Source organism: Mytilus galloprovincialis, chromosome 5, assembly GCF_965363235.1.
Source record: "Mytilus galloprovincialis chromosome 5, xbMytGall1.hap1.1, whole genome shotgun sequence".
Lineage (NCBI taxonomy): Eukaryota > Metazoa > Mollusca > Bivalvia > Mytilida > Mytilidae > Mytilus > Mytilus galloprovincialis.
The window spans coordinates 33,317,930-33,462,108 of NC_134842.1; the positions used below are offsets into that span (position 1 = coordinate 33,317,930).

At 31.8% G+C, this 144,179-nt stretch overlaps 4 protein-coding genes and 1 pseudogene across 8 annotated transcripts; 3 read left to right on the top strand and 2 right to left on the bottom strand.

The window, feature by feature from the left end:
- Positions 1-709: 709 nt before the first annotated feature.
- Positions 710-33,888, top strand: LOC143075651 (piwi-like protein 1). The gene is made up of 17 exons (XM_076251158.1): positions 710-815; positions 13,648-15,033; positions 15,586-16,018; positions 19,621-19,844; positions 21,013-21,137; positions 21,819-21,899; positions 22,618-22,830; positions 23,335-23,688; positions 25,040-25,154; positions 25,888-26,075; positions 27,127-27,278; positions 27,666-27,790; positions 28,308-28,485; positions 29,099-29,252; positions 29,723-29,848; positions 31,867-32,017; positions 32,642-33,888. The coding sequence occupies exons 2-17, from the start codon at positions 14,941-14,943 to the stop codon at positions 32,756-32,758; spliced, it is 2,829 nt and encodes a 942-aa protein (XP_076107273.1). The 5' UTR covers positions 710-815; positions 13,648-14,940; the 3' UTR covers positions 32,759-33,888.
- Positions 33,889-41,283: 7,395 nt separating this feature from the next.
- On the bottom strand, positions 41,284-82,836 carry LOC143075652 (syntaxin). Of its 3 annotated transcripts, none has more exons than XM_076251161.1 (10): positions 82,658-82,836; positions 78,720-78,800; positions 77,543-77,642; positions 70,871-70,945; positions 69,120-69,193; positions 60,983-61,091; positions 58,503-58,576; positions 57,644-57,781; positions 56,421-56,531; positions 41,284-41,862 (listed from the first exon to the last, which is right to left on the bottom strand). In XM_076251161.1, the coding sequence occupies exons 1-10, from the start codon at positions 82,688-82,690 to the stop codon at positions 41,785-41,787; spliced, it is 873 nt and encodes a 290-aa protein (XP_076107276.1). In that variant the 5' UTR covers positions 82,691-82,836; the 3' UTR covers positions 41,284-41,784. The 3 variants fall into 3 exon arrangements, with proteins under 3 accessions (XP_076107276.1, XP_076107275.1, XP_076107274.1); XM_076251160.1 differs by lacking the exon at positions 41,284-41,862 and adding an exon at positions 47,176-53,935; XM_076251159.1 differs by lacking the exon at positions 41,284-41,862 and adding an exon at positions 54,259-55,073.
- Positions 82,837-82,858: 22 nt separating this feature from the next.
- LOC143075653 (GTP-binding nuclear protein Ran) lies at positions 82,859-94,554 on the top strand. Of its 3 annotated transcripts, none has more exons than XM_076251164.1 (7): positions 82,859-82,902; positions 84,568-84,610; positions 85,448-85,532; positions 86,158-86,283; positions 88,686-88,873; positions 90,378-90,548; positions 93,453-94,554. In XM_076251164.1, the coding sequence occupies exons 2-7, from the start codon at positions 84,581-84,583 to the stop codon at positions 93,495-93,497; spliced, it is 645 nt and encodes a 214-aa protein (XP_076107279.1). In that variant the 5' UTR covers positions 82,859-82,902; positions 84,568-84,580; the 3' UTR covers positions 93,498-94,554. The 3 variants fall into 3 exon arrangements, with proteins under 3 accessions (XP_076107279.1, XP_076107277.1, XP_076107278.1); XM_076251162.1 differs by lacking the exon at positions 82,859-82,902 and adding an exon at positions 82,974-83,092; XM_076251163.1 differs by lacking the exon at positions 82,859-82,902 and adding an exon at positions 84,121-84,145.
- A 7,469-nt stretch (positions 94,555-102,023) lies between these two features.
- On the bottom strand, positions 102,024-116,678 carry LOC143075655 (18S rRNA (guanine-N(7))-methyltransferase-like). The gene is made up of 11 exons (XM_076251165.1): positions 116,553-116,678; positions 112,246-112,283; positions 111,273-111,368; positions 109,437-109,519; positions 108,385-108,481; positions 107,923-108,019; positions 104,826-104,876; positions 104,163-104,248; positions 103,655-103,762; positions 102,935-103,024; positions 102,024-102,404 (listed from the first exon to the last, which is right to left on the bottom strand). Exons 1-11 carry the CDS (start codon positions 116,595-116,597, stop codon positions 102,350-102,352), a joined length of 846 nt encoding a protein of 281 aa, XP_076107280.1. The 5' UTR covers positions 116,598-116,678; the 3' UTR covers positions 102,024-102,349.
- LOC143076902 (uncharacterized) lies at positions 109,677-110,261 on the top strand (annotated as a pseudogene).
- Positions 116,679-144,179: the final 27,501 nt, after the last annotated feature.

Below are 144,179 nucleotides of genomic sequence, written 5' to 3' on the forward strand. Positions count from 1 at the left end.
TCACTTTTGGAGTAATCTCATGTATCTGTAGCTAGTTCTGAAGGATCTCCCCTTGATGACCTTTGCATTGTTGTGATGTAAAAGTCCCTCACTGCTGTGCACTGGTCACGAGGAGAACTACTGTGAGATAGCCTACTATATTCCTGGTTCTTTTTTTACTTTTTTTGTTTGTTTCCGTATTAATAAACTTTATGATATCATCAGTGGATATCATATTCTTTTAATATTAAATCGGCCTCATTACACTCAATGTCTCTTACCATAATTATATCCTACATTGCTTATATTATCAATTTATTATTTGTGTATTAGTTTACTTATTGTGTATTTCACTAATGTTTATATAATCATTGTATTATGATGTTTTTGTATCTTGCCCGACAAGGGCCCATGCATGATTGGTATAATAAAATAATGTCTAAAATGTCTAATGTCTATTAGTTATACCAGAGACATATAATACAATATATGTCTCTGGTTATACATTATTCATTAACAATAAACACAAACATTGCCTCCCCCCCCCCCCCCCCACACCCCCCCTCCTTTTTATTTGGTTACTTTTTATTACTAGTATTTAGGGAATAACTGAAGCATGACTGGATCCGCCACTGTTGATATAACTCCATATATACATTACGGTATACAGATTTTGTTTTTATATAAACAAGAACCTGTGGTGTAGTGATCTATAGTCCCGTTATTCGTGTCTTATCACGTGACAGATGGACATTTCGCATGACCTCACAGCTGTTCTTCTGGCTCTGGCTCGGGGGAAACTTGTCAGAAAACCATTTTGGACAGCCTTATGCGAGGTAAGACAAAAACATTATAGCAGTATTTTCTACATAACACTTCCGAAGTCGATCTTTATCCGAAGTGATCGTGTATATATATAACTAGCAATAATTTTACTTTGAAATGGGACATTTTCAGAATCATGATTGATCATAAATTGACCTCTCGTGACATAATAATTTCATCTGCCATAAAGAGGTCAATTTGAAAAAGAAAAGATTAAAATGAAATCGGGGTTGTTGTTTTTTTTATAGAGATTTGATGATTTTATTTTTTAGTGTCCCGGATTAAACATTTCCCAATGATTTAAACTTCTTGCAAGATAAGGTCAGCTATAAATAATTTTATACACAAATACCACTATGTACTATAAATGAGGCTCGCCACAGGAGTACAGGTTAGGTATGATCAGAGACATATATGTAGGACTCTAAAGTGCGATGGTACTCTAAAGTGCGATGGTCACGCTAAAGTGCGATGGTCTACGCTAAAGTACAATGGTGTATCACGCTAAAATGCGACGACTGTTTGTTCGCTTAAGTATGATTGTTTATCACGCTAAAGTGCGATGGACCAAAAGGGTAATGTTTAAAGGGCTAAAAGCTTTAAAGAACACGGATGTAATGATAAATAGCCTTTAAGGAAAAGCTAGTATGATAAGGTTTTATAACATACATGCTAGGCTTTATAATTACCGGTAGGCATAACTAATTGTTTCTAAATTAAGAAGAACGACCACATAATAATTGCTAAAATGGTAGTTTAGGTGTGACAAAAATCAATATATCCTGTATATATGATAAACAAAAATTTAATTCGGGCGTATCAAATATTTGGATAATTGGCGTAACTTGCCGTTTGTTCACACAGTATATATATATATATCACTAATGTCAAATCTCCCCTTGAAGTTGTCATTGTAAATTACAAATTGTGAAACATTTATTTGTTTAAAGCATTCCTAATTTAAATGAGAGAGAAATGCAATGTTCTCCGAGCTTTCACCTTTTTTCGCAATTGGTAGTAGTTAATCAAATATTCTACATTTTTCTTTCGGCATGTTCATTTTTTGTTTGTATAAAAAACTGTTCACGTCATAATCCATAGTACGTTTATTACGTCTATACTTTCGCGGACCATCGTACTTTAGCGTATGGAGGAATCGCACTTTAGCGTAGACCATCGCACTTTAGCGTAACCATCGTACTTTAGCGTCCCCATTGCACTTTAGAGTCCTACATATATACTTAAGAATTGAATGCTTCTTTTTGTAAATTCATTGGGGTGTAAAAGCGTTCACCGAAGTACATTTTGTATGAAGCGCGGAAGCGCTTCATTCTAAAAATGTTCGCACGGTCAACGCTTTTACAACCCTATGAAGTTACAAAAAGAAGCATTCAATACTTATAATTACATTTTTTTTAGCTATGATCAAGAAAAAACGAATTTTATATTGTTTTTATTTAATTCACCTGTGCACTTAATTGTGGGACCACGTGTTATCATGAATGAAAAGTTTTATTGAGTGATACAATTGCCTACGGAATAACATGTGATGTGCTGTTAGCTAATCAGAATAAAGTATTATAATGAAACATACATCTAATGTAATTATATGTGTATATGTCTCTGGTATGATTGAGTTCTGAAATATATATTTAAAATTTATAATAGTATGAACATCCTGATAACTGATTTGACTTTTCGTGTTTATCATGTTTATACATTGCTATGAATAATAAATATGACTTATTATTTTTTATTCACAACATATTATTAAAAAAAGATCAAATGAAAACAATATTTCTGACAAAACATATAAAATTAAATACAAAATACAAATACAAATATTTTTATTGGCACAAACTCATTAATAATAAATGGTTAAGACCTATGGCATTACATACAACTATAATAATTGACATGGTAGTTTGAATATTATATTATCACATTATAGATTGGTAGAACCAGACAAGTTTTGTGAAAAAAAACCTCCTTGGATAGATAAAATATGTGCAATGTTAGCCTGTGGGGGGGGGGAGGGGGGTTACTGACTATCCTCTCCGTTATAACTGTGCCGACAGCACTTGTCAATTCATACCCTGTTCTAACCAGAAATCATTAAAAAACATACACTGTTCTAGACACTCTCAGAAAATATGCACAGGGAATGACCCTGATATAGACCGTATAAAATAGATGCTGTTCTAGACTCGTGTTCTAGACTGTATCTTAAACAGTTAAATAAGCGATCCTGTTCTAGACAAATACTTTGTTTAAAAAATGACCCAGTGTTCTCACCAGTAGGGCATGAAAAAGCGACCCTGTTCTAACCAGCAGGACATGAAAAAGGGACCCTGTTCTAACCAGCAGGACATGGAAAAAGTACCCTGTTCTAACCAGCAGGACATGAAAAAAGGACCCTGTTCTAACTAGCATGGCATGAAAAAGCAACCCTGTTTTGCGGCACACTCGTGCCACTAAAAATATTGGAAGTAACCACCAGGGAATGTAGGGTACATTGGAAGTCTTTTCTTTTATTGAAATTCATATATAAAATCCTATTGTATGAATTTCAAGAGTTTTGATTATTTTGAGTCCCCTACCAACAAAGTTGAGGGGACTATAGGTTTACACTCGTCCATCTGTCTGTCGTATCAGTTTTCTGGACTTTTCTTCTTTCTGCTTTAAAGAAATTTATTTGATATTGGGTATAAAGTTTTATCCTTATGAGAGTTACAGATCGAATTTTGTTCTGGTCTGATAATGATTTTGTGCAGAGTTATACAAATGTATGGTAGTTAATGGAATTCGAAAATTCTCACAATTACTTATTAAAGCGCAGTTTTCCCTACTTTTTTTCATGTTGCTTAAGGAAGTATACCACCATTGCTTCTATGTTTTATTCCTCAATTTCAAGCAGGCACAGCTCTTTTGATTTAAGGATGTACTTAGGTGAGGTTTTGGAATTTGTGTCAAATGTTCGGACTCCTTGGTGTTTTTCCATACAAAACAATGTAAAATATTTTGCCCCATAACACCCATTTATTTTTCATATAAGACTTAATAGCTCATGAAAGGTCTATTACCAAAATTTTAGATGATTCTTAATTTTCGTTCTTTTGTTTTGAGACCTTATAATACCAATGCAAATATAAGGTAAAAGTCTGAGTCAGCCTTTTCCCGCCATATTTTAAATCTCAAATATCTCGAAAAGGAGGTCCATGACCTATCAATATTTTTTGCTTATTTTTATCCTCGAGTTTTTATCCTTAATTGATGCTCTACCAGATAATGGTATCAATTTTAACTTCTTAATTTATTAATTTTTACCTCAACCAAATTGTTAGGACTAAAAGTTTGACAATATTTTATTTTAGTGGTTTTATCTATTTCTATAAGATAAGGGTTAATTAATACCTGCAGAACTGTTTATGAAGTGAAGAACTTTACTGACTAATATGTCTGATTTATAGTTTTATACTTGGGCTTTCCTAAAGCCTTTGACAGAACTTTCCTGTGTTATTATGAATTACAGAAACAATTGAACTTTATAATTGGAATGTAACCTCCAGTGATGCTAACTTTTATATGCAGTGACAGAATACATTAATTTATAGAACTTTTGTTGATAGAAGACCAAACCCTGTTCCAGTATATTCTGCAGGATAAGAAAATATTTTACATTTCTATTGTCATTTGATTTAATATAAACTTAGGGTCTTCCCACAGTTTCAGTTTCTGAGTTGCTTGTAGATACATTCACATGTTTTGTTTCTATGTGTTAATATACGTTTGTGCATTTGTACCAGGGATTGATAAATTATTATAAATTTGTCTGACTTTGATACAGTTTAGGCTGTTTTATTGTGCCATAGTATTGAAGGACAATTTTGCGTGCAACACAAATGAAACTTTAATTCACAATGCATTTACTATGGGATATGAAGGTCTGTATTCAAATTTGTTTTTCATTTGTTATTTATAATATGTGTAATGATTATTTTGACACAATGGTGGAAATCTTAAGTTGTCATTAATATGTGACATCCTGGAGTGTTATCATATCTTGTTTGAATGGTTGTATTAAGCATTTAAGGGGGCTCACGGGTCTTAATCAATTTTTTTTCCCTAATATAGGACTTCTCTATATTTTTTCATAAATAAACTTTATCATATATATACTTAATAGAAAAATGAAATAAAAAAATGGAGTCACCTTTCATTTAAGCTCACAATCTGCCTCCCAAAGAAGCATACATTTTTGTTAATGTCCTTTTTTTCTGTTGAACTAATCGGAGAAATAAAGGTAATATCGAAATAAAAAAAAAACTAAATTACAGAAATCGCTAGAATTTTACAATTATTTAGTTTATGTAAAGCTTATTTGAAAACAATAATAAAAAATATATTGGTCACCGATGAGTAAGAAAAGATATTTCAATTTTTTGCACCAAAGGGAGATAATTTGGAGCTTTTTCAATGATAAATATATTTTATAAGTCATCTGGGGCCAAACTGAATCGATTTTTTTTGTAGATTTTGTACCATATCATAAAGTAATAACTAATAGTGTAATAAATAAAATTTGTAATGAAAAAACAAATTTTTAATTTTTTGCCAAAATTTTGTACCCGCGAGTCTCGTTTTGTATATATGGCATTTGCTTAATAAGTTATAATTTTTAGTCTGCATTAAATGGAGAAAAAAACGAAACCTGTTTAAATTTATAAAGTCGCACACACACCTATACAAATACAAATACAAATATTTTATTAGCACAAACTCATCAACAATAAATGGTTAAGGCTCATGGCATATTTGTAGGACTCTAAAGTGCGATGGTACTCTAAAGTGCGATGGTAACGCTAAAGTGCGATGGTCTACGCTAAAGTACGATGGTGTCTCACGCTAAAGTACGATGGTTGTTTGTTTGCTAAAGAGCGACGGTATAGCACGCTAAAGTGCTATGGAACAAAAGAGAAAGGTTCAAGGGAACTAATGTTAAAAACAAGTCTTTTTGCAAAATCTAGTCTGCTATGATATAAGAAATAGTGCGATAGGCTTTTACTTTACCAGTAGTCTTATGTGACTGTTTCTAAACTAAGAAGACGAATTTTGTATTTGCAACTGGCAAGGGGATGTGTTTACATTAATAGTCTGTGTAAACGACAAGCTACATTCAATACGCCACTCGTCCTGAACATGCATGAGCTGTTTGCCACTGGACGGAATAAATAATATTTATTTTTCCCCTTTTTCGTAGCGAGTAGATGTTATATGTTAACCAAAATGTACACACTGATGTTTTAATGGACAATTTCTGATTTACGCTTAAAAACGTGAACCTTTATTTTACCGATGTTTATACTCTTCAATAAAAACAATATTTTAATGTAAACGTAAACATAAATTTGATGTTCGCTTCCATTATTTATTTCATTTTCCGGTATGTTCATTTTTGGTTTGTATAAACAACTGTTAACGTCATAATCCAACTACGTTTTATACGTCTACCCTTTGGCGGACCATCGCACTTTTAAATAGCGTAGGAAGGCGTCGGACTTTAGCGTAGACCATCGCACTTTAGCGTGACCATCGTACTTTAGCGTCCCCATCGCACTTTAGAGTCCTACATATTAATTACATAATTGATCATGCATGTATTATATGTCTCTGATATAAATATATATATGGTCAAACCTCTTTGTTACCTTGTTTACTAAAAATTTTTAATAATTGCCTCTCTTATGGAAAATACCCAGAACCCTGGACTATTGGCTACATATTCCCAATTCATAAAGGGAATGATGCATCTAATCCTAATAATTATAGAGGAATAACTATTACTGATGCTTTGGGGAAGCTTTTTAATAAAATTCTTGACACCCGTCTTTGCAAATTTTTAGATAAATATCAGATCATTAAAGATAGCCAAATTGGCTTCACAAGGAAAGCGCGACCATCTGACCATATGTTCATACTTAAGACCATTATCGATAAGTACTGTCATACTAAAGAAGGTAGAGTGTTTGCCTGTTTTGTTGATTTCCAGAAGGCCTTTGACACGGTCATTCATCCAGGTATAAAACTCAAGTTATTAAACATTGGGCTGGGTACAAATTTTTATAATATAATTAAGAGTATGTATGCCCAGAGTAAATCCTGTATTCGATTAAAGAATAGAGTTACAGACCTTTTTCCAACTAAGGTGGGAGTAAAACAGGGAGATAATTTGAGTCCTAATTTGTTTAAAATATTTATAAATGATCTCCCTGATTATCTAGAAAAGTCACCTGATCCAGTCTTGGTTAACTCAAAGCCAGTTCATTGTTTATTATATGCTGACGATATTGTCATTTTTTCTTCCTCGGAAAAGGGGCTTCAGTGTAAACTTGATCAATTAAATAATTATTGTAAAGATTGGTGTATGAAAATTAATCTAAAAAAAACTAAGGTGATGGTATTTAACAAAGCAGGCAGGCATATAAAACATAATTTTTATTTTAATGACCTGTTGATAGATTGTGTTCAACATTGTAAATATTTAGGTATAACATTTAGTGCATCAGGATCTTTTTCCTTTGCTCAGAAGGAATTGTACAATAAGGCATTGAAAGCATACTACAAGCTACGAAAGGACTTTTTATCACTGAATCCCAATATTAAAAACAGCCTCCATGTATTTGATCATACAATTAAACCCATTCTTTTGTATAGTTCGGAAATTTGGGGCTTTTTTAATCCTTTCAAAACAAAATTAAATTCTCAGACTTCTACAGTTGATCAAGCTTATCCTAAACTTTTTTCAGATAGATTACATATGAAATTTTGTAACTTATTACTAGGTGTGGGGAAAAGAGCAACAAACCTTGCCACTCTTTCAGAACTTGGGAGATTTCCTTTACATTTTGATATCACCAAATCTATGATCAGATACTGGCACCTGCTTGAAAATTTGGATTCATCCTTTCCCTTACTAAAAGATGCATATTTAGAGTCAAAGCTATTATTTGAATCAAAAATTCCCTCTTGGTATGGATCTTTAAACTATTTGCAAAAAAAAAATTAATGGGGTTGACAGTCTAACCTTTGCAAGCAACTTTAGATTCAAAATTTTAATTAAAAAGTTTTTGTATGAGCACTATGAAATACAGTGGAGAAACCAAATGCACAATTGTGCTGATGGGAGGCTTTGTAGCTTTAGCACTTTTAAGACTCATTTTGGTCTTGAAAGATACCTTACTATATTACAATCACCTGAGCAGAGGAGAAATTTCACTCGATTGCATATTTCTTCTCACAGACTAAGAATTGAACAAGGTCGCTATCAGGGTACTCTCCGACAAGACAGAATATGTCTCAGGTGCACCTCAAATGAAGTTGATGATGAAAAACATTTTTTATTCTCATGTACATCATCACAAGATAAGAGAAATTATTTGAATTCCACTATTGACTTACTATGCCCAAACTTTAAGCATTTGATTCCTAGTCAAAAACTGATATGGCTTCTTAATGTAGAGAATCTTGATATTTTGATATCTGTCTGTGAGTTAATTGATGAAGATAAAATATAACTTTAAAGATAAATATTTAATCAGGCTTTCTGCACTAGGCACAAGGTTGGCATGGTGGGGTACAGGACACATCGTACAAGTTCTATTACCTTCTTGTTTGCGATATTATTATTTTTTTTATTAAACTGGTAATATTTTATCTTTTTTGTAATTTGTGCACTTTGGCATGTCAATTAGCATTGTCCCTTGGTGCCTCTTGCAGTTGTGTCACTTTAAATAGTACTGACTCCTCTGCACCAGGCACGAGGATGACATACCATTTATGTGCAACTTCTTACAATATCTTACCATACCATTAATGTCCCAAAACACATTTTAATATGCACCCACCATGCCATATAGCACCGTCCCTAGGTGCCTCTTGCAGTTCAGCTAGATATATTTAGCCTACTCACAGTATTCTTTTTTGTTACTTTCCAGAGGTGTGCCTGAGACAAAGGTTTTATATATATACTAATATGTGATAACTGTTGTTTCTTATTTGTGTTTGTAACTTGTGTTGTTTATTATATTTGTAAAAGAATATTATATTACAATGATATTATATTATTCTCCTTGTGAGCCCATTTTATGGAAATAAAGCATCTTCTTCTTCTTCTTCTTCTATATCATGTATATATATATAATAAGTGTTGTAATCAATGACTCTATTAATATATAATAATATAAACAATGACTGAATTAAAGACATATGTAACACTATGCAGTGCTTATATAATAACTTTAATATTCAATATAATTTTTATATACAAATGGACAGTAAAGTTATAAAATGTATTAATTAAAGTTTTATATAGTAGACGATAGTTGTTGTAATTATTGGACAACATAGAACAATTTGAACATTTTTAATAACTGATTACTTCAGTTAAATTTCGTAACAATACCATATGAAATTAATTAGAAGGATGGACCCTAAAATGTGATTTTTAATGGAGAAACAGTATTGACTATTTAAGTTATATTTAGCGACTTTTAGTGAAATATTGAACTATTATTTCCAGTATATTGGGAGGAATGTAACACTATGCAGTGCTTATATAATAACTTTAATATTCAATATAATTTTTATATACAAATGGACAGTAAAGTTATAAAATGTATTAAAGTTTAACTTGCAGATATATAATTGTTTTACAACGTGACTTAGTACACATATTTTGGCTTTAAGGTAAACCTAACAACTTTGGCAGGTGGTCATCACGTAGTGGTCAGTTAACTGACATGTATTGCTTTGTATTGAATGACCACCGTTTATAACATATTTATATACCGCTTTTGGCTTTCTAAAAGTAATTACCTGTCAAAGGTAGAAACAAACAACATTCTTTCTTAATTTTAAGTCACGTTGGTAGATGTATAAAAGGACCGTCTTTCTCAGACAGTCCAGATTGTAACTTGATCAGTAATAAAGAAACGTTTACCAGTTCAGCCATTGTTTGTCGTTATTGTGTGCCTTGTCTGATTTGTTGGGTTGCTGACTAACTTGACTTTTCGAGAATCTAACACATATTGACATTTCTACAGTGTTTTCCCTAATTTTTATACGACCGCAAAATTTGAAAAATTTTTCGTCGTATATTGCTATCACGTTGGCGTCGGCGTCGGCGTCGTCGTCGTCGTCGTCGTCGTCGTCGTCCGGCGTCCGAATACTTTTAGTTTTCGCACTCTAACTTTAGTAAAAGTGAATGGAAATCTATGAAATTTTAACACAAGGTTTATGACCACAAAAGGAAGGTTGGTACTGATTTTGGGAGTTTTGGTCCCAACATTTTAGGAATTAGGGGCCAAAAAGGGCCCAAATAAGCATTTTCTTGGTTTTCGCACTATAACTTTAGTTTAAGTTAATAGAAATCTATGAAATTTTGACACAAGGTTTATGACCACAAAAGAACGGTTGGGATTGATTTTGGGAGTTTAGGTTTCAACAGTTTAGGAATTAGGGGCCAAAAAAGGGCCCAAATAAGCATTATTCTTGGTTTTCGCACAATAACTTTAGTTTAAGTAAATAGAAATCAATGAAATTTAAACACAATGTTAATGACTACAAAAGGAAGGTTGGTATTGATTTTGGGAGTTTAGGTCCCAACAGTTTAGGAATTAGGGGCCAAAAAGGGACCCAAATAAGCATTTTTCTTGGTTTTCGCACCATAACGTTAGTATAAGTTAATAGAAATCTATGAAATTTAAACACAAGGTTTATGACCATAAAAGGAAGGTTGGTATTGATTTTGGGAGTTTTGGTCCCAACAGAATAAGGGGCCCAAAGGGTCCAAAATTAAACTTTGTTTGATTTCATCAAAATTGAATAATTGGGGTTCTTTGATATGCCGAATCTAACTGTCATGACTGTGTATGTAGATTCTTAACTTTTGGTCCCGTTTTCAAATTGGTCTACATTAAGGTCCAAAGGGTCCAAAATTAAACTTAGTTTGATTTTGACAAAAAATGAATCAGTTAGGTTTTTTGATATGCTGAATCTAAAAATGTACTTAGATTCTTGATTATTGGCCCAGTTTTCAAGTTGGTCCAAATCGGGGTCCAAAAATTAAACTTTGTTTGATTTCATCAAAAATTGAATAAATGGGGTTCTTTGATATATCAAATCTAACTGTGTATGTAGATTCTTCATTTTTGGTCCTGTTTTCAAATTGGTCTACACTAAAGTCCAAAGGGTCCAAAATTAAACTTAGTCTGATTTCAACAAAAATTGAAATCTTGGGGTTCTTTGATATGCTGAATCCAAAAATGTACTTAGATTTTTTTATTATGGGCCCAGTTTTCAAGTTGGTCCAAATCAGGATCTAAAATTATTATATTAAGTGTTGTGCAATAGCAAGTCTTTTCAATTGCACAGTATTGCGCAATGGCAAGAAATATCTAATTGCACAATATTGTGAAATAGCAAATTTTTTTTTAATTAGAGTTATCTTTCTTTGTCCAGAATAGTAAGCAAGAAATATCTAATTGCAAAATATTGTGCAATAGCAAGATTTTTTTTTTAATTGGAGTTATCTTTCTTTGTCCAGAATCAACTTAAATCTTTGTTATATACAATATACAATGTATATTCACTTTTTACTACCAACTGATAAATTATAATAAATAACATTCAGTGATAACAAGCAGTTTTTTTTACATCTTAATATTTTATGATGTATTTAAATGAGTAGTTATTGTTGCAAACTCCATTAGAAATTTTAATTGAGATTAGTTTTGGAATAAGGGAAAGGGGGATGTGATTAAAAAAATTGGGTTCAATTTTTCTCATTTGAAATTTCATAAATAAAAAAGAAAATTTCTTCAAACATTTTTATGCCCCACCTACGATAGTAGAGGGGCATTATGTTTTCTGGTCTGTGCGTCCGTCCGTCCGTCCGTCTGTCCGTTCGTTCGTCCGTCCGTCTGTCCCGCTTCAGGTTAAAGTTTTTGGTCAAGGTAGTTTTTGATGAAGTTTAAGTCCAATCGACTTCAAACTTAGTACACATGTCCCCTATGATATGATCTTTCTAATTTTAATGCCAAATTAGAGTTTTTACCCCAATTTCACGGTCCACTGAACATGGAAAATGAAAGTGCGAGTGGGGCATTCGTGTACTGAGGACACATACTTGTTTTGAGAGGATTAATATTCAACAGCATAGTGAATTGCTCTAAGAGAAAACAAAAATTTTAAGTTCATTAGAACACATTCATTCTGTGTCAGAAACCTATGCTGTGTCAACTATTTAATCACAATCCAAATTTAGAGCTGAATCCAGCTTGAATGTTGTGTCCATACTTGCCCCAACCATTCAGGGTTCAACCTCTGCGGTCGTATAAAGCTACGCCCTGCGGAGCATCTGGTTTTCTATATTAAAATGAACTTTATCATATAGAAAAACAAAAATAAACAAATGGGATCACAGTTCATTTAACCTCACAATCTGCCTTCAAAATAAGCATACATTTTTGTTACAGTACTTTTTTTCTGTTGAACTTAAATAGGAGAAATAGAGGTAGTATCGAAATAAAAAAAGAACCAAATTACAGAAATCTCTTAAATTTTACAATTGTTTAGTTTAAGTACAGCTCATTTGAAAAAATAATATAAAAATATAGGTCACCGATGAGTTAAAAAGATATTTAAATATTAATGTAAAAAAAAAATTTGCACCAAAGGGAGATAATTTGGAGCTTTTAAAATTATATAAACAGTTTAAAAGTCATCTCAGGCCAAAACAAATCAATTTTTTGTTGTTGATTTTTTTTACCATATCATAAACATGATAAAGTAGCAACTAATAGTATATATAATAAATAAAATTTGTAATGAAAAAGAAAATGTTTAAAATTTTACTAAAATTTTTGTACCCGTGATCTTCCTTAATAAGTCATTTGTAAGTGTGATGAGACATTCATTAGAACATATTTCAAGATGAGGAATCAGAAGAAGCCATGGCTTATTTTATCACCTGAATTTAAGATAAATGTATAAAGGTATATCTTTAGACTTTATTTCTTTAAAATACACCAAATTAAACATGTACATTGCTATAAAGATACACATGATGTATTTGCACAGACATAAAAAAAATTAGATGAAAGCAAGACAGGCACATATCATAATTTACACTACAGATTAGACTAAATGGTTTTAATACATGAATTCCCAGGAGAGATTGTCTATTCAGTGGCGGATCTAGAACTTTTCGCTGACTGACCTTATGTCATGCTTCAGTGATTCCCTATATAATCAACCAAATTTTTCCCACAAAAGGGGGTGGGGGGCAGCCTCCCTGGATCTGCCTATGCAATAGGTTTGTTAATGTCTTGGTGAAGATGTTCTGAATCTGATTCAAAAAATTATTTGATTAAATTTCTTTCCCAAAAAAACGAAACGTCTTGAAAATTGGTTAATTACTACAATAAGTTTCTTTAGATCAAGAACTATGTTTTCAAAACAACAGTCATGACAGTTCATCAAAATATAATGATCAAAACTATAAATCAATAAAAAAAGGAAGTATGTCAATATACTGTGGATTATATAATGTCCAAATAATTATGACGTCTGGAAGGCGTCCCAGAAAAAAATTAAAATAGCCTTGCCAGACGTCATAATTATTTGGACTAGGTTATATAATGCTATGTGCATTGTTACATATACATGTACCTAAGTAACCTGTATATTTGCCCCTCAGCAGATTTTCATTTATATTTGACCTCGTATTCTAAATCAACTTAGAAAAGCAGTTTATTCACACAATGTTTATGTTTTGTTTTGCAGGTTAGGATGTAACCAAGGAAAAACAATTTGTTATTAGATTCAAAGACAGTTGAAATACTTTACAGTTGAGAAAACAGAAACTTTGTGACAAGTTAGGCTTCGATTTAACTCAGAATCACAAAAAAATTGTATGTGATTATAGTGTGTTGAAAAATTCAAATACAATTGAAATACTTTGAAATTGAGAAAACAACAACTTGGAGATGAGTGAGTTTTGAGAAAATGACAACTTTGTGACAAGTTAGGCTTCGATTTATCTCGGAATCACAAAAAAATTGTATGTGATTATAGTGTGTTGAAAAATTCAAATACAATTGAAATACTTTGAAATTGAGAAAACAACAACTTGGAGATGAGTGAGTTTTGAGAAAATGACAACTTTGTGACAAGTTAGGCTTCGATTTAACTCAGAATCACAAAAAAAAGTTGGATGTTATTAATACAACATGATTAATGTGTTAAAAAATTCCAAAACAGTGGAAAAACTTTGAAATTGAGGAAACTCAACTTGTTGACAAGTAAGGCTTCGATTTAGCTCAGTATCACTAAAATTAATGTGTGATTAATGAAAGGAACTACACAAATGACATTCATACAGAAAAAAAAGACATCTTTAAGTATGAAATAATCTGGATTTGATAAACTCAGATCTTGGAGAGAGTTTGGCTTCGACGAATTATCATTTACCATTATAATTTTATCTATGTGTTAGGTTCTTGTGTTTGGAAGCAGACCAAGAATCCTATTAGAAGACTGCATACAGAAATCATTTTAGCAGAACTCGGAACTTCAAATAGATTGTCTTCGATTCAGCTGTTGAGACAAGGAATTATACCTGAATTTCATCTTTTTACATGACAATTGTGTATTAGAAGAAGGCTTTATAACACCAACTTTGGACAAAAAAAAATTATGCTGAAGTGTTAGAAATTTGAAAAGTTGGAAGGTATTCAGAATTTTGGAGACGGTCAGGCTTCGATAAACCTCTTTAATTGAGGATACCCATACGTCTCTATTGAAAAAACAATTAACAAAAAATGATTAAGATAAAAGTACTAGATATTTTTGACAGTTCACTAGTACATTAAGATTGATTATAGCTTCAAGCATTTTACAGAATAGATTGAAACCTAAGGGTATTGGCTATCATATTCAAAGCTAAGAAAGTTGTATATTTGAAAAAACCCAAAGTTTATTGTTTAGAGAACAAGAGGCATTAAACTTTGAAAAGAAAGTTCAGGCTGATTTGTATACACCATTGTATTTATAATTATACAACAAAAAAAACTCAATATGAGTGGGCGAGCAAGAGGAAGAAGCAGGGGTAGAGCAAGAAATGATGAACCAGATGAACCCGCCAGGAGACCAGGGGATAGCCAACCAACAGTAAGAACTTAAGTATTAATCAAATGTACAGACCTGGGGTTGAAATCATAAAACTTTACTCAGTGCTTGGAGCTCAAAATTCATGCTCGAAACATGAAATCTAGCCTTTTGATTGGTTGATTTTGGATTATAAGTACAAAAAACTGACTCAAGAGTTTTATGACTTCAAGGCCTGGCCTTGTGATCATACATTTTTTTCATTGCAATTATCATACTTTTACTTGAATTCTACCATTCAAAATACTAGATTTTATGTTTCTAGCTGACATTTTGGTACACTTTAGTACTGAGTAAACTTTTATAACCTAGCAATACACCATACTTTGTCATATTTGTTGATGTTTACCTATTAAAAGTTTATATTACAGCTGCTGTACTCTAGCAGCTGGATGTAGTACAGCTGGATATAAGGAAATAGATCTTATTTGTTTTATATATTTATATTTTTTACAGTCTTACTTCAAATAATTTCACGGTATATATATTCAAGTATTCACCTGTATACACATGTATTAAACAATGAGTATTATTGAATTTAATTTTCCTTTCAAGTTTGGTGAAAATCAACTGACCACACCAAGAGGTAGAGGTAGAGGTGCTTATAGAAATGAATCACAGCCTGCCAGAATGCCAAATATTGAGCATGCTGCATCACAACTTCAGCAGATGAGAATTGACAACACATCAAACCAGTCAAGGAGAGGAAATGATGATGTAAAGCCACATATGTTCAGTAGTGACGATAATCGTCCTATTGAGCAAGGTGATGGTTTCAGAGAGACTGGAGCAAGGCCAAAAGAATGGCTTATGGCTGGTGGTAGAACCAATCCAGAAATATACCAACAGCAAGGAACCAGAGCAAAATTCTTTCAGGGTAATAAAGGTGCTGAGAGTGGGTACCAGGAACAGGGGAACAGACCAAGAGGATCTAATTATCAGGGAAATATTCAGCATGAGAACAGGCAAACATCTGTTGTTAGAAAAGGTTAGTGTCATTAACATTTTGGTGAACTCCTATAAAAAAAATATTTTTTGGCACTTCTAAAAGTCAGTTTATGTTCTTATAGGTTTTTTTTCCCTTTTTCAGGACTGATGCAGATTTTAACGTCTTCTGCAAGTGGAAGGGTCTCCGTAATTTGATGAACTTAAACTTGGTTAACTTTAAAATAGCCAAAAATTAATCTCTTTTAATGCAAACAATGTATAAGAACAGGTGCAAGAGTGCTTGCTTTCACAAAAGATAGTTCAAAGATCATTAATCAAATTTGTAAATAATATCAAGGTCTGGGAAGTTACTTTGAATTTATAAATGATATATCTACATAAACATTGTTAGCTCACCTGTCCCGAAGGGACAAGTGAGCTTATGCCATCACTTGGCGTCCGTCGTCGTCCGTCGTCTGTCAACTGTCGTCATCTGTCGTCGTAAACTATTTCAAGAATCTTCTCCTCTGAAACTACTGGGCCAAATACTTTCAAACTTTAACTGAATGTTCCTTATTGTATCTAATTTATAAATTGTATCCGAAGTTTTGATCTATCAACAAACATGGTCGCCATTGCTAAAAATAGAACATAGGGGTCAAATGCAGTTTTTGGCTTATAACTCAAAAACCAAATCATTTAGAGCAAATCTGACAGGGGTAATATTGTTTATCAGGTCAAGATCTATCTGCCCTGAAATTTTCAGATGAATCAGACAACCTGTTGTTGGGTTGCTGCCCCTGAATTGGTAATTTTAAGGAAATTTTGCTGTTTTTGGTTATTATCTTGAATATTATTATAGATAGAGATAAACTGTAAACAGGAATAATGTTCAGCAAAGTAAGATTTACAAATAAGTCAACATGAAGGAAATGGTCAGTTGACCCCTTTAGGAGTTATTGCCCTTTATAGTCAATTTTTAACCATTTTTCGTAAATCTTAGTAATCTTTTACAAAAATCTTCTCCTCTGAAACTACTGGGCCAAATACTTCCAAACTTTAATTGAATGTTCCTTAGGGTATTTAGTTTGTAAATTGTATCCGAAGTTATGATCTATCAACAAACATGGTCGCCATTGCTAAAAATAGAACATAGGGGTCAAATGCAGTTTTTGGCTTATAACTCAAAAACCAAAGCATTTAGAGCAAATCTGACATGGGGTAATATTGTTTATCAGGTCAAGATCTATCTGCCCTGAAATTTTCAGATGAATCAGACAACCTGTTGTTGGGTTGCTGCCCCTGAATTGGTAATTTTAAGGAAATTTTGCTGTTTTTGGTTATTATCTTGAATATTATTATAGATAGAGATAAACTGTAAACAGGAATAATGTTCAGCAAAGTAAGATTTACAAATAAGTCAACATGAAGGAAATGGTCAGTTGACCCCTTTAGGAGTTATTGCCCTTTATAGTCAATTTTTAACCATTTTTCGTAAATCTTAGTAATCTTTTACAAAAATCTTCTCCTCTGAAACTACTGGGCCAAATACTTCCAAACTTTAATTGAATGTTCCTTAGGGTATTTAGTTTGTAAATTGTATCCGAAGTTATGATCTATCAACAAACATGGTCGCCATTGCTAAAAATAGAACATAGGGGTCAAATGCAGTTTTTGGCTTATAACTCAAAAACCAAAGCATTTAGAGCAAATCTGACATGGGGTAATATTGTTTATCAGGTCAAGATCTATCTGCCCTGAAATTTTCAGATGAATCAGACAACCTGTTGTTGGGTTGCTGCCCCTGAATTGGTAATTTTAAGGAAATTTTGCTGTTTTTGGTTATTATCTTGAATATTATTATAGATAGAGATAAACTGTAAACAGAAATAATGTTCAGCAAAGTAAGATTTACAAATAAGTCAACATGAAGGAAATGTTCAGTTGACCCCTTTAGGAGTTATTGCCCTTTATAGTCAATTTTTAACCATTTTTCGTAATTCTTAGTAATCTTTTACAAAAATCTTCTCCTCTGAAACTACTGGGCCAAATACTTCCAAACTTTAACTGAATGTTCCTTAGGGTATCTAGTTTGTAAATTGTATCCAAAGTTGTGATCTATCAACAAACATGGTCGCCATTGCTAAAAATAGAACATAGGGGTCAAATGCAGTTTTTGGCTTATAACTCAAAAACCAAAGCATTTAGAGAAAATCTGACATGGGGATAATATTGTTAATCAGGTCAAGATCTATCTGCCCTGAAATTTTCAGATGAATCAGACAACCTGTTGTTGGGTTACTGCCCCTGAATTGGTAATTTTAAAGAAATTTTGCTGTTTTTGGTTATTATCTTGAATATTATTATAGATAGAGATAAACTGTAAACAGCAATAATGTTCAGCAAAGTAAGATTTACAAATAAGTCAACATGACGGAAATGGTCAGTTGACCCCTTTAGGAGTTATTGCCCTTTATAGTCAATTTTTAACCATTTTTCGTAAATCATAGTAATCTTTTACAAAAATCTTCTCCTCTGAAACTCCTGGGCCAAATACTTCCAAACTTTAACTGAATGTTCCTTAGGGTATCTAGTTTGTAAATTGTATCCGAAGTTATGATCTATCAACAAACATGGTCGCCATTGCTAAAAATAGAACATAGGGGTCAAATGCAGTTTTTGGCTTATAACTCAAAAACCAAAGCATTTAGATCAAATCTGACGTGGGTAATATTGTTTATCAGGTCAAGATCTATCTGCCCTGAAATTTTCAGATGAATCAGACAACCTGTTGTTGGGTTGCTGCCCCTGAATTGGTAATTTTAAGGAAATTTTGCTGTTTTTGGTTATTATCTTGAATATTATTATAGATAGAGATAAACTGTAAACAGGAATAATGTTCAGCAAAGTAAGATCTTCAATTAAGTCAATTTGACCAAAATTGTCAATGGACCCCTTAAGGAGTTATTGCCCTTTAAAGACTTTTTTCACAATTTGTTCATCATGTTGACTTACTTTAAAAAATCTTCTCCTTTGAAACTGCTGTATCAATTTCAGCCAAACTTAGGCTAAATGAGTTTCAGAGTATCTAGTATAAATTTTGTATTTTATTTCCTTGTATGTCAAGAAACATAGCTCCTATGGCTAAAATAGAACATAGGAGAAAATGATTATTTTTTTTGGCTTTTGAAGAAAATAGGACGATCCAAAAAACATTTAAATAAATTGAAAAGCCAAAATAATCATTGATGAGAGATTTAACCAAAAGAATTAAGGTGAGCGATTCAGGCTCTTGAGAGCCTCTTGTATGAATATACAGGTACATGTATTAATGCTGTATGCAAATGTTTAGTTGCTACTAATAGGCTATTTTTGGTAACTACATCATTTTGTCTCTATTGGATACTTTGGATTCAAAATTATTTGTTGGATACCAATTTTCGTGGATTTTCGTTAGTATAGGTGAACCATAAAATTAATTATTCAACGAATGATCAATTTTCTAAAGGCTTGTATGAAGATTTCTGCAAAACCAGAAAATTAAATGACCACAAACATGCAAGTTTTCCTTTACCATGAAAATTGGTACCAACAAAAAATAAATGAATCCAAAATAATTGTCTTATTATCAATATTACTACATTACCTTATCTTATATTAAAGCTGTAGGTCTAGGATCGACAAACATTCATATCATAGCCAATGCTTTTCCTGTGGAGTGTACATTGACTGAGTGGATCCTGTACCAATATCATGTGGATTTCAATCCTCAAGTGGACAGCAAGAAGGTCCGGTGTGCCATGATAGCAGACCACAAGGACTTGTTAGGAGAAACAAGAGCATTTGATGGAATGAAACTGATTATTCCAAGGAGACTGCCACAAGAAGTAATTTGTTGTAGATCAATTAATTTCTGTTCATTTAAAATGTTTAAGGAGGTACCAAACCCTTGGACTAAAATTGATTAAGCTTGTTAAATTTTCAAAAAAAATTGACAAAATATTTATTTTGACCCTTTGACATAAATATAAATCAAAACTTGAAGTTGAGCCAGACACTTTATCTGAAAAAAATCATAGGGTATATGGCAGTTTGACAAACACTAATTTTGATGGTTGAGGACCATATTTTTTTCTTAACAACAGAACCAGATATAGAAATCATTCTGCTAATTTTTACAGAGTTATCTCCCTGTATTGTTATGTACCACCTTGAACACTTTTTGATCTACCATTTTGCTCAATGTTACTGTTAATTCATAATTTTTTGGCAATGCTTTTTTATTGACATAATTACCACATGAACATGAGGAAAGGTGTATAAACATTTGTTTTGTTTTTTGAAAGCCATATTTGTATATGAAATTTTTCCAAAACCGCATCAATAAATCTTGCATTTGTGTCCATTTACCAACATTCACAATTATAAATACACTCTCAAATGACTGAAAGACATTTATTTAAACAATTTTTATGCTTATAACTTGTAATTGGTATGATGTTTGATTATTTGATATGGTCAGTGATTATAATTACCCAAAGGGCAAAGACAATTGAATATGTTTGGTTTTACAGGCTGTCTATGAAAAAGCAATTTGTTAAAAGATATTATACATTGATGTTTCTGACAGTGACATTCTTAATTGGATTTTTCGACGAATGTTTCAATGTGCAGGCCATTCACTGTTCAGGAGTTATGGTTCTTGTGACATTGAAAAATGCCAGGACACAAATAAATGTTAATAAATCCGGTTTGCTGTCTCTTTGACAGCCTCTTGTTGTAAATAGAATGCTATTATAATAATTTAATGCTACATTTGTAAAGTTGTACACAACTTCTTAAAACCACAGATAAATCCTCAGCAAGTAAAGATGGGAAAATTCATGTATTATTTGCAGACAGCTTAGTGGCATTATATCATATAAAAAGTAAAATTGTGAATGGATATGGGGTATGTGTCAGACATGATTTCTTTTCAATGTTTAAAAAACATACCACAATAAATACTAAGTACCCCCAAAAAGTACTTGCAATATAATAATTAATCTTTTACAGGTTACAGAAGTTTACAGTGAGATGAGATCTGATGGAACTAGAATCAGAATTACAATTTCGATGACCAATGAGATTCCACCTGTCAGTGCAGAGTCCATTCATATCTTCAATATTATCTTGAAAAGGTCTGGCTACATCAATGATTATTAAATTTTGTAAATGTATACAAGTTTTCAGACTTAAAATGTTTGAAGTTGTATGGCAATATATAGTTGTAAACTATCTAATTCGTCAAATAGATTTTGATTGTTGTAATTCGTCAAATAGATTTTGATTGTACAGACTACACTTGATAACATATATTTCTGCCTATTATGTGTATAAATAGTCAACTGCAGTTAGGTGAACATTATAGATCCGTGGTATGTCAATGTAAAGCAATTTATATATTTACAAGATGATGTGTTTGTTTATGTTTATTCCATACTTACCTAAGAACCATTTTATTAAAAATCACAAAATGCATATCCAGGACAAGAAATAATTTTGGACAAAGGGAGCTCACTCTATTCAACCACTACCTAAATGTCTCTTTAAAATATTGTATAAGTTCAATATGCAAAATGAAAGTTATCTATACTGCCTCAGTGGTCACAAGCACCTTAGTAATTGTAAAATTGTAAAAAATTTAGTATATAAATGTAACTACAATTCTGAAATATAGTAAAATTAGTTAAAAAGGAAAACAAACAGCAGATTATATTTATTTGTTTTTCAATTTCTTATTCCATAATTTTGATATGAAATGAAAGAATGAAAAAAGACAATGATATTCCTTAAATTTAAAGTATTGATTTATTTTCTAGAGCACAAAGAATGCTGGGAGGTGAACAGATAGGAAGGAACTACTATAATCAGAACTTAAGAAAAACAAATACAGCCTATCGGTAAGTAATAAAAATATATCCAGTAATTTTGAGTCTCATGAGTCTGAGTACTGAGCAAAGACTTGAGTACTGAGCAAAGAGGAGGTATGAAGAGACAACTTTTTTGCTCTGAAAATATATATTATCAATCTAATATTACAATGTTTTTAAAAAGCACATAAATTAAGATGAAAGTAATACGTATTTTAATTTTTTTTTAAAGATGAATAATTTTTTATTAGGGATTATTATAGTCTTTTTCCAAACCTCCTCATTGAACTTCAGAGATATTATTTTACAAATAACTTTAAAAAGTTTAATGTTTTACATTAAAGATCTGTCTAATGTCGATGAAAACACTAAATTTAGTTCAACAGATTTTTAGTTTAGTTCAACTTTATCAGTAGCGCTCAAATCCAAACAATTGAAAGCTAAGGATTGTTAATAACATAAACGGTACACGATGAGCATTTCAACAATCAATGTCTCTTCAGTGATGCTCAAGGCCAAAATACACTTACAAAAAACTGCACTGGATAACCAATGTAGAAATATTTGTAAAATAATTCAAAAATATTTTGATATTAATTGAGCTTATCTGAAAATGTTGATAAAAATTAAGCTGTTTAAGCAAAGGGACAGAACAAAAATGTCATTTACAAATTGTCACATATTGCAATACTAACTAGAATTAAGTATTTGTATAACACATTGATGCATGACAACATATTCATTACAGTATGGATATCATACCCGGATTTTTGGCAGCAATTCAGAAGTTTGAAGCTGGTAACCTTCTGCTGATAGACGTGGCCCACAAACTTCTACAAACTGACAGTATATTGACACAGATGACTAACCTCTATCACCTTTATAAGGATCAGCATGATGGAGATAATAAGTTCTGGGATAGATGTAGAAAACAATTCATTGGTACAATTGTTCTCACCAGGTGACTAAAAAATTTCATATAATAGATTTAAAAATTGCAGCAACAAAACGTCTGCTTCCATGAATAGAATAGATGTGGCAAAATGTATTTTGACTGAGTATTAGTTAATATTGGGGGAAAATTGTTTAAAGCAATTGTTAATAGCATATTGAAAAAATGGAAAAAGGGGGTGTAACATCCATGGTGTGTACAGCTTCCTAACATGTATGTATTTTCAATTAATGTAACAATTATAAATATTTTGGTAAGTCTGAAATTTTACTGCTTGTTTTTATTCAAAGGAGAATCAATTCAATATATTGCAAAAATTTCAAAATTTTATTATCTGAGAGACAACTAAACAACAATTCCCAAAGAACCTTGATAAACCCATGATTTATTTATGGGAATCATCAAAAAATCAACAACTGACAAAAAAATCAGATTTTAATTTGCAACTTTTATGCAATCTATTTTCTTTTCTTTCAAAGAATTCATTATTTCATTTTTTTTAAATTTTGACAGGTACAACAACAAGACCTACCTAATTGATGATATAGATTCAGATAAAACACCATTAGATACTTTTGAACTCAGGAATGGGGAAAAAATATCCTACGCAGATTATTATAGAAAACAGTATAACATAACTGATCTAGATGAGACGCAGCCAATGTTAATTAGTCGTCCGAAGGAAAAAGATAAACGAGTAGGAAGGACTGGTCTAATCATCTTGCTTCCACAGCTTTGTTATGTCACTGGGATGACAAACGAAATACAGAATGATAGAAGTGCTAAAACTAGTATTCAGACATTGACAAGGGTTGCACCTCAGCAGAGAGTTGTCTCCCTTACTGAATTTGTACAGCAGATTCAAACGTAAGTTTTTAGCTTTTACAGTGAAACTTGTATAAACTGAACCCTTTTTTGAATTTTAGTGTTTTGAGATAATCTGATAAAAATATTGGAAATCAACTTTGAATGAGGGATTTGCATTACATATTTTATATTAAAACAAGAGGCTGTCACAACGACAGCAAACCAGATTTATTAACATTTATTTGTGTCCTGGCTATATCACAAGAACCATTACTGATGAATGGTGAAAGTGAAAATCGTCAATATCAAATTTGACCTCCATTTTGTCATCAGTATCAACATATTAAAATTTGAAAAGCTTAAATTGAATGGTTCATGAGTAAATGCAACAACCTGAATGGAAACGCCATTTTACGATCTTTCAAGAACCATAACTCCTGAACGGTAAAAGTCAAAATCGTCATTATTGAACTTGACCTCTATTTTGTCATCAGTAACAACATATTAAAATTTCAAAAGCTTTGGTTGAATGGTTCATGAGAAAATGCACGGACACGACGGGAAAAACCATTTTTCAATCTTTCAAGAACCATAACTCCTGAACGGTAAAAGTCAAAATCGTCATTATTGAACTTGACCTCCATTTTGTCATCAGTAACAGCATATTAAAATTTCGGAAGCTTTGGTAGAACAGTTCATGCATAAATGCACGGACACGACTGGAAACTCCATTTTTCAATCTTTCAAGAACCATAACTCCTGAACGGTAAAAGTCAAATTCGTCATTATTGAAGTTGACCTCCATTCTTTCATTAGTAACAACATATTAAAATTTGGGAAGCTTTGGTAGAACAGTTCATGCGTAAATGCACGGACAACTCCATTTTTCAATCTTTCAAGAACCATAACTCCTGAACGGTAAAAGTCAAAATCGCCATTATTGAACTTGACCTTCGTATAGTTGTCAGTAATAACATATTAAAATTTTAAAAGCTTTGGTTGAACGGTTCATGAGTTAATGCATGGACAACATTTGATTGCCGCCCGCCCGCCCGCCTGCCCGCCGTACATCCCCAAATCAATAACCGACATTTTTGTCACAAAAATCCGGTTAAAAATAGTATTTATGGTTTCCCTACCTATTAATCTTAATTTGACATGTTTCTAAACACTAAGCTGTTAACAGCATTTGATTTTCTTTAGCCTCTGACTTTGATAAAAACATGTCACAAAATTTAAACATGTTACCACATTTATCAATGTTGCTTAATTCTTTAATACAAATGATAAACTTCCATCGAATAAACAGTTTAAAAGTGAAACATGCCAACCCTATAAACTTTAAGCAAGAAACCCTGAAAATGCTTGATCTTGTTTACATAAAATTATAATGACTCCTTTATGATTACAGGAATAAAGATGTACAAAAAATGATGAACGATTGGCATTTAAGAATACCAACTCAAGCACTCGAAATACAAGCTAAACTATTGGATCCAGAAATCATCAAACAAAAAGATGTACAGGTAAATTAGAGAGCCATCCGTGTTTAATTAACCTTATGTGAATTAAAGGGTATTATAAATGACAGTTGCATTTAGCATTGCCACCAAAGTTATTCCTTACAAACCAAAACTTTCTGTGTCATTTGTTCTCTTTTGGAGAGTTGTCTCATTGACAATCATACCAAATCTTTTCTTTTATTTATACTTAATGGACTTATACTAAGGTTTTATGACATTAAAATTAGCTTTTTTAAAACTGAGAAATAAATTCTATAGATAATTGCTAGAATTGGAAGTAGCTCAATCACATTCTTCTTAGATTTAAATATGTCTGTGAATAATGAATCAGTCTCTAATAATTAATTAGCTTGAAAGAAGTAAAAGGATAATAACCCAGTTTTTCAATGTTTTAGTTAAATTTTCATAATCCATGAAAATCATAAATTACAAGGTATCCTGAAAATACAATGATGTATGTAAATAAACTCATCATAAATACCAGGAATAAAATTTAAAAAAAGACTAAACAGTGATGCTCCAATAAAAAAAAGTTAAAAAGGTCGTCTACCAAATTAAGTACGAAGTTGAAGAGCATTGAGGACTAAAAGTTCCTAAATGTTTGGCATCTAAGGTAATCTATTCATGAGGTAGAAAAGCCTTAATATTTCAAAAATGTTAAGTTTTATAAACAGTAAGACAATGTATTGTTTAAATTTAGTTTAATCTTTATCCTTTTTTTTTTAAATATTTTTAGTTGAGATATGACCAAACAAAACCTGACTGGTCTAAAGACATGAGAAGTAATCTGTTGACAACTGCAGTCAGTCTGAAAAACTGGGTCATTATATTCTCAAGAAAGAATCGTGGAACAGTTGTTGATTTCATTGAGGCTCTCAAACGTGTTGGACCTCCCATGGGAATTAACTTCACACAACCTATAGTGTAAGTACTACAGGAATTAATCAAATTTTGAAAACCAAATTTTTATGTATATACAGTGCAACCTGTCTAATCTGACACACTCGGGCACCAGAAAACATGTTGGATTAAGCAGGGTGTCAGAATACTCAGGTTTTTTCTGCAAGAATAGGCAGATTTTGTGACCATGAAAATGTGTCGGTTAAAACAGGATGTTGGAATACTCAGGTGTCTTTGAGACAAGTTGCACTATATTCATTTTCTTTTTACTATTACTATACTAGACCCTAATTGATGTGTGATGCTAGGAATCACTTTGGAATTAGAAAATCCAAAAATTACTTTTCTATGTTCTTGCCTGACATGATTGCTTCCCCTTAATAGTAGACACTTAGCCAGACATAAGCAGTTGAACTAGAGAAGAACTTCTTTTAATCTTATCAAATTAGGGTGTTGACTTGAAACACAGAGATCCTGTGTTTCTTGTCCGAGAGAAGACAAGTTTAACTTCTAATAAGAATCATGGCATGATGCTATCCTGAGTTATACCTGATTATTCTCTCTTGGCATGTCTGAATTTGTTAAGGGCTAGTCCAGAAAAAAATGTATGGGGGGGTTGGAAGGCAATTTTTGTCAGCACCCACCACCCAGACAATTGTAATTGAGAATTATAGTGCATTATAGTGTGAAAAGTTGCTCTGATACCCATCACCCATGTATTATTAATACAATGTGCCTTCCAACCCCCATACATTTTTTTCTAGAATAGCCCTAATGGAAAACATATCCAAGGTTATAATGAAAATCTTGGATACTAATTTTCATGGGTTAAGGTAAATCAAAAATTTAAATGCTCAACAATATACAGTATTCTAAATGCTTATTTGCAGACTTTTCCAAACAATGAAATCCAAGAATACACACTGTGTATGGCTCCACCATTCACAAAAATTGATATCCACAAAAATTACTCAACAATACACCCTACATCTTTTTGTTTAAAATGTTTATCAGCAACAGCAGAAACACATATAACAGCCAGTAATGGAAAAGTTTGAAAATTATTTAATTTCAGGGTTGAATTACCTGACGATAGAAACTTGTCCTACATCACAGGTCTAAGACAGACAGTAGAATCTACCACTCAGCTCGTCCTCTGTGTTCTACCTCATAGTAAAGAAGATTGTTATAATGCTATCAAGAAATTCTGTTGTGTTGATCATCCAGGTAGGTTTCCAACTTTCCATTGATTGATTTTCCTTTAATAGTGTCTTTGAATGCTTGATTGATTTTTTGTGTTTAATGCCACTTTCAGCATATGCGCACTCTTGTCTGTGCATGGCACCCAGAAACGTGTGTGTGTTTAGTTGTGATTGTTGAAAGATGGACAAAAAATTGTGAGATAAATTATATTACAATTTCAGTAAATGCTGCATACATGTAAATTATCAATATTTAAAATGCAGTATTCCTTTTTTTGGAAACCTATCCAGTATTAATGATAAAAATGTTAAATCGTTTCTGAATTTACAGTAAGTACTGAAGATAATGAAACCTTTAAAATCAGATTAACATGTAAATGAAAATATAACTGTATCAATTTATATTTTGCAGTGCCTAGTCAGGTAGTACTAAGCAGAACTATATTCAAGAAACAAAATCTCCAGTCTGTGTCTACTAATATTGCTATCCAGCTAAACTGTAAGCTGGGTGGAGAACTGTGGGTAGCAAGTATGCCTGTAAGTTATCAAAGGGAGATAATCTACTATTACAGAAAACATTCTATACTTCAAAAGTTTTCTGCCTGTTTTTTTAGGTGGATATTTGTTACCTGTTTTAAGGGAATACATTGTATAACAAAGAGACAGTAACCCAATGACATCAAAAACTAAAAGACTGCTATCAGTCTTTCAAGCTGTTAAATAAAATGATTTGAAAATTGTATATAGGTGAAAAGTATGATTAGGCTTCCACTAATATCTAAACCTTGGACTGGTATGATAACCAGAAAAATCTTGAGTACCAAACTTGTCAAACTGTTGCATATTAATTTTTGTCGCCAAGATAGTGTAAAATGAAACAAAAATATTGAGAGGATAAACAAACAACTTTGCAATGAACTATTTGGCAATCAAGTTATTGTTCATTATCTTGCCATTTACGAGAAGGTCTTCTGTTGTAAGATTAATTACATTATAACAAGAAGATGAAAGTTTTCAACTTGTAAATGTTGTGCATAATTTATATTTTTTACAGGGCATGACTACTGGTTTAATGATTGTTGGTATTGATGTGTTCCACGACAAGAAGAATAACAAGTCGTATGCTGGTGTCGTCTGTAGTCTAAACAAGGAATGTACTCGATACTTTTCAACTGTAACGCCCCAACTAAGTGGACAGGAATTAATTGATGGCATTTATGTAAAGTTTGCTGGTATGTTAAAAATATTTTACAATCAACATTCAAAGGATTAGAATGGAAAAGTTATTAAAAAAACAACATTAAAATTTTACTGGAAAATTAATTTCAAGGAAAATATTTGATGATAGCAGGCTACATTTAAGGAATGACTGTAATATTTTTTCTGTCTATGAAGAAATAACATAAAAAATTTGGTGCACACTGAATAACATGTGTAGCGGGTTATTTAACAGTATACACCACATTTTTTATGTTATTTCAAATAGACAGAAAAAATATTACAGTTATTTCTTATAATTTAATTCTGAATTTCATTTTTAACAGTAGAAAACCATGAAAAACGTTGATGATGTCACAGTCACATGACTAAATTATGTCTATGGGCTGATAACAAAATAATGTCAGCCAATCAGAAGACGCGTTACATCCAAAATTAAATCATTTATAAATACAAACAACAAAGTTTGAATTTCAATAACTATGGTATGTAAGGAAAGAAAGTTAAAAGTTTAAACAAATTGATTAGACACAACGAAAGTTTATGTACGTAGTAGATATAATTCTGAAGAACAAATTTTATGTTCAATAACTAATTAATTATTGTTATTTCCTTTCATCTGTACAGAGGGACTAAAGAAGTACCATCAAGTAAATGGTCATTTGCCTGGTAATATTGTTGTATATAGAGATGGAGTTGGTGATGGACAGTTAGATATGGTTATGGAACATGAGGTCAAACAGATGCAGGGCTGTACCGTAGATTTATACCCAGATGTTCCGTAAGTTTTTAAGTTATTAGGAATTTTAAATTAGCTGTTTTAAAGATTTATAAGTCAATTTAGAATAACTGCGAATTTAAAATTGTTGTTATTTCTTTGAAAAAATTAGTAAGCCATTTATAGTATAAATTGAACAAGCTTGGATGTTTTATAGTTGCTATGATTTTGACATTGAATGAACCAATGAACAAATTCTTCTCAGTTTAATGACACCTCTGCTTTGGACTCCGAGATGTGATATGTTTGTATAGTGTTAAGCATTATGCATTACACTGCTTAGTTCATTCCAACTAAAATAACCATAATTTTGTTTCCAACCCACCAGGAAAACTGATTGGTTGACATTTTAAGTATTTTGTTTATTGACAAAACAGACGTTCCTACATCAAATATCATATTATAAAAAATTATCATAGTATTTGTAAAGAAAAAAAAAGGAAAAATTTCTCATGATTAAGTTTATTTTACAGGCCGAAGATGGCAGTAGTTATAGTAAAGAAGAGGATTAGTCAAAGATTCTTCTCTAAGAACCATCAGAATTATAGCAATCCCACACCAGGGACGGTTGTTGATAGCGCCCTCACTAAAAGTGAATGGTAAGTCTCCGGTTCTTAAGGTGGTATGAGAGTCTAAAATAAAAATGATAGAATTTGTTCACACTGTGCCAAAACGTAGTATCTATTGATATATGTTCAAAAATATAATAAAAAGGAAAGGTCACTGTGCATTTTCTCAAGCTACAGGTTATGACAAAATGACACATTTTGTATGGATTATACAGGAAAAAACACCATTTTGTGATGAGAAACTAAACAAAATGATAGAATTGTAAAATAAATTAGGAAAAGATAGCTTTCAGACAGTGCTTAGAGAATATCAAAAGAAAGATAGGGTCACCGTACGTTTTTTGGAAAATGCACTTTTTAGAGTTACCTCCCCGTAAAATGCCAATTTAAAAACATTTTAGAACAACCAAAAATAATCTACCCTTGTAAAAATATTAATATTTATAAGTTATATTTTTATAAATTGGTTCTTTTAAATTAAAATTCAAATTAAATAACTGCATTCCTGCATCAAATTTTGCTAGCTTGACAGAAAATATGGACCTTAGGTTCTCTGTTTTTTACAATCAAAGATGGCGGAAGACACCCTTAACCCTTTCACTGATTGCTGCCCAGACAGAAGCTACTCTGAGACGATGGCTTCCCTGGCTACTTTTACTCAAGTGGGAGACCTTCATAATAAATGTCAATAAAAACTTGTTTATAGTTATTTGTGTATTTATTTCATTCACTAACACCATGTTCACAGTTTTGTTCATGTTTTGATAATTTTTTCTTCATAAAATATTCAAATTTTCAAATTTTCGGCATTATCTAGGTGAAATTCTCAAAATTCTGCTCTAAGACCCCAAATCGTAATTTTTTAACCCAAAACGGCAAAATTTGGAAAAATTTTATGAGGCTGTACAAATTCCTCGCACTGAACTATGTCCATTCCAAGTGTTTTGTATATAAAACGACATTTTATGTCAAAAAAGTATACTAGTTTGGCTTCAATTCTTCCATATTCTTTCAAAAAAAATGTTCCCCCATTTCAAATTCTCGTAAATTCCGTAAATTTCGTCTGATTTTGACACGGTTTTCAACAAACGGAAGCGCCATGTTTACACTTTCATCCGGGTATTCATCAAAGAAAGATAACTCATGTTTGCACTGTTTTGAGCGGGAAATATAAAAGAGGTATTCCGATCCCGGTAAAACGGGACTCATCGTCAGCTGTCTGAAGCGTGAATCCCGGTAAACCGGGACTCATCGGCGAAAGGGTTAAGGCAACACCATTCATCATTTGTAGAGGGGGCATGTGATATATAAAACAACATATCTCCTCTTTCAAAATGTGAGGAACCCTTTAAACTTTATTAAACCTGAAGATTTTTTACTTTGAATAATAAATAAAATTGAGAATGGAAATGGGGAATGTGTCAAAGAGACAACAACTCGACCACAGAAAATACAACAGCAGAAGGTCACCAACAGGTCTTCAAAAACTGATTTTTGATATGAAATTGTTAAGTACATTAACAACAACTAATAAAGGCTTATGGTTCACCTTATACTGTAGATTCATCTTCATTCCTGGGATCTCAGTATAGGTTAACCACATGATAGAAGCTTGTTTACAGATCCAGCAAAACCACCAATTCAAACATCCTCAATCCAGGAAAATTAGTATCCAAGAAAATTGAGTTTTTAGGAACAAACAATGAGGGGGGATAGGAGGGGTCCTGTTCTCGAAATCCCGGGCTTAAAAACACAAAATCCCGAGGTCCCAAATTTAAATAAAGTTAATCCTGACGTCCCGAAATCCAAAAAAAGGAATTCCCGAATCCCTAAAGGGTCAATCCCGAAATCCCGAGCTTAAAATCACTTGATCCCGGAGTCCCGATAAAGGTCCTATCCCCCCACAACAATGAATACAAACAATTCTGCTGCTTTATTCTAATATATCTAAACAATGCAGGGTCAAAGGGTCAAACAAGAAAGATTTCACTTTAATTTCACCTTGATCAAAATATAGCTAATAAACATTTGTACCTCTTTTATTTCAGGATGGACTTTTTCTTGGTGTCCCAGTCTGTACGTCAGGGGACTGTCTCACCAACGCACTACAATGTTATCTACAATACTATCACAAGCTTTACTGCTGACAGATTCCAAAGACTTACCTATAAGTTATGTCATCTGTATTACAACTGGCCGGTAAGTTGAATATTTTTAACAGAACAGATAACAGAGTCTTACATATAAGTTATTTTATATTTATTGAAACATGTGAAATATTTTGAATACTTTTTACTTGGCACTTGTTAAAAAAAAGAAAGAAATAACAAACTCTAAGGAGAATTAAAAACATGGTAAAGTCTATGTACCATTAAAAACATGGTAAAGTCTATGTACCATTAAAACATGGTAAAGTCTATGTACCATTAAAAACATGGTAAAGTCTATGTACCATTAAAACATGGTAAAGTCTATGTACAATTAAAAACATGGTAAAGTCTATGTACAATTAAAAACATGGTAAAGTCTATGTACCATTAAAAACATGGTAAAGTTTATGTACCATTAAAAACATGGTAAAGTCTATGTACAACATGTACCATTAAAAACATGGTAAAGTCTATGTACCATTAAAAAATCAAACACGACTATATCAACCTACAGAACTATAAATGGAAAAAAGGATTTTTATTTATTTCCCAATCATGATAAATATTCTATTTAATGGATGTTTACAAATGACTTATGTGTTGTTCAGTGTATATTTGTAATTTATATTTTGCTAAATACAGAAAAATCTAACCATACTTTGTTTATTTTCAGGGCACAATACGTGTACCAGCACCATGTCAATATGCACACAAATTGGCATATTTAGTTGGCCAGAATATTAGAAAGATTCCACATCCTGCATTGTCAGATAGACTCTACTTTTTGTAAAGTGATTGTTATTTTGTTTGTGTCCTGAATATCCTTGAAATATCTGCCATTTGACATCAAGAAGAAGGATAAGAATTTGTTCTCTTCCTGAATATGCATGAAATATTTGCCACTTGTTATTTAGCAAACAATAAATCTAGTAACTTGATTGTAAATTTGTACTTGTCCTGAATATGCATGAAATATTTGTGACTTGACAGTAAGAAGAGTGATTAAAATTTGTTCCGTTTCCTGAATATGCATGAAATATTTGCTACTTGACGGGAAGCACATAAACAATTTTGTAAAGGGATTGTTAATTTGTTCTTGTCCTGAATATGTATAAAATATTTGCCACTTGACGTGAAGCACATAAACAATTTTGTAAAGGGATTGTTGATTTGTACTTGTCCTGAATATGTATGAAATATTTGCCACTTGACATGATGCACATAAACAATCTTGGAAAGGGATTGTTGATTTGTACTAGTCCTGAATATGTATGAAATATTTGCCACTTGACATGATGCACATAAACAATCATGGAAAGGGATTGTTGATTTGTACTCGTCCTGAATATGTTTGAAATATTTGCCACTTTGACATGAAGCACATAAACAATCTTGGAAAGGGATTTGTCCTGAATATGTTTGAAGTATTTGCCACTTGTCGGGAAGCACATAAACAATTTTGTAAAGGGATTGTTAATTTGTTCTTGTCCTGAATATGTATAAAATATTTGCCACTTGACGTGAAGCACATAAACAATTTTGTAAAGGGATTGTTGATTTGTACTTGTCCTGAATATGTATGAAATATTTGCCACTTGACATGAAGCACATAAACAATCTTGGAAAGGGATTGTTGATTTGTACTTGTCCTGAATATGTTTGAAATATTTGCCACTTGACGTGAAGCACATAAACAATTTTGTAAAGGGATAGGTAGTTTGTTCTTGTCCTGAATATGTATGAAATATTTGCCACTTGACATGAAGCACATAAACAATCTTGGAAAGGGATTGTTGATTTGTTCTTGTCCTGAATATGTATGAAATATTTGCCACTTGATTTCAAGCAACAAATAATCTGTACGAGGTTAGAACTATCATCAAAACCTATAGACCTGATAAAGACCTTAGAATACTATAACTACAATGTTGTTGTTTTTAGTCTATTAAGCTGCATTATACTAGCACCTTAGATGTGTGTTCTTCCCAACGAATTCTGAAAAAAGTACCATTGTTATTATCTAGCAGGCTAAGATGTCAAAGAACAATTGTATGAAATGTTTCATTGCCGAAATTCTGTAATTATAAGTGGTTTATATTTCCCAAATGACAAAATGCACAGGAATATTGTTCATGTACACCAAATCTCTATGATCGAGGAAATTAAGTTCTATAAGGATGAAATGAATGAATTGAGACAACTAGATTGGTTAAGCTATTAAACTAAAATCTGTAACTACAAGTGGTTTATATTTCCCAAATGACAAAATGCACAGGAATATTGTTCATGTACGCAAAGCTCTATAATCGAGGAAATTAAGTTCTATAAGGATGAAATGAATGAATTGAGACAACTAGATTGGTTAAGCTAATAAACTACCTTTGGCTGTTTAGTCTCGGAGGTTTGTAAGAAGCGACAGAATAAGAAGCACCTTTAGCTGTGTGATTTGCATACTTAGATAAGTAATTGTTGTAACTTAGAGGTGAGAAGCAATGAAGTGAACTGTATATTTGGACAAATGTGTTATCCAAAATACAATATTTGTCATGTGTAGTATCTCTGTCTTTTGTATATAACACAAAGTTGTTCTATGAAATTTGTGAGCAACATTGTGCATGCATACAATCAGTTATCTGTTCCAGTGACCATACAATTATTACTCAATCTTAACAAAATATCATATTCCACTTTAAAAAATATTACACTAACCATCTCTAGGAGGTCAAGGTCACAGTGTCAATAGATTAAAGAGGTTTTTTTTAAATGGTTGTTTCTTTTGGGTCAAAAATCAGATCTTTGTTAATGTTTGATGAATGTGAAAAAAGACACCTATCAATTTGGAGGTCAATTGTTCAGATGTCAAGGTCACATTAGAAATTGATATATTGAAATTTTTCTATTGTTTTCTTCATAAGTTGTCAGCAGACTTAACAGTGTTCTCAAAAGTCAAAGTCATATCCTAAAATTTGGGCGTTCCAAATTGTCAAGTCTTTACAGTGATTACAATGAAGGTCTACAAGAATAGAGAAAACCCCTTTTGAAACTCCAATCAGAAATGATTTTCTCAAATACAGTTTGTTGGATGTATTCACCCAATAAAAGGGAATATAATGTTTGATGATTTCTGACAAAAGTTTTCCCTAAAAGACAAAAGGAAAGAAAAGTTCCATTTCTTAAAAAAGTTAGTCACAGCCAATATGAATGGATCCCCCAATTGACTACATGAAGGAGTTGCTGTATTTTAATTGTCATTTCAGCGTTTCTTTTACTTATTCTTTTTAGGTGGTTGGTATTTTGTTTCCAAATTTTCTCTTGGAACTCCCAAAGAATCCTTTTTATATGACCCCAAAAAAATTTGGGGATCGTATAATGGTATGATGTTGTCGTTGTCTGCGTCGTCTGAAGACACATTGGTTTCCGGATAATAACTAGTTTAAGTGAATAAATCTTTATGAATTTTTTTCAGAAGGTTCAGGTAGCACTCCACAGTTAGAAAATAAAATTAAAAATGAGCCACAAAATGTTTTATCATCTCCTATTCCTGGATTTCTAATACATTAACCTAACTGTTTGTGTTGTACATGTGCATATGTATGTAATCAGTATATTCCATAGATTTAATTTTCAAAAGTTAAAAGAGTGAAAATAAATTCCTTTTATGTGTATCCATGGCAACATTCTGCATTTATTTACCATAAAATATTGCAAAAAGGGGGGTGGACATGTCACATATCCCCCCAAAATTTGGATCAAACTAGAATTTCAATGCCTTTGAGTAATACCTTTTTAGAAACTGTTTTCATAAATCTTCCTAATGATCAAATAAAAAATGGGTGTCTTTCGCCTCATTTTTTTGTAAAATCCAATCACAAAGTTCGTGCGATAAAAAGTTGGAAAAAAACATTACAATAATTGCCGGACCAATGTATGATAGGGACATGCAAATACGGACTGTCATACAGAAAACAGCCTATATTACATACATTACATACTCTTGATGTTCATATAAACCCAATACAAAGGCTATTTTAATACTCAGCTATCCAAAAATGAATTTTATTGCACACTAGCTCTCATATTTGAAAAATCCACAGGGGCCAAAATGCGAAACTACACACCTAACTGTGGAGTGCTACCTCAATACCACAGAAAGAAGGTTGGGATTCATTTTAGGGGTTATGGGGCCAAAGTTTAGAAATTAAGGGCTAAAACAAGCATATTTCTAGTTTCCAGACAATAACTTGTGTGTTATTGTATGGATCTCTCTGAAATTGTACCACAATGTACCATATAACAAAGGGAAGGCTGGGATTAAGTTTTGGGTTAATTACCCCAAAATATGTAGGAATTAGGGGCCAAAAAAGGGTAAAAAAAGAAGCATGTTTCTCTTTTCCAAACAATCATGACAATAACTTGTGTTTAAGTGTATGGATCTCTCTGAAATTGTATTACAAGGTTCAATACTACAAAGGAAAGCATTGGATTGAGTTTAAGAGTTATTGCTCCAAGGGAGGTTTCAAAAAGTTGGGGGGGGGGGGGGGGGGGTTTGTGTACCATTTTTTTAAGGGAATCCTTTTTTTTTCAAAAATTTTCAACTTTCGAATTTTGAAAAGTTTCACTAAGAAATCTTCAGTTGAACAGTATTGTGCAATAGATTTGTTAGATCTTTGACCACATTAATTTTGTGACAAAAACCTATATTATGTCAAAAATTTAATCACAATCCAAATTCAGACAGTATCAAGCTTGAATATTGTGACCAAATTTGCCCCAACTGTTCAGGGTTCGAGTCGGAAGACCACTGGGGTCGTATAAAGCTGCGCCCTGCGGAGCACCTGGTTAATAGTATCATTGTGAAACTCCCATTTTATTTTTTGACGTGATTGATTTATGTTGTTTCGACAAGATCATCTCTCTTTTTATGTGGGATTTGTGTTGCTCAGTCTTTACGTTGTGTTTTGTGTGCTGTTGTTTATCATTTCGTTGTTTTATTTTTGTCTTTTCCATGGCATTGTCAGTTTGTTTTCGACTTGTGAGTGTGAAGGTCACATTGATATCTTTCACCTCTATCTTGACTTGGACATATTTACGAAGCTAGATATGCACCCTGTATCTGCAATTCATTGACTGGATTTCAATCAACTTTTCATCGAATATTTCTCTCATGATGCCATTTTGCACCAAGCTCTTATTATTATTTTTATTGGATTTATTTTTGGGGTTTCAATTAGCAAATAATTCATCTGACGATTGCTACTAAAGGAATCTTGTATATGCCTGCAAACTCTCTTGAACTTTTCTAATTCAGCGAAAATAACTCGGGACGGTTCTTAATGTGTTTGAAATAGTTGTCACTGGACGTAAGAAAAACAACAATCAATCAATTGACTGTTCCTCTTAGTATAACATGTACTATAAAACTACTGGGACATTCATTCGTATCAAGTAAGTAGTAATAATAAAGATGTAAGCATATAATAATTGAGAAATTTATTATTTTATGATACATGGTATATGGAAATCACAGCTATAAACAAACACATACTGACTCATTAGAGAAAGTCTTTTTATACTATCGAATATATAATGAATGTTCAACTAAAAAATCACATGAAATGGTTAACGCTTCTACTTTAGTAGAGAACGGTGTATAACAATGGCGACTATAAGACAAAAAAAAATAAAGTATTGCAGTCGTCTTTCCTCTCTAGTATATCTAATGATTTGGACCAGAAATCCATTTCTAGATAAGTAATGGACTTCTGGTTGGATACATAATGTTTAGAATTTATTAAATAAAAAGGCTGAATTTTAAAAATCCACTAAGCCAGGTTATATTTATTTTTGTGTCCACCGAATTCAAAATTATTAATAATGTCATACTTATGCAAGTGTTTTATTGCTCTCAAGGAAATACAAGTTTTGCGGCATGGGGAGGTAATTATATGTCCCCCATGTACGTAGTACTTTACAAAACACATTTTGTTTTACATTTAGAATTGAGGATAACGTTTCAAGTTGCATTATACATTTGGAAAGATAAATTGAGAATGTAAAATCGCATAAGGTTGAGGTAGAATCAGATCAAATGCATAAGAGTAGAGTTTAAACCTTGATGCCAAATGAAACATGTTTGTAGAAGTTTTCTTCAAATGGATACATTTGAATTATTTCATTTCATGCCATTAGAGCTATAGTTGTACTTGGTGACATAAATGTATACTGTTTATTTTGAATTTTAAAAGTAAAATGATAAAATTTAAAACTACATTTTGGGAAATTAGAAAAATCTAGGGATACAGACCAAAGTCAGAAAGTAAGTATCTTTAGTTAGTATATATTAAGTTCATGATTTACAAATGAAAGATGTCTTATTGAAAAGCAACTATAATTCAAAACTTTTCCTTTAGGTGTAATGAAATATTTTCTCGAGAAGAAAACACCAAGGACCAACGCTGAACAGCAAAGAAGACCATGTATATATTTCGGTCATATGCGGTATTGTCTCCATTGCATGGATATGGTGTCATCTATTACTCGTCGACTTATTTTGTTTTGTGTACAGAAACCATAGTGGGGTCCTGCTTATAACTAACAACTATTTATGCCACCACTGACCACTCACAATGGATTACAAGCAAATATAATTATGCACGATGTTTTCCCGCCTTTAAATCAATCTAATCACAGAAGCATCTTCATCGTTGTACCCAATCATAAAGCGACTGACTTAAAAAATCCTGTAATTTTGTTAAGACTTTACAACCTACCAGCATGAACAGTTGAATATCCTGCTTTCTGTTTTCAATACGCATTGCATGCTAAACGGTTCTAAAGACTGTTTTTAAGAGAATGTATACTCCTTGGATTCAAGGGGGCGGAGATGATGTACGAACCTCTTGATTTGAAATACACAAAAAATGTATCCCTTTTTGAATAAAATCGTCCAAACTATTTTTTCCTTCAGTTTTATGAAATTACGTTCCCACTTTTAAAAATCCATAGTGATCAATCCCTGGTATTAAGTTTTTAATTTATCTTGAAAGTTCATATAAATTAAGTAACTAAACCTACTCATTGTTTTACTATGAAATACATGTTTTAGTCCAGAAATGATTAGAGTTAGACTTCAACTGTTGAAGCTGTATTACAATAATAAAGCTCGATAATGGGGTTTTTTTATGAAAAAAAAATAGTTTAAGCATAATAAAATATAGTACGTATGTTCCAAAAATATTTTTTTAGCATTTGCCTTAGTTTTAGCGTATACAAGAATTGTAATACCGTGCCTTAGAGTTATACCCTAGTGTGAATTAAAATGAGTACTCAGCAGATTATTAGACTATATCAGTTTGACATATTCTCACTTTTGAAATACTTTTAAAACATTAAAATGGCAAAAAATCATAACTAGTGGATGTTTATTTCGAAAACCTACTCACTCTTCATTATCTAAAGTCTATAACACATCTTACACAACCCATACAAGAGTTACTAAATTAAAAACAATGTGAACATGAGAATAATGATGTGTGCAAAAATGGAAAAACTTTAAAAATTTAAATTACAAAAAATATCTACATTGTCTAAGATACAAGTGATATATTATAAAAGTATTGATACATACACAACTATATGTTAAAGGATTATATTCAATATCGTTTATACATCTGATTTTTTCACTATTGGTCTTCAAAGGTCCACGGCCAGATAGATATGATACCTTTGTGAGTATTTGGGAATTTCGAGCGCAAACATGCAGGCATTTAAAATATTAGTCAAACTGTAAAAAGCAAGAAACCATGCATGATTACACGAATGACTCGCATGAAATACGCATAAGATTATTTTCACCGGATGTTGCGCATTTCATGCGTATTGCATGCGAAAGCAGTTTTACTATTGAAGTTACTCCGAAAAAGTGACTCTTTTTATCCGTCCCCACTTAGCCTATTGATCGATTGTAAAACGAGCTACGGATATATATAAAAAAAAGAAGATGCGGCATGATTGCACTTAAGACAAGTCTTCACGAGAGACCAAATGACACAGAAATAAACAACTAAACTGAGGTCACAAGCCGAGCCACTACAGCATAGTCAGCTGTAAAAGGCGTTTGTTTTAGAGAGGGTTTTAAAAGTGAAAAATAAATTTAGTTAACCTCACAAATTACCCTTTCAGATATATTCAGTCTAAGTAATTACTTGAAAATGCATATATACATGTTGCAAATGAAATATGGAGTTTGAACAGCAGAATTTTAATGATATGTGCGCTAATAAATCTCAGATGGTCTTCAACAATGCGTATATACAATCGACAAACCTCGGTAAAGGTCTGTACTCTTTATCAAAAGTTAGATTTTATGATCCACCGAGGCGTGCCGAGTGTGATTATATATTTGAAATTTTCATTTTCTATCACTACTACTATAACATTTCCAGCCACGTATTGGCATAAGATAAATCTGATAAGAAAACATTATCACATTTCAATCATGGTTATTACAGAAACCTGAATGATAACTGTCGACCCGTCAGTGATAAATATACTACTCTAAATTTCTTATGAATATATACATGAAAAATACTTACAACCAAAACCATACTTTTGTTAACCCGTTATTGCAAGCAATCAAAATATAATTGATCACCAATAGTCACCAAATCTTGAGTTGTTTCGGTTTCAACACCTGTTTTTTAACATTTTAATTCAAGAATTTACTAAGACCATATTTAAGAATGAATTTGTTTGCTTTTGTAATTTGCAATTCAACATTGTTATTTGTAAACGAAATTCTTAGGACCATGAAGTATAAACTTGGATGAGGGGTTTCACAAGCAACAAGTTATGGTTATATTTTGCTAATTCCAGTTACAAGTATAAAAACAATAAGAAAATTTAGTATATATATATATAATACATTAACAAGTACCGCTAAATCTTACATATCTTTTTAAAGTCACTACTAAGTTTATTAATAAAAAGATAAATGATTAGACATCTATTTATTTAGCTTCGGTCATGAGGCTTTTGGAAATTCCTTGTGTATGCAACAACAGTTCTGAGTCGCGTCAATTCATATCAATGAAACTAATAATCACTCATGCATGTCCTTCATTCACAATTCTAAACTAAAACAATGACGATGCTGCCATTATAAAATGTTTCCAAATCATTTATAATCACGTTATTTGCTAAAAAAAAAAAAAAAAAAAAAAAAAAAAAAAAAAAAAAAAAAACCAATATAAAGAGAGAGAGAGAGAGAAAAAAAAAAACCCTAATGAAAACGCGTGATTTAATTTTGACTAATAGAATCTATAACTTTAGAAATGTTTCATTAATTTACACAAGAAAGCATAGACACATTGCGGCGTAGACGACACATACACATAGATATTTTTCTACAACGATCCAAGGATTTTAATAGTAAAATCAGCAAAACAGCTACTATAGACAAGTCTTGGATCTATTTGCCCTTATTTTTTTTAGCTTTGAAATCATTCATTTTTATTTCAGAAATATCATGTTTCTTCTAATATTAACTACTGTCTAATCAGCAAACAAACCAATTTATCAGAAAACTGGTCATATTCAATTGTAATTAATAAAGAAATGTTAAAACTAAATAAAACTGCATTCATATTGATGAAACGTCCCACAAATAACGGGATTACTGTATGGTGCTATAAGGAAACAAATGGCACGACGAGCTAAATTTGCACACCTATGTTCCAACATTTCTAAAGCAGCTAACAGAAGAAATACAAAGGTCAGCTGAGCATTATACGGCTGTAACATATGATAAATGATGGGTCATCCAAACACGCCACCAAATGTTGCACAGATAACTACCACTAATACAGCAAGGCATATTATTATCATAATTTTCTTCTGCAAAAGAAATGAAAAAACATATTAGAAATTGAATTTTTCGACCAGCGCAAATACGAAGATACATTTATCTATCGGTTCCAGATCATTATTCGTTACGTTCTGTATTGTTTTTTTTTTTTTCGTCTGAAAGTTTTGTGAATCTTGTCAGAATTTTGTATGTTTAATAAGTTTATTTTATATATATTTTTTTTTAGAGTAAATAGATATATGGCATAAAACAATTCGTGACAATACATGTAGTTGTTTTACATGTACTTCACTGTATACCAGTATTACTGCTACTATAATAATGTAATTCATGGTAATTTGCTGCAGTTTTAAGTCAGAGTGTCGGGATACATGCTAACGATATATACCGGTAGTATGTGGTTTTATAATGCCAATGCTGATACTTAAAACTCTAAACCCTGCAATTTTGCAATACATGTAACATCAAAGCTCATATCGAATACAGCTTCTTATTTATAAAGTATTTTTTTCTGCAAATCTATAAAAACAGGAATCATAAGGGTACAAGACGAAATAAGCTTACTTTGTGAATTTTTAAATTGGTATATGGATAATGCCCTATAATTCAACCCACATTTTAGCAAGAACGTTAATCTATATATCTGTAGTGAAGTTGACACAAAGAATGCTGTCAAATCTAGATCTCTTTCTTTAGATTGACACAGGTTGACACCTTCGAATTAAGATCTACATTGACAAACAATACGATTTCAGGTTTCCAATTGTCAACTTCCCATTTCTCTGTAGTAAGGTTCACATAGCCCAATGAATTTTGTTTGCATTGAAACATAATGCTCGTGTTCACACTATTCTATTCTGTTAAAAAATGCCTGTACCAAGTTAGGAATATGACAGTTGTAATCCATTCGTTTAATGTGTTTGAGCTTTTGATTCTGCCATTTACTTAGGAACTTTCCGTAATAAATTTTCCTCGGACTTCGGTTTTGCATTATTTTACTTTATTTATGTTATTGCAACGGGTTTACTCCTTGTGCAAAGACTAACACAGCAGAATATTACGAAGAAATCTACACTACTAAAGCCACGAACTTGTTGTTTGGTGCAATCAATGAAAGGATTTTGATAGTAACGGGATATTAGTGTTCGCAATCTTAAATCTTTAGAAACTAATTAAAGTAGTTTGACATGTTATCCGATCATGTCTTTACCCTACCGTGACATATTTGTCGAAAAACGCAAGAGGGGGGAGGTCGTATTGCAGGAAAAACCTATCCAACGCACCCAGTCTCGTTTCGTTAGTCCTCAGTGCGATTTCCTAATGTTGTTTTTTTCCATATGTTTTTTTCGTACTATAAGTATGCTGAATATATACTAGATTTATGAGTTTTGAACATCGGAAAATACTGTTGACTCGAATTTATGATTTCAATCAATTTACTCGAATTTACTTGGTAGAGTAGATTTTTTTGCGTTGCCATATAGGCCTCAGTCAGTATGGCTAAAGCCATTCCTCCACTATTCATTTGGGTTTATAAGATGGTGTGGACTGGCTTTAGTCAGACTGGTAACCAGTACAATATTTGGTGAAAAAATCGGAAGGGTTCGATATTGAAAGTCATGACTTATTTTAACGAATTTCCTTGATATAATCACTAAAACTGCCACAAGTTAAGTATGCATTGCTAACAGTTTCAGAATTTTGCTTTATATATTTTTCAATGAACATTGAACAAAGCAGGATGTATTGACCAGTATCACAGTCATCGTGAAATGTTTGCCACTGAACGTTGAACAAACAAGACGAAACAACTAGTATCCAAGTAAGCGTGAGCTGTTTGCCACTGAATGTCAAAAATACCAGTTCAATCGACCAGTATCCAATTAAGTCACATGAACTGTTTGCCACTGAATGTAAAACCAGATGCTCCGCAGGTCGCAGTTTTATACGACCGCAGAGGTTGAACCCTGAACGGTTGGGGCAAGTATGGACACAACATTAAAGCTGGATTCAGCTCTAAATTTGGATTGTGATTAAATAGTTGACACAGCATAGGTTTCTGACACAGAAGGAATGTGGTCTAATGAACTTAAAATTTATTTTATGAAATCTGAAATGAGAAAAATTGAACACTCCCCGCCCAATTTTTTTTTTCACATGCCCTTTCCCTTATTCCAAAACTGATCTAAATTCAAATTTCTAATGGAGTTTGCAACAATAACTACTCATTTAAATACATCATAAAATATTAAAATGTAAAAAAAGTGCTTGTTATTACTAAATGGTAAAGATTGTTTTAATTTATCAGTAGGTAGTAAAAGTGAATATACATTGTATATTGTATAAAACAATGATTTAAGTTGATTCAACTACTATTCTGGACAAAGAAAGATAACTCCAATTGAAAATTTCTTGCTATTGCGCAATATTATGCAATTAGATATTTCTTGCTATTCCACAATCCTGTGCAATTGAAAATACTTGCTATTGCACAATACTGTGCAATTGAAGCTTTCTTGCTATTGTGCAATACTGTGCAATTGAAAATTTCTTGCTATTGCACAATAGTGTGCAATAGATGATTTCTTGCTATTGCTGAATACTGTGCAATTGAAAATTTCTTGCTATTACACAATACTTAATATAATAATTTTGGATCCTGATTTAGACCAACTTGAAAACTGGGCCCATAATCAAAAATCTGAGTACATGTTTAGATTCAGCATATCAAAGCCCAAGAATTCAATATTTGTTAAAATCAAACTTAGTTGAATTTTGGACCCTTTGGACTTTAATGTAGACCAATTTGAAAACGGGACCAAAAATTAAGATTCTACATACACAGTAAGATTCGGCATATCAAAGAACCGCAATTATTCAATTTTTGATGAAATCAAACAAAAAAGTTTAATTTTTGACCCTTTGGGCCCCTTATTCCTAAACTGTTTGGACCAAAACTTCCAAAATCAATCCCAACCTTCCTTTTATGGTCATAATTAAACCTTGTGTTTAAATTTTACTTATACTAAAGTTATGGTTCGAAAACCAAGAAAAATGCTTATTTGGGCCCCTAATTCCTAAACTGTTGGGATCTCAACTCCCAAAATCAATCCCAACCTTCCTTTTGTGGTCATAAACCTTGTGTCAAAATTTCATAGATTTCTATTTACTTAAACTAAAGTTATAGTGCGAAAACCAAGAAAATGCTTATTTGGGCCCTTTTTGGCCCGTAATTCCTAAACTGTTGGGACCAAAACTTCCAAAATCATTCCCAACCTTCCTTTTGTGGTCATAAACCTTGTGTTTAAATTTCATAGATTTCTTTTACTTAAACTAAAGTTATAGTGCGAAAACCAAAAGTATTCGGACGACGACGACGCCATGGTGATACCAATATACGACCAAAAAATTTTCAATTTTTGCGGTTGTATAAAAAAACCAAGATGAATTGACCAGTTTATGAGTTAAAATGAACTGTTTGCCACTTAAATTTTAATAAAGAAGATGAATAGACCAGTATCCCTGTAAGAACGGATATTTTTGCCCCTGAATGTTTCACAAAAAGATAAATCTACCAGGATCTAAGTAAGCCTGAACAATTTCCCGCTGAATACTGTGGATCATTTATTTTCGTGTATACCAATTTTCTTGGATCAAGGAAAACGTTCATGTTCGTTGATAATTGATTTCGTGGTTTTGCCGAAGTCTGCATACAAGCCTTTAGAAAATTTGTTATTCGTTGTACATATAATTTCGAGGTTTAACTGTATCCACTAAATCCACATTAAAATTGGTATCTAAGAAATAATAATGAAACAACAGTATTAAGCAAAGAAGATGAATCGACCAACACACTTGTACATGAGAACTGTTAAACCACTAAACATTAAACAAAGAAGATGAATTCACCAATATCTCAGTTATATGCATGAAGTGTTTGACACTAAATATGAATCAAACTAAATGAATTGACCAGTATCCCAGTAAGCGTGAACTGTTTGCCACTGAACTCCAAATTAAGAAGATGAATTTACCAGTTTCCCAATAAGCATGCCCATGAACATTTAACAAACAAGATGAATTGACCAGTATCCCAGTAAGCGTGAACTGTTTTCAACTGAACGTTAAACAAATAAGATAAATCAACCAGTTTCACAGTAAGCATCAACTGTTTCCCACTGAACGTTTAACAAATATGATGAATCGACAAGTTTACTTGTTCGCATGATCTATCTGTAACTGAACGTTTAACAAACATGATAAATTTACAAATTTCCCAGTAAGATCTAACTGTTTGCTACTCAACATTAAAATAACCAGACGAATGGAAAAGTATCCAAGTAAGTGTGAACTGTTTGCCAATGCGCAATAAACAAACAAAACTAATCCACAAGTATCCCAGTTAATGTGAACTGTTTGCCTCTGAACGTTAAACAAACAAAATGAATTAACCAGTTTTCCATTTGGCGTGAACCGTTTAACACTGAATGTTAAACAAAAAAGATGAATTTATCAGTATTCCAGTAAGCGTGAACTGTTTGCCACTGAACATTAAACAATAAGATGAATTTACCAGTATTAAAGTTGGCATGAAATGTTTGCTACTGAATGTTAAACAAACAAGATGAATTTATCAGTATCCAAGTAAGCATGACCTGTTTACCACTGAATGTAAAACAAATGAAGAGAATTTACCAGTATCCCAGTCAGTGTAAAGTGTTTGCCAATAAACATTTAACAAACAAGATAAATTTACCAGTTTCCAAGTAAGCATGAGTTGTTCACCACTGAACATTTAACAAATAATACAAAAGGACCAGTATTTTAGTTATAAGACACTAGCTTATATGTATATAAATGTCATTTGAACTCTTAAACAAATTACTTCTGCAGAAAAAGCTCTTTGTATTTTTTTTAATAAAGTACAAATCAATGGAAATTTAGCTGAAGCCCAAACTTAATATTTAATTTTTTCGTAATCATGAATGAATAAAGAAACTGTTTTGTTCTGTACTTTGACTGCTGCTGGTTGTTTTTTGTTTGTGTTTTATTTTAATCTTTTGCAGATGCAGCTAAGTAAACAATTTAGTTAAACATAATTCTTTTCAGTTTATCATTTTCAGTTGTAACAAACAATACTATGTTCTATTTTTCAGATTTTTGTTGTCTGATTTTGAATGATAATGACTGAACTGAAGCGAGTACAAATTTTTATAATGATTTTTTTTATAATTGTAGTACAATAACTCCTGTCTTAGGTTTTAAATCTGAAACTACACCAAGTGATGCTAAGAAAAAGAATGTGCAAAAACGACAACATCAATAAATAAGGAAAACAAAAGTTAAGATGAAGAATTCTTTATTCTACATAATAAATATTCATGAGTGTTAGACTTTATAAATATTCATGAACAGAGCCTGAACTGACAAACTATACATGTAAAAAAAATGAATATTACACTAATATAAAATAATCACAAATAAATACACATTACTAGACAACAGTAAAGCTTAAGAGAATAAAGACGAATATACAGAAATATTATTTACTGCAACCATGTAGAATTTTTTCTAAACAAAATGGCACAAAGAAGTAAAACTGACTTGAATTTTTTAACACACTGACAAATTTAAATGTACAGGTGGGAAAATAGAACTAGACATAACAGGGAAATTGAGGAAAATTTAATACTTGCTTTTTGCTATATAAGAATCTTATCAATTGAAACTAAATCAAATTGTTCAAATGCATTTTTTAATAAAAAAAACATTGCTTTGAAGTTGTGAAGTACTAAAATCCCATAAGGTGTTGTATAAACTGATATATAACTTAAAACAGTATACATATCAGTTCATACAAAGAAAAACTCAATTAATGGGGGGAAATACATGTATGTGTCTATTGCTATAAATAGACTAGAACTATAAACATAAATACATGATAAAAAATTGTAAAACTAAAATTCAAGCTCCGTTCAGAAAAATAACAATTTATATATATGTGAGGTAACAATGATTAACAGTTTAGATGGGTAACAGAGCATAACATCTGGTCACCTTGCTTAGACGTGTGGCTTTGATGCCACATGGTTGGTCGCAAATGGGATTCTATAAAGAGTCAAGTATGGTGACACAGTGGCAAAGGGAAGACCAAAGAGTTGCAAAATATTTTAAATTGAATGCAACGAAAATTTGACTGAAATATGTTCTGCTAGAGTGACTCTTGATGGACACTTTGTTTGTAGATAAGGCATCTATCATCATTCTAATGTAAAGGTATCTCCCAACAGTTCATTACATTTTAATAAGAGTAACCGCAGAGTATTACAGTTAAAAAACTGAAAATATATAAATTTTTCAGAACAGAAAATTGAATCTAAAAATAATTTGACTCAGTCTAATGGTCAACTTTACCTTGTAATTCTAAAGTTTATATATTTGATTCTTTTGTTTTAAACTTAATCTTTAATCTATTAAACAAGATAACAATGATTATATATCACTTTATAAAACATAGAACTTTTTAAAGAAAAAAATAATGCTGTAATATGAACATTTGTACTGACCATAATAGCTTACTCATATTATTTGTTAAATTGAAGAATCAACTAACTTTTATTGCCAAAACCATACAAGTGTTTACCACTTTTATTTTTATAATATCTGAACTTGATCAAGAGCTGCTTGGAAAGGCATGGTAAAATTCATTTGAACGACACTGGTTTCAAAAACTAACAGTTGTTTAGGAAGCTCTTTGAACTTACCAATTGCCTGGGTGCACTTCTATGGTTTTGGGTGTAAGTTTGCATCATACCTTCAATCAGTATTTTAAGTAAGTAGTTTGTTCTTTTTGACATACCTTTCTGGTTATTATGCTTATTACAGCCCTTTTATATATTCCTGAATTAAAGGGGATGCAGATTTTACTTGAGATGTGGGATGTAAATTATTTTTTTTTCAAAACTGAGTAATCTAATATGCAAGGCCCTTTCCCAGGTACCAGTTTGCTGAACTGATGGGAACAGTGGAGCATGTTATTTGAACATATGTTATGCATGTCATGGTTTATAAAAGAGTTATGGTCCCTAGGTTAAAGTTTGATTCATGTTTATATTGGACCCATTGTACAATGTAATAAGATCACACAAATCTTCTAACTTTTGCTGTTTCCAAGACCATTAGTAAATTCAAAGGGGCACACAACTTTCAAAATTTAGCAAAAATTTACACTTTTTTCAATATTTAATTCATAAAATTTCACTTTATTACTATGGACTCTTTTTTGAAATCAGAACACAGTCTATTTCTATTAAATGCATTTAGTTATCTTCATCCTCTTGATTTATGGTTTTTTAACATTAATAATTGAATTCATGATTTGATTTGAATGTAGAAGTCCTGTAGAATCACAGAATGATTGTCACAAAAATAGAATAATAATTGATCGTAAAACTATGTGCAGGTGACAAAAACTTTGAGTTGATCCATTCAAGCAAATGTTGAGTGGGGAAAGTGAATTTTTATTTTTTGACAAGTCGTTTACGGTTTCTGGTCCATTTGATGAATGGACATTTTTTCAAAGAAAATGTGTAGGTTGTTTGGGGAATTCCTGAGGGTCCCTACCCTCCCCACTAAATGGTATTGTGTGATAAATAGGACTTCAAATAACAACAATGAACAAAATACATATACACATGTACTTCGCAAATGAACAAAATCACAACTAATACATAAACATCAATTTAAATGCATTTCTATTTATTTTGAAAATTGCACCAAAAAAAAAAAAAAAAAAAAAAATAAGCAACAAATCAAAATGAATTTATAAAATCATGCCATAAATCTGATCAAAAACTTTTGATAATTACAATATTCTATATTTTTTTTTTTAAAACAACCCTTCGCTAAATAAAAACAGAAATTAACTAGATCTATAATTTCTAGTAACCTTCAATTAAATTTAACACATAATTAGAACAGACTTTCGTAAAAGCAAAACAGGTATATTAAGGAAATCCTACTGACCTAATTTTTTTTTGTCCACCATTGATATTATTTTGAAATCACAAATTTTTTATCTATATCTAAGTGAATAACGCCAGCAGGCAACATAACAAGATTAACAACAATAATTATATACACTTATATTGCACTAAATCCAAAATATAAGCGCTACAATGAAAATGAGCTGCAACATATAATAGTACTACAAAAAGCATGATCTCATACAACCTTATTATGGTATAATTACAATAAAACCTTGTTATTTTGAACCCTGATTTTTTTCTCTCTTTTTTATAACAATTCCTCAGAGATGGGTAAATTTAAAAAAAAAAATAAAAATTTACATTTATTTACTTGTGTTTTTGAAGTGATTTTCGAAAGAAAAACTATATTCTTCAGTAAAATGTGAATGCCTATGCCAATAGCATACAACACAATTTGAATAAGGATCACAATCCAATGAAAGTACAAAACTTACATTTTATCTTTTAGTCATCATAATTTAATTACATAACCATATTATAGTCACCTTATATTTGCAAGTTTGATTCACAAGGTAGTAACAAGCATGAATGGTTTTAAAAGTTATATTTTTTCAGAGAAAAAAACTTTATAGGTAAGAAAAATGTTGACAGTTAAGGTATTTGAAATCTAACAAGGTATTAGTGTACTTAGTAAATTTGCCTTGGAATTCGGAAATACAAAGAAATGTCTTCCTTAGTAAAATTTATGTACATTGTACCTAAAATTCACAAAATATTGGATATAAACCCAATTTTTAAAATCAAAATTGAACAAATGAGCACAAATAAATTTCATTAATAATAATCAACTAAATGTTTATTCTTATTCGATCAATTTTATATTTCCTTCCATTCATTTAAAATAACGTAACTAGAATGAAAATGAAACTCTGATTAATCAAAAGTATAAATACAACCAAAATAAATTAAATACAACCAAATTTCTTTCAAGTGGTTTTGTCTACTGAAATGCTGTAATTTTTGAAAAGACCATGTCTACAGTTTGAACTCTTGAAAAATACACTTACTTCAAACGACTAAATGATATAATGTCATCATTGATATACCTGTAGCTATAAAATTTTGATTATAACTTTAATAGAAAAAAAATTAATCTTAATGCATCTAGCTCTTTTGAATCACACTGTATGTATTTTAAATTTTCAATATATGCCTACACTGAACAATTATTTTTGACACAACATGAAAGAAATTTGCTTGTATCTATGAAAAGAAAACATATTTACATAAATAAAATTATTGCACATAATCTGGATTTCAGAGGTCCTGGGGTCTGACATCTCAATAAAATGCTACACTTTAACTTTCATATACTAGATATATACAACTTATGTCTCACAAGAAAGTTCTCATTAGCAGACGACAGTTAAAATAGGTACATTAAATAGTTTGAAACCCTAGAGAATGGTTTCTATCTTCAGGTTATATTTCTGTACAAACCTGACATTAGAAAGTTCGATTAATTTTTTAAAAAGTTTTTTGCTGATACCATTGTAATCAATATGATTATTGATGCAACAGTTAAAATAAATGTATAGCATTTTATTAAAAGAAAAAAAAAGTTTTCACTCCAGAAATCACTGATAGCACTAAAAAAATCTACATGTAAGTTTTGCCATCAAGAAAATATGACAGATCTTTGCACTAAATCACTGCCTCCCTCCAGTTAAAAAGATATTTTTTTGGAAATGAGTGGTTTTTCGCTTATCAAATAAACATTTACTAATGCATTCAGTTTGTTTTTATTATATCAAATAGTGGAAAGTTGGATCATATCAGTCAACTTACGTCAAAAAACACTGCCACTTATCCCTATATTACAAATGATTATTTTTATTGATCGATATACAAAATTTAACCCTTTACTTTCATCATTGATTTCTGTGACACAAGAGAAAATAACCGTCAATGACAAAAATGTGTTAACTTATCAGCATCTTGGCTTTAAACTAGAGGCTCTAAAGAGCCTGTGTCGCTCACCTTGGTCTATGTGAATATTAAACAATGGACACAGATGGATTCATGACAAAATTGTGTTTTGGTGATGGTGATGTGTTTGTAGATCTTACTTTGCTAAACATTCTTGCTGCTTACAATTATCTCTATCTATAACAGTACTTTCTGTGGAAAATGTTATTGAAAATCTTCAAATTTTAAGAAAATTGTTAAAAATTGACTATGAAGGGCAATAACTCCTTAGGGGGTCAATTGACTATTTTGGTTATAGTGACTTATTTTTAGTTCTTACTTTGCTGTACATTATTGCTGTTTACAGTTTATCTCTATCTATAATAATATTCAAGATAACAAAAAAACAGCAAAATTTCCTCAAAATTACCAATTCAGGGGCAGCAACCTAACAACCGATTATCCGATTCATCTGAAAATTCCAGGGCAGATAGATCGTGACCTGATGAACAATTTAACTGTTTAACTCGTGTCAGATTTGCTCTAAATGCTTTGGTTTTTGAGTTATAAGCCAAAAACTGCATTTTACCCCCATGTTCTGTTTTTAGCCATGGCGGCCATCTTGGTTTGTTGGCCGAGTTACCGGACACATTTTTTTAACTAGATACCCCAATGATGATTATGGCCAATTATGGAGAAGATTTTTCTAAAAGATTACTAAGATTTACGAAAAATGGTTAAAAATTGACTATAAAGGGCAATAACTCCTAAAGTGGTCAACTGACCATTTTGGTCATGTTGACTTATTTGTAGATCTTACTTTGCTGAACATTATTGCTGTTCACAGTTTATCTCTATCTATAATAATATTCAAGATAATAACCAAAAACAGCAAAATTTCCTTAAAATTACCAATTCAGGGGCAGCAACCTAACAACAGGTTATCCGATTCATCTGAAAATTTCAGGGCAGATAGATCTTGACCTGATGAACAATTTAACTATTTAACTCATGTCAGATTTGCTCTAAATGCTTTGGTTTTTGAGTTATAAGCCAAAAACTGCATTTTACCCCCATGTTCTATTTTTAGCCATGGCGGCCATCTTGGTTGGTTGGCCGGGTCACCGGACACATTTTTTTAACTAGATACCCCAATGATGATTATGGCCAAGTTTGGTTAAATTTGGCCCAGTAGTTTCAGAGGAGAAGATTTTTCTAAAAGATTACTAAGATTTACGAAAAATGGTTAAAAATTGACTATAAAGGGCAATAACTCCTAAAGTGGTCAACTGACCATTTTGGTCATGTTGACTTATTTGTAGATCTTACTTTGCTGAACATTATTGCTGTTCACAGTTTATCTCTATCTATAATAATATTCAAGATAATGACCAAAAACAGCAAAATTTCCTTAAAATTACCAATTCAGGGGCAGCAACCTAACAACGGGTTATCCGATTCATCTGAAAATTTCAGGGCAGATAGATCTTGACCTGATGAACAATTTTACTCACGTCAGATTTGCTCTAAATGCTTTGGTTTTTGAGTTATATGCCAAAAACTGCATTTTACCCCTATGTTCTATTTTTAGCCATGGCGGCCATCTTGGTTGGTTGGCCGGGCCACCGGACACATTTTTTAAACTAGATACCCCAATGATGATTGTGGCCAAGTTTGGTTAAATTTGGCCCAGTAGTTTCAGAGTAGAAGATTTTTGTAAAAGTTAACGCAGGACGACGACGGACGACGACGACGGACGCCAAGTGATGAGAAAAGCTCACTTGGCCTTTCAGCCAGGTGAGCTAAAAATAATAAAGAGCATTGAAGTTTCAAAAATAAATCTAAAAAAACAGAAGACAAAAAAAGGTTTGCAGTGAAAGTGCAAAACCAATACCATATAAAGTCGGTCAATCATGAAAATGTAAAGCACTGTTGAACAGACAAAATTTTTTGTCTCAAAACAAACTGGTCTCAACACAAGTTAGCATCAGCGAAGGCAAATTGATCAATCAGCACTGAGCATTTCTCGTCATTTATAATTAGGCACATGTGTTATTCCTTAAAATACTTAAGATAACGTTATACCAAGTATAAGTGCTACAATAGCTAACAAAACAATGACACAAACTATAATCATAATCAGTTTCTGAAACGAGAGAGAAAAAAACAACATGTATAAACAACATTTAGACATAGAAAATAATATCAAAATAAAATAAAATTGTAATGCTGTGTTTAAGATTGGTCTTTTGTTTCAAATGCACCTTTACAATTATCTTCAAAACAAAATGGTGATTTATTTATCTCGCAGATACAACAACATGCTTGGCATCCAAAATAAAATAGTTGGATAATAAGGTGAATCACAGTACAACATAAAGGCTTCGAAAGCTTGTGTAGTTAGAAATATACACAACACCACATAAATCAAGTTCTACAAGAATAAATCACTTGATAATCCCCCTCCCCCCCCCCTCCCCTTTAAAAAAAAAAAAATTAAAACGTAATACTGAAATGACTTTTTTGAAACTAAGAAAAGCCTTTTTCTGAGTTTCTTAATTCAGAAAAAGATTAACAAAAGTATTTTTGTACTTAGCATAGGTTTATATTTCGAGTGATGTGTATATTTTTATATGGCAGAATATTTTACAGTCACACTCCTTCATTCTAAACACCATTATTTACTGCTAATATTTTCATTTCAAAATTCATAAACTGAAATGCAATGGTTTGCAATTTACTGTTTCAGAATCTATATGACTGTATGTAATAGCACGTATTTGGAAAATGAAAACTATGCTAAATCATGGATTGAAATTAAATTTTTTCGACATATGGTAACTTAATCAAAGAACTTCTGTGCACTTAAAAATAAATAATACCCAGAGTGCATTAGATTGTGAAAAATTTCTTATCACAACATTTTGGTGTTTGGTTTTGAAATTATTACCCAGAATGCATTAGATTTTAAAACAGCTTTTTAAATCCACACCTGGTATTCTCTGAATTGAGTTTTCATCTCAAAATAAATTCTAAATATAAATTGACCAGCTGATGTTTTTTTTAACATGCTAAAGTGTGACTGTAAATATATGTAGGGAAATGGTTAACAATATTTGGTGATCCTGTCATAAAATGATGGAAAACAGTTGTTCATAGGTTTGAGCAAAAACGAGACTTAACATCATAATAGTATTAGTTCACTAAATTCCAACACTTAAACCAATTATAAGTGCTATAACAGCCAACAATACTATCACACATATTATAATCATTATCATTTTCTGAAATGGAAGAAGAGACAACATTTAAACAACATATAGACAAGCATGCAGAGGAATAAGAATTTCAGCAGTGGTTTGATGGCTACCATATTTTGAAATAAACATTAAATGAGTAGTTTCCAAATAAAATAATGTTTGTGTGGATAATATTTTGATTGTTTGTTGGTGTTTTATACTATTTTTAGCACACATGTTTATATCATACCAGCTATTTTCATTGGACGAGGAAACTTGAATACCAGGAGAGAGCCACACCCTTCCTGAAATCCTCTAGTCACTTAAAATCAGAGTAATTCACACCTTGCCACAAGCAAATTTCAAACTTTATTTTTGAAAGGATACATTAACGGCTGATTTATACTTTGACATTTTTCATCCCTTTTTGATTATTGAATAGACTGATATCAAGAATCTCAATATTTTCAATGGATCAAAAAAAAATTCAGATTCTGACCTCACAAATTATGTTGGACATAATCTTGAATGACATCTGGACCAATTTGAATATTTAAAACAGTAATGCTCCATAATGCAACATTATTGCTGAATTGATGCATTCACATTATTTGATAAGCCCATGCTGCATGTTTATAAATATTGTTAAGTTCAGTCATTGATCATGATGAAAGATAATTCAGAATAGCTCTGTCTTTGGGTATTAAGCATATTTATAATATATATGCTTTTAGTTTGGGTCTTTTTAGAAATTTTCAAAACTTGACCACACAAAATTAGTAATAATTGATTAATAAAAGTAGCCATCAAACCATTATGCATATTTGACAAAGGAGTTAAAATGATAATCATTTATAGCCAAGAAAAGACCTGTAGAATTTGTTCAATTGAACTGGATATTAATTAGTAAACATGCAAGCTTTGAGAACATCAATAAAGATAACTTATTGAAATTTCTCTTAAACATCATGAATATAACTGAAGGACATGAACAGATAAAGCTTGTGCAGACTTGAGTGTTAAAATAAGCGTGAGAACAGACAACATTTACTCAGGTATATATATATATAAACATTGGATTGGATAGGTTTTGGTGATTGTTGTGCAACATCTCCTAGCTGTATGCCTAGATTTTGCTTATGACTTTGAGTGCTCTTACATATTCTTGACTTATGATTTATTTTTAACATTTGTTCTTTTTTATTCTGATTGTTACTCATCTTTTCCAGTGTATTGTATAAACTTACCTTCCTATCTAAAAACGTTTTCATGGTTGTCATATAATAATTTGAAGTGTTTTTGAATTTTGTTATTTTAAGCTTACCCAACTAGGTTTACTTAAGAATTTTACAGTATCACATTTGAAAGTGTATTTTTTAATAGTGAACTTACCCGCCGTGCTTTACTTTGGTATTTTACAGCTTTTTTAGTGTCCATTTTGGCTGTTTCTATATAATCAACTGCTTGTTCAACATTATATTCTATACGATCTATCATTTCACCCTACAATGACAAAACAAGAAAAAACCTACTTCATTGCTTAATAATAAATTATTAAATCGTTTGCTGAAGAAATAGGTACCTGTTTCTGATTTCCATAGTGGAAATAATTTAAGTTGTTGAAATTTTACACAATTCCATAGATTTTGTTCATAAAGATATTTAATAAATAAAGGACAAGGATAAGGCCAAATAAAAAAGTATGTGTGGTTCCAGTTACATCTGAAAAAAAGTTAGGGTAGGTAGGTAGGGATTTTTTTTTATTTAATGTTTCTTTTTACCTTGAGTCTATGGGAGCAACATTCTGACTTTAACAGTGCCAAATGACAATAAAATCTTTAGGGTATGCTATTTTTAAGCCGAAAAAGTAGGCACGGTAGGGGTACTGGAAGCACACATATATTTTTATTTTATATATCCCCACATCCCCTCAGAAGTCAGAATAATAATTATACTATATTCTTATTCCTAATTAAAACACTATCTAACATTCTTATCTTCTTACTGTTCACAGGAGATATGGGCTCATTTGCACTGTCAAGTTAATCAATCAAAACATATGATTAGAAGGAAGATTTTACTCATGTTTAATATAATCTTATAAGTTTGTTTGTACACTGACTCTCTACTGTATTTTTTGTATCAAAATACTGTTTCCTTATAGTGTGGTGATTGGACCCTTAATTTACTGATCATGACATTATTTTAAGTCTTTCATTCTGACCTTTATACACATTGATATTGTCATTTATGGTTCAGGTGCTCCATTCACAAAAAATCTTCCAAAATTTTTTTTTATCATAAGTTACACTGAAATGTAAATGTTTACTTAATATTTGTTACTGGTACCATTTTTGTGAAATGATTTGCAGATTTGTAATCTCATGTTAAGGCTGTTCCATTAAAACATACATGGTACCCAGGGAAGGCATTTTAAAATATAGTGACCACCCATAGAAGCAATTTTAGAGTCTTGCATACATTTAAAGCCAATTAAACACAATATTTCACACCCACCCATAGTGTCAAATTTAAGTTGTCTTCCCTGGGTCCCATGTATGTTTTTATGGAACAGCCCTTATTGAAAATACATCACATGTTTAAACAAAGCTCACCTGTTGTTCTACTAACATAGCCATATCCATAAACATGTCATGTAATTCACGTATACTATTTTCTAATTTTATAATATCGTTGTGTCTAGCTTCAATATCTGCAAGTGTTTGTTTAGCTTGCTGTGTTTCCATTATGATCTACAAAATACAAAAGATAAAGTTCAGTTAAATTTTCATTAAAATATGTAATTGTATTTCATATACTTTATAATTTTACTGATTTTCAGAGTGCAGTATAAGAAGCTACCAAAAATGAAAATAAGTAAATGTGGTATGATCTCCAGTAAGACAGCTTTGCAAGAGAGACCTGCCTTATGAACTTTAACTGTAGCCACTGAGCTAATTCAGCAATGCTTAGACTTGACAATTTTGACTATTCAAATCTTTTCACACCCAAATGGAAGAAGTGGCAACATACTGTGAACTAGTAAAAAAAACAAGTTTAAATATATCTGTTTCTTTTTTTTACCAATTTGCATTTTTCATTGTGTTTACATATATGCATTGTGCCATAAGATACATTTTTCAAGCTCAACTATGGTTTTATGTGGTTAATTCTTATTGGACATCATGTCAACACAAAATATGAATCGGACAAAAATTCTGCGCCTACCACAAGACTTAAATTGACAATCCTCGAGAGAACACTGAAGCAACTGAAGGGTTCTACAAAATTATGACTTTTTGTTTGAAAGCAGTCTGTTTGCAGTGCTAACTATGAATAATCACAATATACAAATTATTTTGATTTTGTTATGATCGGGTAGGCCTTCGGCAGGGATCACTACATAAGGTGAAGTTAATCAGGTCCTTAGTTTTGGTTTTACATATTGTTATTTAAATCTTTAAAAAATCTTACATCTTGCGTAAATATTTTAGGATTTCCTGATTCCAACATATCTTCTAACTGTTCATCTGTAGTCGTTCGACCAGCTGAAAAATGTAAAGGGATGATTTAAATCTAAGTGAAGTGTATATGTACATGTTTATGCATATGGTGACTACACCAAAGTAAATCTTAATGTTAATAACAAACAGTGATGTTGGCCATATATATGCATATATTCAAGGAGAGGTGTTTGTGATATTATTTGGAGTCTGATTTTTAATTTGCTACTACAAAAGATAAGTCAGGACGAAAAAACTATCTAACTAGCCAATCTCTTAACCAAAACAGTCTTAAGGTTTGGTGGTGTACTTGCACACACACATTTAAAAGCCTTTCAAATTGTTAGGGCTAAAAGTTTAGGCCTAGCACTGCTTTGTCACTTAAAAAGTAAAATTGAGGTCAATTCTAATATGACGTGCTTCTTTCGCTTTGTGAATAAACCCATGCTCTAAATCCAACAAAATTTGTTTGCACATGCATATCTTGACTACTGCAGAATAATGAATTTTATCAAATTGTCATGCATTTATTATATTTCATTAATTTTAAACACTTCCAAACTCTTAAATGATGCACATGTTGTTACTAATTCATTTATTCATGACTGTAATGTGTTGCATTTGGAAATTGACATATTTGACCTAGATACGACAACCGTTCATGCTGGCTGTTCAAAACTCCCCCCTCTGAAAAATTCCATTGCCAGTCGTTTTCTGGTTTACAAACAAAAAAGGGAGGTTCATGGAAGAGCCTACACAAACACAAGATTTAAGAAATAATTGATGCAAGCTATACTTTATTGTGGTTTTAACATGTGTAGGCATTATATTCGTGTTATTTTAGCCCTTACTTTCGCTTGGGCAAAAATAATCACGAATATAATGCCTACCCATGTTAAAACTACAATAAAGTATAGCTTGCATCAATTATTTCTTAAATCTTGTCAATGTCAAAGGTCAGATTCAATAACCTACTTTTTATTTTTTTACATTTTAAATGGTTACTTGTTTTGACCAACCATCTTTATCATTTTGCCTAACAGTTAAGCTTTTGTCAAAGGACTTAAAAGATAAGGACTGTGGGCACTTCTTTATGAGATCAACAAGTCCAACCTTTATTCCAAAATTTAGATTTTATCGCAAGGAAGAATGAATATATTTCATAAGTCCATTGATTTTTTTCAGGACTTTTGTTTTGAATAATGTTAAGAATATCAATTTCATGTTTTTATTTACAATATATCATATCCTGACAAAATTATTTCTATAAAAATATTTAAATCCATTGCAGATTAACATAAGGGAAGTAATATTCCAATACTTTCCCAACAATTTTGTCAATAAACAGTATAAATCATGACTGTCGAGAAAGCAATAAATCATCGGAGATAATTAATCACAAGTCTTATCTCTACTGGAAATAATCCCTTGAGGGTAAAAGTCAGAGGCAGCTTTATATGATTAGGTCTGGATAATCTTTTCTTTAAGTTATAACCGTATTTATGTAAAAATGTAGTGCCAAAACTTATAGTCCAAATTGCTGCCAATTAAAGCCATCAAAATTTTAGACTGAAAACAGCAAAGCCTTATAAATATTTAGAAGGCATGTTAAGGCCCCTTTAATGGCCTCTAATAAAAAATTTTCGAAAATCAAAATGTATTAATAATCTATCAATAATCATCCCTTAGATCCTCAAAGGACATAATTATGAAATTTACCCTTCAAGATATTGATATATATATCTTTTTGATTGTGCAAAGAAAATTGGTTTGTTTTGACATCTAGCACAGCAAGAGCTAATAAAAAGTATGTCTTTCTTTCAAGATTTAGTTTTGATTTTCAAGTTTGGCTGTTGCTGGTATATATATTGTCATAATAGTGTTTTTCATATTGTCGTATTTATAACCACATGTAAAAGTTACTTTGCAATCATAATCGTGATAATAGAAACTTTTGCACCTCAATGGTCATATTATTTAGTGCTAATCAGCCTAATCTGGGTATGAAATAAACAAAATTCTACATATCATGCTCTTGCTTATTGTTGCATTCTCTTCAAGGCAGCATTGTAAACTCTTGATTCTTTAATTTTATAGAATTTTTCACAAGACCACAGTTTTTATTGGTAGAGGAAGCCAGAGTGGCAGGAGAAAACCACTGACCTTTCGATAGGAAAATTGACAAACCTAGTCAATTAAGATTGGAGTCGAGTGCACCGGCAAGATCGGGGTTCGAACTCACAACCTAAGTGTTAACTGGCTAGTGATTACAGCAGTAACTACTTAGACCAATCAGACACTGAGCCCCCCAGATATGCTTGATTAACTGGCTCAGTTCTCATCACTGATCAACCATTTATGAATTTGTTTGCATGTGTTGTCCCAAATGTTGAACAAAAAGTATGTCCCTCATCAAACTACAAATAAACAAACTCTTGTTCATAAACTTACTTATTTCTAACTGTCGTATTATTCTGCCTTTACATCTTTCTCTATAGTCTATTTGACAGGAATTGTAATCATTCATAACTTCTACAAATTTTCGAGACAAAGTTGCATGCTGAAATAAAAAAAACAACTCTGTAAATGATGTTTATAAATGAATAAAATATTCAGAAACTAAATAAGGTTGTAACTTCCAACTCCCTCAGTCAAGGTTGCCCTTAGACGGCTAAGGCTATTATTTTTAGGTCCATTTTGATCCTATAACTGTTCACATCTTTCGGTAATTATAGATCCTATGCTGTAAAATATTTGGCTTGATGAGCATTCCTAATGGAAGCAAATCCAGTGAAGTTTTTGGGGAGTAAAAAATCTATACAGTTAAAAAAAAAAAAAAAAAAAAAAAAAGATGCTAGTAGCATAAAGCCCATGCCAGTACTTGTAACGGTTTGAGAATTGATTTTAGAAAACAATTTCACAGTTGGGAAGACTTCTGACTCCATTTACAGTTATCCTGGTAGAGACACAGGAGCATCTTTATAGTGCACATAGACAGAGGTGATTAAATGTGGAATACACAAAACTGTCAAGGAAGAAATAACTTTTTTTCATTATCAAAATTTATAAAGAACTTCAAGAAATTATGAATTTAAACAGCTCCTAGGATTCAGTTGGTAAATGGTGAAAAACAAAATGCTGCAAAAAGGTCCTGATCAATAATACCTTTTAATTCAGTGTTTCTCCTTTTTTATATAGATTAGACCATTGGTTTTCCTGTTTGAATGGTTTTACACTAGTCTTTCTCAGGGGCCTTTTAGCTTACTGTTCTGTGTGAGCCATGTCTCTGTTAATGTTTGGAATGCTGTACTTTGACCAATAAAAGCATGAAAATGAAGAGTTTGTCTCATTCGCATTCATACCACATCTTCTTATATTTACTAAAACTAACTTAAACCTGATAGAGGAGAGATGGGTAAACATAAATTAATGCTCTTTTACTGTCACAGGCAGGGGATAAATATATCAAGGTGCACTTGATATATCAGTACGTGCTAGATCTTTTTTTTCCAGATACACACTAAACATTGATGGCTTTATTTTATATAAAATGTTGGCTTGTTTCTATGGGTTTCTCAACTTATTTAATTGACCAACATGAAAATGTAAGAATATGCAGAAAGTTGTGTTAAATACACTCAAATATGTGGTAATGCTGTCAATGACAGTCTTCACGACGAGTGGCAGCCCAGGCAGCCCAGGCTGGTAAAATTGCTCTCGGGCCTGTCAAAATCAGACCTACAGGTCAACAGAATCTAACTAAAAATTTTCAAAAATTGAGCTGCGGGCCTGTAGATTTAGCAGTTCAGCGTGAAGACTGCAATGAAATAGTTATCTAACAAAGACTACAGTGAAAACTTGTACAAATTTATCAGTTAGCTGTGTTTATCTATTTAAGAAGAAGGATTTAAAGCTTGTTTGTTTAAAAAACACATAGTAAATTCTTGATATTTTTATATTTGTAATGTTGTGTTTCATTTGATTTTGGGTGAACAAAAAAGGCAGCCACAGCAATCTCAGACTCAGCAACAGTTTATTTTTTTTGTGATGCTGTCTTATTCACTTCTACCCAATTATATATAATTCTAGTCAGAACAGGCCTTGAAGGCATAAAACTTTGCTCAGTGCTCGGAGCACAAAAATCATGCTCGAAACATGAAATCCAGCAATTTGATTGGTTGATTTTCGAGTCTGAGTACAAAAATCATGCTCGAAAGTTTTATGACCGTGAGGCCAGGTCATGATAATAATAACATTCATCATAAGAAAGACAGAAAATTGCAATTGATCCACAAAAGATCTCAAGAACATTGAATAATAAAACATTTCATGGACAAAATTAGTATGTCTTGGGAAAGATAGAAAACTATTCCATATGAAAACAAGCAGCTTCTTGGATAATTTTGAGTAGGCTTGCAATGTTTTAAAAAACCTGATGCACTTTTGTTTGTAACTAATTTAATACCAGTACATGAAATGAACAATACAATCTATTTCAACTGCCACAAATATCCTATAAATCCCTTCAGAGGTTTGTCTGACCCAAACCGATTATAGTACATCACAGAAAGTATTGGTTTGTGTCCAGACGGCCAATAATCTTTACTGTTATTGCTCAAATTTTCTCTCATTAAATCAGAAACAATTTTCCATCTAATGAAGCAAGCAGTGACCCTGGACACTGAAGAGAAATGTTTTGATCAATTTTGAACAATAAAAGATATGTTACAAATAGTCATAAATCTAATAATTCAATAATACTGAGAGCATCTGATTGATCAATCCCTGGCTAAAAAGTTTGAGTCATCAATTCTTTCAAAAAATCATCAATATATTTTATTTATGACAATATGTAATATGGAGTACGATTAAATCTTCATATGTATATGGTGTATTCTGCAGACTAAAATCTTTCTTATGCATGATTCTTTTATAACTTTTTCGTCAGACATTGTTACATTTTACGTAATTTCAGAAATTGGATATCTTTAAACAGGAAAGTATCACTTTTACTGTTATGTAATCATGGAATACATAGGTTTTCTTACAGTACTTAATTTGACCTTATTATGTCCACTTCATAGATATCAGCTTGCCATGAGAACAATGTTAAATTATATACAAACAAGAAAAAACAAATCCACTTCTTAAAATGAGTTTGATAAGCAAGTATTTGAACATTTTAAAATTGCCTACTCAGTCATAAAAATTACCAGAAAATTAACATATCTTATACTGTGGAGTTATTTTCATGGATTGCTAAAACTTGCATTTTCTGGCATATGTGATTTCCTGGTTTTTAGAATCTCTGTATACAAAGTCTATTGAAACGTTGAACATTTGAATTTGAGGTTCACCTGAAACCACTAAAATCCATGAAAGTTGATATCCAATGAATAATAATGAATCCACAGTATGTTTTAAACTAGATGTGGGGTACATTTGAATCCACAGTATGTTTTAAACTAGATGTGGGGTACATTTCAATGAAATATCAACATACCAACCAAGTCTAAAATAGATACCTAGAAGTCAAAATGTCTTTGAGAAACATAGAAAATTTTTATTCATTACTTTGGGCGAATAAACATATTAAAATTGACAGTTACTTGGTCCATATATTTGCCAAAGTAAGATATCTTACATGTATCATACTAGAGGTGGTGGTAAATTCTATAAAATAGCAACTCAACAAACACCCCTAAAATAGGCATCTAGTAGTTAACAGGTCATTGAAAACCACAAAATCTAGTTGTTTTTTTTTTATTATTGTTTGGAACAAATAACAACATGTAGTACACAAACAATTTAATGATTCTTTAGTCAGCTGAAACAACCATATATAGAATATTACCCACATCAGCCAAAGATCAAATTATCCAAATTAGGAGAACAAAGACCCATTAACTTCTAGCCTATAGGGAATAATACTGGTCAGAAAGACAAGTGACCAATGGACAATAATTTATCTGCTAATTTTATCAGCATGTGGTCAATGGTGTAATTATCTACAGCTGTGGTCACTAACATGTTATAAGAGTTGATGTAGAGACAATATCCATATATGGGAGGACTACCTACAGCGTACTTCTGAGTAGTTAATGATTCTACCCTTGAATTTCCTCGCAAAATGTCAACAAATTATCAAATATATTAAAGAGTGCATTGTCCCTTTACAATGAAGTTAAAATTAGATTCTGGTGGTATCAATTTGTAAATATCATTACAGAAAATTATAAAAGTTTGCAAAGAACTCAATAATAAGCAGAATTTTAATTATATAATTTCTTGTGTAAATCTTTCATTAGTTAATTAATTAATTCATTATCATGTCCTAAAATCATTTATAATAAGGGATCTGCCATGTATTTGCTATCACTAATTAAATATTGCACTGTTTAGCCATGACTTTCATACAAATCAAATCAAATATAATTATATTAGGAATTTAGGATTTGTTTTCAATTAGATAAAAATTAAATACAACAAATTCAATTTCATTCTAAATGTAAATGCTTTATACAATTTCCTTGAGAATTGTTTATATTTCTGATTTCAACACTGGGAGGTGATTTTAAACTTAAAACGACATTTAATCCATTTATATATATTGATAAAGTGATTATTGTTTTCTGAAAAATGACAGTCTACCCTTTCTTTCTAGTTTTTTTTATTAAATGTAATCATTTTTAAATCTTTTTATTGTATTACTATTACATCGAAAGTCAATATGTTTTCACAGAATATTATCAAGTTTATAATGATTGTCTCCATGAAGTTGGCATGAGAAATAAAATGCAGTTATTTTCACTGCCATGACAAGCTACTTGAAACAATTGTTTTATCATTTAGAAAGTTTGGGTCAAGTGGAACTATTTCTTTTATTTAGATTTGTAAAATAGAACTTATTTATTTCTTGGCCTTACTTGGGTATTATAGCATTCCCTAGTTATTTATTTTCAAACTAATCCCAATAGTTTTATCATTAGAGAAAGTTTGGAAAAGTACACCTACTTTTTTTTTTTTTTTTTTTTTTATTTGTAACCTTAATCATAGAACTTATTTATTTCTTGGCCTTATAATGATTGTCTCCATGAAGTTGTTATAACATTCTCTAGTTATTAAATTTTTTCGTACTAATCACAACGCTACATAAAACTAATATGTATCTGAACATGAAAGAGAATCTACAGTCCTGTTCTGTGTCAAGTTGAAAATAATCAAAGATTTTCTTTAACAATTATATAAGAATCAATAACAAATCTATACATGGAGTTTGAAGACAATGTTTTTAATAACAACACAATATCAGATAAACAAATAAAAGGCTATATACATCCCACAGTACTGTGAAAATAAGTGATGGTAGAAAGCTGAAATCAATGGGGATAAAAGAAATCAATTCTACGTTAGTATATCTATCAAACAGATAGTATGACTTATAAGTCTCAAAAGATTTTAATTTGTTATTCTAGAAAAGAGTTTTTATTCTTATTTTTTTTCATGATTTTTGTTTTTTTTTTCTTTTTCATTGAAAATCAGTGACAGATTTAGAAATTTTCATAAGGGGGGGTGTGGCTTCAGTGATCAAATAAATATTCATCTGATTTTTCCCCACAAATGAGGGGGCACAAGGATTCCTGGAAAACCCTGTAAATCCGCATCTGAAATTACTTTTGCGAGATTGCAAATGACATAATAATGGGACAGAACAATAGCCATTTTCATCATCCCAAATATTCAACCAATGATGTGTTTTGGTACTTAAAAGATTATCAACAGCAGACTTTAAATGTCTCACTTCTAGGAAATGTATGAGACTGTGACTTATATGAATAGCAGGGTCCCTTTCAACTCTTGTAGGTGATATGCCATAAAAGACCATTATTGTATGATGCTTACTGATGCACGACAAATATGATTATCACAAATTTTCAATTGTTTCAAGCCTCACAACAGGTTGAATTTCATGCTTTAGGGATTTGGTTTATAGAAAATGCATAATCCAGTTATACATGCTGTGTATCAATAAAAAATTAAATTCCACCTTCTAGCAATACAAACATGAATGCTATCATGACCAATATAGCATAATTCATTCCCTGTATTTTATCGACTTGAAACATTTCAGAAAGGATTTCTACTGTTGCTGAAAACAAAGCGGATTTGATGTCATCTTTAATTAAAAATTTTAGTACATTTTTAGTAGCAAAAATTGATATTCAATTACAGCTTCCAGCAGAAACTTTTTTCAAATGAGAAAAATATTGATGTTTCAAAAACTGAAGTTTTCCGATATTCTATTTTATAATTCATAACATAAAACTGTAATCACTTCACATTTGTGAATTGAAAATCATAATTTTAAAAGCTTTAAATTTTAAATAATGATTTTCAGTGAGATAATAACATGCAACTGCAGCAAATTTTACTGTAATCATTAGGGCATGAATCATTATTTATATTTAAGATTTGATCGGAAAAGTTCAAATCTGAAATGTAGCTGGGACTTTCATCCCAATTTCACAGTTGAATAACCACATTGAATATGGGCAAAGTTCCAAATGTAAAAGTGTTTTTTTTCTAGCTATAAAATTATCTTCTTCCATTATTCAGTATTTTCTAATAAACAACATACAATTAATGCATTTTATGCATGCAATTATAGATGAAAAATTTATAGTGTAGATTTCATCATGTTTTTTAAATTTACAAATGTATAAATCATTGAATGGTTATATCTTCTCTAAGTTTACACTTGAACTTAAACCTCTAACTTTGATGGACATTTCCTGAATTAATAAATGTATCTTAGTCCTATGGGAATGATTTCTTACTTTCAAAGAGCAGAAATCACAAAACACAAAATCTACAGAGAAAGTATAGCTCTGGAATTTTTTGTGTAAAAAATCTATTTCCTTTCCTTATTTCCTAATTTTGCCACTAGCTACTTGTGGTGGAAAAGTATGAGAGAAATTCTAAGATAAAGTGATTTTTTTTTTCGAGTAGCAGGACACAACAGGATGTAGCTATTAAATTGTAAATCGAAAGCATAAACTGCAACCCATGGTCAAAATAAAAAGTAAACTGTTATCCTTTCCTGATATATACATGTATGTTGGTACTAAATGACTTTAAGACATTGAAACTGATTTCGAATACTAGAAAAAGTTTAATATTTTACTGGATTCTGCCAAAGTCCTTTTTTGTCTTGCTCCATTTAGAAAGCTCCTTTTCCAAATTAACCTAATATGTAATATCATTTTACAATATTTCAATTGACAATATCAACATGGGATGAGACAATTAAGAATATCAATATTATTTAATTTCCTAAGAATTATTTTTTTTTTAATTTTTCAATGGCTTATTGACAGATTTATATCATTTAAAGGTAACAATATTATTCAGTTGTCAAGAATACTGCATTTAAAACATAAAAAAATCATAATATGTGTATCAAGTTTACTAGGATTACATCATTATTTTTTGGATTTTTTCCCCTTCGAAAATGTTGGAACTATGGACTTGCAGACTCAATTTGTTCCCCTTCCTAATGTCCAATGTTTTTCACTTGCTATTTGTAGTGTACAAGTAAGAGAAATTCTAAGATAAAGTGAAGATTTTTGGAGTAGAGGGAAAACGTCAGACACAGGGTATCATATTTCCTGTTCCAGAATCGATACACCAATCACGCAAGCAATTGAGTTTACAAATAGTCCTCTCCTGCAATCAACTTAATGTACAACCATTATATAGACAGCAATAATTGATGACTGTAAATCGTTTTATCAGATGAATATTATTCCCATGAGTACTCTGCATACAAAAATTCATGACGTTAAACATAGACTCTCAAGCTATGATACCATAGATATAATAGGGAATGAGAAGAGACACTCGATCCATCTTGGGAACAGCAAACACCAGACTGAATACATTAGCTTTCTGCTGATGTGGCAGATATCCTAACATTTAGGAAACTTTTTAGAAATGCTGTGTGCAAAATTATAACAATCTACTCGGTAATTATAAGCCATTTAATAGATTATTGAGTTCCCCTTTTCAATGAAGGGGCCTCACATAGCATACCAGAATAATGAAAGAATATATAGGGTAAAAATGCTAACATCTAGAGGAAATATTTTTTTGCTGTTGTAGGGTTGCTGTCTCCTTGAGGTATACCTAAGCCTCTTCTAATAAAACAAGTGTACAATGGTGATGTCACGCTTGATGGTTTGATTTGGACATCAGGGGTTTATTTTTTTAATGTGGCAATATAGTGAACCATGTAATATAGAGTATATATTAAATCTAATGGTGTACACCAAGTTAAATGTAATTGACATTTATGCATCTGTATAAACAGCTATTCATAAGGTTTAATACTTTATGTAATAAATAATCGGTCTTTACTGGACTAAGCAGTAAGTTCTGAGCTGTCAAAGGTGTAATTCTGAGAAACATGAATTTCAAATCTGTAGTCTATGAAAGCAAAATACTTTTACTAGTCAGACACAAATCAAATGGTCATATTAACCTGAACTTTGCATACCGGTATGTTTATATATATACTTATAAATCTAACCTGTGTTTTACGTATTCGTAAATCTGCCGATGATTTATTGGAATGTTCTTCTTGTTCTATATTTTGTTCTATCACTAAAAATTCAAAAGATATCTTTATAAATATATTTTTTTCACTAAAAACTTGCATTTAAGTGAATTTTTTTTATACAAGGGAAAATATTTATCTAAATAAAGTAAACACATTTTGCTTTTATAATACATGTACAAATCAAAGCCTGAACATGAAAAATGTCAAAAAATTTACAATCAGATATCAGTTTCTGGTTTTACATAATAATAGGCAAAACTTTATACACTATTAAATTGTACATTTCAGTTACTGTGGATGCATTTATTTTCATGGATAACAATATTTTGTGAATACTCAGAACTGAAGAAAAATGAAAGTTCACGGATATTTGATTTCATGATTTTGTCATAAGTACTTATGAGTATAAACTGAAACCAATTTTGGGGGGTACAAAGTGTCACTAAAGGGCAGTACACCACTAACTATTTTTTATGTTTGTTGGCGGTAAAAGTTCAAAATTATAATGTAACAAATATTGCACCTTTTAATGTGTTGGTACTACACCTTTATTTCATCAGTGGTAGCCAAAAAGAAACAGAAAATTTAATGCTAAAACAGTGCAATGAGTCTTAACATTATGTACAGTGAAAAAAAATGAAATGTCAAGGTCTTAATTTCATATACAGTAAAAAAATCAAAACAATGTCAGGGTCTTAATACTTTATTACAGTGAAAACATTTAAACTGTGCCAGGGTCCTATTATTATATACAGTGAAAACATTTAAACTGTGTCAGAGCTTTACATAATTACAACCAATTACTGGGGTTTTATTGATGATTATTGACTAAAACTCTTTCTATAAATGTCATTTACTTGACACATCTGAATCAATATAATACAAATGTTGCATTTGTTGTCAGAGGAAATTCAATTAAACAAAGTTAAACTTCAATAATTCTAATGGACAATTTTTACTTAAAGCTCTGCAAATGGATTGTTGAACTCTTTAAAATTGCATGAGTGAAATGCCTGTGCAAAAAACTGATGATAAATCTCAATCATGGAAAAGCTCTGCATTAGAAGATTTCTTACAACTCTATTATTTGTAATGGTTTCTAAAAATGAGACTTCCGCGGAACACAGTGACATGTTTTCTCAACACTATACATGTTCTTTGAATAATCTGATTTAATATTAATTAAATGATATCACCTTTCTTTCATCTTTTGAACAAATTATTATTGAATAAAATGTAACAGATTACATAATACATCAGCTGATAAAACTGATTACAGTTATCACCAAACATTTTATTACACAGCACAACAGACCACAACAACCAAAATGACCAACTACACTTTATTCCTTAAAAATCAAAATAGTCTAAACAGTGAAAACATAGGTTAACAAACAAATTGGTCTATATAGCCGGACTTAAAAAAATAGATTTGAGACAAAGATGTTTTAAGGTTACGACAGAAGTATATTCTCTCAATTCTTCCTTCTTGCCTATCAAGAACATGTGACATACTGATATAGGATGGCTTCTAATTTGAGCAAAGGAAAAGAAGATGTCACATGCACACAATTTGAAGAAAAGAAAACAGGGTAAAATTGTGCACCTCCTACAGGATGCTAGGCTGAGAAATTGGCTAGTTTTCATTGTGCTTCTATCTTATAGTTGCTAGAACTGAGCTTGTAAAAACTGTGTAACTATGGTAACAGATGAATACAAACCTTTTAATTTACCCCTGACTTTATTTGCTGTTTTCTTTATATCTGACATTAATTCTTCTAATTCTTCTTTCATTTCTGAAAAATAATATATTCAAAACATCTAGTTAGTAAAATAAAACACTGTCATGTATATTTTTTTAGAATCACAAACACAATTTCTGGGACATTGTATTTTCTTGATACTTGTTATTTTCAAATAATCCTATAGAAACAAGAATGTGTCCCTAGTACATGGATGTCCCACTAGCACTATTTTTTCCATGTTCAGTGAACACTGAAATTGGGTTCAAAACCTAAATCTGGCAAATGTCTGGCATTTAAATTAGAAAGATCATACCATAGGGAACATGTGTACTAACTATCAAGTTGATTGGACTTTAACTTCATCATAAACTACCTTGACCAAAAACTTTAACCTGAAGCAGGAAAGACAGGCGAAAAGACAGACAAATGAACTGTGGCATAGACCAAAAACATAATTTCCCTAGGTGGGGCATAAAATTTCTTAAAACCACACTTAAATTCCTGGTTAACTCTTGACCCAAAAAATCTAAGAAAATCAGTATCTTATATAATAATGAATCCAAAATATGTATAAATATGATAAATTTTTTAAGAAGAGGGACTAACAATTAGGGCCTGATTTATAAGGTCATACAGTAGAATATAATCAATGGTAGTGAAAATAAATCAGGTTATATCTAGTATAATGATCAGACTTAATTATTCAATTAACTTTCAGAAAAAAAAACATGTCTCAATCGTAGGAAGTTCATTTCAATGGAAATCAGTAAACAACGTTCTAAGTAAATCAATCAGTTATTTAACAATAGCTTTTATCTAATATTTTTCTTCTTCTTTTGGACCTGATTTAATGCAGTCTACTGAATAACTATAACTCTAATGATATTTCAGAGTAAATCACCAGTAATTACCATCACTTGCAATGAATGATTACAAAATTAAGTGATTTTAAACAGAATTACATATACATATTCAGGCATGTATTTTACTATATCATATATAATATTAAATCTATATATCATAATTTAATTCCGTCAATGAATGACATCCTCACATTAAGTCTTGTTTAACTAGAGGATAGAGATGGGAGCTCTTGCCATTACAGGAGCTTGCTGTAGTGGCTGATCCAGACAGGGGTGGTGGTGGTGGGTCTGGAAGTTGGAACCCCCCTTTTTTTTTAAATGCCTGGATCAGTCCCCTGCGCTGTCTCATCAACCTTCACCTTATTTCTCCTTTATTTAAACTTCAAGTTGTATTCTGAGAAAGACAAATCATATCCCTTCAAGGAGTTAATTTCTTTTTGCATATATATGGTGCATTATTTTAATATCAAGTTGCTATCAGATGGAATACACAGTCATATGATGAATAAGAGAAATATATGCTAGTGTAACACTTAAGTGTGAGGTTTCACTGAAATCCATCAACGGTGTAGGAGGGTTTAATTTGCTTGTACAAGACAAGTACCATTATATCTAAAGAAACCCATTAAGGTTACAAAAAATGTATAAGCTTCTCTTCAGGCTGTTGGGCTAAAATCATTTTGTTGGTATGGTAAACTTTTTTCAAACTTGTTTTTGAAAAAAATTATTGGATGGCAAGAATGGCAAGGAAAAGAAGCACTTACACCATTATGGACTGACAAAGATTTTGACGGACAGATGAAAGAACAGAACCTCCCCAGTATGTATAAATGTTACCTAAAATAATTTTTGTAAAGATTTTGAAATTGATGTGTGACTGTTGCATTAATTTCTCAAAGAAGGTGCCTTTAAAAAGTCCAAGTTATATGAAATTTATAGGAACAAAAGTGTTCCTTCCATCTTCAATTGTTTTTTGGAAAGAAGGTGGTAGAATCATCCCAACAATTTAACATATCGGTTGATATAATGGTTTAAAGCCTGATATAAATTGTTTTTAATTAACACTTGTGTTGTAGGCGGCAAATCACTATCTCTCTTAGACTTTAACTTTCCACCTACACCATGTACACTGAATATATAATAAATCTATCATCCAAATTTGTTTGGTCAGCAAAAAAACCATACAGTTCCACATCTTAAAAACATTCCGTGCTGATCGTAATTGTGACTTCAACTCTAAACAATATATATAAGTTTGCCTGACTAATTACGAACTCCTTCTCTTTATTGATTTCTAAACCTTATACCAGAGGGTGGCAAACAAGAGTTTTAAATTAACTATCTAGGTCATTAAGTTTTACCATAAATAGCTGGCCTCCAAGTGGTAGAAGTGTTATTAATAATACCAGATAGTACCAAATGTACAGTTCATGTTGATATATATACATGATATATACGAAACATGCAAATTCTTCAAAAAAAAATTGTAAGGATTATTGTCTACCAATAAAAGTTATTTTTATATTGTTAAATATTCCCAGGGTTAACTTATATATAAGCCACTTTAAATGATTGAATAAAATTAAAACAAAACATTTGAATTTCAAAGAAATTTTTTGGGGCACATTATAGCTTGCTGTTCCGTGTGAGCCAAGGCGCCATGTTGAAGGCCGTACCTTGAACTATAATGGTTAACTTTTATAAATTGTGACTTGGATGGAGAGTTGTCTCATTTGCACTCATACCACATCTTCCTATATCTATGTAAAACTGTTTTAAACAACATATTAATCATAATCTTGCTTATATGCCTCAAACTCATTCTTAATTTAAAAAATTCTATTTGATAGCACATGCATTTTGCTTTTTTTTTTACTAGAAAGAGTAAAACCATTTCAGAAAGAATAATTCTGTTAGCATATAGTCACAAGATTATAGAGGGCTTTCAATTACTAAAGAAATAGAAAACATTCTTGTGAGGTCCAGCACTAATTAATACATTCCCGACCAACAAAGTGAATTATTCAGGATAGTTGTGGACATGGAATAAGCCTCACATTACAATTTAATTATGATCAATGTGCATTATATTGAGTTTTCCAAAACAAATCAAGTCAATTTTTTTTAAGACTTTTATTCCATTATCGTAAAACAAGTAAAGAGCTTTATTGATTTGATGGTAGCTGCTGAAGTGCTATTAAAAGCATAGAGCTCAACTTCTAGCGTGTTGTCAATTTGCACCAAATCATTGACGGCAATTCTTTTGTAAACAAACTCTCATAAAGACATCAATCTCATTCAATAAAATACAATGAATGAAATATCAGGTGAGGCTTCATAAAAGTATTAATGTCATCCAATCAGATAACAATGTTCAGAGATAGCAGTATAGTAATATAAATTTTGAAATTATTGCAATGTTTTTTTTTAATGGGATAGTATAAGGTTTCCAATGAAAAATATCCCATTCATAGTTTCAATAGTGATTTCCCTTCATAATTTTGACAACCACCAATAATAAGATGTATTTTCAAGAATCCCTTATAGTTAATATACACAATAATTTCTGAATTCAAAATATTCTAATGGACAAAATGGTGAAAAACAAGCATTCTGAGAGTATTGCATGGCAAATACATAGTCCCATACAAAATGCTAAATTGATCTATAACTTGTCAAGGTATAAACTATATTGTAACAAATACCAAATCAATATCATCAAGCACGTCGAAAAAAAGTGTGGAAAACTGATTATTTAAGTGAATTTTCTAAGTTCAAGCTGGTTAAGGACCATATATAATTCTGCACAAAATCATCAGACAGAAATGAAATTTCGAACTTGGTCTATAACTTGTCATGATGCAACTATATACCAAATATCAAATCAATATCTTCAAGCACAAAGAATCAGAGTGGAAAACTGATTTGTGAGACTGACGGATGGGCAGACAGACAAACCTAGTCTCCTTCGACTTTGGCGGGTCTCTAAAGGTATACATTTTTCTCAGTGGTAATTTATAGTGCACACCATTGGAATCAATCTTGGTGTAGCCTTCTAATATTTTTTTTAGGTCTAAAATGAGACTATTAGGTTGAAAACAGGTAATAAACAATATGAAAAGTCTGGAATCAGAGTTTTAACATCCACCAGTAATCATCCGGTTTCACATTGATTCAGTCAATACCAGAAAATTGTGTATTTCTTGCAAGTTCTACTTATAAAGATTTATAGAAATATAATCATTCATAATTCATAACTTTTTACAAACAAAACAACCCTTTGTGTGTCATTCAATTATTCTGCAACATATCAGTTCAATTTGAACTTTATCTACTGTAACTTAATTAAGAGTTAAGTACTGGGATGAATACAGTGAAACAGCTTGTCTCAGGGGATTTTACCTTAGATTAATCTGTATGACCTGGGTTCAACCCGAGCAACTTTAATTTCAAAACTGGATATTTTTGAATAAATGTAAATAGAATGAACCAATGTCATGAATGTTAAACAAATTGATTGTTTACGTTATATGTATAACTTACACATAAACTATTTTAGAATTTTATAAGTTTAAACAATACTTATTCAGGTAAATTTTCACATAACAATATAATATATATCTATATTTAATTATGTGAATCAGATTTAGTGACTGAGTATCCAAATTATAAGAATCGCCAAATGTATGAAAAGGTTCCTGAAATTGCATTATAATCTATTTCTAATCCTGCTTCGTAATTGCAATGCTCACAAAGATATCTAAAGTTACCATTGTTTACAGAACATCAACAAATAAACAAGATATTGTCTGGCATTTGTACATGCAGATGAACAGTTTACCGTAAGGCATAGCAAGGAATAAGTAAGTAAGTAAGTATAGTCACACAGAATATATATTTATAACTTTCTACAGCCAATAAAGAAGTCATCAATGAATGTAAACCTATCTGAAGTAATTATTTGAAATCCTGGTCAATAACCTTGTTGCCCTTAGCTGTCTTCCTTGGTGTATCTACTAAGGTCAGAGCAAATGAATTTGCCAGTAATTATTTGAAAAATGCCACTCACAGTATTGTTTGATTGATAAATTATTCAAGTGCCACTAACATGAGAAATGGGTTTTATTAATTTGTTAATTATATTAGGGATATCTTTTTTTTTTATCTTTGACACAGTTTAATATTTTTTGTCATAAAAGTATATTCTGATCCAGTCTACCATGTTAAGCATACCTACAAACATTTCAATATGCCCATAGAGGAATAATGTACAACATGTACAAGATGACTCTCAAAGTCCTACAAAACCTATAAAGGAGCCTTCAAATTCATTTTAAATGTTGTTTATTAATTGATTGTTTCATTTTAAATTGTGGACAAAATTGCTTTTTTAAAATTTCTATTTGTAGCCTCATGGGGGAAATCCCCTGCAAATAGTGACAATTGGCTGGTATGGCATGCATGGTCAAGTTTTGAAAAAGACATAAGCGCTAATGTCCAAACACATTCATTGTCAAACTTACATCTCAATGTAATGTTTCTATTTAATGAAAATTGAACTTATATGTACAATTTGCTGAAACAATCAGGCTTTAAACAATGTATACATATTTCATAAGAGGAGTAAATTTTCTAAATTTCATAAAACAAATCAGAAATAAAGTGTTGATCTCCACTACTTTGGTGATGATATCAAATACCTTTGAGATGATAGCATTAGATTTGCCACAAATATCCACAAACAACAGAATACATATGTTGTAAAGGAAAAAATTGTGTTTGGAAATTAAAACACAAGAATATTTGTCTAAAAGGACTCCATAACAACTCCCGCTATTGCATTTCTATGTTGAGGGAACCACTCATTTGCAAATAATTTGGTAAACACTGCATGTACATGTATTTTAGAGCTCCAGATAAGATTTTACAAATTGTGTTTTTACCTGGACATTTTTTTTACGTAATAGAGTGAAATATTTTCTTATAAATGTCCAAGATCCTAAATATTTTGGGCTTCCACCAATATGACCAAGCTCCTGAATATTGTGGGCTTTCCCCACCAATATGACCAAGCTCCTGAATATTTGGGGAATTCACCATTAAATATGACCGAGCTCCAGAATTATACTATAGGTTTTACAATTTACACCACAACATTCTGAGGTTTTCCCCTCATCAAGTTATTGAATTGAGATTTTGAGACATGAAAGCTTTTAATTATGTCACAAATCAAGATGTGAACCACCATTATCAGTTATCTTAACAAACTTCATTGAAGTTTCCACAATAGCAGTTTTATTTGGTATATACACTGCTGATCATTTACAATGATATGGGAAAAACCAACAGACACACATAGACCATAAAACATGATGCCTCTTTACTGTCATAGACGTAGGTATAAGAAATCATGCGCTATCAAAGGGCATCAATATTAAACACTTTTATCACCATTAGATCTTTACCACAATTTCTAGCTCATTTTCTTTGCATTATACACATTTACATGTATCAAATTATATATGAAATAATATTTTTTGATAGTTGAGCTCACAATTAGAAATCAAAAATGGAAACGGGAAATGTGTCAACCAGACAACCCAAACAAAGAGCATAAAACTGCTGAAGGCCACCAATGGGTCTTCAACATGGCATAAAAATCTCACACATGGAGCTGGGCTTCAGCTGACCCTCAAACAATCATGTATACTAATTTAGGGAAATAATTGCTACACACTTTGTAATTAAGTTTGTATATTTGTAAAAAGTGTGTTTGATAACTTACTATCATCATTTTGTGGTGCCATTAAAATCATACTATGTTTTTTCTTCACATCTTCCACATTAGCTGATATTTTATCGATCATCCCCCGGATCTCCTCCACCTACAAATTTTAATATAAAATTTATAAACAAACAGAGCTGAAATATTAAACAAAATAGACATACTGTGAATTATCCCTTCAATTCTTTGGTGTTACCAATCCAGTAAAATATCAACAGTAACTTGTAGGAACAAAATTTCAAAGGACATTTAATTCTCTGTCTCAAATGTTGTTTAACTTTTAAATTTGGTCCCATAATTTTTCTTATTTTACAGGACTAAAAACATTTATTCTGGTTTTGACAGAACCAGTATCCTATGAAAACTCAATATATTTAAAATTGAGAAATTACAACAGCAATATGTTATCTGCAGGCTTAAAGAAGTCTCTTTTTTATGTATACCATATTGATATTACCATTAACAAAGAACTGCTGGAAGAAGTTAATTTAAGCATTACATTCATAAATTGGTATTTTCGTTAGGGGCAGTAACCCATATAAAGCAGCAATAAATGATTTCAATTATAAAAGTGTTTTGAAAATTTTAAGATGTTGTATATACATTTTTGCATATGTACGTCTGAGCCAGTGACAACTCTACAATAGATTTATCCATCGGATCACCAGCAGTGATGGTGATACATGGCTGTGTACATTATGTATATACAACTCGTCTTAACATCAACCCAACAATGTTAGATGTGTATATATTGATCATACTTTTTTGCAGCTTTCAGTTTCTGATACCATTGTGAATCATGCCATTTGAAATTGTTTAAGGTGAAGGTTCAACACTTAGTGATTTTACATTATGTTTATAAAAATGTTGAAATGTTTGAGGTTTGTTTTTCTAAATACACCAGCAGTCTGTGCCAAACTGTTTTAGGGTTTGTCTCACCAAAAGACAAATTCAAATTTTTCTTCTATATATTCAACCAAAAAATCTTAAAAGTTCTGTCTGACCGAATGATTTTTTGTCTGACATTTTGTCGGTCAGATGGAGTTTGGGATACACTGCTACAGTGTGGCCACCTCAACATGCTTACTGTTTATGTGGCAATAAAATCATACTTAGAGTCTGAGCAATAAATGCTAAAAAGAAATATTTTTAAATAAATAAATGTGAAAGTTTATACCTGTTCAAAGAACATGTCCATGAAACCTCCACTGTCAACATTGACAGCCACATCGTCTGCGTCATCATCATCACTCTGTGCCTAAAACAAGACAAACAACTACATTAACATTTTCATATAATTTGGTATGGTTTGAGTGTATTTATATTATATATAGTGATCAGCATCAGACTGCAATGAAATCTTTCCATTTACCGACGACTTCTAGTTCAAAAACCAATATCCAACATTTTTCTTGTGTGTCTGAACATAAAAACTTACAAGTCTGAATAAACTTTACTAGTCTGGGGCATTAGACTTGTGGCTCAGGACCCAGACTGCATAAACAAATTAATTTCTATTGTGAATCAAAGAAACAATTCATGTGGCTAATCTGCATGTACAATACATTGTATATTTTCGTATTAATTTGGTACATCAACATTTATCCATTAATCAGCGTTCTCCGCAGGCATGAATATATATATATATATATATATATATATATATATGTGTTGAGGGTTTCCTTTAGTAACCATGTTTACTGACCCTAACAGTGTTCCAGCTAGGATTTCAAAAGGGCAGGGCGCCAATCCTGAAAAAGGGCATTTAAGGCGTGATATGATAATATGAAAAGGGCATGTTTTAATAAAAGATATTAATCAAACATTGTGTTTATTCGTTGAATCACAGGTTATACAAGAACAACATCATTAGCCCATATAGAACTCTATCTTTCTACTTTTTAGGCTGAAAAACTTGTCAAGCAGCTTGTCACACAAGTTTTTAGATCATTGCTTGGCACAGTTGAGCTTTATATGCAGTATGCAGCTTTGAAAGGTGACCTGTTTCATTCTGTTTCTATGGTCTGGCACATTTTACCAGTTTCACCTTTCTACCCCTGCTGTGCTTAATGGCAATACAACACAAAACAGCTGTGCTAAGTAAATGCACAATGTTAGGATATATAGCAACAGTGAAAAATTGTATCAAAAATAAAGAATACAGAAAAAGATGACCAAGGCACCCTACCAACACTGCTACTAAGACCCTCTTTAACTTTTCCCATAACTCAAAATACCTAAACATATATTTTCTTAAAAAGAAGTATGTAGACATATTTTAGAATATGTAAATGGGTTACTCAATGCTAGGAAAAAATCAGATTGAGTTATCTTTCTTTATTCGGGTGTGCTCCTTCTTTGGAGGATTATAAACAGTACGTAAATATAATGTAAATAGGATCACAATATGGTGGCCGATTTTGTTATTTTCGTATCAAAAATGAGGGCAGTTAATGACAAATACGTCTGATTATTTTCTGTTTATTTCACGGAAAACAAGTAAAACAATGTCTTCAACGAGTTTATTATGGTTTTCAACTTTCTGTCATTACTTTTCCTCCATGAAACTGCGGTAAACATTGCAAATTGTGCCCAAGTTGTTGTATGCACATTTCTTCAAAGATACATTGCCGACTGACCGATTCTATTTGAATGAATTAATGTTGATGATCATTAATGACCCATCCGATAAACGGATTACCTATAACAACAGATTATGACACCAGTTGTAACCGTTGATTAGCTTGGGGTCGTAAACAAAGTTATAAACTTTTCCCCAGGTAAAATTTAGTAATTAGCGTATCATATCAATACGAACAAATTAATATACAATCGATCTTCAAAAAAGGCAGGGCGCCCTGGAAACTGTAAAAAGGGCACAGGGCGGCACTCGGGAAAGGGCGGGCGCCGCGCCCTCTGAAAACGGCCTAGCTGGAACACTGCCTAATATTGAGTGCCAACACAAAATTAAAATCAGTAAAGGAAACCCTTAACACATATATTTGTATTTTTTTAACATACATACAATGTATGTACAAATGTATTTCTACTCAGGCAATTAAAGCTTGACATATATATATATTTGTACATGCATGTACTACATTGTATTGTATTGTACAGAAAACTGTCTTTTGTTGTAGATCCTAAAATGCCATAAATAAGTTTTTATATATTTGTGTTTAGTGCTGATTTACACTCATTTAGTTACATGTACCACACATCTCAATTTATTCAACTAATAATTGTCCTGTATACAATGTATGTGCAGGAAATATAAGTTTGTCAGTCATATGTCATGTTTGTCAGTAGAATAATTTTAATTTAGGCCACAATTAAAAATATTTTGGTTGCCCAAACCCTACCCAAAGGTTGAGACGGTGGGTAGGTAGGAAGGCATTTTCTTTCTTTTTTTTTCAAAAAGAGAAATTGCAGTATCGAGTGTTTATTAGTCTTCATGCCTATCTGATTAAAAAAAAACTTTTTCAAATCAGGACAATAAAAGAATTTGAGTAGGCAGCTTTTTTCTGGGTAGGTAGCGTTTGGGCAAACAAACCTATTCTTTTTTATGGCCTTATTTGTATGTATGGATACATTTGTATGTAAAGTAATCTGTGCCAAATTAGTATTTGTATTTACCTACAATTTTAAACACTTCTAACATTACCACCAAGAAGGCAAAATCTCCTAGATGGAATCAAGACAACTGGCCCCACTGCCAACATGGCCAAATCGCCCCATTTTTGTTTACTAATTCACCCCACTTTCTAAAACTATCAGCCCTTATGTTTACCAGCATGCCTCACTAAACTAATATGGATTAAATCCTTTTAAATTTACTCCTACCAACTCAACCCTTTTCAACAGGATTTTATCAAAATTGGAAAATATGAGTAGACAAGTTGGTGAAAAAGTCAAGCTTCCTCCGATTCCTGTAGTAAGTTGCAAGCTCTATACAGGAAAATTCAGATACATTATGTACAATAATAATGGAGCGTTATAAAAAAGAGTAGTTGAACAATGCAGTAACTAATGTAGGGTTATGACAGTGATATTGTTGGCTTTTTTCAAAACTACATGTTGTACCTCTACCCTTTTTTATTGGGAAAATATGCGTCATTTTTCTTAAATTGAGAAATTTATAATGAACCATGAATTTGAAGTAAAACCCCTTATTGTAAGTGATAATACATAAATAGACTCTCAAATCTGAACATATAGTCATTTTATGCATTAAAAATGATTAAAAGACTGTTTTTCAGTTTGTATTCATGCACAATTACTACTGAGACTGCATTGTGTGGGAAAAAAGGTGTCTTTTTGGGAATAATTTGAAGCCATTTTTTTTTTTTCAAATTGGGATTATTCTCAAGGGGAAAAAGCCTTTATTCTCCAGTAATTTAAGGCAAACAAAATCACTGTTATGATCAGAATGTTTTCCACCAGTCAATACAGATAAGGGTGTCTTCTTCCAGATTATGAGTCGAAATCTGTAGTAAAGTGTAAATAATTTGACTCAGGCACTCTAGTGATTATATTAATAGGCCTACTTTTAGTCTATTGGTTTTATAGGCAGTGTGCAACATAAATTTTGTGTTCAGTTTACAGGAAGCTAAGTTTTTTTTACATTCTGGTTAGGTTAAAGATTTGTTAAGAATAGACCTATTAGGATTCGCACTCCAAGCAGTGGCGGATCCAGCCATTTTAAAAAAAAGGGGGGTTCCCAACCCAGGACAAAGGGGGGGGGGGGGGGGGGGGTGTTCCAACTATGTGTCCCCATTCAAATGCATTGATCGGCCAAAAAAAAGGGGGTTCCAACCCCCGGAACCCCCTGGATCCGCCACTGCTAAGGCAAAAGAAGGCCATATACAATAATGCTGGAACAATAAACATGCTGGTAAATATAAATAATATATTGCAGTTACATGTCTGTCACAGTGTCAGATTCCCCATTTTTCTTTGTCCATTATTGCCGAATTTTACTATTAATACTGGTTTAATTTACATGCATGGTCAATGCCTGTTAAACATTTAAAGCAATAACAACTAAAGGGGGAGGGGTGTAAGAAATCAGTGTTAACTCAGACTCAGTCCCAACTTGGCCGGCTAAATTCTTACCGCTTTTAAAGCCGCAAGACGATCTTTGGTCATTTTTCAACTTAAGTGTATACTATTTTCATCAACTCATTAAGATCACTGTAGTCTTTATATGTATTGTTACATGTTACTTCCAAATTCCGATGATACATAAGAAAATCGATACAATTTTAATATCGTCTACCATCATAACACTAGCAAGTGCGCAAGTTCATGCGGGGTTTCCTTCTTCCGGCTGTGTCGCACTTAATGATTTTATTTAGCGGGTAAATAATATTTGTTGTTGAATTTAAATTTTCAAAGATATTTCAAAGGACAGAAATCTTCCATCGCATAAGCTCTATTTTTGGTAGTTTATATAATCTAAAGTGCCGGCAAATACCCGCCAAAACCAGTTTAAACCCCCCTTCCGGTAAATCTCTTGCGCCATTTCTTGACTGTAGAGGGACATAGCAGGTAAAATCGTCTGTCATCCTATGAAAGAAATCATTTCAATTACACCTTTGATGAATTATTTGTATAGCAAACAGCATGTTTTAATGTTTTATCACTTCATTTTTTATTAATTCCATTTCAACTCGTTACCACAAACAATATACCTGATCGTCTTTGTCATTCTTCAACTTGTAAAGTTGACTGGAAAGAGATATAAAATTCCTGTTAGTATTGAAACTAAATATTCATCATACAAAACTAATTGCGTATGACAACCTGAAGTTAATAACGATCAGACTTCCACAGTCACTTCTAGAATAAATAAATAATAATGCGTCAAATTCATTTATTTGGCGGAATTTTATGGTGGTGTAATTTCAGAATATATGTAAATACATAGAATAAACTTACAATTACACACTGGATTTATTCCATAGAGTTGTAAGCAAACAGTTAATGACCAGCTTTTCAATATTTTTTTTGTTATTGTTTTAGAGACACTTGTATAATTTTATAGTAAGAAATGTCGCCTCAAACATTGTTGAAGCGCAAACAAACAAGAAACTTAGATGTAATCTGGTAATATGTACTATGTATTAATAGAGCTTGTATTGTCATTGTTGATTAATGCTGCGAACCTACAGATCGTAATGATTAATTTGTAATGCCACACAGTTCATCAGCACTTAAATATGTTGAATGTCAAGGTCCTCTCGAGTCGAGATGACAGAATCTCCTTTCAGTTTAGTGTTTACAGCTTGATTGATCTAGACAGTGATATACAGATTTAGAGTCTTAGAATAGAAAATAGTTTTCTATAATGATGTATTTTTAATATAAACAACTCAGACTCATATTTGACAGTCATGATGGCAGATTAAATCATATCTATTTTAAAATTATATCTTGGAAAGAACTGGTTCAAACTGACTTTCAAAGAAATATTGCACAACGCACATACATACATACATACATGTACAGTATACCTATACATGCAACAATATTGATAGTAAAATAACTTGCTGGTCATCTTAGGTGTTCATAAAAGTTGTGGGGGAAACTGATTTTGTTAAAGTAAGTGAATTCTCAGTTATCTTGATAGTCATCCAAGTTTATCAAACTAATGTGCTACTACCATCTCTGGATTAAATATTGTTATGCAGGCCTGCGTTAATCTAAGTAAACTGCATTGTTCATGATTTGGTGTAAATTTCAGTTCTAAGATTTTTCATTAAAAGCAGGCCAGAGTATTTAAAAGCACGTGAACAATTTTCATTATCAAAACATCAAAAGGCATGCAGATTTGACAATTTGGTGAGATCCAAGATTAACAACTGTCAACATGATTAACACTTAACAATTGCCATATGGTCATTATATAAACTCGATCTTCTGTACTGCTCATTACCTAAATGTATGTTTATAATGTGTTTTTAAATTAGTTCAATATACAACTGAATTATCAATGTATGAATTACCTTTTTATTCTATTTTAGAAATTAAACAAACATGACAGAAACAGCAGCACCTACCTTTAAGGTAAGTTGTGTCCTTTATTTGATAGAAAGGTGAATATCAAGCTATACAAAAATAAAAAGATGATTGCCAATGAGACAACTATCCATCCAAGTTCAAATGAAGTGGACAAGAAATCATAGGCAATCCTACATGTATGACAGTTTGAATTATTCGACATGTGCATGTTAAGATGCATGTATGACAAATATAAGGATGCTGAAACACAATTGAAAGAACATTCCAAAATGTGTAAGCAGCGGAAAAAATACTGCTTTTCTTGTAAAAATATTCTATTCTATAAAGAAAAAAATGTCATGTTCATTGTAAGATAGAACCACATTTAGGCATCCATCATGTAACTTTTCTGTGTGGAATAATGAAAATTCAAGAAAATCTAGTTCAAATACACACAAGGTTTTATTGTATAAGATTAGTAAATAGATTTATATGTTTGATTCTGAGGCCAAATAAAAAAGTATGTGTGGTTCCAGTTACATCTGAAAAGAAGTTAGGGTAGGTAGGTAGGGATTTGTTTTTATTTTATGTTTTTTTTTTTACATTGAGTCTATGGGAGCAACATTCTGACTTTAACAGTGCTTAATGAAAAAAGACAATAAAATCTTTAGGGTAGGCTACTTTTGAGGCGAAAAAGTAGGGAAGGTAGGGTTACTGGAACCACACATATATTTTTATTTGGCCTTGTACATGTACAAACTGTTTATTGGAAGAAATCTACAATTTATAATTTATTACTGTCTTCAATCAATCTTAATTACTTGTACAGAAAGTGTTAGGGGTAGAACAGCTACATGTCTTTATTTTCTTTTAAACTTAATTTCAATACATTTATACTTGCAGCTTGTTCTGGTTGGAGATGGAGGTGTTGGTAAAACCACATTTGTAAAAAGACATTTGACTGGTGAATTTGAAAAGAGATATGTTGGTATGTTGTATGATAGATATTTTCAAATGTTTGTGTAAAACATATAATTTAAACTGCTTTTAGCCATTCCCTGAATGAAGATGTATGATCAAAGTGAAAATATAAAAATAAGATGTGGTATGCTTGCCAATGAGACGACTCCACAAAAGACCAAATGAAATAGAAATTAATAATTCCAGGTCACTTCATTTTTCAACAATGAGCAAAACCCCATCGTCAGCTATAAAAGGCCCTGAAATGACAAATATAAAACAATTCAAACGAGAAAACTAATGGCCTGATTTATGTACAAAATAATGAACTAAAAACTAATGTGATATACAGCAACAAATTATACCCACTGAATGTTGGGCACATTTGTAATGTGCTGGGATAAAATGAGTTTGAAGGCTCCACCCTTCCCACATGTCTATAGTTCATTTATGTTCACACATCCAAAGTATTACATTTACACGTATAAGATGGCCAATAAAATCAGTCTGTTAACATTTTGTGGTTAAACCAAAAGATTTTAGATATTTTCTTTATTGCATAAAAATCAATGAAACTGATAATTTACCCCTTCAGCCACAGAACTTTAAAAATTGTTAATTATTTCATATTAGATATTTTCTTTTGATTACAGCCACATTAGGAGTAGAAGTCCATCCGTTAAAATTTCACACAAACAGAGGAGAAATGGTGTTCAATGTATGGGATACAGCAGGGCAAGAAAAATATGGTGGTTTGAGAGATGGGTATTATATCCAAGGTAAGACTTCAAACACGGTACAATTTGAATTACGAATCTGCTTGAAAATTACAATTCATCAATAATAAAAGTTTGCATGTTCAGTTTCAATTTTCAATTTCATTGGTTTTGAATGAATACAAAAATAAGGATATGTGGTATGATTGCCTATGCGACAACTATCCACCAAAGTTCAAATCAAGTGGATGTAAGCAATTATAGGCAACTGTACAGCCTTCAACAATGAAGAAAAAACATACCTTTTGGTCGGGTATAAAGTCCCTGACATGAAGATGTGAAATTGTTCAATTGAGAAAACTATCGGCTTAATTTGTAACAAAACAATTAATATGAAAAACAAATGTGACAGACCAGAAACAACAAGAACTGATCTACCAGGGTTCTCACTAAGGCGAGTCCATGAGTCCTGGACTCAGACTTGGGGTCAATTACATTGGAATGTAATTAATTAAATTACACATTACATTGCAAAAATGGTCAATTACGCTAATTACACATTACACAGTTTTTGAAATGTAATTAATTAAATTACAATTACTTTACTAAAGTAATTAATTAAATTACACATTACATTTCATCATGATATTTTTTAACAGTAATTTACATGTTTATATAATGCATGTGTAAAATTTTCATGTAAGCAGAGTTTAAGCGTTGCATTTGATAATCATTTAATATAGATATTTTAATGTTTTGTCAATTATTCTGAATCTCTCTGGTCTGAAAACAGCAATTGTAAATAGTCTTTCGACAGGAGCTAATATGGTACAAGATATTGTTTGATCAGGACATGGAAGTTTTTTGATTAGAAGATCATTATATTGATAGGAGAGGGAATTTGTTCCTATTAACTTGCCAGTACATCAAGGGGTATTTTGACATCTCAGAAATGAACTCATTTGAATTAAACATAATATGAATAAGGAAATTATAAATGAATTTAAAATATTTTTTTTTTATTTTACTTTAAAAATATAAAAAAGTGCTTGTCACAATATTGAAATAATTTTTAGTACAAACAATGTATATAATGTCTCAATATTAGCAATATTTTGCTAATTAGATAAAATATCTGTAATAGTGCCTTTGCCCCTGGACATTTTAATCTGATTAATTGCTGTTTGTTTTTATAGCTGTTAATTTTTATTTCTATAATCCTTTTGTGTATACTAATTTGACAAAATGATTGTATGCAGTGATTTTAAATTCTAAATGAACTGTCTCAGAAAGATGTTTCACAGTGACACATTTTATTGTTTGTGTTTAAGAAGGTGTTTATTACTTATCAATCTATTTAGTTAAAGATCTGTAGGTCAAATAAAATATATAAAAACTTAAGAAAAAATTACAGACTTCATATATTAAAAAAGCATTGATATTAATATTTGAAAAATATATATAATTTTACAATTTATATTATAAAACACAAATCCTTAACTGTAACACCATAAAAGTACATGTAATTGAAATGTAATTCAAAAGTAATTGAGCATTACATGCTTTTTTCAATGTAATTAATTAAATTACCATTACATGTAATTAAAAAAATGCTCAATTACACATTACATTCAATTACATGGAAAATTGTAATGCATTACACTTAATTACCATTACATTTTTAATTACCCCATCCCTGCCTGGACTCATCAAAATCTGTCTGGACTCACCATTTTCAAAACTGGTGAGTCCACAGATGCATCAAGATTGAAACATTTTGTATAAACTGAACACAGTTAAACACAAATATCATCATTTTAGAGCAAAAGTTTAAAAGTGATCTGAATTGAATGTCATTTCATTGCTCTATTAGGAAATGGAGACTAAAGTATTACATTATATTGCAATAAAATATTTTCTTCTTTCCGTTGGACTCATCATGGCTAAAAATGACGAGTCCCTGGACTCACCTTCAAAAATCCTTAGCGAGAACTCTGATCTACATGTACAGGCTGCTGACTTGGGACAGACATGTAAATAGTGTGCCATGGTAAAACACCCTCCCCAAACCTTGGACAGTGGTCTAGCAGAACAACACAAGAACAAACTTTTGACACCAGTTGAAAAAGGCTTAGCTCTTCAGGTGGATATTGGATGTGTACTTATACATCCAAAAAACCAAAAATACATGTGCTTTATATCTGAAAGTACTTGCAGTTACTTGCAGCTAGTTAGATTTATGGAAGATGGAACGATTGGAACTCAATCTTAAGTTTTTTCTTACCAACTAGGATGAAGCAGTATTCAATGGTCATAGTTCCAAATACATCTGAAGACTGTAATTATATGCGCATGAATTGTGAAATTTTTTGATAAATCTTTTTACTTATTTTAAATGTTTTGTTTATTTTGTGAAATTGTCTGATCAATTTTGTCTTAACATATATGTATTTAATTGTTTTCAGGTCAATGTGCCATCATCATGTTTGATGTAACATCTCGAGTAACATACAAAAATGTTCCCAACTGGCATCGAGATTTGGTACGAGTGTGTGAGAACATTCCTATTGTGTTGTGTGGTAACAAAGTAGACATCAAAGACCGAAAGGTCAAAGCCAAAGCAATTGTATTCCACAGAAAGAAGAACTTACAGGTATTTATTAAAGAAGGGGAGACAATAGAGTTGCCAAAGTTTTGATATATTTTCAACTTCAAAAATAAGTTGAAGGGAACAAATTAAGTAATTTTAAATTGACTAAAGTCTTGATGCATATGAAGCTTCTTTTTGAATCTGAAAGATAACTACTTGAATTTTATGACAATCTTTGAATTTATTGAATGGGCATCAACTTTTTTTTGTCTTGTATTTTTCCAATATTCATCAACAGAAAGACTCCATCAAAATTTAGTAATTGAAAGAGAACAAAAACCTTTACCTATACCGTATTAAAAAAATCAACTTCAATTAAGAAGACAACACTCCTTGAAACACCACAAAACAACCTATACAATCAGCAATTGAACCCTACCAAACACTTGTTAATCTTGGTTGCTACAAAAGGGTAGGCAGGTGCCACACCATATGTGGTAACCATGAAGTAGACCATGACTAGTACACATTCTGTATTGAGAAAAACAAATCCTTCAAACATATTTCTAAAAAAAAAAAAATGATACATCTTGTTTGAATATTTTTCATATTGTTTAATATTATTAGGGTCCCGCCAAAGGCGGTCGCCTATAGTGATCAGTCTGTCCGTCCGTCTGTCCGTCCGTCCGTAACACTTTGTGTCCGCTCCATATCTAGAGAACCATTATGATTTCATACTTTATACTTTACATGTTTATTAACCACCACCAGAGGGCGTGTCATGATGTATGTACAACTTCCTAGGTCAAAGGTCAAGGTCAAAAAACTTTGGTTTCAGTTGACAACCCTGTGTCCTGTGGTGAAGATCGTGTCCGCTCTATATCTTGAGAACCGTTGTGATTTCAAAGTTTATACTTGACATGTATATGAACCAACACCAGAGGGTGTGTCATAATTTATGAACGACTGCCTAGGGCATAGTTCAAGGTCAAAAACTTTGGTTTCAGTTGACAACCCCATGTCCTATGGTAAAGATTGTGTCCGCTCTATATCTTGAGAACCGTTATCATTTCAAAGTTTATACTTGACATGTATATAAACCAACACCAAAGGGTGTGTCATAATTTATGTGCAACTTCCTAGGTCAAAGGTCAAGGTCAAAAACTTTGGTTTCAGTTGACAACCCATGTCCTATGGTAAAGATCGTGTCCGCTCTATATCTTGAGAACCTTTATCATTTCAAAGTTTATACTTGACATGTTTATAAACCAACACCAAAGGGTGTGTCATAATTTATTTACAACTTCATAGGTCAAAGGTCAAGGTCAAAAACTTTGATTTCAGTTGACAAACCCATGTCCTATGGTAAAGATACAATTTTTTAATGCACATTATTCACAGCGGGGCCCACAGAGATGGCTCCCATCTCAATGATATCTAGTTCATTCAAGTTATAATATCTAAAAGTGTTGATTTCTATATACCATAGTTGCACTATCATCTTGTGACCATCAAAAAATTTGTTTCTAAGATTTCATTGAAAATGAACATTTTTATTTATTTTCAGTATTATGACATAAGTGCCAAGAGTAACTACAATTTTGAAAAACCTTTCTTGTGGCTTGCAAGAAAATTGTGTGGTGATGCTAACTTAGAATTTGTAGCTATGCCAGCCTTAGCTCCACCAGAAATCCAGATGGACCCAAACTTGGCCTTCCAATATGAACAAGAATTAAAGGTAAGCATAAAAAACAATTGTCCAAATATATTGAAAGACACTTGGATATTGGCATACAACTGCTGGCAAATCTCTCACTATTAACATCAGCTGATTAACATATGACATGTATTTAAAGAAAATTTCAAAAACATTAAAAACCAATACATTCAGAAGAAATGCGTGTCATTATGCACCCTTAAAAAAGGAAGCCAAAATTGTAAGGTTTGAGGTCAACCAAATCATTTTGAAATATGAATCCTTATTTAACACAGGTTGTGAATTATACAGGGAAAAAAATTAACGGTCGCCGAGTCGCCAATGGCGACCATAAATTGCCCTGGGCGATCTTTTTACTCAGTTGTGGTAGCCCAGGTGGCGAATTAAAAACAATTTCTTGACTGACTGAAATCCGCCATTTACCGTGACTCCAAGTACTGGCTACTTTACGGACAAAAATTTAAATTCAAAAAGAAAAATCTTTTTAAAATGTATTGCATCAAAGTCACGGTCGCGATAGACAAGGATGTCAAATCAGTGTTTACCTGTGACTAAATATAGTTCACGTTAATTCAGGTCACTGATTGGTCATCTATTTAAAGTCTGAATGTATCGTATGTTTGCAAGGATAACAAGAGAGGTGTTCCGATGGTCATTAACAATATGAAGCAATCACGGTTTTGGCCTCAAGAAAGCCAAGAAAGTCAGGGAAGATGACAATAGCATGTCATGAAGTAATATCAGTCAAATCAAAGAAAGTATGATTTATATAATGCTGTTAAGAATCTGGAAAACAGTACCTTTTGTAGTTACATTTTAAAGCCCACGTGGTGTACAGAGAATGAAGGTCAAAAACGAAAGTAGACCACAATAAAAAACATTTATAGTTAAAAATGATTTATGTTCCTTACTAAGGCCAGACTTTTTATTTTATCTGTTTAACGAGAAAATTTGTAAAAAATTAGGGTCGAGGGGGCGAATAAAAAAAAAAAAATAAAAGTGCAAAATTGGTCCCCAGTCGACACTATTTAAAAAATAAAAATAAAACCATTATAAGTGACTTTTTTTTTTTTTTTTTTTTTTTTTATAGAATTTATCAAAATACAAGAACAATGAAATGAGAACAGACCAGTATATTAACCCAGAGAAATATAAATACATATAGTTTATATATGTCTCTGGTTAACCCTTCTATTAATATAAACATAAAAACTATGTTTTGATTCTGTATTTCCACTAATATAGATCCATGGCACCACTCAAATATATCAACCTCGCTGCATATACACTATATATGTATATACCAGTCACCCAGCCAGGAACCTCTTAGTGTATGCAGAGACATATATATACACATGTGTATATATGTCTCTGGTGTAATAGTCCCAGAGTTAAGCAACTTTAACCTATAAATTGAAACAATGCTTATACATGGAAATATATACATTAATCAAGAAGATCTAACCAAAAGTATGTTAATGCGTGTGGAATGCGTAAATTTCCCTTTTGGGATCAATTTTTGTCTGTCAGCAGTGCCATTCATGCGTCTGTAGTCATTATCGCAAGAATCCGGATTTCGGTCATAGCGGTCCCGATTCCGATCCGTAGTTCTACAAATTTAAATGTCGGACGAAGAAAAATTTACAAAAATAAACGATGTTTGATACGCTATTTGGAAAGGAATATGACGTTTCTAATGCAATACATGGATGACAAGTTTACTTTAGGCTAATTTCATCAAGTTCTGATGAAGTAATAACTGATTTTGCCGAAAGTTAGAATGATTTGATGTACGCTCTCGTGTAACAAGTATGAAAAACATGCCACCAGCTTAAAAATCTTTTAGAAGAAAATATATCGTTTATGCCTTGAATTTCTTTACTTTTAAATGAAAATTGCTGTTTCATTGACTTGGTAAAAATTAAATATTACCGATAACGAAATTGACTGAAAGCGAGTATCGTGAACAACACATTTTATTTTTTTCTGAGGATTTCGTAACAGTCGGCGGGAAAAATAATAATAAAAGTAAGAAGCAGTACTTTTATTTTTATTCTAAAATCGGGAAAGGTGGACTCGGCGGATCTCGTTAAACAGATAATAAAAAAAGTCTGGCCTAACTGAACAGTTTACAAAAAAAAAAAGAAAATAAGAGGAGATATCAAGTTAAGACAATGCTTTTGGAATATGTGAAATAGTCGAGAAAAAAGTGGGGTCATTTGTTTACAAATGTACGTAGTTTAATACGCAAAATGAATCGACCAAGATATTTAATAAATTAGATTATTATAGAAATAAAATGATATATTTCATCTATCATCTACATTTATTCCAGAACAGAGAATTTATCTATCATCTACATTTATTCCAGAACAGAGAATTTATCTATCATCTACATTTATTCCAGAACAGAGAATTCTTAAGTTGTCTTTAAAAGATATGTAAAAAAAAATCTTGTACACAGGGCATGAAGATTCCCATTTTGCAAATAATGATTTTTATTTTAATGAAATTTGATTGAAGTCAACAACAAAGATAAGAAAAAAATAACTTTTTGCCAGGCATCTAAATCACCTCCAGGTATGCTCAGAATGCAGGATTTTGAGTCTAAAATTTCAAAATTTTCAGGGGGGGGGGGGGGGGATGCCACCAAACCCCCCTAGGAAGTTCAGCCCGCTTTGCGGGCTTCACCGGTGATAGTAAACTTATGTGGGCTACTGACTTTTTGTCTGGGCTAACTGATTTTCAAGTCTAGTAGCCCTGGCCTTCATAAGTTAATTTTGACCCCTGTAATATTGTATATATATTGAAATGAAACTTTTTAGATGCTGAGCATCATCTTTTTTTTTAGTTGCCAACTAGAGACAGCTAGATTTTAGATATAAATGTACATGTAGTTAAATTCATAATTATTTTTCATTGCAGACAGCACAAGATGTAGCCCTCCCTGATGACGATGATGATTTATAATGAGTGTCTGAACTTAGTCTGACTATTTCATGTGAAGTTTTTATCCAAACAAAGTAGCTGACAAACCTTGCAGATGGGGAAGACTTTTGATTGGTTGGACATTCAGAGAATGCCAATATTTAAATTTACTCCATTTAGCATAATATGGCTCATTTTATATCTGCTCCCTCTATTATAATAATAGCGGAATGCCTTTTGGTACAATTTATATACATGGTTGATGCCACATTGTTAGCTGCTCTGTTGTCATGGTGATTGATCTGATATTACGATAGGACTGCACACGTCATCCTTAAGAAAGCTTTGGATTTGTCATCGCTATAGAAAAGAATTGTTCATTTGGAGAAAAATTAAAAGCTGTATATTTTACCATTTAACTCTGTAAAATGTGTCATCCTATAAATTATGTGGATATTTAACATACTAAAAATCATGTTATTTATTGAATTGGAAATACAGTGTTAATTTGAAGCATTCTTAAGCCAGGGTTGTATATTATTTATATTCTTACTTGGATCACAATGTAATAAAATAGATGCTGCTCAAAAGGAGAGATGCTATTTATAGAAAGTTGAAGTGCGAAAGGGTTGTATGAAAAAGAAAGTTGCTATTTTTGGAAATTTTACACTATTTTGTCATATTGTGAACTTAATTTTTAGGTCAGGGCTTCATAATTTTATTAAAATGTTTTTTTCATAGTTAACAAACAACATACATTAACACAATTTTGTTTTTTATTTTTAATGCAATTTTCTAAAGATTCATTTTGTGGTGAAAACATCAATTAAATGTGTATAATTTCTGCAAAAGTAGAAAATTATGAAGCCCTGTATAGTTGATACATTAAATGCTATTATTCTATTATAAATGCTTTGTTAGATCCAATTTTTACTTGTCTCACAGGTTTGATATAACAAAAATATGTCTTTTGTATTGTATTGAGAGAAAGGTTCAATTAGATTTTAAATGAATTGATATTGTAAACTCGTTTTATGTGGAACAAAGCATTTGTTTTATGTGATTTTCAAAAACAACAGAAAATAAATATTATAAGTGATCATGTGTTGATATAACATGAATGCCTTTACAATGTAAATCCAGCTTGCCAGATCGCACCCCCGTTGCTATGGGTATGGCATTTTGAATTTTAATGATTTCATGGGAAGAACAAAATGACCAGTTGTCACTTGTTTTAAGCTAGATGGCTATTTTAAGAAAGAAAATCATCTCGAAACACTGTTCCAATATAAAATTTAACAAAATACAAAAAAAATGATATAGTATAATTGCCAATGAGACCAAATGACACAGAAATTAACTACAATAAGTCACAGTATAACCTTCAACAATGAGCAAAACCCATACTGCATAATCAGCTATAAATGGCACTGAAATGACAAATCTTAACCAATTCAAACTAGAAAACTTACAGCCGAATTTATGTAACATTTCAGTAAACAACAACCACTGAATTACAGGCTCTTGACCTGGGACATGCATACATACATACAGAATGTTGCAGGTTAAACATGTTAGTGGGTCCCAACCATCTCCCTAACACGAGAATGAACTATTAAAATTAGCTGAAAAAGGATTAACTCAACAGATTGAAACAAATATAAATACATCCAACAACCAGATGCTCCGCAGGGCGCAGCTTTATACAACAGCAGAGGTTGAACCCTGAACGTTTGGGGCTAGTATGGACACAACACACAAGCTGGATACAGCTCTGAATTTTAGATTTTGATTAAATAGTTGACACAGCATATGATACAGAATGAATGTGGTCTCATGAACTTATATTTTTTTTTTTGCTTTTGAGCAATTCACTGTGGCTTTAGACTGCTGTTGAATATTAATCCTAGCAAAAAAAAAATTTTGAAGAAACTTTCTTTTTAATTTCTGAAATGAGAAAAAAATGACCCCCCCCCCCCCCCCCCCCCCCCCATTTTTTCACCTCTTCCTTTCCCTTATTCCAAAAATGATCTCAATTCAAATTTATAATGGAGTTTGCAACAATAACTACTCATTTAAATACGTCATAAAATGTCATACAGTCATGGTTAAAATTAATATTTATTAATAGTAACTTCTAAAAAAATAAATGGGGAATGTGTCCAAAGAGACACGGATGATGCCCCGCTAGCATAAAACGCTATAAAGGGACATAACTCAAGAACTGTAAAAGTTAAGCTGCCAAAAATAGAACTTGAACTGAGTTTAGAGGTAATAAGCATTATATACACATTTCATTAAATTTAGTTGAGACAAACTTAAGTTGAGAGAACAAAAACTAAAAAAATCTTCAATTTTAAGATAACTCCAATTTTCAAAAATTTCATTGGGTTTAGGTGATTCAACAACCATTCTGGACAAAGAAAGATAACTCCAATTAAAAATGCTTGTTTTTGGTTCTTTATTCCTAGACTGTTTGCTCCATAACCCACAAAATATATCCCAACCTTCTACTTATGGTATTAGAACAATTGAAATACTTTTTGTACTCGCACTAGATAAATGCTTGTTTTGGGCCCCTAATTCCTAAACCTTGGGGACCACAACCCCCAAATTCAACCCCAAGCTTCCTTTTGTGGTTATAAACATTGTGTTAAAATTTTATTGTTTTCTATTCACTTAAACTAAAGTTATTATCCGGAAACCACCCGTCTTCGGACGACAAGGTGATGCCAATATACGACCGCAAAAATATTTGCGGTAATATAAAAACGGGATGTGGCTTTTATTCACACCACCTGATAGCAGAAAGGTGTCATTTGTGAATTTCACTGTCGGATAGGTAACTCATTCATTCGCCAGTACATGTAGTGCAAAAAAGTGTTGTGCAATCATGAACATAATTTTCTTAAGTCATTTAAGTAAAGTTCTATGAGGCTGCAGATTCTTCAGTGCCTAATAAAAAGTTCAAATCATGCATACAAGACCATTCAAATGTATGGTATAATTGTCAAGCCTGCAACTTTTGTTGCAGAAGGCTGGACATAGGGATAGTTAGCTAACTTCTTAAAAGCTTTATATTTTAGAAGGTGGAAGACCTCAACCCTGCAACTTTTGTTGCAGAAGGCTGGACATAGGGATAGTTAGCTAACTTCTTAAAAGCTTTATATTTTAGAAGGTGGAAGACCTGGATGCTTCATACTTTGTATATAGATGCCTCATGTTACAAACTTTCCATCAGTCACATGTCCAATTATGTCCTTGGGGCTCGTTTTCATAGTTCAGTGACTTGAAAAACCAGGTGCTCCGCAGGGCGCAGCTTTATACGACCGCAGAGGTCGAACCCTGAACAGTTGGGGCAAGTATGGACAAAACATTCAAGCGTGATACAGCTCTGAATTTGGATTGTGATCAAATTTTTGACATTACATGTTTTTTTTTTTACACAAAACAAATGTCAAGATTTTACAAATCAAAGATTTCTTCTTCAAACTTTTTAAATCTAAAATTAAATAGTTGACACAGCATAGGTTTCTGACACAGAATGAATGTGGTCTAATGAACTTAAAAGGTTTTTTTTGCCTTTGAGCAATTCACTATGCTGTTGAATATTAATCCTCTCAAAAAAATGTTTGAAGAAATTTTCTTTTTATTTATGAAATCTGAAATGAGAAAAATTTAAACCCCCCCCCCCCCCCTTTTTTTTCACATCCCCGTTTCCCTTTTTCCAAAACTGATATCAATTCAAATTTCTAATGGAGTTTGCAACAATAACTACTCATTTAAATACATCATAAAATATTAAAATGTAAAATAAAGTGCTTGTTATCACTGAATGGTAAAGATTGGTTGGTAGTAAAAGTGAATACACAATGTTTATTGTATAAAACAATAAAAAAAACTTCATCAGCAACATTTTATATTGGCAAATTTCCAATGAAGTTATTTACATAAAGTTATTGGCAAATAAAAATAGAAAATGACATCATAGTCATGTCTGGCAAATGTCCAACATACATTATCTAAAAACATTTTAGATAAGATAAGGAAAAAAAGCTTCATCAGCAACATTTTATATTGGCAAATTTCCAATGAAGTTATTTACATAAAGTTATTGGCACTTAAAAATAGAAAATGACATCATAGTCATGTCTGGCAAATTTTCAACATATATTATCAACTACTATTCTATACAAAGAAAGATAACTCCAATTGAAAATTAATTGCTATTGCACAATATTGTGCAATTAGATATTTCTTGCTATTGTGCAATACTGTGCAATTGAAAATTTCTTGCTATTGCACAATACTTGATATGGAATCCTGATTCGGACCAACTTGAAAACTGGGCCCATAATCAAAAATCAAAGTACATATTTAGATAAAGCATATCAAATAAGCCCAAGAATTTAATTTTTGTTAAAATCAAACTTAGTTTAATTTTGGACCCTTTGGACCTTAATGTAGACCAATTTGAAAACTGGACCAAAAATTAAGAATCTACATACACAGTTAGATTTGGCATATCAATGAACCCATTTATTCAATTTTTGATGAAATCAAACAAAGTTTAATTTTGGACCCCCATTTGGACCAACTTAAAAACTAGGCCAATAATTAAAAATCTAAGTGCATTTTTAAATTCAGCATATCAAAGAACCCCAAGGATTCAATTTTTGTTAAAAACAAACTAAGTTTAATTTTGGACCCTTTGGACCTTAATGTAGACCAATTTGAAAACGGGACCAAAAATTAAGAATCTACATGCATAGTTAGATTTGGCATATCAAAGAACCCCACTTATTCAATTTTTGATGAAATCACACAAAGTTCAATTTTGGACCCTTTGGGCCCCTTATTCCTAAACTGTTAGGACCAAAACTCCCAAAATCAAACCCAACCTTCCTTTTGTGGTCATAAACCTTGTGTTAAAATTTCATTGATTTCTATTTACTTATACTAAAGTTATTGTGCGAAAACCAAGAATAATGCTTATTTGGGCCCTTTTTTGGCCCTTAATTCCTAAACTGTTGGAACCAAAACTCCCAAAATCAATCCCAACCTTCCTTTTGTGGTCATAAACCTTGTGTCAAAATTTCATAGATTTCTATTCACTTAAACTAAAGTTATAGTGCGAAAACCAAGAAAATGCTTATTTGGGCCCTTTTTGGCCCCATATTCCTAAAATGTTGGGACCAAAACTCCCAAAATCAATCCCAACCTTCCTTTTGTGGTCATAAACCTTGTGTTAAAATTTAATTGATTTCTATTCACTTTTACTAAAGTTAGAGTGCGAAAACTAAAAGTATTCGGACGACGACGACGACGCAGACGACGACGCCAACGTGATAGCAATATACGACCAAAAAATTAAAATTTTTGCGGTCGTATAAAAAGTTAAGATTTTTTTAATGTTAAATTATCTCTTATTATAAGTAATAGGATAACTATATTTGGTATGTGTGTACCTTGCTCGGTCCTCGTACCCGTCAGACAGTTTTCACTTGACCCCGACCTCATTTCATGGATCACTGAACAAGGTTAAGTTTTGGTGGTCAAGTCCATATCTCATATACTATATGCAATTGGTCTAGTATATTCCGTGTATCATATGGAAGAACTGTAAGGTGTACATGTCCAACTGGCAGGTGTCATCTGACCTTGACCTCATTTTCATGGTCCAGTGGTCAAAGTTAAGTTTGAGTTTTTGGTCTATTTTTCTAATACTATATGCAATAGGTCAACAATATTTGGTGTATGGAAATATTTTATGATCAGATCAGATCTATATGTCAGTCGTGCAGGTTTTATTTAACCTTGACATCATTTTCACAGTTCATTGCTAAGTGTTAAGCATTTGTGTTTTGGTCTGTTTTTCTTAATTTATAAGCAATAGGTGAAATATATTTGTTATATGGAAGAATTGTTAGCTGTACATGTCTGCCTGGCATGGTTCATCTGACCTTGACTTCATTTTCACGGTTCATTGATCAATGTTTACTTTTCTTGGTTAATTTTGAGTTTATGTGACAGTTGTAATAAAGCTTTATATTTAGGACTATCAACAAAGTATCAATGGTTAGTACAAAAGGCGAGACATTTCAGCGTGTGCACTCTTGTTATAATGTGTACATGTTTAAGCTTGCTTTGACCTCGTTTTTATGCCCCATTTATGAGCATTATGTTTTCTGGTCTGTGTGTCCGTCAGTTCGTCTGTCTGTCCTGCTTCAGGTTAAAGTTTTTGGTCGAGGTAGTTATTGATAGAGTTGAAGTCCAATCAACTTGAAACTTAGTTCACATGTTCCCTATGATATGATTTTCTAATTTTAATGCCAAATTAGAGATTTTACCCCATTTTTACGGTCCAATGAACATAGAAAATGATAGTGCGAATGGGGCATTCATGTTCTTGGGACACATTCTTGTTGTCAAGCCTAGGACTTTTGTCGAAGAAAGCTCGAGACATAGGGATAGTGATCCCGCTAAGGCAGCGGTGTTAGCTTACTTCTTAAAAGCTTTATATTTTAGCAGGTGGAATACCTAGATGCTCCATATCTTGTATACAGATGCCTCATGTTACGAAGTTTCTGTCAGTCACATGTCCAATGTCCTTGACCTCATTATCATGGTTCAGTGACTACTTGAAAAAAAGTTAAATTTTTTTGTAATGTTAATTTCACTCTTATTATGAGTAATAGGATAACTATACTTGGTATGTGCGTACCTTGCAAGGTCTTCATGCCTGTTAGACAATTTTCACTTGACTTGACCTCATTTCATGGATCAGTGAACAAGGTTAAGTTTTAGTGGTCAAGTCCATGTCTCAGATACTATAAGCAATAGGTCTAGTATATTCAGTGTCTGGAAGGACTGTTAGGTGTTCATGTCCAACTGGCAGGTGTCATCTGAGCTTGACCTCATTTTCATGGTTCAGTGGTTATAGTTAAGTTTTTGTGTTTTGGTCTGTTTTTCTTTTACTGTATGCAATAAGTCAATTATATTTGGTGTATGGAATGATTGTAAGGTGTACATGTCTAGCTGGCAGGTGTCATCTGACCTTGACCTCATTTTCATGGTTCAGTGGTCAAAGTTAAGTTTTTGAGTTTTAGTCTATTTTGCTAATACTATATATGCAATAGGTCAACTATATTTGGTGTATGGAAATATTATAGGTGTAATACCACCATTGATTTTCCCCTATTAGTCTTTGTTAAATTTGCACTTTTCAAAAAAATGTGCAGAACTTATCTTTGTTTCGTATACAACCGGATGTGACGTACCATGATTTGGTGGTATTACACCAAAAGATCTATATGTCAGTCGTGCAGGTTTATTTGACCTTGACCTTATTTTCATGGTTCATTGCTCAGTGTGAAGTTTTTGTGCTTTGGTCTGTTTTTCTTAAAATATCAATGATTAGTAAAGAAGGCAAGACATTTCAGCCTGTGCACTCTTGTTGATCAAGTTGAAGTCCAATGAACTTGAAACTTAGTACACATGTTCCCTACGATATGATCTTTCAAATGTTAATGCCAAATTAGAGATTTTACCCCATTTTCACAGTCCAATGAACATAGAAAATGATAGTGCGAGTAGAGCATTCGTGTTCTTAGGACACATTCTTGTTATTCATTGATCTATGTTTTTTGTGGTTTGGTCTGTTTCTCAGATACAAGATGCAATAGATCAACTGATCATCAAGTTTTGGGCATGGTTATCGTACTGAAGAACCAGAAATAAAGCAATCAAATTAATTGATTTGGTGTTTCTAATATATAAAAAAGAAGATGTGGTATGATTGCCAATGAGACAACTATCCACAAAAGACCAAAATGACACAGACATTAACAAGTAATAGGTCACCGTACAGCCTTCAACAATGAGCAAAGCCCATACCGCATAGTCAGCTATAAAGCTAGTTTTGTACTTCTAGTACTGAGTAAAGTTTTATGACAGAGAGTCCCAGTCTCATGTACTCCATTATTGGAGAAAGGTATATTTCAACTAGTACTAATCAATAATGACCATCTATCATTTTCAGCCATATCAAAGCAGAATAAGACCAGTTGAACCAATTACAATTAATCAATGTACTGTAAAATTTACTACAAAATCTCACTTGCATTTATATTTGTGATTGTTGCACAAGACAAATATTTGAGATTTATTAAATTTTTGCACATAAACTATACTATCAATACAAATGTACTATCAATTTTTTTTAAAACAAAGTTTATATTTTTGAAAAACCTATCCTGTCACAATTTTCCAATACATTTGTATTTACAGCTGATAGCATTGAGTGTGAAGGTTAAGGTAATATCTTTTGAACCATGAAGTCATTGTACTACCCTCTTTCGAAGTAGTCTAGTCCTACAGACAGATAGATAGATTGGTTATCTGTCGGAATCGTCTACTCTTACAGAAGGGTAAAGTTTAAATAAGGTTCCTGCAAAGTGTCTATCTGATCTTTTAATTTCACTGAATATAAAAAATAATACAGTTTTAACCAAGAATTGTATCCAATGCCATCTTACAGCAATGTTTATATTCAAATTAAAGATGAAATAAGGATTTGTATAAAGACATTTATTGTAATATCTAACAATACAGATTAACAAGGTAGTTTCTGTTAACAATTAAGTTGTTTTTGTCCATAAATAACACACAGATCTTAAGCCAACCAAACAGTCTTTGTTCCAAAAAGCATTCTTATATCGTCATAAAATTTATATCAGTAAAATATTTGTTTGTAGCAATTTTCTTGGTTCCACAGTCTGAGTTGATAAATTTGCATAGCCATATTCACATATCTTTGTGTACAATCTTTAATAAGCCAAGGCAGCTAAGTAAATTACACACATCATTAAAGTTCATAAATAAACAATTTTATTTTAAAATTGTGCTTTCCTCTTTCTTCCTGTGTATTTTGTATCAGGTCTACATTCTCTGAAAAAAAAACAAAAAGAATAACAAATAGTTCTTTTATAAGTAATACTGACAATAATTTACTGTATATTCAGAAATAATTGTGAACACTAATTATTGTGATTGTTGAACAGTGGACTAATTTGTAAAATTAATTATTGTGATGTAAGAAATTGGTGGGCATAAAAAATTACTGGCAATTATCAATAACTTTTTGCTTTGTGTTTTGTGAACTGTTGTTTGTCATTAATTAATTTACAGTTTTTCCCATGGTGTTGGCAGTTTGTCTTTGACTTATGAGGGGGTCTGAACCTAATATCCTGCTGATCATTTAAATAATATCGCTTGTAATTTCAGGTGTCCCGTACATTTCATTTTTTGTTCTCATGCAAACTGATTTAAATTTCATGCGTCATGTTAAAAAAAAAATCGTCCAATCCCACATCATGCTGACACCCCAATGAGACCCACTAATGAGCTTGAAAAGCCAATTTGGTATATTTTGTCTATTGGACACTTGACAACCACAGTTTTGATTATGTTTTACTTACTTCCCTTGTCTCCTCCTTCTTTCTTTTTTCTCTAAAATCCAATCTCTACTTTTCTTTGGATTTTTACCTCTTAACTGTTTAAAGTTTTGTCTGTAGAAATGGAAAAAACTTTTATATATAAAAAAAATATTATAATTTCAAAAAAATACTTTGTTACCATGGATTTTTCATTATTCTTTTTTAACAATACATTACACTATCAATTGTCATTTTTTCATCATGTTATTAAATCATAATTCATCATTGCAAAATAAATCTACCTACCGGTAATACTGTCCAAAGCATGCACTAAAAATATAACAACTGTTTAATAACATACTGTTTTTTTCTTCATTTTGGTGCATAAACAATAAAATTACCCACAGTAACAAACATTTGGAATGGCAATTTTTTCTAATAAAAAAATTGCATTGGATTATTTTTCAACAATGATTTACCGACTTCAGATATTAACCTACATCTGTGTGCTTTTATTTCTGGCAAAATTACTTTTGTCACGATCCAAATACATGTAGATCTGTATTTTCTTTAGTTTTCCCAAGAATATAGTCAGTCAAAATTTGTGTGTGCCTATCTGTCAAGGTACTAATACGCCAGTATTTTTTGTTGTATCAATTGAAAATTTAAAGTCATACTAACAATATTTCTGCACAAAGCCCTTTAATAATTTATCTTTACTTATAAGTTTTAAACTGTATCCCTGTTTCAAACAAATTGTACCTTTTATCACTGTAAGCTACTTGATTTTGTGAAGTATTAGAACCTTCTGTACCAAGTCCCTTTGGGAGCTGCTGTGGTTGGCCTCCAGCAAATAAACATAAAAACATTCTACAAAATAAGATGTTAACACTATTTAAATGCATCCTCAAGTATTGGGGAGCAAAATAAGATGTTACTTTATTTGATAGCCCAGAAAAGTATTGAGTAGCAACATAAGAAGTGTGCAATTTAAATTTACTCAAAACTTGAAGATTCTGAAGTCAAGCAGATTTCAAACATTGGTCCTGGATCATTTATTGTGCATCATTCATGGTAATTTTCTATTTATTGTGTGCAAAATACACATTAGAAACTATGTTGGTTTTGGGTTTTTTTTTTAAAGTCTTTTCTAACCTCCCCATATCCACTTGATGAAAACAGTAGTAAATTCAACAGATCTTCATAAAATCAAAATTGACAGCACGAATTTTTTTAATGCTTTATGATTGCTATTGTACAAGCAACATACTTTTTAGCCTTTGTACTGTTAGGAAAATCTACAACAAGACCTCCTGTAAACCCTGCCTTCATTGCTTGTTGTGTTATCAATTCTAGCTGAAAAGAAAATATGAAGATGAGAAAAACTAGGTCCAATGATAATGCTGCCACTGACCAAACTATAAAATTAAACACCATCAAGTAATAACACTGTTACAGTATTTCTCATCTTAAATCTCATTTCATTAGGTTAATACGTATCTTCAACCTAATCTTACTTTACCAGAACAAATGCATGTTTCAAATTTTCATTACATAAATGCTTGAATATGTACATTAAACGAAAATGAGAATATAAAACAAGTAGGTGAAGTGTTATGTCAAATGTATCAATAGTATAACATATCAAACTGTATCTGAAGGATGACAAAAATTTAATTAATTGTATAAATAAACTAATTTTTCAAGACGTTTCGGCCATTGGCCTTCTTCAGTTCTTTATTTTTCCTCTCAAATACATTGCTGACATTACATTTGTATTTCCTTTTCAATCATTGAAAAGATGTTTTTTTTACTGTCAGGATAATAGGCTTTATTCAGCAGTTTTGGTTTATCATTTTTTTTTTTCTATGACCATTGTGTTAAAATCCGAAAATGTACAAGATATAACAACGGCTTATTTTACAAAATATACCTGTTGACTGTTTTCTGGATATAGCTGGAATACAGCTTTGCCTCCTCTACACTGGAAATATATATTTTTTTTCAATAATAAAAGTTAAGTATATTCTAAGCTCCAACTTTTTTTTTAAAAGTATGAAAAAGGGTAACCACCAAAATTAAAGAAATTTACTTTAGGCTCTTGATGTTTAACAATAATAAGAGTTTAAAACCCTTAACTAATCATGAATATATGGCATAAAGATTCAATAAGTTTTGATTTCAAGGCTTAATGTCATAATATCAGAAGCCATCACCAAATTATGGCAAATATCACATCTTAAAACTGTTTGCTAACTTGTCTCACAATAAAAACAAACATTACACATTTTTCTTTTGCAAACATGCCATCAAGTTAATTGAATCTGATACATGTGCAAGTTTCAAGTGAGTAAAATCAATATAATACAAAAACCAGGTGCTCTGCAGGGCGCAGCTTTAAATGACTGCAGAGGTCGAACCCTGAACAGTTGGGCCGGACACAACATTCAAGCTTGATTTATATATAAAAAAAATATTATAATTTCCAGGCCTGTGATCAAATTTTTGACATAATATGAGTTTCTGACACAAAACAAATGTCAAGATCTTGCAAATCTATTATGCAAGATTGTGCAATTAAAGATTTCTTCATCAAACTTTTCAAAAATTTGGAATTTGAGAAATTTGGGAAAAAAATTGAAAACTACTAGTCTACTACCCCCCCTTTTTTTTGCAATAAGTCCAAAACCTGACATTTATTTAAACATTATTTACAAATAATGTAAGGGAGGTAAATCCGAACATACCAAACATTGTATGTTAACTGCTTTTGAATTACCTCCCTTACACTGCTTTAAAATTGTCTTAATTGTCCATTGACCAAAAAACTTAGTTTCCCCCCTGTGTTTTGCCCCAATTCCAAAACATATTGAGCCATAACCCCCCAAAGTCATTACTAACCATCCCTTAATGGTATGGAAACTTGTGGTATAATTTCAGAGAGATTCATACTCTTAAACACAAGTTATTGTTTGAAAACTACAAAAATGCTTATTTTGGGCCCCCTTTTGGTTCCTAATTCTTAAACTATTGGGACTACATCCCCAAAATCAATCCCAACCTTCTTTTAGTGGTATTGAACCTTCTGGTAAAATTTATAGAGATCCATTCACTAAATCTAAAGTTATCGTTTCCGGAAAACCTAGTTTTTCCCCTATTTTGCCCCTAATTTCACCATTTTTAGCCCCTAATTCCAAAACATTTTGAGCCATAAACCCCCAAAGTCATTACTAACCATCCCTTCATGATATGGTAACTTGTGGTATAATTTCAGAGAGATTCATACACTTAAACACAAGTTATTGTTTGAAAACTACAAAAATACTTATTTTGGGCCCATTTTTTGGCCCCTTATTCCTAAACTGTTGGGACCATAACCCCCAAAATCAATCCCAACCTTCCTTTAGTGGTATTAAACCTTCTGGTAAAAATTTATAGAGATCCATTCACTAAATCTAAAGTTATGGTTCCGGAAACTAAATGTGTCTTCGGACGACGACATGATACCATTATACTACCGTAGATACTCGCTTATAAGTCGGAAGTTTGGGAGTAAAATTCAGAATCCAGAGAGGGGTACCGACTTATAAGCGAGATCCCGAGACCAGAGGAAAAATCCAAGCTCGAGAAAAGTGGTCAGGAGTGAATTCCCTGGTCAAAACTACGTTGGTGATTGCCAAACCTACATAAATCCTTGAATAAAAAGTTTTTGTTGAAAATAAATGACTACAATACTGTCTTTGTGTTTTATTTGTACTTTGTTAACTTTTTTTCTGTCAATTTGTGTTGAATTTCCGACTGTTTCCGGTTTGTTTATTGATTTTCATGGTCAAATGGTTTGTGCATAAACCCAAAAGAAAGAGCCAAGAACCAAAAATGAAAACGAGATAACAATGTACCAACTATGTAAAAGGATGTATTCAGCGGATTTATTGTGCCATTATTGTGATATCATGATATCAATTCAGTACTTATAAATCATACAATAATCAAAAATAATTTTAAGATTCATTCCCAAGATCAAAATATTATTCATTAAAATGTCTCAGGTAAACACAAAGATTACAAAATTGATTGGCAAGCCAATATAATCCATTGATAACCCCTAATTAAGAGACAAAGAGTTGTATTCACTAAAGGTGTGAAAAATATCAGTGATAGGTGAACAGATGACACTAATGAGTTGGAAGTTATTTTAATATAAAGTTGATTAGCTTCACTTATTTTTTTTAATCCTTTATCATCACAATATAATAAGAATTATGAAGTGTACATGTTCTTTTAACACTGAGTTATGTGTGCTGTGAAAAATATTGATTGACTTTAAATTTTTTCAGGTTCATATTGGTTTATGTTCGCTTTTCTCAAACAATAGGTTGTTAGTCATACCCTACAAAATCATTGATGCATTACGTAAACAACACATGGCTAATCTGTAATCAAACAGTGAACAAAACAACAGGAATAAATACATCTTTATTATTAACAGCTATATAAATTATCATAATCAACATCAACTAATTTCAAACCAAACAAACATTCATGCAGAAAATGAATATTTTTGCATTGGTTTTACCGGCGTTCAGTAACTGTCAGCTGCAAAAAAAAAATGTCAAAATTGTGTCCGACTTATACGAGGGTCAAGACTAAATCCTCAGAATTTGGAGCTGAAAAGGGCATCCGACTTATAGTCGGATCGACTTTTAGGCGAGTATCTACGGTACGCAAAAGTTTGTTTGCTGTCGTTAAATAAGGTGATGTGGTATTAAGACAACTCTCTATCAAAGTCTCAAGGACGTAGATGTATTATATACATTTTAAACATCTATGGATTATCATGAGGCCTTCATCAATGAGTAAAATCCCATGTTGTATAGCAAGACATAAAAGGCACTAAATGACATAATGTAAAACAATTAAAGCGAGAAAAACCCAATGGATTCTTCTTAAACAATAAACAAATATTGCAGACAGCAACCTAGGAAAACAATGATGGCTATCCTGCGTAATACATTTACATATATTCTTACCAGACAAGCATACAATGTAGTGAAAAACTGGAATAATCTCTTTGGTGGATGGTGATATTTCTTATCTGCATTACATAACCACTGTAAAGCTGATATACTGAAAAGAAATAGTTCAAACTTAGTTGAGATCTGTCTAAATATCATTTAATTGATCAATTCAACACCAACTACCAATATTAACTTGATGACTTTTTTTTGTAAAATAATAAAGAATTCTCTACGAATTCTTCTGAAATTTACCCATAGGAAATAACATCATAAATTAATCTAATACTAAACTGATAAGAAAATAGAAATTTGACAAAATGCCTCTACCTCCTTTTGGAACAATTGAATTTCCTACCAGAACAACACTTATTATAGTACTGTTGATGCCACTCTGAAACAATAACCAAATAACTAGATTACTGGATGAATAAAAACTACAGAATTCCAATGTTTTCAGCCTCTCTGGATTTTTACCTAATGACTGCATCGAATGTTCCTGCCTTGAAGGGCATACCCTCTCCCATATCACTCAACACAAGATCTCCTTCAGATTCTTTATCTACTGCTACATCTACAAATTTCAAAAACATTAATAAAGACATGTCAGCTGCACAGGTTGTGCTTGGTATGAAAAGTACTTAAAATGTTTTGGTATAAACTTATGAATCCTTAATATGCTACATGCATACTTAATCTCTGAGAAAGAATACAGCTATATGAATTTTAAGAAATAAAAAAAACAAGAATGTGTTCAAAGCGCACGGATGCCCCACTTGCACTATCATTTTCCATATATTCAATGGACCGTGAAATTGGGTAAAAAATCTAATTTGGCATTAAAATTAGAAAGATCATACCATTGGGAATGACAACATGTGCACTAAGTTTCAAGTTGATTGGACTTCAGCTTCATCAAATTCTACCTTGACCAAAAACCTTAACCTGAAGCGGGACAGACGGACAAACAGACGAACGAACAGGTGCACAGACCGGAAAACATGATGCCCCTCTACTATTGTATGTTGGGCATAAAACTATCTTTTTAATTGCTATCAGGTTAAAGGCTGTTGCAAAATGCAAATACTAACCAAATTTTGACGAACAAGTTTGGTTATACATTTATTGACATACATATGTTTAGCATTTAATTCTGAAAATGAATGAAATTATCATTTTTCTTTATTTAATCCAGTAAAATATTCATCGTGTTGGCAGTTGGACCTTACAGTTTGTTTGTTGTTGTGTGTTTACAAACTCATGATCTACCTGGTAGATCAGCAAAGAAGAGGTTGTGAGCATAAACACTGGTTTAACCCAAGCACATTATGTGCATGTACCATGTTAGGCTATCTTGACCATGTATTTTTCTTAGTTGTTTGTCTATCAATTTGCTCTACATATTTAGAATCAGTCTTTTGATAAGATATTATACTCTATTCAATGGATTTAGAGAAAATATGAGCAATTTGTACTGCATGTATCTGTATTTGTTTTATTTCAGTTTTACTATATAATCAATAAATTACCAAGCATGGAGGGACTAATATCCACACCTATCCAACAGTGTCCATTATCTGTCAAACATTCACCACTTAGTCCAGATCCACACCTATAAAACACAAACATTCATTGATTAGTCCAGATCCACACCTATAAAACACAAACATTCATTGATTAGTCCAGATCCACACCTATAAAACACAAACATGCATTGATTAGTCCAGATCCACACCTATAAAACACAAACATTCATTGATTAGTCCAGACCCACACCTATAAAACACAAACATTCATTGATTAGTCCAGATCCACACCTATAAAACACAAACATTCATTGATTAGTCCAGATCCACACCTATAAAACACAAACATTCATTGATTAGTCCAGATCCACACCTATAAAACACAAACATTCATTGATTAGTCCAGATCCACACCTATAAAACACAAACATTCATTGATTAGTCCAGATCCACACCTATAAAACACAAACATTCATTGATTAGTCCAGATCCACACCTATAAAACACAAACATTCATTGATTAGTCCAGATCCACACCTATAAAACACAAAATTCATTGATTAGTCCAGATCCACACCTATAAAACACAAACATTCATTGATTAGTCCAGATCCACACCTATAAAACACAAACATTCATTGATTAGTCCAGATCCACATCTATAAAACACAAAATTCATTGATTAGTCCAGATCCACACCTATAAAACACAAACATTCATTGATTAGTCCAGATCCACACCTATAAAACACAAACATTCATTGATTAGTCCAGATCCACACCTATAAAACACAAACATTCATTGATTAGTCCAGATCCACACCTATAAAACACAAAATTCATTGATTAGTCCAGATCCACACCTATAAAACACAAACATTCATTGATTAGTCCAGACCCACACCTATAAAACACAAAATTCATTGATTAGTCCAGATCCACACCTATAAAACACAAACATTCATTGATTAGTCCAGATCCACACCTATAAAACACAAAATTCATTGATTAGTCCAGATCCACACCTATAAAACACAAACATTCATTGATTAGTCCAGATCCACACCTATAAAACACAAAATTCATTGATTAGTCCAGATCCACACCTATAAAACACAAACATTCATTGATTAGTCCAGATCCACACCTATAAAACACAAACATTCATTGATTAGTTCAGACCCACACCTATAAAACACAAAATTCATTGATTAGTCCAGATCCACACCTATAAAACACAAACATTCATTGATTAGTCCAGATCCACATCTATAAAAAACAACAAACATTCATTGATTTAGTGAAATATCATATATTTAACATCATAAATTAACTTTTTTCTCTAAGACTTGTGTTCGTCACTTTGAAAAAATCTGCAGAGATTTCTACAATCGATAGAAGATGTGTCTGTAATCGATATTATTGACAGTGCTCATGTTTTCTTATATTAACTTTAAACAGTGACTTTAATTCTTTGTTTTTGATTTTCTGATTTATATATTTCATGTACACCAAATCTCTATAATAGAGGAAATAAAGTTATATATATACTAATCATTATCGTAATTAAACAACTTTGTTCTCAATTTTGCATAATACTAAATAACATATTGTCATTTCTACTATATTTAATAACTCCAAGTTCCAGATTATCATTCTCCATGCATTATCAATTATACTATAATATAATAAAATATAACAAATATATAGCTATAAATAATGGTAGTTATATATCTTAAAAAAGTATCAAAATATATACTTATCAAAAGAAACCATTTCAAATGCATTATTTGTCTGAAAGTTACTGTGCAAGTTTTAAAGAAATTAATAAAACAATTACCCAACATCTAATATAAAACATGGCTGATCTTCAGGTAATCCCAGTAGTTCAATAGCTCTTTCTGACAACTGATTCTGTATTTCAATCATTCGAGTACTATCAAATATAAAATAAATAATGATGTTACACTTAAAACTTTTTATTCTATCGACTGACCTTTTTCCACCAAATCCACATATAATAATAAATCAACAACATATTGTTTATATGCATTTTTAAAGCAGGTTTGACTGTTAAACATGTTAAATATTAAGAAGTGGTTTAATAAAAGTTTGCCTATTACCATATTTTATTAAAAGATGAGGTTCAACTTTCTTTTTTTTTTTTTTAAAGATTTGACAGTTACAGTATTCAGAAGTGGTTTAAGTAAGGTTTGACTAATACATTGTAACTCTTTCTCTATCGGAACAGAAATAGTTTATGTAAGGTTTGACTGATACATTGTAACTCTTTCGCTATCTGTACAGAAATAGTTTATGTAAGGTTTGACTGATACATTGTAACTCTTTCTCTATCGGAACAGAGATAGTTTATGTAAGGTTTGACTGATACATTGTAACTCTTTCGCTATCTGTACAGAAATAGTTTATGTAAGGTTTGACTGATACATTGTAACTCTTTCTCTATCGGAACAGAGATAGTTTATGTAAGGTTTGACTGATACATTGTAACTCTTTCTCTATCGGAACAGAAATAGTTTATGTAAGGTTTGACTGATACATTGTAACTCTTTCTCTATCGGAACAGAGATAGTTTATGTAAGGTTTGACTGATACATTGTAACTCTTTCGCTATCTGTACAGAAATAGTTTATGTAAGGTTTGACTGATATCCATTTTGTACATCTTTACTCTACGTTTTTCTGGGCAAATTAGTACATGTACATGATGTACAATGTTACACTGTACGGAGAAATTTGATTAGAAAAAATAATTAAGTATGTTTTTATCTTAATTTGCACACTATATCTTACTTTGATGTGTATTTTCTGGCTTCATCTTCATTATAAAACTGAAATACAACAAAAATGTTATAAAATATATGCAAAACTCATGAGATAACAAGAATGTGTCCCAAGTACACTGATGCCCCATCTGAACTATCTTTTTCTATGTGCAGTGGACCGTGAAAATGGGATAAAATCTCTAATTTGGCATTAAAATTAGAAAAATTATATCAAAGGGAACATGTTTACTAAGTTTCAACTTGATTGGACTTTAACTTCATCAAAAACAACCTCAACCAAAAACTTTAACCAAAACTTTAACCTGAAGCGGGACAGACGAACGGACAAACAGACGGATGAACAAAGGAACGAATGAACAGACCAGAAAACATAATGCCCATAAATGGGGCATAAAAAAAGTCAACAAATTAATATAAGATATGTAGGGGCTATTTCAAATGTTAATTTGTCAACAACATTTAAGATGTTGGCAATGTTTGGTTTTGCACATTATAAAATTTTGAAACTCAATTCTTAATTCACATTACATTTGTGACATTAACTGATTTAAGTTTGAATATCAGAGTTTTAAATCAGAAATTGATCTGCACAGAAGATTTGATTTTGTTAAATTGTTATAATAATCAATGTAATCAATATGTAATCACTTGCATGAAATTTAACTTAATTAATTCAAATTATTGGGCATCATAATTCAGACAAGAAAAGACTATGTATATGTATTTGTATTGTATTTGATGGTCCCTTGGATGTCAGCTTTCACAAAAAATTCTTTGGTTAATAGATTTTTACCATTTCTTTTACAGATTTTCTAGCTGTAGACTTAGTCTAAATACTTTCTTTTAGATAAGTTAAAAATCTAAATGATCAAAGAAAAGATTTGGCAATGTATATTTGTGAAAACTGAGATGTTCGAGTAAACTGAATCCACATTATGTTTCTTTCTATATTAACAAAAATCATGTAAACATGGTCATGATGGTAAGACAATCTCTCTCCCTAATCTTACATGTTGGACTTTTAATTTGTCAATGAGATATATATTGTTCTCAAAACAGGGATATTCTTTTATTTATTTTTCATAAACGGGTACCAATTTTTGTGGTTTAAAGGTTGATATTTTTTTTTTTTTTTTATTGAATTTGTGATTAAAAGTTTAACCTAGACCCAAGAGATTCATGATTTTGCCATAATGCCATATAATAAAATTTGGATAATTGTACACAGACCTGTATTGAGGTGTCGTTATAATCATAAGGATAGCGATTTAACAGTTTAAAGACCTGCATTGAAAGATTGAAGTGCCATTTCAACAGACAATATATTAAACTTGGGTGGTGATTCAAAGATCCTTATTGAGGTGTGATTTCATCAGATAACATAATTTGGACAGGGGTTAAGAGACCTGCATTTAAGAGGGTCCTTATGGGGCAATTCCTCCCAAATGACATTAACGGTAATTGTTGGTGCACGACGATAATATGTACACATGATGTACACTTTCTTTTGAACGATAGAAACAATGACTGATTTTGACAAATCACGTTAACTTTCTTCCAGAGATAACAATAACGACAATTGTTTGAGACCTCTAACAAATCACGATAGGGATATTTTGAAGAATCATGTAATATAGTTCAATTTTAACCCATTTGACGCTATAACATTTACAATAGCCAAAAATGACTGTAGTGTTTGACGCCAAAAGGTAATCGGCCTAGCCGCAATCAGATGTGCATTTTGTGTTTCACATCAAGTCAAAAATGAGTATCACCTCAGGGAAAAACTCTTTTGATATTTTGGTTCAAAAATGGTTTAAATTATGAAAAATTGCCATCGTTAGGCTAACACTGGAAGCATTTATATAATTACATGCAGTTTTTGGAAGAAATATTTAATATTTTTATTAAATAAATGGTGTTTAAAAACTGTATAATTTTCTTTAATGGTTGCCTTCAAGACATGGTCACCAGTGTCAGATTTTTGGTCAATGACAAAGACAACAAAATATGTTTAGAATTATTGAATATCAAACATTTTAATTGAAAAAAAAATGACAAGAACATGTTTAACTCACAGTTATTTCAAACAACAGTAGCTTTCTTTGATCATTAATCTTATCTGATAAAACTGTATCTAAACTTATCTATAAATAACAAAACTTCCAAAAAAAACCTTTCTTTTGGTGTATAGAACATTAAAATAACTTGATGCATATTCTTACAATAAACAATCAAACTTAGCAATACAATTTATATGTTTTGTCTACGGACAAGACATTGTATTCATATTTAATGAAATGAATTATTAAAACCTAATTTTGATATACAGATATAGCTGAAAGTGTTCTCTTGAAAAAAAAACATACATTTTATCAGGTTTATCTATCAAATGATGCTTAACTTTGAGGAAAATGGAAACAAATACATTTTGATAATGTCTACGGACAAGACATTTTATTGATATTCAATTAAATGCTTTCAAAGATGATTGTTAAAGTTAAGATTAAAAGTTACTAATTAAATTTTAAGCTGTGTTTTTTAAATTTTGGAAAATATAAAAATGTAGCCATAATTCTTTACATATCTCAATAATTTATTGATTAAGCCAAAATGAAGACACTTTCTTTTAACTGAAATCCATATACAAATGTATCTGACTGTTTAAAACAATCAAACTATTATTAAAACTCAATTTTGACATAGTTGAATGTGTTCTCTTGAAAAAATAACATACATTTTACCTATTAAATTAGGCTGAACTCAAGGAAATTGGATACAAATATATTGGGGTAATGTCTACGGACAAGACAATTTCAGTTAAAAAAAAATCTGTTAGAATTAATTGTGACTATATTTATGTTGAAAATACTGAGTTTTAATTTGAATAGATAACTTTCATCACCTATAAATAAGATTTAAGTTCCATAGCAGACAAATAATTGAATTTAATACTTGTTATGTACAAGTGTCTTGTCCGTAGACACTTCCTCGTCTGCTGTTAATACTGAAATGCAAAAGATAAAGTTAGAGAGAGAGAAGTACTTTTTCTTCATTTGATTTAGTTAATCTTTTAAGGTATGCAGCAACTGGAATAAACAATATTGAAGTAAAATAAGGTATGCTTTTTATGACTGATAATCTGACACTTTTTAAAATCCACTCCTGTAAAGTTATTTTACAAAAATTGAGAACACTTAAATTACCATTTATTTATTAAATATAAGATATTTCTAAGTTTAAACAACACATAGGACTAATTAAGACCCATAAAGCCAAGCAATATTGATAAAAAGACATGTCTACGGACAAGACATTCTGACATATTTTTGAATTTTTTCCTCTATTAATAGATGGTAGAAAAAAATGTTAGTAGTGTTTTCATATCTACAAAAGAACAGGAACTTAGCAATGCAACATTAATGTAATTATGCTTCCAGTTTACTAGGGAATGCATATCTACGGACAAGACATTTTTTCACTTTATTTGTACATGTATATCCAACTTTGATGGCATATATCTCCAGCTAGGGTACTGCAATTTTGATAAATGAGGTAGTTTTTGATAATGTATATACTGGAAGAGAAAACAAAACACATAATAGCATAAATTTGATTTTTTTTTCTCTTTTATCACTACACTGATGAGCAAGCTAAAAACAAAAGTACAAAATTGCATAACAAGCGCATAGTATTCAACTTTTTATCATAACTTTGTAACCACTGAAGATTTTTTGTTGCAACAACCAGTAAAAGAAAGATGAATAAATTGTCTATAACAGTGAACCAATAATGTAGTTCAAATTAAGTTCACTTATTAACTATCAATTGATAAAAACAGTGAATTTTAAATGAAACAACATAACATGAAATTTTGCCCATTTTCAGCGTGTATTTTAGTGTTTTTTTTCAAAACGGTAACACCTATACAAGATATTTGATATTCATTGTGAAACCCATCATTCTCTTCTTCAGTTCAAAGATGTATTACTTATGTAAAGTTTATCTTCTTCAATGTCTTTACAAGCCTATAACAGAGACCCAATATGAAATGCACATCTGATCTTGGCTAGGCCGAAAGGGCAAACCTACCCTCATTCAGGGGACATTTTGCTAGAAAATATTATTCGGATAGTGGTACAGCAATTTGGATAGTGGTACAGTCTTAGAGTCAAGAGATCTAAAACTGCAATGAGATGTCATTTCACCAGATAAAATATTATTTGGATTTCTTATAATTGCTGACACAAGAATACAATATCCATAAACACGATTTCACTGTTTTTGAAATGCAACTTTTGAGATGTTACTGACTATTTCTGGAGGAGCTTGTCTTTCTGGTCTTCCACCATGTGCCATTGTTGCTGTTTGACACTTCAATTAAAACTCAGAGTCTAGGTACCGGTCTCAAAAATTTATTACTGCAAATCCCATTAAAATGAAATATATTCTGCAATGAATATAGAAGCATTAGAACAATTATTTAACTCTTGGATATTGAGAATGCTCTGGCAATTTCATTAATCAATTACAATACATTAGGTTTGAAATAGTTGAGATCAGACTTTTAGAGGAATTATTTTATATTAACCGAAGATAATATTTGATCTCTATCTTTTGAACTCTTGACGCGTACGGGATTACGCAACGGTGTTTGTTGACAGGTTGTACAGCACCAATTTTTGCAAAATATGCATTGAATATGAACTAGAAATACTTGAATACAATTCTATATATGAAACAATTACCAGATAAACCTCCATTTATTGATGGATTGAGTTAAATGGGACAAATTGAATGAAATTAAAACCAAAACTTAGCTCCGAAGGTCATGAATGCTAAATATTCTGTAGGCAGGGGAATTTCCTCAGGTTTGCAAGGGACTAGCATTTTATACAGTCCTTTCTGTATTGGACAGACACGATGGTCATCAAATCATAGAAAACAGAAATCACCTTCATATTATTATGATATCCTTGGAATAACCCCAAAAGCTAACCAGCAGCAAATTAAGCAAGCTTACTATACCATGTCGAAGAAATATCATCCAGATGTCAGCCCATCTCCCGAGGCCCACCTCAAGTTTCAAGAAATTTCTCAGGCATATGAGGTATTAGGAAATTCGTCAACTAGAAGAATGTATGATCGAGGTGTCAATAGACCCGAATATGCTAGAAGAAAAGAAGAACATCACTCTGACCACAAAGGCGGTCAATTTTATCAACAACAAGGCTTTGCTAAAAGGGGACAAAGGCCAATGACTGGGAGAACATCGATTTATGACTTTGATGAATATTATAGAATGCATTATTCTGATAACTTTAAAAGGAAGCAACGAGACATTGAATTTGAAAATCTTAAGCAAAAAATTCATGAAGAAAACGAGAAGATGCACAATGATTTTAAACCTATATTTTCTTTCTCTGTGGTTTTATGTATAGTTTGCTCAATAATTTATTCCTTAAATACATAAAATATTAGGTAATAAGATGAATTCAATAACTTAATTATGTTTATATACAGTTGTAGTACATTGTATGTGTAAACATTGATGTGTACATGAACATGTATAATAAAGTAAATAAGATAAACATTAAAAATGGTCAAGTTTCCCCTAGTTTTATTGTCCACGCCTGCAACTTTTAAAATTATTTATATGATCAGGATTTATACAAAAATTGAATTTTCATAATATTATATTTATACAAGAAATATATATGCAGAAAAATCTTCATCTTAATAAAAACTCAAAATAATATACATTGTTTGAAACTTATCAACTTGAGGGAGAAAAAATCTAATTCTGTCAGAATGTCAGCGCTGAGATGTTATAAGCCTGATTTTTCTTTAACTCATAGAATGTTTCGTACATTTGTTGTCTCCCTTTAATTTTAAAACAAAAATATGTCTATTAGTGTTCAGCTGAAACATTTGACCTGAATCAAATGTAGCATTTATTGACTTCTTTAAGTCTACATGTACATTGTATATATGTTATTGATATAAACTGATAAACTAATTTTAAAAGGGTGCAGGCATACCTTTACACAACTATGTTTATACATGTACTGTTACAATCTATCAGACATATATCAGATTTACTTTTATGATATGAATTCTGGCAAAAATATCTAAAAAAAAGCTATGAAGAATTATAACTGTCAGATATACAATGGTAAATATTCATTCATTTAAAAAAGATGTGGTATGATTGCCAATGAGACAACACTCCACAAGAGACCAAATGACAAAATGATTTCACTGAGTGAAAGTTTTCGAATTATAATGTAGGAGTTACAGGAACAACCTTAGCTTGTGTGCAATGTATTTTTTAAACATGATAATTGTATATTGTTATACAAGTAGAATTGGTAATTTATTTGGTTGTAAAATGTATTTTTTAATAAATTTTCTTATAATAATGTATTTCATGCTCCTAAACAGGCTAAAAAAATCAGAAAATGTAATAAATATTTGTAGGTTCGATTTTTTATATATCTGCAGACAATAGCTATATTTGTTCTCTCCAGAATGAAAATTTAAGTGAATTATCAAAATGTTTATGATATTAAGGTATAGTTTAAGTGTACATGTACAAAAAAATGTATGAACCATTTTGTATAGGTATATATAATGGCCAAGTTTCTTTTCAACAAAACAAGAATTTGTATCACTATACAAATCTATGAACAAAATAATCAATTACATGTGTATGTAAAAAACATTCTTTTTAGTTCCTGTTTCTTAATTATCTTTAATTGAATATTTTTAGACGACCGCAAAAATTTTAATTTTTTGGTCGTATATTGCTATCACGTTGGCGTCGTCGTCGTCGTCGTCGTCGTCGTCCGAATACTTTTAGTATTCGCACTCTTAACTTTAGTAAAAGTGAATAGAAATCAATGAAATTTTAACACAAGGTTTATGACCACAAAAGAAAGGTTGGGATTGATTTTGGGAGTTTTGGTCCCAACATTTTAGGAATTAGGGGCCAAAAAGGGCCCAAATAAGCATTTTCTTGGTTTTCGCACTATAACTTTAGTTTAAGTGAATAGAAATCTATGAAATTTTGACACAAGGTTTATGACCACAAAAGGACGGTTGGGATTGATTTTGGGAGTTTTGGTTCTAACAGTTTAGGAATTAAGGGCCAAAAAAGGGCCCAAATAAGCATTATTCTTGGTTTTCGCACAATAACTTTAGTATAAGTAAATAGAAATCAATGAAATTTTAGCACAAGGTTTATGACCACAAAAGGAAGGTTGGGATTGATTTTTGGAGTTGAGGTCACAACAGTTTATGAATTAGGGGCCAAAAAGGGGCCCAAATAAGCATTATTTTTGGTTTTTGCACCATAACTTTAGTATAAGTAAATAGAAATCTATGAAATTTAAACACAAGGTTTATGACCATAAAAGGAAGGTTGGGTTTGATTTTGGGAGTTTTGGTCCTAACAGTTTAGGAATAAGGGGCCCAAAGGGTCCAAAATTGAACTTTGTGTGATTTCATCAAAAATTGAATAATTGGGCTTCTTTGATATGCCGAATCTAACTATGTATGTAGATTCTTAATTTTTGGTCCCGTTTTCAAATTGGTCTACATTAAGGTCCAAAGGGTCCAAAATTAAACTTAGTTTGATTTTAACAAAAATTGAATCCTTGGGGTTCTTTGATATGCTGAATTTAAAAATGTACTTAGATTTTTAATTATTGGCCTAGTTTTCAAGTTGGTCCAAATGGGGGTCTAAAATTAAACTTTGTTTGATTCAATCAAAAATTGAATAAATGGGTTCTTTGATATGCCAAATCTAACTGTGTATGTAGATTCTTAATTTTTGGTCCAGTTTTCAAATTGGTCTACATTAAGGTCCAAAGGGTCCAAAATTAAACTAAGTTTGATTTTAACAAAAATTAAATTCTTGGGCTTATTTGATATGCTTTATCTAAATATGTACTTTGATTTTTGATTATGGGCCCAGTTTTCAAGTTGGTCCAAATCAGGATTCCATATCAAGTATTGTGCAATAGCAAGAAATTTTCAATTGCACAGTATTGCACAATAGCAAGAAATATCTAATTGCACAATATTGTGCAATAGCAATTAATTTTCAATTGGAGTTATCTTTCTTTGTATAGACTAGTAGTTGATAATATATGTTGGAAATTTGCCAGACATGACTATGATGTCATTTTCTATTTTTATTTGCCAATAACTTTATGTAAATAACTTCTTTGGAAATTTGCCAATATAAAATGTTGCTGATGAAGCTTTCTTTCCTTATCTTATCTAAAATGTTTTTAGATAATGTATGTTGGACATTTGCCAGACATCACTATGATGTCATTTTCTATTTTTATTTGCCAATTACTTTATGTAAATAACTTCATTGGAAATTTGCCAATATAAAATGTTGCTGATGAAGTTTTTTTTATTGTTTTATACAATAAACAATGTATATTCACTTTTACTACCAACCAATCTTTACCATTCAGTGATAACAAGCACTTTATTTTACATTTTAATATTTTATGATGTATTTAAAAGAGTAGTTATTGTTGCAAACTCCATTAGAAATTTGAATTGATATCAGTTTTGGAAAAAGGGAAATGGGGATGTGAAAAAAAAGGGGGGGTTTAAATTTTTCTCATTTCAGATTTCATAAATGAAAAGAAAATTGCTTCAAACATTTTTTTGAGAGAATTAATATTCAACAGCATAGTGAATTGCTCAAAGGCAAAAAAAACCTTTTAAGTTCATTAGACCACATTCATTCTGTGTCAGAAACCTATGCTGTGTCAACTATTTAATTTTAGATTTTAAAAGTTTGAAGAAGAAATCTTTAATTGATTTGTAAAATCTTGACATTTGTTTTGTGTAAAAAAAACCCATGTAATGTCAAAAATTTGATCACAATCCAAATTCAGAGCTGTATCACGCTTGAATGTTTTGTCCATACCTGCCCCAACTGTTCAGGGTTCGACCTCTGCGGTCGTATAAAGCTGCACCCTGCGGAGCACCTGGTTGAAATTTGATTTAATATTTTTACACTTTTGAAAAAAACCCAAAACCCTTTTATAGAATTTAAGGGTTTCAGATTTGAGCGTATATGGTTACCACTTTTTGGAGCATGATGTTGGTTTTATTAAGTTCTATTTTATACATATTATACAGGTACATGTATAACATTGGTACCTTTAGTGAAAAAATGAAATGGTACACTGTATAACTATTTTTATTTGTTTATTTTATTATAATATGTAAAACAATTTTATGTCAGTAACGTTTTGCTTGCTGAAAATTGTGGTGTCAGATCAGGAAATGTTTGTTAATTGTTATATTGTACAGATCATACTATTTATAAAAGTAAATTAGCATTGATTGTTATAAAAAAAGAATGATATTCAATTAAAAAACAATGAATTCAGACTTATTAATTTAAGTTAATTTTTAGCTCACCTGGCCCAAAGGGCCAAGTGAGCTTTTCTCATCACTTGGCGTCTGTCGTCGTCGTCCGTCGTTAGCTTTTACAAAAATCTTCTCCCCTGAAACTACTGGGCCAAATTTAACCAAACTTGGCCACAATCATCATTGGGGTATCTAGTTTAAAATATGTGTCCGGTGACCCGGTCAACCAACCAAGATGGCCACCAGGGCTAAAAATAGAACATAGGGGTTAAATGCAGTTTTTGGCTTTTAACTCAAAAACCAAAGCATTTACAGCAAATCTGACATGGGGTTAAATCGTTCATCAGGTCAAGATCTATCTGCCCTGAAATTTTCAGATGAATCGGACAACCCGTTGTTGGGTTGCTGCCCCTGAATTGGTAATTTTATGGAAATTTTACTGTTTTTAGCTCAACTGGCCCAAAGGGCCAAGTGAGCTTTTCCCATCACTTTGCGTCCGTCGTCCGTCGTCGTTAACTTTTACAAAAAATCTTCTCCTCTGAAACTACTGGGCCAAATTAAACCAAACTTGGCCACAATCATCATTGGGTTATCTAGTTTAAAAATTGTGTCCGGTGACCCCGCCAACCAACCAAGATGGCCGCCATGGCTAAAAATAGAACATAGTGGTAAAATGCAGTTTTTGGCTTATAACTCCAAAACCAAAGCATTTAGAGCAAATCTGACCATGGGTAAAATTGTTAATCAGGTAAAGATCTATCTGCCCTGAAATTTTCAGATGAATCGGACAACCTGTTGTTGGGTTGCTGCCCCTAAATTGGTAATTTTAAGGAAATTTTACTGTTTTTGGTTATTATCTTGAATATTATTATAGATAGAGATAAACTGTAAACAGCAATAATGTTCAGCAAAGTAAGATTTACAAATAAGTCAACATGACCGAAATGGTCAGTTGACACCGTTAGGAGTTATTGCCCTTTATAGTAAATTTTTAACCATTTTTCGTAAATCTTAGTAATCTTTTACAAAAATCTTCTCCTCTGAAACTACAGAGCCAAATTAATCCAAACTTAGCCACAATCATCATTGGGGTATCTAGTTTAAAAAAATGTGTGGCTTGACCCTGCCAACCAACCAAGATGGCTGCCATGGCTAAAAATAGAACAGAGGGGTAAAATGTAGATTTGGCTTATAACTCTAAAATCAAAGCATTTAGAGCAAATCTGACAAGGGTTAAATAATCTATTAGGTCAAGACTATCTGCCCTGAAATTTTCAGACAAATCGGACAGCCCGTTGTTGGGTTGCTGCCCCTGAATTAGTAATTTTAAGGAAATTTTGCAGTTTTTGCTTATCTTGAATATTATTATAGATAGAGATAAACTGTAGACAGCGATAATGTTCAGCAAAGTAAGATTTACAAATAAGTCAACATGACCAAAATGGTCAGTTGACCTCTTAAGGAGTTATTGCCCTTTATAGTCAATTTACAAAATATTTTCCTCTGTTACTAATGGGCCAAGTACATTGTAGATAGAGATAATTGTAAGTAGCAAGAACGTTCAGTTAAGTAAGAACTTCAAACACATCACCATCTGACACCAAAACACAATTTTGTCATGAATCCATCTGTGTCCTTTGTTTAATATGGACAAACACCAAGGTGAGCGACACAGGCTCTTTAGAGCCTCTAGTTTTGTTTGGCCATTTTTGGGTACCCATTTTGTATTGGCACATCCTCCAAGATTGTTTTGCCTTTTTCTTCACCATATAACGCTATTGTGCACTTCCTATGTTTTTTTTTATCCGTACTATTTTTAGCTCACCTGGCCAAAAAGGCCAAGTGAGCTTTTCTCATCACTTGGCGTCCAGCGTCCGTCATCGTTAACTTTTGGGCCACTACTGGGCCAAATTTAACCAAACTTGGCCACAATTATTGGGGTATCTAGTTTAAAAAATGTGTCCGGTGACCAGGCCAACCATCCAAGATGGCCACCATGGCTAAAAATAGAACATAGGGGTAAAATGTAGATTTTGGCTTATTACTCTGAAACCGAAGCATTAAGAGCAAATCTGACATTGGGGTTAAATTGTTTATCAAGTCAAGATCTATCTGCCCTGAAATTTTCAGACAAATCGGACAACCGGTTGTTGGGTTGCTGCCCCTGAATTGGCAATTTTAGGGAAATTTTGCCATTTTTTGTTATTATCTTGAATATTATTATAGATAGAGATAAACTGTAAACATTAATAATGTTCAGCAAAGTAAGATTTACAAATAAGTCAACATGACCGAAATGGTCAGTTGACACCTTTAGGAGTTATTGCCCTTTATAGTCAATTTTTAACCATTTTTCGTAAATCTTAGTAATCCTTTACAAAAATCTTCTCCTCTGAAACTACTGGGCCAAATTAATCCAAACTTGGCCACAATCATCTTTGGGGTATCTTGTTTAAAAAATGTGTCCAGTGACCCGGCCATCCAACCAAGATGGCCGCCACGGCTAAAAATAGAACATAGGGGTAAAATGCAGTTTTTGGCTTATAACTCAAAAAACAAAGCATTTACAGCAAATCTGACATGTAGTAAAATTGTTTATCAGGTCAAGATCTATCTGCCCTGAAATTTTCAGATGAATCAGACAACCCGTTGTTGGGTTGCTGCACCTGAATTAGTAATTTTAAGGAAATTTTACTGTTTTTATACGACCGCAAAATTTGAAAAATTTTTCGTCGTATATTGCTATCACGTTGGCGTCGGCGTCGTCGTCGTCGTCGTCGTCGTCGTCGTCCGGCGTCCGAATACTTTTAGTTTTCGCACTCTAACTTTAGTAAAAGTGAATGGAAATCTATGAAATTTTAACACAAGGTTTATGACCACAAAAGGAAGGTTGGTATTGATTTTGGGAGTTTTGGTCCCAACATTTTAGGAATAAGGGGCCAAAAAGGGCCCAAATAAGCATTTTCTTGGTTTTCGCACTATAACTTTAGTTTAAGTTAATAGAAATCTATGAAATTTTGACACAAGGTTTATGACCACAAAAGAACGGTTGGGATTGATTTTGGGAGTTTAGGTTTCAACAGTTTAGGAATTAGGGGCCAAAAAAGGGCCCAAATAAGCATTATTCTTGGTTTTCGCACAATAACTTTAGTTTAAGTAAATAGAAATCAATGAAATTTAAACACAATGTTAATGACTACAAAAGGAAGGTTGGTATTGATTTTGGGAGTTTAGGTCCCAACAGTTTAGGAATTAGGGGCCAAAAAGGGACCCAAATAAGCATTTTTCTTGGTTTTCGCACCATAACTTTAGTATAAGTAAATAGAAATCTATGAAATTTAAACACAAGGTTTATGACCATAAAAGGAAGGTTGGTATTGATTTTGGGAGTTTTGGTCCCAACAGAATAAGGGGCCCAAAGGGTCCAAAATTAAACTTTGTTTGATTTCATCAAAATTGAATAATTGGGGTTCTTTGATATGCCGAATCTAACTGTCATGACTGTGTATGTAGATTCTTAACTTTTGGTCCCGTTTTCAAATTGGTCTACATTAAGGTCCAAAGGGTCCAAAATTAAACTTAGTTTGATTTTGACAAAAAATGAATCAGTTAGGTTCTTTGATATGCTGAATCTAAAAATGTACTTAGATTCTTGATTATTGGCCCAGTTTTCAAGTTGGTCCAAATCGGGGTCCAAAATTAAACTTTGTTTGATTTCATCAAAAATTGAATAAATGGGGTTCTTTGATATACCAAATCTAACTGTGTATGTAGATTCTTCATTTTTGGTCCTGTTTTTAAATTGGTCTACACTAAAGTCCAAAGGGTCCAAAATTAAACTTAGTCTGATTTCAACAAAAATTGAAATCTTGGGGTTCTTTGATATGCTGAATCCAAAAATGTACTTAGATTTTTTATTATGGGCCCAGTTTTCAAGTTGGTCCAAATCAGGATCTAAAATTATTATATTAAGTATTGTGCAATAGCAAGTCTTTTCAATTGCACAGTATTGCGCAATGGCAAGAAATATCTAATTGCACAATATTGTGAAATAGCAAATTTTTTTTTAATTAGAGTTATCTTTCTTTGTCCAGAATAGTAAGCAAGAAATATTTAATTGCAAAATATTGTGCAATAGCAAGATTTTTTTTTAATTGGAGTTATCTTTCTTTGTCCAGAATCAACTTAAATCTTTGTAATATACAATATACAATGTATATTCACTTTTTACTACCAACTGATAAATTATAATAAATAACATTCAGTGATAACAAGCAGTTTTTTTTTACATCTTAATATTTTATGATGTATTTAAATGAGTAGTTATTGTTGCAAACTCCATTAGAAATTTTAATTGAGATTAGTTTTGGAATAAGGGAAAGGGGGATGTGATTAAAAAAATTGGGTTCAATTTTTCTCATTTGAAATTTCATAAATAAAAAAGAAAATTTCTTCAAACATTTTTATGCCCCACCTACGATAGTAGAGGGGCATTATGTTTTCTGGTCTGTGCGTCCGTCCGTCCGTCTGTCCGTTCGTTCGTCCGTCCGTCCGTTCGTCCGTCCGTCTGTCCCGCTTCAGGTTAAAGTTTTTGGTCAAGGTAGTTTTTGATGAAGTTTAAGTCCAATCGACTTCAAACTTAGTACACATGTCCCCTATGATATGATCTTTCTAATTTTAATGCCAAATTAGAGTTTTTACCCCAATTTCACGTTCCACTGAACATGGAAAATGATAGTGCGAGTGGGGCATTCGTGTACTGAGGACACATTCTTGTTTTGAGAGGATTAATATTCAACAGCATAGTGAATTGCTCTAAGAGAAAACAAAAATTTTAAGTTCATTAGAACACATTCATTCTGTGTCAGAAACCTATGCTGTGTCAACTATTTAATCACAATCCAAATTTAGAGCTGAATCCAGCTTGAATGTTGTGTCCATACTTGCCCCAACCGTTCAGGGTTCAACCTCTGCGGTCGTATAAAGCTACGCCCTGCGGAGCATCTGGTTGGTTATTATCTTGAATATTATTATAGATAGAGATAAACTGTAAACAGCAATAATGTTCAGCAAAGTAAGATTTACAAATAAGTCAACATGACCGAATTGGTCAATTGACCCCCTAAGGAGTTATTGTCCTTTATAGTCAATTTTTAACAATTTTCATAAAATTTGTAAATGTTTACTAACATTTTCCACTGAAACTACTGGGCCAAGTTCATTATAGATAGAGATAATTGTAAGCAGCAAGAATGTTCAGTACAAACACCATTTTGTCATGAATCCATCTTCGTCCTTTGTTTAATATTCACATAGACCAAGGTGAGCGACACCGGCTCTTTAGAGCCTCTAGTTGGTTATTATCTTGAATATTATTATAGATAGAGATAAACTGTAAACAGCAAAAATGTTCAGCAAAGTAAGATTTACAAATAAGTCTTCATGACCGAAATGGTCAATTGACCCCTTTAGGAGTTATTGCCCTTTATAGTCAATTTTAACCATTTTCCTTAAATCTTAGTAATCTTTTACAAAAATCTTCTCCTCTGAAACTAATGGGCCAAATTAATCCAGACTTGTCCACAATCATCATTGGGGTATCTTGTTTGCAAAATGTGTCGATGACCCGGCCATTTAACCAAGATGGCCGCCACAGCTAAAAATAGAACGTAGGGGTAAAATGCAGTTTTTGGCTTATAATTCAAAAACCAAAGCATTTAGAACAAATCTGAAGAAGGGTAATATTAGTTACACAGTGTGCAATTGTCCTAATACGAGAATTTATCGGGTCAATAAAATTCATATCGGGTGAGGCGAAGCCAAACCCGATATGAATTTTATTGACCTGATAAATTTCGTATTAGGACAATTGAACACTGTGTAACGAATTTATCCTGATTTTGTTATATTTCATATTATTATATTCAAATTCAATTTTGGGACAATATCAATATTATATTTTAGATATTTAATCTAAAACTGTGAAAAATTAAAAATATTATGACTATAAAGCAACTCAATTTTTTAAAGGCAGTGCTTTAAGGCCCGACTTTCAAGTCATGAGGTTCATCTTTTCATACGCAATCTATGCAGGGGGTCTTTTGGCCAGAAATAGATCCGGAAATGTTCGAATTTCTCCTCTTCTTTTTATGGTATGATATGGTTTTTGTTTCTTTCATTTACATTGGGGACTAAAGAAACGATCAGTGTGTATTGGTCGTTTTATAGAACTTGTTATTAATGTGTATTTTGCATTATAAGCAGTCAACCTGACAACAAACTATCATTATTTGTATTCCGTGTGGAAAGAGGTCGGGTCAATTTCGAGTGTTATCTGACATCTAAAGATTTTTTAATTAGTTCAGACGTTGATATAACAATGAAAAGTCGACTGAACATGATTAATAGTGCATCTTCTATAATTCAAAGCGGAATTCGGTTTATAAACGAGAAACCGTAAAGCGTTTTCAATTTCGGTATTAGTTATGTATGTTGTCTACGTATTATCCTGGTTCCCGGTACTACGTTCCGGGTATTAGCTATTTGATATATCTGATGTGTAACATTACGATCAGGTACCAGCCAATCTACGTGTGTATGTGTACATGATTTCCCGCCAAAATGACCGACTTACAGCTATGGAAAAATAGTCCATAAACGTTCCGTATAATGATATGCAAATTCATAATTAATCGTAACTTTTTTTTATCTTTATATAATAAATATAACAATATGGATTCCACAAAATTGAAAATAGCATTATTTTACGAGGATTTCTAATATTTTTTTCACTTCCGGGCGCAGTAATACGTATGTTTTGAAGAAGCTCGGAGAAATTGACAAAGTGAATTGAGAAGGAAACGGATAGATATACGTCCTTGCTATCAGGTAAAACAATTTAAATGTACAGAAAAAAACACATTTACTTCACACAAATAGTACAGGCTTAAGCATTTTATTGTCTTATACACGACTGTAGTCTAGTGTTTAAATGACGGCGGTGACCTACAAGGTACGGGTCATACTGGGTCAAGTCTAAATATGTAAACATATCCACGTGCTATTAGGTAGAAAGCATCGTAATGCAATATCTACAATTTTTTCCTCCTTTATACATCGTTTAACCAGATATATTTCTCTTTCAAATACACTTAAACACGGGTTGTATGTACGTATCTTTTCTAGTGTTTTCTTGTCCTTATTAAAGTTCATTTGTTGATGTTTAAATATTTTTGAACGACTGAACACAGGAGTGAATGAATGCAACAATTATATATACTGAAGACTTGGGCTGTACAATGATAGTGTACGTATATCATACTGATAATTATTCTAGCAGTAATTATGTTAATTTAGGATGTAATGACAGGAATTCATGAGCTATGCCTCAGGCTTTCTGAAAAAATATCAATGACAATGTAAACAGGAACAAAACATTGACACGAATGATGCTCTCTTCTATGTTATAGTTATTTAGGTATGTGTGTTGCACAAGTTTCAAAAAAACTTAAGTTATAAAACTTTTTTTCAGGGCACAAACCCACTTTAAAGAGACTTGTCTACTGCCATACCAATCCTATTTTCATGCACCATTTGCAAGCAAGAGACTGAATGGTTTGCAAAATTAAAAATCAGGACGGTGTCCAATTAAACCAAAAGAACTAAACTGGATGAATATTGTAGGAGAAATCTAGAGGAAAGTTTTGATTTGTGAAATTGGTTTTCCTGAAAAGTCATTCATCCTAGCCTGCAGAAAGGAACTATAACTGACCACCACCAACTGACGAGCTAATGTTGAGCTTCACATATGGAATTACTCAAATACCATCAATGTCTATGTTTTCAGCACAGATTTCACAAGTTATGACAGCTGTGGTTTTTTTTTATACCTGTTAAAGAGTTGTATACTAAATTTTATTTTTTTTTATCAATAAATATATCTTGTGTCATTTAAGAACTTGTATTTTGCCAAAAGATGCATACTAGTGAATGAAAGTGGTGCAGTTCATTTTGCTTTGGTATATAGAATTGAATTACAATTGTTCATGTTATTGGAATGCATATAAAAATAAGGAGATGTGGTACAATGTATATACATGATATTTAGTGAGTTTATCAAGCAAAGGTGAATAAGAAATAGGTATAAGCAGTTACAGGTACTACTGTACAATCTCAAACAATGAGAAAAACTCATACCGTAAAGAGAATTTCATATTTACAAGTAAGTTTTGTTTTTGCGTTGAATAATTTTCTTCTATTGTTTTAATTGCAAATATGGGAAGTGGTTAAAATGCTAATGAGACAGCTGTTATGGCCACAGAGCCTTAATTGAAAACTTCTTTTTCATTCATACCGGTAGATTTTGCCTGGAGTTAGAAACATATCTGCCAACTTTTCAAAATGCACATGGGGGTTTTACGTGAAAGATGGTTCATATAGTCATACAAAACCTTCAAGGGGGCCTTCAAATGGAAGCAGGACAAGTCGCCCCACTGGCTAATCGCCCACTTTTAAAAAAACCGCCACAAACTGATTTATCAAATCGCCCCACATGTGAAATTGGTTAAATCATGTTAAATATTACTCCTGCCAACCCGCCCTACTTATAAAAAAACGGTAATATTTAGATTAATATATATATATATATATATATATATATATATATATATATATATATATATATATATATATATATATATATATATATATATATATATATATATAATTAAAAATAAAAACTCGCACCACTTTAATGAAAACTAATCTACACAGAATACAAACAAACCGAAAATTTATTTAATTACTATTATTGATATACTGAAATTATAATTCTAAAAAAAAAATGTATTGTTGAAGAATAACTAAGTTTTGAAGCTTAGTTATTTGCATAACAATTGAAAAGAAACCTGTTAATTGTATCATAATGCAATATAAGGAATTTAACTTATATTCAACGGGATAACATCTTTTTCCATAAGTGGGGAGAGTTGGCATTACTAAATTCATCCTGGTTAATAATATATTTATCTAGATTTCACCGATTTCCATTAGGTGGGACCAGTTAGCAGGAGTAATATTAACGGAATTTAACTTATATACAACGGGATAACATCTTTTTACATGAGTGGGGCGAGTTGGCATTAGTAAATTCTTCCTGGTTAATAATATATTTTTATCTAGATATTATCGTTTTCTATTAGGTGGGGCAAGTTGTCAGGAGTAATATTAAGGGATATAACACATTTCACAAGTGGGGCGATTTGGTTATCCAGGTTGGGGCAGTTTTTTTTTTTAAGTGGGGCGAGTTAGTGAAAAAGTGGGGCTATTTGCTAATGGGGTGATTTGTCATGGATTCCCTTCAAATATATTCTAATGTGGTTTTTGGCTTCTTCGTGCATAAACAAGCTCATTGCCATTGTTGAATTAATTGTTTTCTTTAAAATAGTCGACAAAATTGCTCTTACAAAATTTCCATTTGGGAGCCTCGAGCTCGATGGGGGAAATACTCTGCAAATACTGACAGTTGGCAGGTATGGTCATCAGAAAAGTTGATGTGTTACTATGTACATTTACCATTATGTTACTTGATGTTCTTGCTATACACACAGTACAGAGACTAGTCAATCTTTGTGAACTATTTTTTATGGGAGTCATAGAATATGCGTATACAATCAATAATTAAAAATAGTCTATTTATATTGAAAAGGAAAAGTTCTTATATGTCTAAAGAAGAGGGACGAAAGACACCAAAGGGACAGTCAAACTCATGAATTTAAAACTGACAAGGCCATGGCTAAAAATGCATTTCATGGCGAGGCACAGAAAATATACTGTAAACAGTAGACTATAGATATAGGTGAACTAGGTACAAAAGAACTCTAAATCTTAAATTCTACAAACCACCTCTGTTCTATGGAAGATAATGATAAAACTGGACTAGAAATACACACAACCTGTAATTAACTGCCTTTACAGCGCTTTCGCGCTTTGATTTAATTTGTTTTTATCAGGTCAATGGTATAAGGGAGATAATTCCAATTGACGTAATAAATAAGGGAGATAATTCCAATTGACGTGATAAAAAAATTGTACTGTAATTTATTAGGACAATATCAGCCAATCAAATTGCGAGAAATTACTCTAAATCAGGATAAAATTGTTTATTAGGTCAAGATCTATCTGGCCGTAAATTTTCAGATGAATCGGACAACCCGTTGTTGGGTTGCTGCCCCTTTATTGGTAATTTTAAGAAAATTTTGCTGTTTTTGGTTATTATCTTGAATACTATTATAGATAGAGATAATCTGTAAAAAGCAATAATGTTCAGCAAAGTAAGATTTACAAATAAGTCAACATGACTGAAATGGTCAATTGACCCCCTAAGGAGTTAATGTCCTTTATAGTCAATTTTTAACAATTTTCATTGGGCCAAGTTCATTATAGATAGGGATAATTGTAAGCAGCAAGAATGTTCAGTAAAGTCAGATGTACAAACATATCACCATCACCAAAACACAATTTTGTCATGAATCCATCTGTTTCTTTTGTTTAATATTCACATATACCAAGGTGAGCGACACAGGCTCTTTAGAGCCTCTAGTTTTATTATGTCGCATTTATGGGCATTATGTTTTCTGGTCTGTCCATTCCTTTGTTTGTTCGTCCTTCTGTCTGTCCCGCTTCAGGTAAAAGTTTTTGGTCAAGGTAGTATTTATACGACCGCAAAAATTGAAAATTTTTTGGTCGTATATTGGTATCACGTTGGCGTCGTCATCGTCGTCCGAATACTTTTAGTTTTCGCACTCTAACTTTAGTAAAAGTGAATAGAAATCTATGAAATTTTAACACAAGGTTTATGACCACAAAAGGAAGGTGGGGATTGATTTTGGGAGTTTGGGTCGCAACATTTTAGGAATTAGGGGCCAAAAAGGGCCCAAATAAGCATTTTCTTGGTTTTCGCACTATAACTTTAGTTCAAGTAAATAGAAATCTATGTTGACACAAGGTTTATGACCACAAAAGGAAGGTTTGGATTGATTTTGGGAGTTTTGGTTCCAACAGTTTAGGAATTAGGGGCCAAAAAAAGGGCCCAAATAAGCATTATTCTTGGTTTTCGCGTAATAACTTTAGTATAAGTAAATAGAAATCAATGAAATTTAAACACAAGGTTTATGACCACGAAAGGAAAGTTGGGATTGATTTTGGGAGTTGAGGTCCCAACAGTTTATGAATTAGGGGCCAAAAAGGGGCCCAAATAAGCATTATTCTTGGTTTTCGCGTAATAACTTTAGTACAAGTAAATAGAAATCAATGAAATTTAAATACAAGATTTATGACCACGAAAGGAAAGTTGGGATTGATTTTGGGAGTTGAGGTCCCAACAGTTTAGGAATTAGGGGCCAAAAAGGGGCCCAAATAAGCATTATTCTTGGTTTTAGCACCATAACATTACTATAAGTAAATAGAAATCTATGAAATTTAAACACAAGGTTTATGACCATTAAAGGAAGGTTGGGCTTGATTTTGGGAGTTTTGGTCCCAACAGTTTAGGAATAAGGGGCCCAAAGGGTCCAAAATTGAACTTTGTTTGATTTCATCAAAAATTGAATAATTGGGGTTCTTTGATATGCCGAATCGAACTGTGTATGTAGATTCGTAATTTTTGGTCCCGTTTTCATATTGGTCTACATTAAGGTCCAAAGGGTCCAAAATTAAACTTAGTTAGATTTTAACAAAAATTGAATCCTTGGGGTTCTTTGATATGCTGAATCTAAAAATGTACTTAGATTTTTGATTATGGGCCCAGTTTTCAAGTTGGTCCAAATCGGGGTCCAAAATTAAACTTTGTTTGATTTCATCAAAAATTGAATAATTGGGGTTCTTTGATATGCCAAATCTAACTGTGTATGTAGATTCAAAATTTTTGGTCCCGTTTTCAAATTGGTTTACATTAAAGTCCAAAGGGTCCAAAGGGTCCAGAATTAAACTAAGTTTGATTTCAACAAAAATTGAATTCTTGGGCTTTTTTGATATGCTGAATCTAAACATGTACTTGAAATGGGGAATGTGTCTCTTTGACACATTCCCCCATTTCCATTCTCAATTTTACTTAGATTTTTGATTATGGGCCCAGTTTTCAAGTTGGTTCAAATCAGGATCCAAAATTATTATACTAAGTATTGTGCAATAGCAAGAAATTTTCAATTGCACAGTATTGCGCAATAGCAAGAAATCTTCAATTGCACAGTATTGTGCAATAGCAAATATTTTCAATTGCACAGTATTGCGCAATAGCAAGACATATCTAATTGCACAATACTAGTATTGTGCAATAGCAAGAAATTTTCAATTGGAGTTATCTTTCTTTGTCCAGAATAGTAGTTGAATCAACTTAAATCATTGTTTTATACAATATACAATGTATATTCACTTTTACTACCAACTGATAAATTAAAACACTCTTTACCATTCAGTGATAACAAGCACTTTATTTTACATTTTAATATTTTAAGATGTATTTAAATGAGTAGTTATTGTTGCAAACTCCATTATAAATTTGAATTGAGATCAGCTTTGGAAAAAGGGAAATGGGGATGTGAAAAGAAAAGGGGGGGGGGTAAATTTTTCTCATTTCAGATTTCATAAATAAAAAGAAAATTTCTTCAAACATTTTTTTGCGAGGATTAATATTCAACAGCATAGTAAATTGCTCAAAGGCAAAAAAAATATTTTAAGTTCATTAGACCACATTCATTCTGTGTCAGATACCTATGCTGAGTAAACTATTTAATCACAATCCAAATTTAGAGCTGAATCCAGCTTGAATGTTGTGTCCATACTTGCCCCAACAGTTCAGGGTTCAACCTCTGCGGTCATATAAAGCTGCGCCCTTCGGAGCATCTGGTTGATGATGTTGAAGTCCAATCAACTTGAAACTTAGTATACATGTTCCTAATGATATGATATTTCTAATTTTAATGCCAAATAAGAGATTTTACCCAATTTTCGAGGTCCACTAACATAAAAATGATAGTGCCGATAGGTCATCCGTGTACTTAGCACGCATTCTTGTTAGATATACATTATGTAAGAATGCAGTTGATGCTGTTGCTTGATTGAAGAAAACAATCTAATTTGATTCTTTGATCACTGTATTTGGCAATGTCTTGAGCATTTACTAGGGCCCTGTCTACTGGTGATCACCCAGTATAGTGATCAGATTGTCTGTCTGTCCGTAACGAATTGTGTCCACTCTTTATCAAGAGATTCAAACTTTATACTTGACAGGTATGTTAACCAACACCAGAGTGTGTGTCATAATGTTTGTACAACTTCCTAGGTTAAAGGTGAAGGTCAGAAAACTTTGGTTTCAGTTGACAACCCCATGTCCAATGGTAACATGTCCTTTCTATATCTTGAGGACTCTTATGTTTTCATACTTTATACTTGACATACATATTAATCAACACCAGATGTTGTGTCATAATGTGTGAACAACTTACTATGTCAAAGTTCAAGGTAAACAAAACTTTGGTTCCAGTTGACAACCCCATGTCCTATGGTAAAGAATGTGTCCGCTCTATATCTTGAGAATTGTTATGATTTGATACTTGACATACATATATACCAAAACCAGAGGGTGTGTCAAAATGTATGTACAACTTTTAATTCCTAAGTCAAAGGTGAAGGTCAAAAACTTGGGTTTGTGTTGACAACCCTATGTCATATGGTAATGATTGTGTCCTCTTTATCTTGACAACTGTTATGATTTCATACTTGATTCTTGACACATAGTAACCAACACCAGAGGGTGTGTCATAATGTGTGTACAACTTACTAGGTCAAAGGTCAAGGTAAACAAAACGTTGGTTCCAGTTGACAACCCGATGTCCAATGGTCGAGATTGTGTCCTCTCTATATCTTAAGAATTGTTATGATTTCATACTTGATACTTGACATACATATATACCAAAACCAGAGGGTGTGTCAAACTGTATGTACAACCTTTAATTCCTAAGTCAAAGGTGAAGGAAAAAAACAAAACTTTGATTTGTGATGACAACCCTATGTCCTCTCTATATCTTGAGAATTGTTATGATTTCATACTAGACTTGACATACATATACACCAAAACAAGAGGGTGTGTCAAAATAACTACTTATGTTAAAGGTCAAGGTCAAAAACTGGTTTCAGTTGACAACCCCATGTCATATGCTAAAGATACAGTTGGTCCGATTTTTTTTTCATTCAAATTTTGAAGGTTCATTTAATTCAGGTGGAGACAATTTTACATGTGTTCCAATGTTTGGAGTACAATGTATCAATCATATATGTAGCTCCATAAAGAGGTGCCATCTCAAAAGTTAAAGCAGTAGGACAAGAGCTTCATAAACTGTAGTTATTGTTCCTAAAATATCCATTATTTTAACGTTTTGGGTTGAAATCTATTACTGAGTGAAATTTGTTTATGGCTTAAGTGACAAGAAAAACAAAGCTCTACAAATATATTCCTTATAGATCCTTATAGCCAATGTAACATACATGTACCTTTTGTTTACACTTTATTGTTAACAGCATCCTGTTGATATGTGTATTGTAAGTGCTTTTGATGATATCAAACTTGTTGCATAGTTTCATATGAGTTGTAACCTTGCCAAAAAGTATTATTGAATAATACTGTCATGGTAGGGTTCCAGGAGATTTGTTTTATACCACTGCAAATCGTATGATGTCGTTGTCTGCGTCGTAGTCGTCGTCCAAAGCATATTTAGTTTCCGGACAATAACTTTAGTTTTAGTGAATGGATCTCTATAAATTTTCAAAAGAAGGTTCAATACCACTAAAGGAAGGTTGGGATTGATTTTGGGGTTGTGGTCCCAATAGTTTAGGAATAAGGGGCCAAAAAGGGCCCAAATAAGCATTTTTCTTGGTTTTTGCACAATTACTTAAGTATAAGTAAATAGAAATCTATGAAATTTAAACACACGGTTAATGACCACAATAGAAAGGTTAGGATTGCTTTTTGGAGTTTTGGTCCGAATTGTTAAGGAATAAGGGGCCCTAAAAGGGCTGAAATAAGTATTTTTCTTGGTTTTCGCACAAGAACTTTAGTGAATAGAAATCTATGACATTTAAACACAGGATAATAATCACAAAACGGGAAGGTTAGGATTGATTTTGGGAGTTTTGGTCCCAAAAGTTTAGGAATAAGGGTCCAAAATTAATCTTTCTTAGATTTCATCGAAAATTGAATTGTTGGGGTTCATTGATCTGCCGAATCTTATCACGTATTTAGAATCTTAATATTTGATCATTTTTCAAATTGGTCTACATTAAGGTCTAAAGAGTCCAGAATTGAACTTAATTAGATTTCTTCAAAAATTGAATTCTTGGGGTTCTTTGATATGCTGAATCTAACCATGTATTTTGATTTTGGATTATGGAACAACGACACTGTCTTATTATGACATTTCTCATTATATGATGTTCATTTGCCATTATATGATGTCATTTTATCCTTATATGATGTGCAAATGGCATTATATGATGTGCACTTGTCCTTATATGATGTACACTTGTCATTATGTGATGTGAACTTGTCCTTATATGATGTACACTTGTCATTATATGATGTGAAGTTGTCCATATATACTGTCCAAACACATTTATATGAGGTGCAAACATCTTTATATCATGTCCACAATTTATTATATGATGTGCTTTCTCCATTATGTGATGTGATAGAGTCCTTACATTATGTGATGCTTTCCTTATACGATGTAGAAACGGCATTATGTGAGGTGCAATCACCTTTATATGATGGTAATTTGACATTATCTGATGTGCAAATTATCTTATATGATGTGCAAATTATCTTATATGATGTGCAAATGGTCTTATATGATGTGCAAATTATCTTATATCATGTACAGATGTCTTTATATTATGTGCAAACTTCTTTATATGATGTGAACGTATCATTATGTTATGTGCTAACATCGTTATATATGATGTGGTAATGTCATTCTATTATGACAATGTAACATCATAGGGTGTGGTTCGGTTTACATCATTATGGGGTGTCAGAACATCATTATGATGATGTCGAAACATCATTATGATGATGTGCATTCATCGTCCTGATGGTCAATGAACATGATTACGATTAAAGCGATTACTCACTACGTCAGAACTGATTCCGATCTGCTTCTGCGGAGTAACAACTAATCAGGCTCAATTTTTTAGCTGTCGATTGGAAAATGGTTGAGATTTAAAAAGAAATAAACCTTGGCATTTTAGTACCTCGTTTTAAGAGGTAAAACATCACATCTGATATTGTTGGAAAAATGTCAAAATATATGAATTGCAACCGTTTTTGTTTTAATTTACTGGTCTACATTAATAAACATACGGAGTCTGCAATAAATAACACATGGTTAAAATGATTAAATTTAAGAAATTCTTTTATTTCATGCTCTATGCTAATCTTAACAAGGGAGGGCATTATATTTGTCAATTTCTGTACACCATAAAAAATTCTATAAGAAGTTAATACACGAATTTCTAGTATGTACATTAATGTTAATTTTGCATCGCTGGTTATTTTAGCTGTTCGAGTTTCTCTATTCTCAAGATAGACACAAAAGAATGGGGGGGGGGGGGGGGGGGGTGATAGGGTAATGGTTCATATAAGGGACCAGTCATTTGTAACCCCCAAAAAGGGGGATCGGAAGAAATAAAAGGGGCCTTAAATTTCATAATTTTTTTAATGGAAAGGTGCATTCACTTTTATATAGTTATAGATTTGCGGTATAATGATCATGGCGATGTCTTCAAAATCCGTAGGCATCAATTTTTACGCCTCGTTCCGCTCGACTCAATTGTTAAAACCTGAATCCTTAGTTTCAACAATTTCACTAGGAGAAAATTTTTCATCTGAAGCTAATATCGAATGAAGGTGTGGTAAATATTAATGAGACCATAACCGGCAAATCCAAATTAAGTTCGTGAAGTTACAAACAACTTCCACACTTGAAGTACCAGTTTCACTACTGACGCAATATTTTAAACTTATAATGCATTTAGAAACTTAATACGATTTTTTTGTTATTACGAACAAAAGTATGGAAAATGTGTGTATATGCGTTTGTTTGTAATTGTCCGGCGGTGGCTTTTTTTTTGGGGGGGGGGGGAAGAAGGGGGTTGAAATTTGTAGGTCTTTGGGGTATACTGTTTTTCCTTCTTCAAGGTGTAGACTTGAAAAAAAATAAGAGAAATTCCACTTTTTCCTCACACGTCCCCACCTCCAATGAACGAAAATTACCATAATTATTACTTATTTATTTATTTTAACATTCCGATGTATTGTTATCCGAAAGAGATTTCTACTTGTGTAGCTTTCGTTTTTGACTGGTAACCGATTTAATAGAGTGCAAAATAGCATTCCTTATCGCTTGTTATAAATTTATTTCTTCAATGAATACTCATAAAAATATTTTGTTTAGATCACAGATTAATAATATATAATTTGGATCACTAGTGAGTCTACAATATAATAGTTATTACGGTGAGGTTGAATTCCCGAACTTTTGACAGAAAAAAACATATCTCTGTACATTAACATTACTTTCAGGTACAGATATGATTTTTTTAAGTGCTTGTGACCATCCACAAAAAATTGCGGTCATCCGATGATAAGAACTTCACTACTTTGATTATATATGTTCTTGTCTATACCAGTTTTCAAGAAAAGGTTTCTCTATAAATAAGTTATCAAGATAATAGCCAATAAAACAACAAAACTCTGAAAAGCCAAAATTGCCTAAAAAGGACCTTTACTATAGAGTATACTCAGACACATTGTATTTTTTTTTTAAAATCTATCATACATAGTTTCCGGGATAAACGCAAAATATTAAAAGCCGTTGCCGTAAATCTACACTTTGAAAAATTCAAAACACAACTCTCTATCTGTAAGAGAACAACAGGTCTCAGTAAACAATAAATAAATGCAGTATGTTTAAGTTTATTTAGACACCAATCTGATTAAATTACAGGTATTGTGTGTTCAAGCTTTGCTTACGCCGATCTGAAAACGCTCAATTTAAGACCATTGGGATTCTCTGTTTTTGTCGGATTTATCCACACACCTTCAAAAATATAAAGGCTGAAATTCTATCGGCTGATGTTATATTAACCAGGACAGAAAGTAAAACGAAGTCTTGTCAGATCCTTGTAACCAAAGGTTAGACAGATGATCTGTACATTATATATTAATCATTTGTTAGACTGTAGTGTGGGTAGGAGCACGTGTATTTTCTTAATGGACTTTAATAAAAAAAGAACATGGTTATTTTTTTTTTTAATTTCATTATTGTTTTATTTTTCTCTGATTTTAAGTGCAAAACAAATTATTTCGCTTCCCTTCCCCCACCTCTTCAAACAAAAATGAGCGACCTACCACAAAACCTTTTATATTGCGGGTTACTGCATGTGGTGGTGCTTTCGTATAGTAGCCTGTTCGCAAAGAGTGGGAGAGGTCATTGGTACGACCCCCGGTCGGGTCAAATCCAAAGACTTTCAAATTGATATTTGCTGCTTCCCTGCTATGCACGCGAAATTAGGAAAAAGAGCAAACGCTGGTCGGCTCGGAATCAGAAGAATTTGTCCGGTCAAGGGGAAATGTCTCCCTTCGAAAAATTACCTTGTGAACTAGCATGTTAAAAATGTCGGTCTAGTACAAAGCAGGGTTAATATTCATATCACATTACAGCTATTTTCCTACAGCATGTAGTTCAAAGGTTTGATTTGCTTTGTTTCTATTACTGTTTGCTCATGCATTCTAATTAAGTTTTACAATTCTAATCAACAGATAGGCTGTGTTTCACTTTTTATGATGTTATTGAATGCTTGAACAAACATTTATACAAACAAAGCAATCAAGCCAACCAAACCTTAAACTACATACATTGGGAAAATAGCTGTAACATGTTCTTGTACGAATACGCATATCAATTTGCCGCTGCACATCAAGCATCCATCCATAGATATGTATATTGAAGTTGTGAAATATATGCTCGCTGGTCGTGTGGTGTGAAGAGTCGAACTACTGTATCACTAGTCTGTCGACAATTAGGTGTGTGAGTTGGAATACCGCATGTGGCAGGTAAGCTCGACGCCTATCTTAATTGACCAGAATTGTCAGTTTTCCAAACGAAGGTCGGGTGGTCTCTCTGGGAACTTCTCCTTCCTCCACTAATATAAACTCACCGCCACGAAATAGCATGAAAGTGTTGAAAGTGGCGTTAAATATTTATCAATCAACAAATTAATCAATCAATCATAATTATGGCCTCTAAATCTATATCTTTATTCTCATAAAGTCAAAGTATGACATCAGTACAGAGATAACAATAATAACTTTACAATATATACAAAACAAGAGGGAGAGGTTTCAAAAGTCTTTAGGCAGGAGGACAAACGCATGTGTTTATATATATATTTTTTTTTAAATGAACAAAGCATCTTCAAGACTGGTTTTCGAGTACTCGACACAATATATTAAAAAAATTAAGATATATTTCTAATTCTCTTTCCACATCTTCTGGTATAGTTCTGTTAAGTCCTGTAATATTTTACTCACTAAGGCATTTTTTTAGTCAATCAAAAGTAAAGAAAATAGAAAAGTTGACAAGTTTTCTCCTTGTCGAACACCATTGTCGCAAGCAAGCAAAGTATTCCGAATTATAATTAGTAGAAGATGCCAGCGAAATCGCGGAACAATTGGGCAAGTGTTGAAACAAAGAGTGTGGACACAGTAATAAGGTTTTCACATTAAGGATTTGGACACGGTTAATGCATTTCATTCTTCTTCGTTAATGAGACGAAAACGAGGAACATAATGCAAAAGACGGGCATCATCCCATTCATCTCTGTTGGAAAATAAAAATATTAAATACCCTAAATTGAAAAAGTGTGGCAAAGTGTGATTTTCAGTGTGTTTTTTCCCCCTTTTAACTAAATAACCGTATGAACTACGTAAAATCATTTGACATTACCGAAAACAATCAAAATGAGTACACAATGAAAAAAATCCCATCTAATAGGATGAAATATAAAATCCAAAACACTTCACCAGGAATCAACCCCTCTGTATCTCAGAAACCGTTGACGCCACTCAAAATCTGTTGACATACTCAAGCTGCAGAATATTATAAGCAATTAAAAAAATCTCCAGTAAAATAAACAATCTGTATATACAAATATGTGAACATTACCCAACCTGACCATTTCGCATTTCGCGGGCAGTACGTGGACTAAGCATGCGGTCTCCGAATTTGGATATTTTGGCTTTTTCTGTGGAAAAAAGATTGTTTCAAAGACAAATAAAGGAAGTAAAAAACACTACATATATACGTCATATCACAAATATTTCCGACTTTTTATGGTTTTGGAGGAGTAATACTACATTATATATCTTACCATTTATATTATTCAATAACATTTTATAAAAAACCATCTCGCCATATTATGCATGAGTAGATAATTTTATAGCTATTGTTGTGAAATATTTTTAAAACTGACTCTGAGTGTAATGGTGTATTTTGCAATGAATAGAAATAAGAAAATGTGGTATGAGAGGCGATGAGAACACTCTCTATCCAAGTCATATAATTTGTAAGAGTAAACAATCATAGGTCAAAGTAAGACCTTCAACACGTAGCCTTTGCTTAACCGAAATAGCAAGCTATAAAGAGTCTCAAAATGTGTTTTATCATATTTTCGTCACAGCCGCAAATTTCTCCAATTAGCTCCTGTATTAATTAATCTTAATCTCCCTCTGAAATGTTTGAAACGTTGATTTTGTTAAATTGCATTGTCTCATTTTTCCTATTAATTGCACTCTCGCTAGCGATAGACACATATTTGAGCCGGGTTTATAGTTTACAGAAGCAGATCGGAATCAGTTATGACGTAGACGGTAATCATTCTGATCGTAATCATGTTCATTGACCATAACGACGATGAAAGCACACCATATAATGACGTTTCGACATCATATAATGAAGTAAACCAAACCACATCATATAAGATTACAAGCACATAATATAATGACACAACCACATCATATAAAGATATTTGCACATAATATAATAGTAACTGCACATCATATCATGATATGTACACATGATATAAGTATAATTGCACATCATATAAGGACCTTTGCACATAATATAAGTACATTTGCACATCATATAAGAATGTTTGCACATGATATAAGTACATTCGCACATCATATAAGCACATTTACACATGATATAAGTATATATGCACATCATATAAGTATATGTTTGCACATCATATAATGATGTTTGCACATCATATAAGGATGTTTGCACATCATATAAGGATGTTTGAACATCATATAAGGATGTTTGAACATCATATAAGGATGTTAGCTCATCATATAAGGATGTTTGCACATCATATAAGGATGTTTGCACATCATATAAGGATGTTTGCACATCATATACGGATGTTTGCACATCATATAAAGGTCTTTGCACATCATATAATGACAAGTGCACATCATATAAAGGTAAATGTATATCATATAATGAAAATGGTCTTAACAAGACAGTGTTGGCGTTCCATATTGGATATTGGACCATAATTAGTAGGGTGCCCAATCAACAAATTTCATCGATTTGCCATAACGGAATAACACACGGCTATATCTTATATCATTGGAAAGAGGAGAACAAACCTCATCGAAATACCGTTGTCGTCGTTGTCTGCCGTGGTCACGTTTTTTTTAAATTCGGGTCAAAGGTCAAAGAAAAAATTTAAGAAAAATGCACCGTCACATTTAAATAGCTTGTTTCTCCTATATATATGCGTTTGGAGCAAAATAAAAACAACTAATTTATAGAAAAATATCTGTTGTATCTACATTTATAACTTATTTTATATTTTTATCGCCAAAAATTTTGCATATAGGGAGCAAATTTGAAATTTTCAAACAGCTGTTAAATAACAGTGACCTTGACCTATTTCAGTTTCTAAATTTGAAATTTTTGTATTCAATTCATTACAAGTAAGATCTAAAGAAGTATTTTACACATTTCGAAACAAATCATTTATATATACTCTTTCACACCTAATAACATAAATATGATATTTACCTATAAATTGACGAACACCTTACTAGTATCAAAAGACGTGAAAAACACATTTTTGTTGTTGACAAATTATTAAAGTTAAGATCTAAAATACATCTTTCTGTTGTGCAAGAGTTAAATTTATCTATATGAACTATATCAGTCTATCAAGTGAAAGTAGGAGTTTCTTGGTTTATGGTGTTACTGTACAGGTATTATTATTTTAAAAGTTTAAATGTACAACTGTAAATAATATACACATTTTATACTAACCTAAATAAATTCCATTGGGAGTGACCCTTACAAAGGGTGAACCTACCAGACAGGTAGCAGGTAATATCTGATGATTTAGTCTGGATAGTAACCCTTGACTAAA

Bases quoted from the DNA above. Each gene is read 5' to 3' on its own strand.
- LOC143075651 (XM_076251158.1), top strand. From the start codon at position 14,941: ATGAGTGGGCGAGCAAGAGGAAGAAGCAGGGGTAGAGCAAGAAATGAT. The intron at 16,019-19,620 runs GTTAGTGTCATT...CTTATATTAAAG, and splicing joins AACATCTGTTGTTAGAAAAG to CTGTAGGTCTAGGATCGACA. The intron at 27,791-28,307 runs GTAAGTTATCAA...TATTTTTTACAG, and splicing joins TGTGGGTAGCAAGTATGCCT to GGCATGACTACTGGTTTAAT.
- LOC143075652 (XM_076251159.1), bottom strand. From the start codon at position 82,690: ATGACCAAAGATCGTCTTGCGGCTTTAAAAGCG. The intron at 70,946-77,542 runs GTAAGTTATCAA...ATTATTTTTCAG, and splicing joins GGCACCACAAAATGATGATA to AAATGAAAGAAGAATTAGAA. The intron at 55,074-56,420 runs GTAAGTTCACTA...CTTCCATTTCAG, and splicing joins ACCAAAGTAAAGCACGGCGG to AAAATGATAATGATTATAAT.
- LOC143075653 (XM_076251164.1), top strand. From the start codon at position 84,581: ATGACAGAAACAGCAGCACCTACCTTTAAG. The intron at 84,611-85,447 runs GTAAGTTGTGTC...TTATACTTGCAG, and splicing joins CAGCAGCACCTACCTTTAAG to CTTGTTCTGGTTGGAGATGG. The intron at 90,549-93,452 runs GTAAGCATAAAA...TTTTCATTGCAG, and splicing joins AATATGAACAAGAATTAAAG to ACAGCACAAGATGTAGCCCT.
- LOC143075655 (XM_076251165.1), bottom strand. From the start codon at position 116,597: ATGGCACATGGTGGAAGACCAGAAAGACAAGCTCCTCCAGAAATA. The intron at 104,877-107,922 runs GTAAGAATATAT...ATATATTTCCAG, and splicing joins CTACATTGTATGCTTGTCTG to TGTAGAGGAGGCAAAGCTGT. The intron at 102,405-102,934 runs GTAAGTAAAACA...TTTTTTTTTCAG, and splicing joins AGAAGGAGGAGACAAGGGAA to AGAATGTAGACCTGATACAA.